Source organism: Neomonachus schauinslandi, chromosome 10 (genome assembly GCF_002201575.2).
Source record: "Neomonachus schauinslandi chromosome 10, ASM220157v2, whole genome shotgun sequence".
Classification (NCBI taxonomy): Eukaryota; Metazoa; Chordata; class Mammalia; order Carnivora; family Phocidae; genus Neomonachus; species Neomonachus schauinslandi.
The window spans coordinates 15,775,334-15,919,512 of NC_058412.1; the positions used below are offsets into that span (position 1 = coordinate 15,775,334).

Consider the following 144,179-nt stretch of genomic DNA (forward strand, 5'->3'; position numbering starts at 1 on the left):
ATTCTCAGTGATTAAACATTCAAGAGGGAGGAATACTAAGAATTTAGATACAGCTACTTTACTTAAGGGCCCCACCTGAGTCCGTTCTATCCCGTAAAATTCCCCCGAAGGAAAAAAAAATACATTTACAATGTGAATTTATGTGCTGTGGCTATCTGAGTAGCTATAAATAATGAAAAAATGCAAGTCTCTTTAGGTTAAAACACACAAACAAAATTCCCGAGGTGGCAGCTACGGTACACCTCCTCCCAATTTCAGTGACCTGTGGTCCCCTTACATTTATGGATTTTGCCAGAGAACCTTTGCTTTTCTAAACTGTTTTTAATAATTGCATGGTGATTGCTGTGTCATAGCGAAGAATAAAAAAATGACACTAAAATATTAAAGGTTGTAGTATTTGAAGTTTTAGAAAGGGAGTTAATGAAAAAACTAGCTATACTTTGAAGAAATTCTAGGTTATTTAATATCTTGGACAAAAGAAAACATTTTGGTTCTTTTTTAGTGACTAGGAAAAACAAAGTTTTGAGAAGACCTGTTTTGATTTAGCCTGAGCTTTTTGTGGCAGGAAAAAAAATGTCCATTTTCTCTGTGGTTTTTTTTTTTTTTTCCTGATGACCTCCTTCTACCAAGTTGTGTTGTAAGTGGTGTAGGAAGTAGGCATCTTCCTGCATCTGGAGGTCCCGGCTGCATCCAGGGTGGGGTTGTCCATGGGCAGTGACAGTTCCTCGGATCATCTCAGATGTCCTCAGTGTGTCCTTGTTTACTGACTAGAAGCAATGCCTCCGGGAATTGCTCTGGAGCTGCCTGTCGGCCGCAGGGACGACCTGTGCCTGCCACAGCTCTGCTTGGGCCTCTGGCATCTCAGAGTTAAAAGTAGGTGAACGGAGAAGATGTGTCACACTTTGTAAAAGTGACAGCAGAAGGGCCACTGCATGTAGAGGCAGACGTGTTTTTGCTGCTGTGATGTGGTTCGAGCCGCTTTGCCAGGATTTGGAGAAGGATCCTGCCGGTGCAGCTGGGAGTGCCCTGTACTGATTGTCTTCTAGGCAGGGGGGGTGTGGGGCCAAGTCACTCAGCTGGAAGACCCAGTCCCCACCCTCGGGAGAGCGGGCTGCTGGCAAGCAGGCTTAAAGCGTGTCAGCACTGTGAGCGAAGGCAGCGTCCCTTTCCCAGCTCAGGGCCCCCTGGGTCTGGGGCCACCACAATAGTCTTCCTCAAGTCCAGCGAATTTTCCATTTTGTTGGGGGAGACTTGTGCACTTCCGGTTGAGACCATGTGAACCACTCCTTCCTGCTAGAGAATAGGGTGGGCATCCCTGCTTGGAGAGCACAGGGCGGGCCAGCTGAGGCCCAAGGGGGTTGGTGCTGGGTTTGCTAAACATGAAGACAGGCTGGTCAGTGCTGCTGGAAGCCAGGCTTCTGTATTAAGGGAGACACGATGCCCAAACGCTTGCCTGGTTGAATTCTGGCTTTCCAAGCAGCAGGGTCGTGTCCTCCCGAGGGGGTGTCAGGCTCTGTTGTCTCGGCTTGAGCTCTGTCCATTCCTTACGCATGGACTCCCCTTCATCCTGGTGTGCTGCCATCTTACTACCGCAGTGGCATGGGGAAAAGAAGAGCGTGGATTGTGTGATGTCGAGTCAAATCTGGCAAACCCGGTGCGGTGACTGCTCCCAGGACAGTCTCCCGGAAGTGTCAGCAGGAGCGGGGACCTTGCTGTCAGTGCTGAAGGGAGTACGGACCACCCTGGGGATGTAATCAGAGTGTAACCCAAATTCCCCAAGTCATTTACCCTGTTTGTAATTTTATTGAAACTCATAGCAGAAAATAACCCAGCACTGTAGACTGATTTTCTTCTTAAAGCAGGGAAAAAATTGAATTCTTTCCAAGAGGAGCTTGTGCACAGAAAAAGGCAGACTCTTGCCTTGCTTGAATCTGGTCTCCAGAAAACGGGGTGAGAAGAAGAGCCAGCACTATAGCTGTTTCTGGGTCACAAACATCATGGGGGCCTCGCTGATCTCCCGAGAGCGCGTTGGTGGGGATGCAGAAGCCTCCCCGGGCTCAGAAAGCAGGGCCCTCTCAGTGGGCCTGGGCCAGGAGGCTTCAAGCAGGTGCCCAGTGGGCTGGGAGGATTGGGTCCTCCCAGGGGAGGAGACCCTTCCAGGGTCTGGAAGGCAGCCATCTGTCATTGGCAGGGAAGGACCTGCATTGTCCCCTCAGGGGTCTGGATTGGGAAGGGAAGAGAGGCAGCTGACAAGTTGGAAGATGTTGGGAGTGAGATGGGCGAGAACTGGGTCCCTCTGAGGTGTGTCTGAGCCGCACTGGTGTGTCTGGGGCCTTCTACGTACCCAGGAGGGAACCGCCCCACACTGTCGCCTGCTGTCTGCCTGATGCGCAGTCACTTGAGTCACTTGAGTGCTAGAGCTCCCCCACGGTGCCTCCTGAGAGGTCTGGGACAACCGTGGGCAGCCACCTCCCTACCCGGAGCTTCCATTCGGTCCCTGTAAGAGGAGAAGCTCTCCAGTCCCATGGTTCTAGGATTCTAGTTGGCCCAAAAGCCCGCTAACATAGTTTAAAGGCAGAGCAGATGTGACTGTTCCTGGAAAGGGTCCCCTCCCCATCCCAGAGCCACTTCTCACAAGTATCACAGCTCCTGCCTGTGTGTACGTGTGTGTGTGTGTGTGTGTGTGTGTGTGTGTGTGTTACATCCCTGGCCTCTGTTGGTGCCTCATGTATGTGGCTTTGATTTCCACCTGGGTCATGGCAGGTGCAGGGGAGGCCAGGATCTCATGGGCAGGGCTCAGTTCACCAAAGCCACGGCCTTTCCTGTGTTCCAGGTGAGGGGCCCTACCAATCCAGCTGGAGCTCCCCTGTGCTCACACAGTTGGGGGGTAGAGCCAGGCCTGCTGAGATTGTTCTGTGACCCAATCCTGGGAAGGTTGCTGCCTCCTGCTGGTGCTTCTGTGGGAGCAGCGGAAGCAAGCAAGCCCAGGCCCTGTCGGCAGCCTGGCGGGGACCCGGGGCTGTCCCAGAGTCCTCGGACCAGGAAAGCAGGCCTGTGTAAGGGTGGCCGGGCCCCCACCCCCTCCTCACTGCCATGCCCATGTCTCGTCCAGCTTGCTGGAGGAGTGACTCAGGACTGGGCACCTTGAGAGCTGCTGCTTCTCACCATTTTGTGAAAAATGGTGGCGGAGTTTAACATGAAGAAACAGGGAGGAGTCAAAAGAGGTTATTTATAATTTTTTCAGACAGCTCTGCCTTTTGTCCCTAGAGCCTTCTGGCCATTTAGGCTGGAGCCAGCTTCTTCCTCCTTTTGTGCCATTTCTGGACTTTAATCTGTTAAATTAGTTAAATCCCAACGGGGCTCAAGGTGAGAAAAGCCTGTTCTTGTCAGGAAGGCCACACGTCCCTTATGTGGAGTCACCTACCCAGATGTAGCTGTAGGAAGAGGGTTGGAAGTTGGCTTAGTAAATCAGTGGGGGTGACCGAGGGCCTGACGTTTGCTGTGTGGGCTCTGCTTATTGGTTCAGGGATCCTCTGCTCATGATGTGCGCACACCCAGCGTCACCAGAGCCGGGCTTCTCCCCACCCGCCCCCCGCTCCAAAACGGCCCGCGCAGGGGCCGTGCTTGAAGCTGGCCTGGGACCCGGCCATAGGCCTTCCCACTGGGCAGAGTTGGGCTGGCGCTTCACGGTGGCAGCCGCACTTCTGGCCGAGCAACCCAGGGAAAGGTGGAGTCAGAGTGTGAGGTCACCGAAAAGCTGGCCCGTCTTTCCAGTTGTGCTTAGAGTTGTTGAAAAGTGCAAGCACGTGCTCCGAGCAGCTCGGCTGGTGGGCGATGGGCCGCTTGCTCCTGCCCGTGCCGACCCCCAGGGAGCAGACCTCAGGCCCCTGCAGCATCTGTGTCTGTGAGGGTGTGCAGAGGAAGGGGCTGGCGGTTCCCCCTGGGATCCCCCTACAAGGGCAAGAGGGCTCAGTGTGCACGGAGACTTCTGCAAAGAGGTGTTTCTGTAGTCAGGGGGTCTGTTGGCAGGACCGCTTCGCACGCTGGTCTAGGGAGCACTTCCTTCCGCCAGGTTGGAAGCTCTGCATTCCAGACAGGCTCATCAGGTAAGAGCTGTGGTGCAGAAACTTTCTCCTTGCTCTAAGTCGGTGATAGAAAGCTGAAACAAGTCGTTGAGAAAAACAAGGACAAGCTTCTGATGGTCGAGCGAGTCCCAGGCACCTTGCTGCTGGGTAGTACAGACCTGCCGGGATGTGGCTGGCTGCTTGGTTTCTGCGTCCCCTTTCCACCATCTTTTGAGCTGTCAGCGAACAGGAGCGTGGCCCCGGGGCAGCTGGAGATTTGGCCAGGCAGGAGGTGGGCCGGTGGCTGTCCTTCTTTGCACAGTCGCCTCCTCACTGCTCCGTCGGGCCTGCGGTGGCAGCGACCACACCCAGCTCCTGCAGCTAGAGCCGGGGCCGGATGCCTGTGCTGAGCCTACACCCTGCTCCGCCGCTTGGTGGCCAGAATCTAGAACCTCGTCTGAACCTTCTGGTCCTGAGGTGTGCTTGTGGTTGACAGAAAGCAGATGCCCTGGGAGGCTTATTCGTGGGAGTCCTGCTGAATTGGAGGCAAACACAAACCCATCTGAGGCACAGAGGCTAACCAGCCCCTGAAGCCGGTCCCCAGGCTGCAGGATGGGAGGGGGTGTGGTGGCCCAGTGCACCTGCACACGGTGTGCGGCCGTCTTCTGTCCGCGCACGGCTTCCCGGCGAGCCTGGCCTCTTGCAGACCTCACGCGTGGGCAGCCCTAGCCTGGACTTGTCAGCCCAGGGAGTCTGAGAAGCAAGTCTGACGACGTGCAGGGGAAGCCTTTCCCGGTCTGCGTGCTTGTCTCCGAGTGACCGAAGGCTGCCGAGGGCCGAAGATGACACACGCGTCCCAGGTTTCCCCGGGAACTCGGGACAGCAGCAGCGCGGCTTGAGATGAGCAGGCTGGTTCGAGGATGGGGTGCACCTGCAAGACAGGGCTTATTTTTCTTTGCAGTTTACATTTCCGGGTCAGGGCCTGTCAGAGTCCGAGGAAAGCCAGCCATTCAGCATTCTGTTTAGAAAATGATGATACATGTTCAGGGAGAAAGCAAGAATGTATTTTCTGGCTGGGAAATCCTCGAGTGTTCCAAGCCAGGAACAGAGACTCTGGAAGGCGGAGTTCCTCTGGCTTTCTCCACCTCGGATAAGTCACAGATCCAACATAAGCTTCCTTACAGTAACGGCTGTTTTGTTGTTGTGGTTGTTGTTTGGGGTGGTTTGTTTTGTAGTCCACTTTTGACAGTAGTGCAAAGAGCTTCTGTGTTTTCTGTGACAAAGAATCATAACTGAGTCACTTTAGGTCTTTCAGCTGAAGTATTTCGCCCCAAATGAAAAGTTAATACATGTTTTTTTTTTAGAAGGATTAGCATACTGACTGCAACTTGCCGTTCATCAGAGAATAGGGGATTCAGAAAAGTTTGGGAAGCTTTTTTTTAAAAAAATACCTATCAAGGGCGCCTGGGTGGCTCAGTTGGTTAAGCGACTGCCTTCGGCTCAGGTCATGATCCTGGAGTCCCGGGATCAAGTCCCTCATCGGGCTCCCTGCTCAGCAAGGAGTCTGCTTCTCCCTCTAACCCTCCCCCCTCTCATGTACTCTCTCTCATTCTCGCTCTCTCAAATAAATAAATAAATCTTAAAAAAAAAAAAAACCTATCAAGAGGTTGCTGCAGAACACGGGCACCAGCTTACGGCATGCCCCTCTTTGTGCAGGCTTTGCGTGGGCAGCGTCGTCCGGCAAGACGGGCGCCTGCCTCTTAGCCAGTCCCTTGACTCTGCCGCCAATGCTGTGGTTCTAAGGAAATGGGCAAAACTCAAAGTGACAGCTATACCATCACAGCTCAATACGCACATTCCAGCAGCTGAAGACAGAATGTATTATTCTGGGGGCCTGAAGTCCCTTTCCTTTTGCAGTGATACCCACTATTTCTCAGCTCAGCTCGGGAGTAAGATGGGGCAGGTGGTGAGAATTGTAAACTCACTGAATGCAAGCTGAAATCCCCTTGTTGGCAGTCTTCCAGCTCTGGTCTGGCCGGAGCAGAGCTCCGAGGCTTGGAGGCTGGAGACCGGGCCATCTCCCCTCTGCTCCGCAGGGTGGCTGGGGCAGCAGCAGCTGATGTTGTGAGTGCTGCCCACGCCCAGGCCGGCTGGCAGGGAGCTCAAGGCCAGGTACAAACCCACTGTGTATATGTATTCTCAAGTTTAAATAGATTGTACATATTGGAATGTAAATGAACTGTAAAACAGCAATCTCTATTTTTCTTGACAGTTATATAGCAGTATATATTTGTTAAACGTGCTCTTGTATGCTCTTCACATTAACCATTTTAATATTTTGTACAGATAAGTTGATTAAATATTTTATTGATAAACCTGCTCCTGGCTGGCCTTTAGAGAACTGTGTTTTGCCTTGTTATTCAGCCTTTCTCTGGTCGTCTGCTCCCACTGCTGCGCACTGAGAACAGAAGCCGACCACTTAGGCGGTAGGACACCTGCATGGAAACGGGGCTCCGTGGTAGCTCTGGGCCTGTCGGTCTTTATGTCCACCGTTCCCCCTTGAAACAGCTTCGGCTGTCACGTGCTTCGGGTCTTCGTGACTGGTGTGGCTCCGTAGGACACGGCACAGCCCGTATTGCAGGAAGCTACTGCACGGGAAGGTATCCAAGCTGGGGTGTGGGGGTGAAGGGGCCAACATGCAGCAGAAAGCATTTTCGCTGTAGAAAACTAGCACCACCATGTGTCGCGAGTGAGCGTTGTCCTGCAAACACAGTCCGAGTGGAAAGGTTTTGCTCCATACACAGCAGGCCGCAAAGCCTGAGCACCCCCATTCTGAGGCTGCACAGGGAGGCCTCTGCGACCCACAGCCACAGCAATGCTTAACTGCGGCAGCTTCCTCTGCAGGGCCCGTGACATATTCTAGGGAAACCAACAGCAACTGCAGCTGCCTCAGCAACTGCGGCCGCTCTTGCTCAGGACTCTTCAGATGAGTCCAGCGACCTGCGCTCTGTGGCACTACCTCGCATCCTTCAGGACCTCTTCCAGACCGGGCGGGAGAGGACCAGCCACTCACAACTTTTTCCTGAAACACAGGAAGGAGAAAGCTATTTCATCTGTTCCTCACGTACTTCTGGGAGAGGATTAGCGACAGAGCAGCTGTATGGGGAAGGTGACGGGAATGGCTTGGTACCAGAATTACCTCCTCTGGGACATGGGCGTGGCCAGGGGGAGCCCCCTTCCTGCAGAGCAACGTCGGCTGTTCCTGCCGCGGGTCAACGCCAGTCCCCGTGGTCACGTTTGTCTCTCTCTGACGAAAGGTAGATCAAGAACGTCTGCTCCCCTTCTGCTTCTTAATTTCATTACTACTAAATAAGGGAGTCTTTTTTCTTTGGAAGAAAATCATGTTCACCTTTCAAGTAACTCACTTGGTAGGTACATTCAAGTGTAAGATTTCAGACTGCCGTCAGAGTGTGAAGTCTTGTCATGATTGTTTATAAGGATCCTGGGTCGGTTCTTCATTTTCCTCTTTCTCAGTCTCCACGTGGCCCACCCCGGCATTCCGTGGTGAGGGGGATGCAGAGTCAGCAGACAGGGGGCAGTTTTGGGGAGAAAGGAAAGTCAGGGGTAGCATTTAGACGTTGATCCGGGTCCCCGAACGCTGATGCGAGCAAGCGTCCACGGTCCACAGTGACAGACGCTAATGGGAGGTGCTGTCTGCCCGCTGCACCCTCTCTGGTGGGTGCTGGTGCGCCCGACCCGCCCTGCGTGCCCTCTGCCTGTCCCTGCCCAGCAGCCGAGGCGGATGCGTGCCACCTGCTGTCCTGCCGGGCGTGGTGCCCCCCTGACCTGGTTGTGCGTGCATCGTGCTCCTGCGCCCTGGCGGATCCCACACTCTTCTGTACGGGAGGAGGGGGGATCTGGGGAGGAACTCCTCCACTGCAACATGTCACCAGCGTGCAGCCTTGGACTGCGAGGCTGTGGGCGTCTGCCAGTCCTAATCGCATGCAGGTGCGCAGCCCTTCGGCAGTGCCAGCAGGAGGAGGCCCAGCTGTGGTGTGGAGCCGGCGCAGGCTGGACTTGCAGAGATGGGATTCTGGTCCCTCTGTGAGGAGGGAGGCCCTGCAGGTGCACGGGCACCCCTGGCTGTAATGGACGCCCAGTCACCAGGTCACATTCCCATCCCGGGGAAGAGGAATTTTCCCATAGACTTACCCAGCAAGGAAGTCTGTCCCAACATAGGGAGGTCAGCACAGGCCCCTTTGCCAGAATGTCTGAGGAATGCAAACCAAGATGAAAACGCTCTGTTCTTAAAGCCCCGTCTCCTGTATTGTGGCTGTAATTCCCACTTGGGGTGCTGCACCGGGTTAGCGCTCAACAAATACTAACCGCATATTTGGTAGTTGCTAAGACTCAAACTCCAGAGGCTTTCTGACCATGGAAGAATGGAAGTAACCACTGCAGTTGGAGGGGACAAGAATGGCCACGAAGTGCGGGGGCCTTGCTTTCTGTGGTTCCGCAGTGCCAGAAAGCCACCATTCCATGTCCCCAAGTCTAACTGCCCCGGCTGTGCCCGGCTCAGCTGGGGAAAGGCTTCAGGGATAAAAGAGCTAGTCCACCTCCCATTTCCATTTACACATTCAGTCGTGAGGGACGCAGAGTCCCTGAGATGTGATTCCCTGAGAGTCTGACCAACTGAGAGAATTGTGTTTTTTGAGAGGTTGACTATCAGGTATGGTAGAAACTTGTATTGAGTTAGGTAAAGCTTGTTGAATATTCCGTGCGGCGGGCCCTATTCTGTAAGCCCTGAGAACACGGAGATGACAAGACGCAAGTTCCATGTCCTAGGACTCTCCTTTTAAGGGCAGAAAGGAGTTTGGCGGTGGGGGTGGGAGGGGCAGATTGGAAAAATAGAATTCCAGCAGTATCTGGTAAGTACTCCAGTAGAGACTGGCCAGGGCACCCTGAGGGCTCAGAGGGAGGGAGCTACGCTAGGAGGCAGGAGCTGTTGGCCTTTGGGGCCGTGTCTGGGGGCGGGGGAGGGTAGGGGCACGGGCACGCTCTGATCTGGAGCTGTGGACGCCTAAGGTTTCAGAGCACGTGTGTGGTCGGAGAGGTCAGCACCTGGAGGCCGAGGCAGCTGCGGTGGAGCGCAGAGGGTCACAATGAGGCTCGGTGGCCTCTGCTTTGACTCCTGCAGGCAGGCCTTCCTCCTTGCGATCCACTGCCTGACGCACCGCGCCCCCCCCATGCTCCCCTCCCTGTTCTCTCCCTCATTCTTCTAAAACTATTCCCGTGTTACCAACTACCTACTCTACCCTGGGCCTGCTAACCGGGCCCTCATTTGCCCTTCCCTCGACTCCCTCATCCAGACTTCCACTCTTGCTGGGCGGCCCACGGTTGCCTCCAGGAGGCAGCACGGTGCCGTGGAAAGGGGAGGAAGCCTTGACTCGAGTAGAGGCTGCCTTTGAATTCCCGCGGCCTCTCAGTAGCTGTGAGATCTTGAGCCAGTCACTTACCTGTCCCCTCTGTGACGGTCTGTACTGAGTACGGCCCTAGCCTATGGCCTACGGGACCACAAGGCTTAACTGAGACACTGAAAGTGCGGGGAGGGGGGAGGTGGGCAGCAGCTTCTTTCTGTGGGCTCTCTTCTCTGTCCCACATCACCCAAGCTCTCCCTGTCTTTCTGGCACTAGGAGCAGCCGCCTCCCCTCTCCCTCTAGGGCTTTCCTCTTCACAGGACTGCAGCAAACCAGAGCCTTCAGTCTGGTGGAAGAGGCCAGACCCGTGTCCCACAGTGGCTCCCCCCATGGACCGGAGCCTTCACTCGCCTACATCTTTACAGGGCATAGGCGGGAATCGCAGCCCCTTTGGAAAGGGACTCCTGCAGGACAGCTTCCGCTTTAAGGCCTTGGAGAGAGATCTGTTCACAGGACACACTTAGTTCCAGCCACTGACGCCTCTTTAAACCCCACCTCCCATGGGACGGAGCAGCCCAAGGATGTCCTCTTCTGTCCTGCAAGAGAAGGCCAGGACAAAGATGATGTCTCAGGTTAAGAAATGTTTTGCTTCCTGCACCTTTTCTAAATCCACCATAAGGTCCTCAAGGTGATGTTCCAACATCCTGCGCTGCATGTGGGAGGCCTGCATGGCCTGGGGCCAGAAAGCTGAGCCAGGTGAGCAACTGTTTCCCCCCCCCCCCCCCCCCCCCCCCTAGGAACCAGAAATGCTAAGACTGCAAGAATCAAGTTGCAGGCTGGGTGAAACCATGTCGAAGCTGAAACATCACCGGGTTGTCCGCTGCACCAAAGAGAAGAGACAGCAAAAGTCTGCTAGACTTTCCTTCAGGTACCATTTTACAGAACATCTACCATAAGACAGACAGGGTGCTAGATGCTGTTATGCATGACCTCAGTTAGCCCCATTAAAAACAAACAAAAACCCTCCCCAAATCTAACATTCTAACTTCCCCAAATGAAAGCAAGTATTTTCATGGACAACAAGATGGGGGGAGGGGAGCCTCAGGGAGGCTAAGCCAATGTAGCATCGCAAACCCAGTAAATGACAGATCCAGGATGTGAACTCAGATCTCCACTTACTGCTTAGAAGAAGAAATTTACTTTCTGGAAAAGAAGCAATGAGAGACAGATGCAGGAGAGAACATGGTGACTTTTTAAAAATTGCTTTTACAAGTTTCAAACTCATCTCAAACTTATAAAAAAATTGCCAAGTACAAAGAACATTTTCTTTCCTCTCTGAACCATTTGGAGTAAAATGACATGATGCCTCATCACCACCAGAAACTTCAGTGTGTCTTTAGTACACTGAAGACATTCTCTTCACAAACCACTGAAGCTGGAAAATTAACATTCATCTCTTACTCCTAGCTCATCTGTAGACCCCGATCAAGTTGTGCAAACTGTCCCAACAATGTTTTCTTTTATAAGAAAGCATCTGATCCAGAATCAAGTGTTACATTAAGTTGTCATGTCTTTTTAGTCTCCTTTAATGGAATTAATTTTGGTCGCCTGGGTGGTTCAGTCGGTTAAGTGTCTGACTCTTGGTTTCAGCTCAGGTCATGATCTCAGGGTTGTGGGATTGAGCGCCTTGTTGGATTCTGCCCTCAGTGGGGAGTCTATTTGAAGATTCTCTCCCTCTGCCCTTCCCCCCACTTGCGCCAGCTGTCTCTCAAATAAATGAATAAATCTTTAAAAAAAATATGGAATTAACTTTAATATAATGTAGGGTGAAGAGAAATCAATCCTTTGGAGGTCCCTGGCTCTCCAAGGGTTGGGTGGAGAAGTGGATGGTGAGAGGTCCCTAGCCACCTCGGACATGAGTCCAGAGGGCCATGGGAGCTGCCTCTGGAAATCCTCTCTGTCCCCTGGCCCGGGGCAGCCTGAGAACAACCTGTGGGCACTGGGTATGACTCCAGCTTAGACTTTTCACTCAGCACTAGATAAACCCTTATGAAGCTAAATCTTTGACAAGGACAATCCGTGTGGTTGACTGGTACATACAGGCAGAAATGCTTCTGGAAAATGAATTTCATCCACTGCTTATCAATTTTAGTCTTTTCTTTTTTATGATGATGATGTTTAATAATGATAATAATTATTATAGCCAATCTTTATTGAGAAGATACTCTCGGCCAAGAATTGCGCTTTAATTTTATCATCCCACTTAATTCTTCCAACAATATGAGGTATGCTTTATTATTAATCCTATCTTATAAGTGAGGACACCGAGGCATGGAAAATTAGAGAAAGTTGCCTAAAAGTCAGATGATGAGGCCTCCAGAATTCTTATACCGTATCATCACCTCATACATATGCATGAGAACATTTAGTGTTTTGTTTAATTCCTAATGAAATAAAATGAACTTCAATCTCCTAAAATCGGAATCTTCCTTCTCTAAAAGACGTACTGAGAAAATGGCTTTTCAGTTTAACAGAGAGACTTTGGCCTGAGTCTAACTCAGGAGGACTGCTGAGATTATACCCTCCTCCCCCAACACAGAAATCAGGCCAGGCAGTCATTAAGTGCTGGTAAAACATTTATTTTGCAAATTCATTTGGTGATCAGATGCTAAACAGAAAAAGCCCGTATCTTTTACTTTATATCATTTCTTTAAGCTCTGAAAAACCAAAATAAGACACAATGTCACTTGTGAAATACGGAGTAAAATAAAATAATGCAGAAAGAAAAGCTGGGGTGGTGTTATCCTTTTGAGTAGGTGTGATTCACTTGCTCAAATGCTTCAAGTCAGTACTACTGAGCATCTCCTATACACAAGGCACTCCAGAGCCATGAATCCTAAGCTTCTAAAATGAGACTTCCAGAAGGCCTCCCCACACAGAGGCTGATCAGGATTTTGTGTACAGCCCTGTGCCAATGTGTGTCTCCTGGCTTCTCTCCAGGGTCAAGAGCACTCCTGGCCTGGGGCTTGGCTCTTCCCCTCTGAGAAGTCATTTGCTTGGATGCAGAAGCCATGCCAAGGGACAGTAACTCGTTCAACACTCACCACTGGGTTGGCAGCATATCAGAGCGGGATCTTTCATCAGGGCTTTAGGCTTTGAAAGGAAGGACAACATTCTATTGTTCTTAAGGAATGGTAACACCATGAGGGGTCTCCTCTAGGAGAAAACTGAATGTTTCTGATCAACTGTCAACTAGCACTGCTGTCAGTGGGAATTACTGGCCCCTAGGGTCCCAGGATTGAGTCATTTTAGGGAAGGCAGAAATATTGTGAGCCTACTCTAGGCTGGAGAACAAGCTTCTTCTCTACTGGACCTCAAGGCATCCAGAGAAGGTGAAGTCACATAATTCATTATGGCTTGTTTTGGTTCAGTAGTCAAACAATTTCTTTCCAACTAACAGAGCCAAGGCAGAAATGTAGAACTCATTTATGGTAATTCTCTATTCAGCGACTGAAAGATGCCCTCTCAAAAATTACTGGAAGATTTTCAGAAGAAAAAATCATGACATAGCTAAGAACTCGGTCCTCGATGCCTAGCATAGTATTTGGCTCATAGCTGGTCCTCAATGTAGTTTTCTTGGAAAAATCACAGCAGAGGCAACTCCAGGAGACAGGTACAGGCTGGCTTTGGGACACCCGGGGCCTCCACATCGTGGCCCTGCAGAAGAGGAGCCTGCAGGGAGCACACAACCTGGCAGGCTAGGGTTCAGCACAGAGCTTGCTGGTTGTCTTGTGGCAGGAGGCAGTCAGGATTCTTCAACAACTCTTACCGGGTTCCTTCGCCAAAGCAATGTCTGGTGAACTTTATTCTCTAACGCAGGAAGATCAGGAAGTCTCACTCCTCGGGGGAACTTCTTGGAGATGCAGACACGTGGTGCCTCCCCTGCTGATGTCGGCTCTGTTTGTGGTTCATGACATGCTGCAAGGTGGGAATGGGGAGGGAGGGGGAGTGGGGAGGTGACGGAGGCCATGCTGGTATCCAGCCTGATTCCGATGACCTCAGCCAAGACCTGTACAAAGTTAGTCCGGGCTGATCTTCAGCTTGTCTTTAAGGGAGACCCAGGTCCACTTCCAAGATCCACTACTCATCACTTCCTGCTACTGGACTGTGTGTCCTCATGATCTCTCATACACTTACATATCTGACTCTACACTTCACATGCACTGATCTCTTTCACATTTTCTAGTAGGTGTTTCATAATTTCTTCTAGGAGAGCCTATTGTACATGGTAAGTGGATTAAAATCAACTAAATTTAGACTTCCTTTTGTCTGCAAGGATCCTGCTAATATCAACTGCATGGTGCCACTGGCGTATCTCACGCAAACATAAGGAAGGGGTCTTGTTTAGGTCACTGATCACTGCGTTCCCTGAGTCTTGGAAAATGTGCTGTTAAACCTATGGTGTATTTCATCAATTGTGTTTACTTCGGCCGGTAGTATGGGGAGCTAGCTGGGAGCTGATAGTAAGCCAAGAGGTTCTTTTTTGTTTTTCTCTTCTAATATCAAACATAACAATGAACACTTGCCGACTAAGGATACTACTAGCTACTAAGAGAAGGCACAGCACTGCTGCTATGTATTATCTGTCAGTGATGTTTCCGGGTCAGTACTTATATTTTAGACAGATCATCCTTTAGCCAGTCAGCTACCATGTCAGCCATTTCCTGGGGAAAATGGAGGATAAAAGCATGAGGTATTTTTTTCTCACAGAGTCGAAAATCTCCTTCTGGAAAATCTTTCTTTATGTCTTCATAGTATTCCGTTGGACACCAAGCATCTGTAGTTCCATAGTAAAATGTAAGCTAAAAGGCAAGACAAAAACATTCCATTAGCAAACATTTTCCTCTTCCAACACAAACATGACACCAGCAACCTGCAGTGCTTTGAAAACAGCTCGCATCCCTGGCCCTGTAGGCTAGTCCCCAGGCTCCCTCCAGAGCATGGCTCTCTCAAGGCCGTGACCTTCATGGTGTACGGGAGCCAATTAAGAGGCATCTGATGGAAAGAAACCCATCCCCATCTAGGGAGAGTCTTATGTGAGAGATCACCCATGAGTCACTAAAAGGGCGTGCCAGCCAAGTTGTGTACATCGAGGTTGGGATGGGCACTGGAGAGATGACTGGTGAAGACAAGGACGAGTTACTGAGACATAATCACTGAGTGACTAGTGACCATTCATTCACTACACACTTCACCGTTTCCATGCACCCACATGGTAGGCAGATGCAATAGGTTTGTTGAATGCATCCAAAGATGAATCAGATAGACTCAGGCTTCTCAATGTAGCAGATGAAAAGTGACCAGAACCCTGGTAACACTTCTACGAATAGGCTCCGTGTAGCAGGAGAGCATGTTGATTCAGTGGGCAGGTGACATACTCATACTTCAGGTGAGAGCAAGCAGCTGCATGGAGACAGAGTCTCCGTGAAGACATTATTAAGACCCTTAATGGATACTGATCTAGACCTGCCCATGATACACACACACATACACACACACACACATACAGGTAACCCCTTGCTTTTCCAAAGTCTGTGTTCTGCTGCTTCGCTTTTATGAAATACCTATGTTAGTACCTGTTTTCGCCAACTGAAAGAAATCCAAAGAGATTTTCGCTTTTATGAATAAAGGCTAAAAGTGAAAGTAGTGTTCAGTGTTTGTTTGGCAGTGGGCAGGTAGAGAGGCTGCGTGTTGCACCCGGAGCACCTCCCCCCCCGGAACGCCATTCCACATCCAGCCACCAGAGCTTTGAACTGTGTCTGCAAGCATCTGTGCTTTACCTGAATTTACTGTGTGCACCCACTAGCAAGATGTGTCCTAAGATATCAGAAAAGCCTACGAGAGCTTATTTTTGGGGTCTGGGAACACTCGAAAAATTTTCACCATATAGGTTAGAGGTGATGGCTTTTTTGCTTTATGCCGTTTCAACTTATAAAAGGTTTCACGGGAACGCTCGACTTTCAGATAGTGGGGGAAAGAGGAAGTCCCCAGGACTTCACACAATGAAGTGTCATGATAAGGTCTGCACGGTAGGCCGTGTACTCTGGCTACAATGGCGACGAGAGGCTGGAGGAGTCAAGGGGAGGTGGGAGGACAAGACAGGCACGTGTGTTACTGTCCACTGATTCTGCTCGAACAGCCATTAAATCCATTAGCTGAATATGGACAAGAGAGACTGCGCTTATAAAAACGTTGGTCTTTATTACAATACCCTTATGACTTAACCAATGTTTAAAAGGATAATTAATACTGTAAAGAGGAAAATATGTGACTTAGTAGTCCAGAGAGTCAATTACTAACAGCTAAACCTGGAAGTGCAGACTTCCTATGAATTACTTCACAGAGATTTTTCTGGGTGTCACCTGGGGTCTTAGTTTTGAATGCTGCAAAGGATCTGTGGCTCATAGGCTGCTCACTTATTCCTCCCATTCTCCTGGTTTTTGCTCACTGCAACCATTTCTGGGCACTGCAAAGGCCTTAAAACGGAAATTCATTTTTCCATGGCTCGTAGCAGAGTGTGAGGTCCTTCCTGTTGCTGGAGACCAGAGGACCTGGCAGTGGCCTGGTTCCTTCCTTCGGGGGTCAGTGTCTCTATAGCTCAGGTGTGGTGTGTCCTCACGGCCAGTGGGTGACTATTCCTGCCAGGGCCACCCAGCCACAGCTTCCCTTTGAGGTATCCTGGGAGGACCAGCTGCCTGCAGGCATTAATTACCTACCAACAGGGCTAATTAATAACTTTAGGTTCTCTCTACACCACGTCCTACCCTTACCCACAAGAACCTTTGAAATTCTATCTGGGAAATAGTGTATGGAACAGTCATCGTGCCCAGTGGTTCTGCACTTCCTCAGAGTAGGAAACAGTGCTGCAAAATCTGGAAATGCTGACTTGGGCTCGTGGCCGTCAGGGGTGTTCCTCTGCTCCAGCGCACTCTCCTGCCGGAAGATTCCTGGACACCGAGAGAGGCACTCTGGGAGCCCTCAGAGCAGCACAAGCTGGTGGTGAAGTCCTGGGAGAAGGCCTACTATGAAAGGGTCAACCGGAAGGAGGGCCAGGCAGAAAGAGCCTCTCCGACGAAGAGGACTATCACCATCCTGCACCCGCTGCTGCTTCTGCCTCACATCTCAGAGACTCTTTCTATGGCGAACTCAGCATTTACTTTTCAGTGAGGCAATCACCACTTGAAATGTCTCTCCTGAGAAGTCCAGCTTGATGAGCCTCAGCACTGGGGAAACACCATTCCTTCCCTCATGCATGAAAGTGTCAGACAGCTGAGCAGGAATAATACACATGGATTCCAGGGACCCTACACCTAGCTTCGGGTATCAAGAGACAAGTCATGTCCAAGTAGTTATGGGCATGCGCTACCCAAGGCATGTACTAGGAACCTTAACACAAAGTGTTCAAGACGGCCTAATAGTGAGGATTCCAGATTGCCCATATGTTCATCTAATTTTATTTCTCAATCCTCCATGACCAGTAACCATTTAGAGTGGGCTAGATATTGTTAAATCTCTAAGTGATGGTGCGGTAAGGTCTTTTTTTTTTTTTTTTTTTTGTAATTCTTCTTCAGACTATATTCACTGAAGGGCCCTCTATGAAAATCTTGGCTTACAAGTAAAACACATGGTTATTCGAATGCCTTTACATACACTGGCTCAAGATACTTCCCGTCCCTATAGATTACAAGTCATAGGCAATAGATCTGAACAGAAGACTCTGCATCTGTAACCCTAAACAGGAAACTGAAAAAGGATGGGGTGTGTAGAGGTACTAGTGGGGGTTGGGGGCAGATAGGTGAAGTAGAAAGAAAGGAAGAACTGGACACCAAAGCATGGTGGTTAAGAGTGTATACTACTGTTATGTCCATATGTCAAAGCAAATTGCCATCACAACACATAATAATGAACTGATAAAAACTGAGAATAATGTGCTAAGGTCTGTACTCATGGAGTCCTCACAACAACACTCTGAGGAAGGCATTTTATCCCTATTTTATAGAAAAGGAAACTGAGTCTTAGTGGGAGTATGTTGCTTAAGTTCAAACAATTAGCGAGTTGTAAAGCTGGGTTATAAACCCAGGGACAACATTCCTAATCAGTTCTTTTTACTACTCTTTACAATTAACAATGAACTGACCCAACCAAAGAGGCAAAGAATCTGTACTCAGAAAACCATAAAATACTCATGAGAGAAATTGAGGAAGACACAAAGAAATGGAAAAACGTTCCATGCTCATGGATTGGAAGAACAAATATTGTGAAGATGTCAATGCTACCTAGAGCAATCTACGCATTTAATGCAATCCCTATCAAAATACCATCCACTTTTTTCAAAGAAATGGAACAAATAATCCTAAAATTTGTATGGAACCAGAAAAGACCCCGCATAGCCAGAGGAATGTTGAAAAAGAAAAGCAAAGCTGGCGGCATCACAATTCCGGACTTCAAGCTCTATTACAAAGCTGTCATCATCAAGACAGTATGGTACTGGCACAAAAACAGACACATCGATCAATGGAACAGAATAGAGAGCCCAGAAATGGATCCTCAACTCTACGGTCAACTCATCTTCGATGAGGCAGGAAAGAATGTCCAATGGGAAAAAGACAGTCTCTTCAACAAATGGTGCTGGGAAAATTGGACAGCCACATGCAGAAGAATGAAACTGGACCATTTCCTTACACCACACACAAAAATAGACTCAAAATGGTTGAAACACCTAAATGTGAGACAGGAGTCCATCAAAACCCTAAAGGAGAACACAAGCAGCAACGCCTTCAGCCTCAGCCGAAGCAACTTCTTCCTAGAAACACCGCCAAAGGCAAGGAAAGCAAGGGCAAAAATGAACTATTGGGACTTCATCAAGATAAAAAGCTTTTGCACAGCAAAAGAAACAGTCAATAAAACCAAAGACAACCGACAGAATGGGAGAAGATATTTGCAAATGACATATCAGATAAAGGGCTAGTATCCAAAATCTATAAAGAACTTCTTAAACTCAACACCCAAAGAACAAATGATCCAATCAAGAAATGGGCAGAAGACGTGAACAGACATTTTTCCAAAGAAGACATCCAAATGGCTGACAGACACATGAAAAAGTGCTCAATATTGCTTGGCATCAGGGAAATCCAAATCAAAACCTCAATGAGATACCACAGCACACCAGTCAGAATGGCTAAAATTAACAAGTCAGGAAACGACAGATGTTGGCAGGGATGCGGAGAAAGGGGAACCCTCCTACACTGTTGGTGGGAATGCAAGCTGGTACAGCCACTCTGGAAAACAGTATGGAGGTTCCTCAAATAGTTGAAAATAGAGCTACCATACGATCCAGCAATTGCACTACTGGGTATTTACCCCAAATATACAAATGTAGGGATCCGAAGGGGTACGTGCACCCTGATGTTTATAGCAGCAATGTCCACAATAGCCAAACTGTGGAAAGAGCCAAGATGTCCATCGACAGATGAATGGATAAAGAAGATGTGGTATATATATATACAATGGAATATTATGCAGCCATCAAAAGGAATGAAACCTTGCCATTTGCAACGACATGGATGGAACTGGAGGGTATTATGCTGAGTGAAATAAGTCAATCAGAGAAAGACATGTATCATATGACCTCACTGGTATGAGGGATTCTTAATCTCAGGAAACAAACCGAGGGTTGCTGGAGTGGAGGGGGGTAGGAAGGATGGGGGCGGATGGGTGATGGACATTGGGGAAGGTATGTGCTATGGTGAGCGCTGTGAATTGTGTAAGACTGTTGAATCACAGACCTGTACCTCTGAAACAAATAATACATTATATGTTAAAAAAAAAAAGAAGAAGAAGAAGATAGCAGGAAGGGAAGAATGAAGGGGGGAAAATTGGGAGGGGGGACGAACCATGAGAGACTATGGAACCTGAGAAACAAACTGAGAGTTCTAGAGGGGAGGGGGTGGGGGGATGGGTTAGCCTGGTGATGGGTATTGAGGAGGGCACGTACTGCATGGAGCACTGCGTGTTATACGCAAACAATGAATCATGGAACACTACATCAAAAACTAATGATGTAATGTATGGTGATTAACATAACATAATAAAAAAAATGAACTGACCCATGTTATGAAAACACAAAAGCTAAAGACTGGAGGGAGAGGGTCTTAAACTGGCTATGAGAATTGAGTGTGGTCAGCAAGGGCAGGAGCACACCCAACATCTGTACTTACATCCTTCTTCACAGTCTATGTAGTTCCAGGGCGCTGCATGTCATGGGCAGGATAACTGCTGGGAAATTACTGGAATTGTTACCTGAGAATCTCAGGCTATCAGCGGCACATTTAAATCCAAAGGTTTGTAAGAAGATAAATTATTTCCTGTAGTTTCTTTCTCCTTGGCACTTGCTTTGATATGCATGGGACTTGATAAGAAGTACACATTATTGAATGGGAATTATTCTGTGTTTCCAAATTGCTGTCATGTTAAGTAATCCATTTCTCTATTAAACACAAAATTTAATTTTCCCAGTTTTTGTACATTTTGACTTCTCAGGACTGCTTTTTGCTTTTCTTCATGTGTTTTCTGCGGTAAGGTGGAATTATGGTTACTATGGTCTCTGTGCTCACAGACATATTATCGTTTAACCTTTCAGTGTGCCCCTAAGGAGATATGTCCCTGCAGAAATGTCCCTGCAAATGGTTGCAGTTTGCCACCATACAGAAACCACATTTGTCTTTTCTCATGTGGGTGTTTTTTTCTCTCACTTTTTGCTGCTAAAACTCACAGATTCAAAGCAGTCCCACTAAAAATGACTCTAACCGTATCTCCCATCTGGTATTAGCTAAGTGGTTGAAATTCACCAGTGAGTAAAACAGCTCTGCCCTGGAGAAGCTGCCAGACGGGAAAAACACAGGCATGTACAAACTGGCCCTTCAACACAATAGGCAGAGAGAGAGGTACTGTTACAGGAGCCCAACGTAGGAAAACCCGAATTCTGCCCTGAAGGAGTCAACAAAGCTTTGTTTTAGTACACGTTTTGTATTGCTGGCTTTTATGCATTACTAACAGAGGATTTATTTTAAGAACAAAAGAAATGCTAGAAACCATCTTATGACCTAAGTTTATATATTTGATTTAGCTAATAACTAATAAAAATCACTTTCAATGACATATCTTAAAATAATAAACATGAAAAAAAGCACAAAAATCTCTATCTGGTGGTGTACACACACACACACACACACACACACACGGGAATACTATTCAACCATAAAAAGGAAGGAAATACTGCTGTTTGTGACAATATGGATGGCCCCTAAAGGCATTATGCTAAGTGAAGTAAGTCAGAGAAAGACAAATACTGTATGATTTCACTTATAGGTGGGATCTACCAAAAAAAAAAAAAGAACTCCTAGAAACAGAGAACACATTGGTAGTTTCCAGAGATGGGGGCTACGGGGGTGGGAGGGATTGGGTAAAGGTGGTCAAAAGGTACAAACTTTCAGTTATGAGATGAATAAGTCCTGGTGATCTAATGCACAGCATGGTGACTACAGTTAACAGTATTGTACTGTATACTTAAAAGCTGCTAATATAGTAGACCTTAAAAGTTTTCATCACCAGACATTTAAATTTATAACTACGTGAGGTGATTATGTTAACTAAACTTAACTGTGGTAATCATTTTGCAATATATACATATACCAAATTCATCATGTTGTATACCTTAAACTAACACAATGTTTTGTGTCAATTATATCTCAATAAAACTGGAAAAAAAAAATCTCTGATTGTATTACTTCTCTTTGTTCAACAATCCAGTAGGACTATAGGCATTACAGGAATCACAGGTCTAATAAAAGGAAGTTTTTCATAGTCTTTGAATGTTATTTATTTATTTAATTTTACTTATTTATTTTATTTATGTATTCATTCATTTATTCATTTATTCATTTTGTTAACCCTACGGATAAGCTGAATTTGAGAAGCTCCTTAGAACATAATTCACCACATAGCCAAGTTTGGTATAAACTAGTTCCTGGCGGTTAAACAAATTGAACTTCCTCTCTTCAAGTGGTCTTCAGGCAATCTGTTTCATGATAGAGCGTAGACCTGAGCAGAGGGGTAAACGGTATTTCAGGGCTAATATACTCAGAGTGAAAGGGCTTCTCATAAAGCCTTCATGTTCTATTATGGTAAAATAATCTGTGAAACTGCTCAAGTTCATTATGCAGTTACAGGGGGAGAACGGTGCAGTGGGTGCAATGTTGAGAGCTTGGGCCCTGAGCCATACCTGCCTCGACTGGAATCTTGGTTCTTCCATTTATTAGCATTGTTATTTTGGGCCAATTTCTTAGCCTCTCTGTGCCTGTTTCCTTCTCTGTAAAGTGTGGGATGGTAAGATCAGAAAACAAGCGTATCAAGTACCTGACATATAGTAAACACTCTAAAGGGCAGTTGCTATTCTACTGCTGATGACAATGAAGACAAAGGGATCTCTTGTGGGGGGTAACATCTGTCTAGGTTCTTCCCTACAGTGGGAGCTGTGCTCAGGTCAGAAGAGAAAGCAGCCACATGACTTTAATTTTTAAGAAAATATATTTTCTTCTGATAAGCTGCTTTTGATATGTCAGGCTCAGGAAATATATAAGTATTATATGCTTTCTTTCCTTTTTTTAAAAAAGATGTATTTATTTTTGGGGGGAGAGGAGGGACAGAGGGAGAGAGAGAGAATCTCAAACAGATTCCCTGCCAAGCATGGAACCTGACATGGGGCTTGATCCCACAACCTCGAGATCATGACCTGAGCTGAAATCAAGAGTCAGTTGCTTTAACCGACCCAGGCGCCCCTTATACACTCTTTAAGCCTAAAGCAAAGCGCTTTACTATATACATTATTATCATATAGTACACACACACACAGACATGCTGTATTCCCGAGAAGATCATGGGGAAAGACACTGGTTGGAAGATCCAAGATCAGCTGTCAACCAGATACACAGTGAAACACAGCCCCTGTCTTCAAGCCGCCACTCACGCTTGGCTCGCTGAGGTGACTCTCACCACTTTTACTTATTAACGAGACCTGGAGCCTACACTGCAGTGCTATCTGGGCATTCCTGGTTGAGTGTTTTCTAAAATGAAGGACGGCACCAGCATTCGAAGACTGTCACTTCGCCTCCTGGTAGGGTTCACAGGGGGAACTCCCGGGCTCTCGCAGCAGCAGAGATAAGGCCCCCTGCTTTCCTGGGCTGCTTCTGCAGATTCCTCTGTTAGCATTCCATGAAGAGCTGTAGCTCCCTGGGTGCCCAGTACGTGTACAAGCTGACTTCTTTAGAAAGAGTGCTGAGCTGTCACGCTGTGCCGCAGGGGAAGCCCGCTGCATTGCGAGAGTAACCACAGAGCAATGGTGTAGATGCTCAGGGAAGAGACACATTTTCTCCTTCGTGCTCTGAGAAGTCAGAAAAATTGTCATTCCTGCTTTCTCCACTTTTCCTCTCCTTCTCAGAAATAACTGCCACCTGACAGGTTTGGGTCTGTTTTTTTGTTTTGTTCTTGTTTTGTTTATGCTCCAAGAAGCCAAAGATCAGATACAAAGCAGCTAGCTGCCTACCAAGGGGTCAAATCAGTACCTGCACATCTAGGTACCCTCCAGCTAGATCTCCCTGTCCTGCCTTTATTTTCCTGTTTGCATCCCCCCCATCCCTCCAGCTTTCCCAGGCTCAGGGTACTAACCCTCCTCCATGCATTCCACCCCTGCAGAGAACCCAGGGCAGGCTGCTGTTTTCCCTGGATAGTCAGACCTGCACCCGCAGAAGAGGTCTACTCTGTAACATAAGCCTCTTTTCTGTTATTTAAAAACCACATTCCTCTTGGGAACAGACGGATAGCAGTCACTAAACTTTACAATTTCACTGCAGTCTTTCTGAGCAACCCTTTTTAGGAACTTGAAGAATTGCTAAAGAAAGGGAGATAGTTTAGGAAATTCATTTTCCAATTTACCTTGTTTCCTTTCTTCCTTTCATCCAGAATTGGCTCAATTATCATTCTTGAGAACATGAGAATTAAAATCCCCAAAGATGAAGAAACGTGGCTGAGGATGGAGGTGACAACACAATCCTTTATGACCAGAGCTGTCTTCCCTGCGCAGGCACCTCAGGGAGCGGTGTGACTCAAGGCACCAAAGGAAGTGGAGGAGGAGGAGGAGAAAGGCCGGTGGGTTACTGACTGGACCCCTCTCCAGTGGCTACAACTGAGCATCAACAGGCTTGCACAGTGAGGCTCTCTCCTTTCTGTGTGACTCAAGTGTAAAGGGCCAGAACACGCTCCCAAATGGAAAGCACTGGACAAGCTAGTGACTGGCTTTGTCTCTTTCTTACCCGGGCCTGGAGTAAGAAGCTGACCTGAGGCATCAACTCTCTTCTGGTGAGGCTACAGAGTATGAGGCATCGGGAACAAATTTATCCTGTTTCTGTTTCTCCCTAGTCATATGCCTCAGGAAACTGGCAGATGTGCTCAAGGGTCTTGTTTAACTAACTTAGAGAAATGGCCAAGTGCAGCTCATCTGAATTCTCTGCACAAGGGTACTGGCCCAAGTCCTGGTAAAGATTAAGTACTCCTGCGCTTTCCTTCACCACTGTTTGTTCCTGTACAACATTTCCCTTAGGCATCTCAAGGGGAGCAGTGGCTGTGACCTAGAATGGGGCTGGGGCATTCCAGGGTCTCTCGGCTATATATTTAATATCACCAAAATCTTTCACTGCAGAATGAAAATATCTGGGAAGGAGTGTGTGTGGGGGGGGGAGAAGTTAAGCAAATAGTCTTTTTAAAGCACTCAGAGGCATATCTAGTATATAACTAACTTTATGATAATAACAATAGTAATAATAATAATAAACTTTTTAGTGCTTAGCCCATGACAGATACTCTTGAAAGGTCTTTACATCAATTATAGCATTATATTTTTGGAACAAATGTATGATATTAGATACTATTATTAAACCGTTTTATTGATGAAAAAAGGAGGCACAGTGAGGTCACATAACTTAATCAAGGTTCCATAAGTAAGCCAGTGGTAGAGCTCCGCGCCCCCCATAATCCCTCTCATTTGTTAATCCAGCCACATTCCTAGGGATGACTGATATGAACTGATCGCCCCCAAGGATCAATCTTTAGATGTCTTCTCTCCATATACTACTCCTTTTTGTTACTGTTACCCAGGCTCATGGCTTCGAGTCTATCCTCATTATATCCAAATCCAAATTCCGCCCCGACCACCATTCTAAGCTTCATACCATATGTCCAGCTGCCCAGGCTGTGGCTCAGAAGACTGCTCCCCAGTACACACCAGCTCCTTGCAATCTCAAATGATTGAGATAAAAACAAACCTATGTATTTCCAGGATGATTATGACATTCTGAACAGGTTTCAGATGACACAGGCAGAACTAACACCATCAGTTTCAGACAGAGGCGTGGCGGAAGGCAGTCCTGGCTAGCTGGTGCAGGCAGACTTCCTATGCCCCGCTAAGCAGGACGTGTGCGTGTCCGAAGGATTTACATGCCCGAGTCTGCAAACAACTGCACAAGGTTCCCAAAGGCAACATGCACCTCTGGGCTCAGGGGGGCCAAGAAAGAGCCATAGCAGAGGGGTTCCTGTTCCTGAGGACATTCTGCCCCTTTCCCAAACCTCCCTGTCGCCCTGGGTCCCTGGCCCCCTGGGGGCAGGGACAGCACCACTTTGCAGGTGGCCCCTTGACGGCTGCCCGCCTTTGTCACAAAGCTGCACCTCGTGTGTCCTTGCCGGGAATGATCTGAGACCCTTGCCGACTGACAGTGGTGTTCAGATTCGGTCTGGCAGGAGCACAGACCAGCTGTTTCCATATGCCTAGGCCAGAGATGGTCACGGCAGTTTAGAATTTCCCTCCTAAGTGAGTTTTAAATGAAAACTTCAAGTTTCTAAACCAAACACTAATTCACTTTTCTGTGAGTGAGACATACATTCCCTTACAGTTTAGAACAATGACAGAACAAGGGACTGCTGACCTATTTGCCTCAGACACACCAGGTGGCTCATAAAGCAGAACATACCCCAGGGGCTCCCCAAAGAACTGGGACTGGGGTGGCGAAAAGGTACAGCTGATTCTCTTACTTGGGTTTATTCTCTCCTGGTTCTCATTCCCATCCCTCCCCCTCCACTCCTGTCTTGTTCATTAGCTCCTCTACTTCCTCCCAACCTTTTAAGCTGTGCTCCCAAGGATCAATCTTTAGATGTCTTCTCTCCATATACTACTCCCTTTTGTTACTGTTACCCAGGCTCATGGCTTCAAGTCTGTCCTCATTATATCCAAATCCAAATTCCGCCCCGACCACCATTCTAAGCTTCATACCATATGTCCAGCTGCCTGCCAGACATGTGTCTGCTTGGGGGTCCCACAGGTGTCTCAAACCAAGTACCCACATGAACTACTTTCTCAACCACCTCCCATGACTTGCTGGTACTTCTCCCACGTTCCCTATCTTGTTACCAATCTACATAGGAAACATAATCTGAGACTCTTCCTTCTCATTCTCTCATGTTCTATTAGTACAAGTGCTTCTGATTCTACTTCCTCAATCTTCCCTATCCTACCTCCTCTCCGCCCCCATCCCACTGCCTCAGTCCTTGTAAAAGCCTTCTGAATGATCTCCCTATCTCAAATTTCCCTCTGCTCCAATATTTTCCAGACATCCCCCCCAATAATCCCTCTCATTTGTTAATCCAGCTACATTCCTAGGGATGACTGATATGAACTGGTCGCTCTCAGCTGGCTAGCTGTTCACGGATGGCACAGGCTTGGATAGGTAAGTCGCTATGTCAGATGGTGGTCAAACATTTTGTATATCACCCTGATCATTACCCCTTTGCTGAAACCATGCACTAGCTCCCCAACAGCTCAAAATAACCTCATCTTTTTAGTGTAGCATTTGCCAGCACCCAAGCCACACCATCATGCTGCCTAACCTTGTCTGGTGTCACAAGAGTAGGACCTCCTCACTGGGGCGTCTATGGGTCCACGTGAGTTCATGTGGACGCGGTGACAGCGGGGGAGGGTAATGTAAACTTGCTTGGGAAACAAATGACATCTTTATTTTTGCTAACCTCTAACTATAATTTCGTACTTCCTTCAATTAGGAATATAGGCAACAAACAATAGTTGTATGAGTAACACCTATATTTTGTTACCTATAAAACTATGGAAATTTTCAAATCACAGGAAACTTGAAGATAACTAAAAAGTTATTTATGCTCATTGCTACAAATTTACAATTTTAATTCTGACTATTATATCTCATTATTTAATGTGTTAATAAAGGTGCACATACTATATACCACAAATTTGTTTTTTTAAGTTATTGTGATAACTGTACTTCAATACAATTGCTTTTTTTGGTAGTAATTTCATGTATTTATTTTACATACTTAAAAATGTTATTCTGAGTAGGGGTCCATACATGAGAGGGACAAAGAGACCCCTGGCACAAAAAAGGCTTAGAATCTATACCCTGATGGCTTCCCCATCCATCCATCTAGTATACATTAACTTATTTATTAACTCTGCAGGTATCATACATTGTTCTGAGTCTTTAGAGATACCAAGATGAGAAAAACATAGTTTCTGACCTGTAAGTAGACAAGCGGGGCAAACTGACTACTTAAATACTGTGTAAAAAATGCAATATCATAACTACACAGGGAGCCAGGGAAGTTGCAGGAGGGACATCTAACCAAAACCAGGGGCTGGGGCTGGGGAAGGCCTCTTGGAGATGACAATGGAGCCAAGTTTTATTTATTTATTTATTTAAAGATTTTATTTATTTATTTGAGAGAGAGAGAATGAGAGAGAGCACGAGGAAAGAGGGTCAGAGGGAGAAGCAGACCCCCCGCTGAGCAAGGAGCCCGATGCGGGACTGGATCCTGGGACTCCAGGATCATGACCCGAGCCGAAGGCAGTCGCTTAACCAACTGAGCCACCCAGGCGCCCCTATTTTTTTTTTTTTTTAAGATTTTATTTATTTATTTGACACAGAGAGACACAGCGAGAGAGGGAACACAAGCAGGGGGAGTGGGAGAGGGAGAAGCAGGCTTTCTGCCGAGCAGGGAGCCCGACATGGGGCTCGATCCCAGGACCCTGGGACCATGACCTGAGCCAAAGGCAGACGCTTAACAACTGAGCCACCCAGGCGCCTCTGGAGCCAAGTTTTAAAGGACAGGTAGGATTCAGTCCGGTGAAGACAGAACACGATCTATGATGCCACAGGTCATGGTACACTCTTTTAGAAACAACTATGAGTCTGGTATATTTGCTCCAAGAAAGGGAAACAACTTTATGTAGTACTGAAGCACTGCTAATAAATGCAACTGTCTGATACTGTGTATAATGTCTCTAGACCTGGGAGGGAGGCAGGCAATCAGCCCAGTAGATTTTTCAGAGTTAAAAAGGCCCATTTACCTCAAGAAGATAAAAGTTCTCTTCACATGGACAATGGAAATCCAGTGGTAGAAAATTTGAATGTAGAGCCAAAGCCTGCTGATTATGGTATGATAGTTTTCTAGGGGATCAGAAAGAATCCCAAAGCCGTCCACATGATGTAGTAGAGAGACTATTTTTAGACTTTCTTGTGGCTTCCTGACTAGATGGCACAAAGACACATTTTTCAGAACTGTTTTAAAATTTGTTGAATAATTGAGATACCTTAAAATATTTTTGCAACAAAATATGTGGTTCATGGAGTCTCCACACGGGACAGTCCTGGATAGGTAGGAAGTTTTTGAACCCCTATATTTGCGGCTGAAATGGGACAGAGTATCCTTGACCAGAGTATCTAAGAAGGGATATGTCTAGTCTTGGAAATCGGTTTTCAAGTTGAAACACTTATCAGGATTGTTTGGAAGGCAAGAGGCAATGCCCACCACCTTCCTAAGACTATGTGCCCTTTCAAGTTTCCTTATTTTCTCAAGCAGACTGGGACGTCTGTTGAATCAACCTTCACCAATATTAAATTACAGCATGTTTCCTCTTTCTTCATTACAGAAACAAAAAGTTGTAATAAACTTTCTGTCTCTCTGTACCTCGTTTTGCTTATTCTAGTGGAGAGATCAAACCGAGCCGGTACAAAGGATAATCAATTAATGGCAAGGTAGTTTTGCATCATTAAACTAAACAATGCCTTGCTTTCCCAAATTCCACAAGTCCTTTTAGTGCTGTCTTAAAAAACAAAACAAAACTATTCTCTGTAGTTGGAAAAGTTTATTCCTGTGACTGTGTTAATAATAACCTTGAAATGGCCTGCCATCTACCATTATACCCCCATTTCTCTTTTAAAAGTTTCCGTGAACTTACAGTCCTGACACAGTTACCATAAGCAGACTTCGATCTGGGAATGATTACACTTGCATATGGATTTAACTTAGGACAGGAATAAGTTAGCACCTTCTTTTGACCTCTTTCTGAGCACAACATACAAACAGAATCCAGAAATGATGAGTACTTTATAGCAGCTGGCTTCCACAGGTGGTAAGACAGGCTTTGACACATGATGGGTCTAGTCATTCTGCAAGTGTGAATTTTGGAAGTGGGCATCTTATTAACTGGGAATTGAGTTGTTTTTATGAACTTCTGGCCTTGAGAACTTAAATGCATTTTTGAAACAAATTCACTTATAATTTAGCTGAAAAATAAAATACTGTTTTTCTTGTATTTTTACATCCTTCAGTGACTGGAAACAGCTGAAAGCCCTGGAGAAAAGTGTTTTTCTGAGGCCCCAACCTCCCCCATTCAGCTAGTGAGGGTTTCCTTCTGGCTTCAAAATTTCAATCTCTAGCCAAATGCTGTTTTAGAAAAAGATGACCACTATGGCCATAAGTCAAACACAGATTTTCAAAAGTCCTCTCCGGGTGAAGTTCCTATAGATCAATATTCTGAAAATATTTTTTTAAGAGAACATATACATTTTTGCTTTAAGATAATTGTATTGGGTTCTAGAAATATGAATTAACACTGTAGCAAGTTGAAGTCAAATGTCTCAAAGTTTATGAAGACATTCTAAACCTAAGGGGAGGGTATCTGAGATATGACTTGCAGACTGTAGGTTCTTGGGCCCTGGAAGAGCTGACTACTCAGCAGGGCTCACTGCACTGGGCCCTGCAGATGTCACAGCTCAGCACTGACTGTAAAGCTCTAGATTCTAGATTAGCACAGCCCCCCAGAAATAGATAAGCACATATGTACTTTAAAACTTTCTAGTAACTACATTAAAAAGTATAAAAGAATGGATGAAATTACTTTTAACAGTCTATTTTATTTATCCCAATAGTCTAAAATATTATCATTTCAACATGTAATTGATGTAAAAATATTATTGAAATATTTTATCTCTTAGTACTTAAGTACTAAGTTTCTGAAATCCAATATGTCTGTTATACTTACAGCACATCTCCTTTCAGACTAGCCACAAAGAACCACACGTGGCTGGTGGCTATCATATTTAGACAGTTCAGTTCTATCCTCTTCAGAATGGACAGCAGACAAATGATGCCATGGGAGTACCAGAGCCACCAATTCTAGGGTTCTTAGACATATTCTCAAACACAGTACCCTCACAGTTTCAGAGACTGGTGCTTCCAAATGTGTTTTGTGTAAGACTCTAACATTTGGGGGTGCCTGGGTGGCTCAGTCAGTTGGGCGTCTGCCTTCGGCTCAGGTCATGATCCCGGGGTCCTGGGATCAAGCCCCCCACCAGGCTCCCTGCTCAGCGGGGAGTCTGCTTCTCCCTCTCCCTCTGCCCCCCTCCCTGCCCATGCTCTCTCTTTCTCTAGAATAAATAAATAAAATAAAATAAAATAAAAAAGATGCTAACATTTGGAGCAGTAACTCCCAAATGCTAAATATTTCAATCTTTGCCTTTCTGCACCTCCTTGTATAGAAATCTGGTCTTGGTGTCAGAGCTGAACATTCCTATTCTAATGCACTGGAGAATAAAGAAAGACAGGCTGAGTCAACAGGTCATAGTGATGTTAGTTCTTGTCCAGTGTTTTACTCACATTTTGATATAACTCATTTATTTGATAAATATTATTGAGATCTCCTCAGTATAAGACCCTAGACAGAAGCACTGATTCTAGAAACAAACCTAACAAAAACAGGTGGTAAACTTTATTTAAGAATATACTGAAGTGTATAGTCAGCTTTACTTACTTCCTATGCAACTTTCAAGATCTGCCTTATTTGAACTAGAAGTAGAACTCTATGTGAAATCTACAAACCCTTGAGGTCTTACAGACTCTTAACCAATTCTAGCACTTCATGCTCAGTAAATATTTCTGCCCATCTACTTACTTCCTTGTAGCACCAAAGTGATTACCTTAGGTAAGTATGTCTTTATGGTTTCGTTGTCTCTCTTCACCACCTTCATCATTTCCTGGCCCCCAAGGTAGGCAACATTAGCTACATTTAAAAAAAAGAGTCAAACATTTAGAATACAGAGAACGAACACAAATGTCAAGTTAATTGGATTTAATTCCTGTTCCCCCTTTCCTTTCAGCAAGCACTGTCTTGCTGATGTGAGGTGTCACTGAGGCCAAGAGAGGTATGTTCCCCTTACCTGCCTTTCTCGACAGTGGCACACAGCAGCAACAGGACTGCCGAATGTCAGCCACCACAGCTGATGGGGTATGCTGTACCCGATCGATGTGTTTTTGTGATTTAAGGAGTAAAAGCACACACTTCTACAGCTAACTCATGTATACCAGGGAAACTGCATGCAGTTACTAATGTGAAACTTTCCTGACCTTTTATTTATTTATTTTTTAAAGTTACAACTAAAATGAATGTTTATTTTAAAATAGGTTTAAAGGCTCCCTAAGAGTTTTTACTGAGGGTTAGTCCCATTGTACTGACTGCATAATGAGCAAAGTTGACCCTCTCCGTTTCAAGACGTCACATATCGGAGAAAGAGGAAGAGAATCAGAGACAATGTGAATTTATGTGGCTTTCTCATACTGGTCTGCAAATTTTCATTAAATGCTGTGTGCTTGGGTTCCATTTTGATTGGTGTATTACTGTCACTTTGCTTGCTTTTCTGTCATCATCTGCCTGATATATGTGTCCTTTTCTTTATTTTTCAATCTTTCCTCATTTTGTTTTAAGTATGTCTCTTGAAATCATAAGCAGACCTCTTTAAAAATGTAATTTGAAAGTATCTCTTAAATAAAGGGACTTAACACAGTCACATATATTAATATAAGAGAGATCTGGTCTGACTCCAGTCATCCTGTTTTGTATATGCTTTGCTTTCTTTTGATTTCCAACTCTCCTTTCTACTCCCTTTAGTGAATGATGTTTTCTTCTCCTATTTATTTTAAAGTTCATTTATTTTTTTTAAGTAATCTCTACACCCAACATGGGGCTCGAACTCACAACCCTAAGATCAAGAGTCGCATGCTCTTCTGACTGAGCCAGCCACATGCCCCTTTACTATCTCTTAAAAATTTCTTTTCACTAAATAGTCTGAAAGCACAAATTCTGTTTTTATTCACCAAGTGGTTAGCTGTACCTAAAATTTTGGAAAACTTGTATTTTTTTCTATTGCTGTCTGGAATTAATCAGTGTCAATAATCTCTCCATCCAAACAAGGTGGCCCCTGGCACCCTGCACTTTCCTCATGCCTTCCTTCTACCCTGTCTCCTCCTGGAAACTATAGGTAATAAACTCTTACTCCAAAGGCAGTTCTCCATGCATGTCACTTTACCACCGCTGATTCAAACAAATTCTGGACACACTGTAAAACAAGGAGACCGAGCTGGTATTCTGGGGAGGTCAGTGCCCTGGTTTTGTAGGGCAGAGTAGTGGAGGGGAGAGAGCTGCCGAAAGAGGGGGTGGGGAGGAAGCTCCAGAGATCAGCAGAGGGTTTCTCTTCAGCTCCAGCTAAGTACTAATTGGCACTATCATGTCGGACACCACCAGAAGCTGGGGAAAGAACCACCTGAAAGGACTTGGAGGGAACAATGCCCAAACTGGGAGTAGTTATTGTTTCCACTGGCCTAGTAGGAAAATCTTGTAATTCATGGTGTATCAACTGTAGAACTTGGAAAAGTTTTGCCTTGGTAATGGGGTGAAATTAGCCCTAAACTAAATGTGTCTTGCAACCAACTAACAAAGCTTAAAAGCAAGAACAGAAAGTATTAAACTATTTCCAAATAACATAACTGTCCTGTAACAAAGCTCAAGAATATCTACATAAATACAAAAATATCCAGCACCCAAAAAGGTAAAATTAACAATGTAAAGCATGCCATAAACAGTTATCAAACATGCAAGGCAAGAAAATACAACCCAAAATAAGGAAAAAAAAATAGTTAAAACTGACTCCAAAATGACAAAGATAATAAAATTGGCAAACATTCAAGTAATGGTGCTGGGAAAACTGGATATACACACACACAAGAATGAGTTGGACCACTACCTTATACCGTATACAAAAATTAATTAACAATGGATCACAGTCCTTAATTTAATAATTAAATCTATCTATAAAAGTCTCAGAAGGAAATATAAGAATAAATCTTTGTGATCTCAGATGAGGCAATGGGTTCTAAGACATGACACTAAAAGCACAAGTGAGAAAAGGAAAAATAAACTGGTTTTCATAAAAATTACCACCGTTCGCACTGTAAAGAACCCCATCGAGAAAGTGAAAAGACAACCCAAAGAATGAAAAAAAAAAATCGTATATCCAATAAGGATCTAGTATCCAGAATATATAAAGAACTCTTTATATAAAACTTGATTAAAAATGGGCAAAAGGGAGTACCTAGTGGCACAGTTAGTTAAGTGTCCAACTCTTGGTTTTGGCTCAGGTTGTAATCTCAGAGTCATGAGCTTGAGCCCTCCATTGGGCTCCACACACTCAGCTTGGAGTGTGCTTGAGTTTCTCTCTCCCTCTTCCTCTGCTCCTCACCCCCACGCTCGCATGCGCTTTCTTTCTCTCTCTAAAATAAATAAATAAATCTTAAAATAAATAAATAAATAAAAATGGGCAAAGGATTTGAATAGACCTTACTCTAAAGAAGTACAGATGGCCAGTAAGTGTGTGAAAAGCTGCTCAACATCATTAGTCATCAAAAAAATGCAATCAAAACCACAGTGTCATACCACAGCACATCTAACAGGATGGCTACAAGAAAAAAGACAAACAAAAGCCAGTGTTGACAGGGATGCAGAGAAACTGAAGCCCTCATACACTGTGGGTGGCACTGTAAATTGGTACAGGCACTTTGGAAAATAGTTTGACAGTTGCTCAAAATGTTAAATATAGAGTTACCGCATATATCCAGCAATTCCATTTGTATGCACAAACCCAAGAGAACTGAAAACAGAGGTCCACAGAAAATTTGATGTGAACATGTACAGCAACACTGTCCATGATAACCAAAAAGTAGAAACAATCTGTATGGTCATCAACTGATGAATGGAAAACCAAAATATGCATAAAATGAATATTATTGAGCAATAATGAAGTACTGATACATGCTACAACATAAATGAACCCTGGACACACCATGCTAAATGAAAGAAGCAAGTCACAAAGGGCCACGTACTGTATAATTCCTTTTATGTTAAATGTCCATTATAGGCAAATACATTGAGAGGGAAAGTAGATTAGTGGTTGTCAGGGACTGGGGGAAGGTGGAAATGGGGAGTGATGGGCATGGGGTTTCTTTTTGAGGTGATGAAAATATTCTAAAGTCAGACATTTGTCAAGGTTGCATTACTCTGAGAATATACTAAAAAACAACCACTGAAAAGTGAGTTTTATTGCATTTTAATTATATCAAAATTAGGCTATTTTTTAAAAATTGGTATTCACAGATATTGAAAGTTTTATAACCTATTCCATATATTTGAGAAGTGAGAAATATTGAGCATGTTAAAGAGAATTAGGGAAGATATAAGAAAGACTCATATCAAACTTCTAGAGATGAAAAATACACCGGATGGGATAACAGCAGAATAGATATCATAAAAGAAAAATTAGTGAACTGAAGACATAGCAATAGGTACTATCCAAAAGGAAACACAGAAAGAAAGAAACTGGGGTGGGGGGGGGGCAAGGGGAAGACCAGAACCTCGGTGAACCACAAGTGAACTTCAAAGTGGTGTCATACATCATATACCATGTAACTGGAGTCCCTGAAGGAGGGAGGTACAGAAAAAATACCTGAAAAAATATTAAAATATTACAACCATAAACCCACAAATTCAAGAAGCTTAAAGAATCCCAAAGCACAAGAACCATGAAGAAAACTATACCAAAGTATATAATGAATGGCTTCAAACTAGTGATAAAGAGAAAATCTTAAAAGTAGACAGAGAAAAACGATTTACAGTTGACCCTTTTACAGCATGGGTTTGAAGTGTGTGGGTCCACTTATACACGGATTCTTTCTGATAAATACAGGACAGTACTGTAAATGTATTTTCTCTTACTTCTGATTTTCTCAATAATGTTTTCTTTTCTCTAGCTTACTTTATTGTAAGAATACAGTATCTAAAAATGCAACATACACAGCATGTGTTAATTGACTGTTTATGTTATTGGTAAGGCTCTGATCAACAGTAGGCTATTAATAGTTAAATTTTGGGGGAGTCAAAAGTTATACACAGATTTTTGATTGCACAGGGGGTTGGTGCCCCATCCCTCATATTGTTCAAGGGTCAACTGTATTACATACAGAGAAACCAAGAGTTAACATGACAGCAGATTTCTTCTTGAAATGATGTAACTAGGAGACAATGGAGGAACATTTCTAAAGTAATGAAAGGGGAAAAAAACTTGCCAATCTATAATTCTATAGTCAGTGAAAATAGCTTTCAAAAATGGAGAGAAAATACATTTCCAGACATACAAAAGCTGAAAGAATTAACTATCAGTGGAATTACAAGAAATGTTATGAGAAATACTGAAAGCAAGATGATATCTGATGGAAACTGTGTCTACACAAAGAGATAAAGGACATCAGACATAGTAATTATGTGAGTAAATTTAAAATACATTTCTGTTATTTATATCGCTTTATAAGACAATTGACTGTTTAATTGAAAACAGTAATAACATATCAAAGAAGTAAATATATAACAACAGTATCACAAATGCTAGGAGGGAGAAAGGGCTCACTGTTGTTAAGTTTCTTATGGCATACTTCAAGTGGTATAATATCATTTGAAGACTGTAAGAGTTAAAGGTGTTCATTGTAAATCCTAAAGTGACCACTGACACAGCAAAACAAAGAATGACTAATAAGCCAATGAAGGAGATGAAACCATAAAAAATACCCAACTGGTTCATAGGAAGGTAGGAAAAAAGCAACAATGGAACAAAGAACAAAGGAGACAAATAGAAAATATATGTCAGGATTACAGATTTAAGCCAGCCCAATTCATAACTACATTAAATATAAATTGTTTCAACATTCGAATCAAAAGGCAGAGTGGGTAAGAAAGCAAGATTCAACTATTTGCTGCCTACAAGAAGTGGATCTTACATATAAAGACATAAATAGGCTAAAAGTTAAAAAATGGAAAAAGATACATCATGCTAACATTAGCCCAAAGGAAGGTGGAATGACTACATTAATATCAGAAAAACTGGATTTCAGAGACAAGAATATTACCAGAGATAAAGGGTCAATTCATCAGGAAGGTATAAAAGTCCTAAATGTTTTTGCACCTAATATGTTTGAACTTCAAAATATGTGAAGTAAAAACTAATAGAAATATAAAAAGAAACAGACAAATCCACAAATACAGTTGGAGATTTCAATATTCATCTTCTAATAATTGATTAGAACAGTTAGAAAGAAAGTCAGTAAGGATACAGAAAATGACACCATCAATCAACTTGACCTAAGTCACATCTATAGAACAGTCTCCCGATCAAGAACAGAATATACATTCTTTTCAAGTATCCACAAAGCATTTCCCAAGTAAAGTCACATCCTGGTCCATAAAACATGTATCAATTAAAATCATATAAAACATGTTCTCTGGCCATAATGGAACTAAATTAGAAATCAATAACAGAAAGATACCTGGAAAATCGCCAAATATATAGAAATGAAATAACCCATTTCGAAATAACCCCTGGGTCAAAGAAGAAATCTAAAGGGAAATAAGAGAGTATTGTGAAGTGAATAAAAATAAAAACACATCATATCCAAATTTGTGGGACATGACCACAGTAGTATTTAGAGAGCAATTTATAAAGCACTAAAAACCTATTTTAGAAATGGAAAAAGATCTCAAATGAATGACCCTCAGTTCCACTGTAGGAAACTAGAAAATTAACTCCAAAGTAGGGAGAATAAAGTAAATAATAATATTCATAGCAGAAATTAGTGAAACAGAAGGCAGTAAAACAACTGAGAAAATAAATGAAACCAAGAACAAGTTCAGTAAAATTGATAAGCCTTTAACCAGACTGATCAGGAAAAAAAAATACATGAGAAGACATAAGATATAAGACATTATCAATATCAGGAAAGAGAAGTGACACCCTATAGATCTTACAGACGCCAAAAGGATAATCAGGTAATCTTGTAAACAACTTTATGCCAAGAAATTCAACAACTGAGATAAAATGAACAAAGTCACAAATTTTAAGCTTACTTGAAAACAAACAGATAACCTGAAAAGTCTTATATCTATTAAAGAAATTAAATTTGTAATTTCAAGCCTTTTCACAAAGAAAACTCCAGGGTAAGAGGACTTCATTGGTCCACTCTACCAAACATTTAAGGAAGAAATAATACTGATTTTATATAAACTCTTCCAGAAATGACTACACATATATGGATATTGGATTTTTGACAGACAGAGGTAGCATTTAAGAGCAGCAGAAAATAGTGGTCTATGGTAGGCAGAATTCTAAGCTGACACAGATAATCCTTGCCCTTCTACAGTCTCCCTCCCTTTTGAGTGTGGGTGTCACCTGTGAATCTGATGACATCTTACCCCATGACTAGGTTATGTTATACAGCAGAGATGACTTTAAGGATGATTATCCTGGTGGGCCTAACCTAATCACACAAGTCCTTCAAAATTTGAGTTTTCCTCTGGCTGGTGGGAGAAGAGGAAGTCAGAGATTCAAAGTGCTAAAAGGATTAGAAGTACCACTGCTGGTTTGAAGCTAGAGTTCATGTGGAAGGGAACATAGAGTGACCTCTAGAAGCTGAGAGGGACCCCTGGCTCACAGTGAGCAAGACAGTGGGTACCTCAGTCATAAAGTCACATAAACTGGACTTTGTCAACAACCCAAATGAGCTCAGAAGTGGATTTTTGGATGTGCAGGGCCAATAAGGGAGGTTTCTGAGATCGAGGCAACAGTGACTCTTGAGCTGGGTGGGAGTTACATGGGAGTTTACTTTGGGATAATTCATGGAGGTAAAAACATTCATGTTTTAATCACTTTTCTGTAGTGTTATTCCTGAATCAGAAACAACTCAAAAATTCAAATAACTTATAAGGAATTTTATATTTCTAAAAGTAAATTTTTTTTCTTTTTAATCAGGGAATGTTCCTCACCCTATCTTAATTTCTATTCTTTTTTTTCCCCTGATATTTTCTGATCTAAGTATACTTTTTTTTTTTTTTTTTTTGGACTTAGCCACCCAGGTGCCCCTGGGTATATACTTTTTTTTTTTTTTTAAAGAAAGTAACATACCAGTTTCCTTTCCAGTAATTGCTCCAAGGAAGCCATCTTTTTCATTCCTCAGAAATGCTCATAACACAACACAGTGGTCAGAAATAATAATACCAAATGGACATGTAATTTCCTAAGGGGAAAACACATTTCTCTTGGCAATGACTGTCAACAGCATTCCTGGAAACCCAGCAGAATTCAGTTTCAAGCACCACTGTGAAGGAAATATCCAGGAGCAGGAGTAATGGAAACAAAAACATGAACATGAAGGAAAGAGAACGATTTAGAAGAATGTGAATGAATTGTTTACTTTTTTCCCATTACAAATCTAAATAGAGGTATAAGAAAACTCACCAAGGAGTCTAATATTCTATTCTATTTGCTACTGTATCTTCTGAAACCTGCTTAGTGTTCAAGTATCACTACAGGACTTCCCCTCGCAGGAGAGTGGCTAATGGAATGAAAGGAGTGGGGGCTGACGTTGGAAGACCAGTAAGACTTTCAGCTCACAGGTCAGATGGCATTACTAAGTTCTCCAAGTACACATAATCTACGACGGAAAACTGCTTTCTGCTGAACTCCATCACCTGTCTTGATGCTATTCTGTCTTTCTGGAAAAATCCCAACTCATCTTCAAGTCCAAATTCATTTGTCTTCTCCCTTCCTTACCTAGGTAGAAGTGATTTCTCCTTTATTGGCACCACTCATGCTGGGCATCTGTTCTCATGATAGCCCTGTGACAGATGACAATTCTTCACATTTGTCTCCCTTGCCATGCTGGAAGTGAGCTTAAAGGCAGGAGCTTTATTTCATTTACTATTCTTTTCAGGGCTTAGCTGAGTACTTGGTTCATGGCAGGTGTCAGTAAGCGTTGTTAAATGAAATGGGAAGGGACTGAGCTGGTGTTGGTTTTTTGGGGAGGTGTGGGGGGTGGTGGCCAGGAGGAAAAACCTGCTGCTTTCCTTGAAGTGGTGCATGAGCTGATGTTACAGTGGAGACCAGAACTGAAGGCAGACACACACGGACACTGGTGAGCTGAGCTGGGAGGTACTGGTATAAGACTAGCACAAATCACTGCAGGGAAGAGGGAGAGTCTAAGAGATTCTGTTGAGACTGACCAAAAATTAGGCCTCATAAAGCACTGGTCTCAGCAGTGAGGGAAAATGCAGAGAGAGGTACACCCACAGTGAGTGATACGGGGCAGATGCACACACAGTTTTCCGAGGTAGAACTTGGGGACTGGAAGCCAAGTTGTCTTGCTGGTTTGGTGACAGGTAATCTAGAGCCTCCTGTAAGGTTTCACAGTAGAATGCCCCCGTTTGTTTGATTTTGCCATTATACTGGTTATTATAACCATCCATTTAGTCTGCAAACAGATCATCTTACCTCTGTGATGCTGAGTTCACCAAAGGGAAAAACACAACTCAAGGTGTACGATTTTTTTTCTTTTGGGGAAAAATAATACAACTTTTTAGAGTAGCAGATAATATATACATATAAATTTCTTTAGAAAAATATAGTAAAACTTTCATTGAATCATTGAATTCTAAATCTGAGGGGATATCCTAGTGTTATATCCAATCACCTTTTGTCCTAAATCCTAATACCGACCACATACACACACACAAAACTTTTCTGTCATGTTGCATTTTAGGCTAAATTTCCATGAATTATTAAAGCTGCAGTTGCCTTTTAACAATAGATTTTTCTAAGCTACACACATAAATGAGAGAATAGGTAACATGGGAGTCTGGTTTTGTCTTACTCAAAAAATTATTCTGAGATTGAGTTAAAAATATTTTGAGAAGAAGTGTGTTCTTTTCATATCACTGTACATGTTTAAAACAGTTATTTCCATATAGATCAAGGAAAGGAAAGATAATGAAAGTTTTTTTTTATAAGAATGTATGCAACAAAGTAACAGAACCTACCAGGAATGCCCTTTGTCTCTGCACTATGTTTTTCTAGATAGGTAACTGATATGAATTAAAACATGAATTTGGCCTAACTAATGAAAAGACCCTAGAATATTTTTTAATTATCTTGACCTGTGATATTGCTAAGCTAAAATATATTTGCTTTTAGCTTTGATCAAGAGATCCAATTTAGCTGTCTCAGTGAAAAGCCTATTTCTTATGAAACAGAAGAACATCTATTGTAAAGAAAATATGCAGTAGCAAACATTCCAGAATTAAAATTAAGCTAAAAAAAAACCCCATATATTTTCTTTAAAAACAACATTTAAAACAATCTGATTACGCAAATTGATCTGATGAACATGGTGGTACAGTTTATAAAGTATGCTAACTAGAATTAGGGTACTCTTTGAATGCTGGGTAGGAAGTGATGTTTCACTCCCTCAATCTGCTGAAGAAGGCTAATGCGTAGACTCCCAGCCTGTAGGAAGTGCCTTCTTTGCCAAAAGGGCAATAGCATTTGAAATACTTGCATATTTTGGTTCCTTGAATTTTTCAGACCTTACTACAACAAAAAAATATGTGTATAAACTAAAGGATACAGAAAATCAGTGTCTATCTAGATAGGGCAGGATTTATTATCCACTATTTGGACTAGCAAACTTCCTCCGTTTGTTTCTGTGAGATTTCTACTGGAGCACAGACATTACATAATGTGCAAACACTGCAAGGCTTCCTAAAAGTCAAGCGGGCGTGTTAAAGGTCACTGTCTAGATGACAGGAAAGCCAGAGAAACAGGTCTGCAGGGGATGTCACGGATGGCACAGACCACCGAGAATGATCTTGGAGCCAGTCTTCCTTTCCCTTGGTGAGCCCTCTCTTTGTGTAACCTAAAAATCGTATCTTCTGACTCAAGTGGGTTGGTTTGAATACTGATTACCTTCACCATTCATGGGATATAAGCTCGGAAGGAGCCCATTAATCATTTGCAAAAGCCCAGGTCTTATGAGTATTGGTCTCGCTCAGCTGAGACCGTCTTCCTTTTATAGTAAGCAAGGTAATGGGTGGGAATCACCTAAGGGATAGCCAGGGCAAGCCCGGGCAAAGGCAGTTTCTGGGGTACTTTTTGCAAGAGGAGACCAGGGTGATGAGGGATCCCAAGGGGACAGGTAGGAAGAGGCTGGCTAGGATGACTGAAATGCTTGGTTAAGGATCAGCCTAGGGTCACTCCCAGGAGACTTAATTAAGACCCATGTAAACCATGAACCAAGAACCCAAAGAAAAAAGACAAGTAATTTTTGCCTGCTTTGCCTTTACCCAAGGTACACAGACTGAGTGGGTAACAGGGAAAAAGACCCCTGAAGTACCGCTCACTTGAATATCAGAAGGCCAGATCTAGAACAAAGAGAATAGAAAATCAGAGAAGGAAGGATGGCAGAAATAGCAGAGCTGTGCTCCAAAAGTTTGTTTGCACGTTAGTTGTTTGGCACAGAGATGAAGCAAGGCAGCTGGGAGCTCAGTCTAGAGTCTAATTTGCACACAGTATCACTCTACAGTGGTTGTGTGGAAAAGGAATCCCAGGGCTCCCCAAGCAGCAATGTGGCTGGAAGACTCTGGTTGCCTTGAGCCAAGGAGGGTAGTGTGTCATGTCCGAACTATCTGTTTCTTTCCTTTTTTTTTTTTTAATTTTTTTTTTAAGATTTTATTTATTTGAGAGAGAGAATGAGATAGAGAGAGAGACAGCATGAGAGGGGGGAGGGTCAGAGGGAGAAGCAGACTTCCCGCTGAGCAGGGAACCCGATGCGGGACTTGAGCCCGGGACTCCAGGATCATGACCTGAGCCGAAGGCAGTCGATTAACCAACTGAGCCACCCAGGCGCCCCCGAACTATCTGTTTCTTGATGCCTGCACTTGGGGTCTCTGGAAGACATAGCAGGTCAACTGCTACAGCTGGATGGATGATTCCTTTCTCTTATGTGCAGCTTAATCAGCCCACTTCTCAAAGAGGGTGCTTAGAACTCCGGTGTAGAAAAATTGGAAAATACCTTTATATAATTACCTCTTTTAGTTAAAAACATTAAACACTTGACTATATGTCATATGTGTTACATAGTCACTAAATGTATACAGAAAAACAAATAAAACTTTCATATACCCCATGTCCTGGTTTGGGTTTAGAAACTATTTCTAAGGCTCCTGGGTGGCTCAGTTGGTTGGGCGGCTGCCTTTGGCTCAGGTCATGATCCTGGAGTCCCGGGATCGAGTCCCGCATCGGGCTCCCTGCTCGGCGGGGAGCCTGCTTCTCCCTCTCACCCTCCCCCCTCTCATGTACTCTCTCTCATTCTCACTCTCTCAAATAAATAAATAAATCTTTAAAAAAAAAAAAAAGAAACTATTTCTAAGGAGGTATAAGCAAAGCACAGGTGGCTGCCTATCTAATGCCTATCTGAAACTCAGATGTTTTGGGTGAAGTGTTCTATAAAAGTCTATTAAATCCTGTTGGTTGATACTGTGGTTGAATTCTTCTATATCCTTGCTAATTTTCTGTCTTGTTCTATCAACTGTTGAGAGAGGTGTGCTTAAGTACCCAACTGTAATTGGGGATTTGTCCATTACTTCTTTCAGTTCTATCGGCTTTGCTTCTTATATTTTGCAGCTCTCTTGTTTGGTGCACACACGTTTAGGATTGCTATGTCTTCTGTCTTCTTGGTAGACTGAACCTTTTATTATTATTATGCAATGTCCCTCTCTGTCCCTCGTAATTTTCTTTGCTCTGAAGTCTATTTTATCTAATATTAATACAGTCATTCCTGGTTCCTTTTGATTAATGTTTACATGATGTATCTTTTTCCATTCTTTTACTTTCAATCTACCTATATAATTATATTTGAACTGGGATGTGTGAAGATAGCACATACTTAGGTAATGTTTTTTAATCCACTCTGCCAATCTTTGTTTTTTAATCGGTGTATTTTGACCATTTACATGTAATGTAATTATTGATATGTTAGAGCTTCAATGCCATTTTATTATTTGTTTTCTGTTTGTTCTATTTTTTTGTTTCTCTGTGTTCTTTCTCTTGCCTTCCTACATGTTACTGAATATGCAGGGGTTTTGGTACTTAGTAGGAAAAGCAGGGAAAAGTACATCCATTCCATTTTCCTGGAAGCAGAATTCCTTGGAGGAAAATGGAGTCCCTAACTGGAAAATGCTTTTTATAATCTCCTCTATAGGGTAAAAATAAAAATACCAAAACACTGCCTGTTCACTCTACAGGAATATTGGGCCTGGTTTCCTTGGCTGGTTTCTCCTAAGTTCTCACACTGGACTAACAGGGTGCCCCGTGGATTCCTATAAAGATTCCATATGTACTATATACAGAATTTTTCCCACCATCTGACAGCTAGGGTGGAGAATCAGAAGGATAAGTTTTAAAATTAAAGCTTGATGAAAATTAAAATTAAACCTTCTATTCCTATTTTTATTTTATGTCTATTTTTTTTTTTAAGCTTTTGGGAGAAAGAAACCAACAAATAATTCCTTGCTCAATATTCACCGACTGTCTGAGGTTATTCTCTTACCACTTTCTGATACTAGAATAAACATATACATTTTATTTTTCCTTTCTTTTATTTTTAAATTTTATTTTTTAAATTTTATTTAAATACAAGTTAGTTAACATAGAGTATTATTCGTTTCATTGGTAGAATTTAGTGTTTTGTCAGTTACATATAATACCCAGTGCTCATTACATCAAGTGCCTCCTTAATGCTCATCACCCAATTAGCCCATAGTTAAGAGTCTCTTATGGTTTCTCTCCCTCTCTTTATCTTATTTTTCCTTCCCTTCTCCTATGTTCATCAGTTGTTTCTTCAATTCCACACGAGTGAAATCATATGGTATTTGTCTTTCTCTGACTTGTTTCGCTTAACATAATACACTCTAGTTCCATCCATGTAGTTGCAAATGGCAAGTCAGTTAAGACTTCATTCTTTTAATCACTGCACAGAAGTCTGTTTGCATTTCTATACACCAATAATGAAGCAGCAGAAAGACAAATCAAGGAATCGATCCCATTTATAATTGCACCAAAAAACCACAAGATACCTAGGAATAAACCTAGCCAAACAGGTAAAAGATCTGTACTCTGAAAACTATAGAACACTTAAGAAAAAAAGTGAGGAAGACACAAAGAGATGGAAAAACATACACATTTTAAAATGTGCTTACCAAGGCAGAATGGTTCTAATACATTCAGAACCGAAAATTCGCTCTGTAGGTTCATCATTCGAAGGCCAATTCTGATCACAAAGGACTTGATTTTCTCAGGCCATGGTTTAAGTAGAAGGTAGGCAAAAACATAGAGAGCATATCGAAGCTGGCACAGAAGTGGAGTGGCGATCCTGCCATTCGGTGACTCGGCCATTCGCTCAATTGTTGGAAAGAGCAGAAAGGAGCGAATTATCTATAATAAAAAACATACTTTGATGAGAAGTTTTCTTAAGGGATAACCCACTGTTTTATTGTTTCTTCCATACAGTATGGACAAATGGGGTTTCAGAATATGACTAAAGATCTGTTGTGAAAGAGAACCACCATCTGCTTGTCTTCTTACTGCACAAGCCATCTGGGGGAGAATATAAGGATGTCCCCTTGAGTTACTGGGGTTAATTTTCAGGGTGAGGAGCACGTCAGATTCCTAGATACTTTCCTGACTGGGACAGCAATTCACAATCCTTTTGAAAGGCTGCTGGAATTAGGAATTCATGTCCCATCTCAGTAGTTACACCATCTCGACTGACTAGTGATACCAGAAGAAAGTAGAGCTACATAAAGAACCCTGGTTCTAGTCAGCATTTCTTTTACTGATTATATTTGGGGATAGTTCACTTTGGAAAATGTCTTTTCCTTACTTTTACCAATAAAAGATAATCTTTAAGAGGACCAAATACACCAAATACATTTCTAACACCTAATTTAACCTTACTAAAGTGCAGGCCAGAAACAAGAAAAGCTGGAAATCTCTACCTACATGGGAAAATGTTCAAGGACAAAAATATAATTTCAACTGAACTCATCAGGATATCAGGAAATATATACTCCACAAGAAAGAAGAGCATTGCTAAAACATTTTAAATTTACCATTATCTACCATATTAATATTTTAAAAATATATAAAAATAATTTCTATGAGGGGCCAGAAAAGGCAAATAGTTAAGCACAATCCCTATTAATAACAGAGTAACATAAGTGAAATAGATCACCAATGTTAACAGATTGTAGAACAGAAAATGAGAATGGACACAATGGTTTTATTTTTTTTTAAAATGTTTAAATTAAGTATAAGCGGGCGCCTGGGTGGCTCAGTTGGTTGGGCGACTGCCTTCGGCTCAGGTCATGATCCTGGAGTCCCGGGATCGAGTCCCGCATCGGGCTCCCTGCTCGGCAGGGAGTCTGCTTCTCCCTCTGACCCTCCCCCCTCTCATGTGCTTGCTCTCTCTCATTCTCTCTCTCTCAAATAAATAAAATCTTTAAAAAAAAATAATAAATTAAGTATAAGCTACAAACAGAAAAGCATATAAAACTTTAATGGCCAGTTTAACACATAATGGATAAAATGAACAGCTATGTGGATCCAACAACAAAACACTCCCAGCATGGCGTTTTCCAATCCCAACTCCTACCTCTGCTCACATCATAGGTAACCTCTATCCTGACTTCCTTACTTTGCTTTATACCAATACTTAACATTCCTTAATACTATAATCACTTCCTTCTTTTGCTTTACATTAATAGTTACCATCCTGCAATTGACTGAATTGTGACTCCCCTGAAATGTGATAAAACATGATTATATGTAGAGATAAATGAGGTCACAGGGTGGGGCTCTGATAGGCAGGATTAGTGTCCTTACAAGGAGATTCACCAGAGAGCTCGCTCTCTCTTCCCAAAGCACATACAAAGAGGTCTGGTGAACACACGTCTCACCAGGAACTGACCATGCTGTCATGCTGATCTTGGACTTCAAGCCTCCAGAATGGCGAGAAAATAAATGTCACTTGTTTGAGCCCCCTAGTCTATGGTATTTTGCTACGGCAGTTCGAGCAGACTAACACATATTCCTTAGTACCAAAGTTAAATCTTGTCTGTTGATGAATTTTATTTAAATGCAATCAGCAGTATGTTTTTGTGTTTTACTTCCTTCACTCAACACTGTAGGATTCATCCATGTTGATATACGTAGCAACAGCTTATTATCTTGGCTCTATAGTTTTCCACTGTATGAATATACTGTTATTTATTTTACTGATAGATATTTGGGTTGTTTTCAGTCCAGAGATATTACAAACATGCTGCTATGAACATTTTTTATATGTGTCTCTTGGTGCATGTATGCATGTAGTTCTGTTGATAATATCACTCAAGGTAGAAATACTATGTCATATGGTATCTGCAAGTTCAGCTTTAGTAGGTAATTCCAAATAGTTTCCCAAAGTAGTTGTACTAATGTACCCCCACACCAACAGACACAAGACTCCTATTGTTACATATCTGCACTACATTTGGTACTGACAAACTCTTTAATTTTGACTAACCTGATGAATAGTGGTATTTTACTGTGGCTTTGTGTTTCTCTGATGACCAGTAAGGTTGAACAACTTTTATGTGTTTACATTTTCTATATCCCCTGAAATGTTTATTTAAGTCTCTTGCACACTTTTCTATTAGGCTGCCTATCATTTTCTCTCCTTGATTTGTAGTCTTGTTTTTGTTTTTTTATTCTAGATACTAGTCCTTTGTCATTTTGTAGTCTTGGCTTGCCTGTTCCTCTCTTATTTTTTTCTTAACGGACATAAATTCCTTAAGTTCGATGCAGTTGAATTTAAATCTTTTCTTTTGTACTTACTATTCTTTGTGCCTAGCTCAAAAAGTTCTTGTCCAACCTCAAATCATGAAGATATTACTTTTTTTCATTCAAAATGCTCCTTTAGAAATTAGGTAAAGCTACCTCTTAGTGGAGTCTTTTCCTTTGATTCCAGCTATCAGTGATTTGTCATTTCCCTTATGTGTTTACATTCCTCCTTTTGGATGAACTGAATGCACTTTTCCTGGAAGGACCCGACAGTACACCTACACTGACAGTCCTTTTCCATAATAACCTGTAGGGTGGCACTGCCCAAACGTTCAAGTTGATCTGTAATTCTCACTAATATACAGTCTCTCTGTTAGTGTCTCTAATAAAGAACAGGGATTTGAGGGTGAAACTGGGGAGGACTCTTTTCTTTCTAATCATCTTTCTTGTTTTTCCTTGGTCATATCTGTCAGTTGAGTGCTCAGCCATTTCCTTTTCGCTCAATAGTAGCTGAGATATTTTAGTTGTTTCCTTTTTGGTCATAATAATTTGACCTCTACTAGGTCTCCTCCTCTGTCACATCAGTAAGAATGTACTGTTCCTTGTGGTCTTGGTGGTGAATAAGACATTCTTTGGGAGCAGGAAGCCACAGCTTTTTCTGATGACTTTTTTAAATGCTGCCTTGGCAACTTTACATGTAAAATGCTCATAATGTGCTTTTGGAGTGAATGTAGGGTTTCAGCTAGAATATGTGAGTTTCTGCCACCTTAACATCTTCTTCAGTACAAAGCAGAGGAGATGGTAGATGGACTGTGTGTGCTTAATTAAGGCATTCATGGGGACTTGTGATGCAGATGACTGTGGACTCCAGAGCATCAGGTATGATCCAGAATCCTCCATTCAGAGCCAGCTGCCTACTCTGCAATGGGTTTATACAAAGATTACATATAAAGATTCACATAAAGGTTATGGAATCTCTGTGAAGTCTGACTAACCAAGAAAAGTCAGTTAAAGGAATCATCCTCCCTGGATGCCACTTTCAGTGTGAATTCCAACCCAGTGTATTCAAACACAGACAGAGAAGGAATGAGATCAGCTCTGGAATCCCAGGACTTCTCTGATATTCGGTCTTCTTCTTCCCCTCTGGTGTAGCACTGGGATATGGCATTCCTGATTCTGCCATAACCACCACAGAGTGAGAACACAGGGTAAGCAGGGCACGCTGCACCAGCATCATAACTGCAGGCCTCTGCCCTCGCAGGAGGCACCTGTAAAGAATCCAACAGCCCTGAACAGTGGTATGCTGCTACTTCACTTCTGCCTTTCTGTCCAAAGACATTCTTCAGGACCACGACCAATGGCTCAAAGTCAAATGTGACTGCTGTCACTCTTAAGAGATGTGGAATATCCCCGTCAGACTGGCAAAAATTACGAAGTCTCACAATACTGAGTGTTAAAGATATGGACCAATACGAACTCTTACACAACATGACATTAATGACTATTACACTTTCTGCCTCTGTTTTTGAGACCCCACTTTAAGGGGTGTCTGGAACTCACACAGAAAGTAAATTTTATCATTTTGTCAAATGTTACCAGTTTAATTTGGGGATCTGGCACTTACTTGTTTACCAAGCAGCATGCTTTAGGAGTCCGAGACGTAGAAATGATGAATTCTCTCAGCACTGCAGTGGTGTTACAATTAACCACTGATTTTTACACCTTCAAATTCAGAAGTCTTTCCTTATGTTTTGGGTAGTTCTAACATCATGAGTCCTTTTATACCTGTAAGTGCTACCAATGTTCTATTGGACTTAACAAGTCGTGAGAGATTCAAACAGGGATGGATTTACACAGAGCAATCTTTGGTGCTGGGAGAGGCAGGGTTTCTAGCTGCCCTGCAGAGGCCTCCCAGCAGAAGGGCCAAGAAGGAGCTACTTTTCCCAACCACAGGAAGTCTTCTCCCTTGAGGCTGGAAGCAGGTGTTAGCAGCTGCAGTGGCCGCAAAGGAAAAGATGAAGGAACTGACTTCTTGGCTTCAGCTGGGCTCTCATTCGCCAGTCTCACCAGGAGCCTTAGGAACACACCATGCTGACAAATCCAGGTGAGCCACAGTTCGCGGGCCCGGCAGCTAGCATTCTTTAATAGTATCCCCAAAAGCTCTGTGGTCTAGTCTTCCACACTTACGTTCATAATCTACCTGAAGCTGATTGTTATGTGTGCCATGAAATATGGGTCTAATTTAATTTCTTAACATATGGAAACGTGATTGTCCCAGCACTATGAACTGTAAAGGCTGCCCTTTCCCTGCTTTTCTGCACAGACACTCCTGTTGTGAATCCCATGTAGATGTGAATGGGTTCTTTTCAGTGCTCTCTGACCCGTTCTGCTGGCCTACCTCTCTCAGTCTGTGCCAAGAGCACAGTGTCATACTTAGAAAAGCTTCATTATATTTTGATATTTGGTACAGTAAGTTAAACCCCAGCTTGTTCTTCAAAAATGCCTTGGGTATTTTTGGCTCTCTGCATTTCCATAAACATTTTGGAATTGGCTATTCAAGTTCCACAAACATCTCACTGAGATTCTGATTGTGCTAAATTTAAAAATTAACTCGAGGAAAAGTAGTATCTTTACAATACTGAGTTTTCCAACGCATGAACATGGGATAGTTCTCTTTTTTTGTGTCTCTAAAAATGTTTATACATTTTACATGTAGTCATCTTGCACAACTTTTGTCAGATTATTAGGTACTTATTTTTTTATGCTATTGTAAATGGGGTATTTTAAAAATTTCATTTTCTAGGCGTGCTTGGGTGGCTTAGTTGGCTAAGCATCCGATTCTTGGTTTTGTCCAGCTCAGGTCATGATCTCATGGTCGTGGGATCGAGCCCCGCGTTGGGCTCTGTGCTCAGTGCAGTCTGCCTCAGATTCTCTTTCCCTCTCCCTCCCGCTTGTACTCTCTGTCTCAAATAAAGTCTTTAAAAAAAATTCATTTTCTAAATGGTTGCTGCTTATATATGATATAAATAATATTTACATGTTGATTTTGTGTCCAGCAAACTTATTAAAGTCCCTTAGTTCTAATAAGTTGTCTGTAGATATTTTGGATTTTCTAAGTACATAGTCTTATCATCCACATTAATGATAGTGTTATTTCTTCCTTTCAGATCCTTGTATCTTTTTTTTCTTACATTACCTAAGCTAACCAAAACCTTAATACAATGCTAACAGAAGTAATTCTTGTTCCCAAGCTAAAAAAAATTTTTTCCCAATATAATCACAAAACATGATATGCACTGAAGGTTTTCTAGAGATATATTTTGTCAGATTAAAAACATTTTCTATTCCTAGTTCGTTAATTGCTTTTAAAAATCATAAATGGATGTTGAGTTTTATCAATTACCTTTTTTGTATCTATTGGGATGATTTTATGATTTTTTTCCTTTCATTTATTAATGTGGTAAACTATCAATTGATTTTCTAATGCGAAATTAACTTTTCATTCTTGGGATAAACCCACGTGGTCATGATTCATCCTTTTTACATGGTTTCCTAGTATTTTGTGTAGGACTTTTGCATGTTGATAAGTGAGTCTGGTCTATGACTTTCTTTTCTTGTATTACTTTTTTCCAGGTTTAGATGTAAAGGGTTTGCTAGTTTGAGGAAATTGAGTTGGAGAGTATGGTCTCCTCTTCTGTTGCCTAGAGGATTTTGTAAAATAATAATGATTTATTCTCCAAATATTTGATAGAATTCATCAGTGAAGCCTGGAGTATAGTTTTAGGAAGTTTTGCCTATTGATGGATTCAATTTATTTAATGGCTTAGGACGATTCAGGCTTTTAAAAGTTTTTCTTGGAAAAATAATAAAAGTTCTTCTTCAATATGTTTAATGTTTTCTTTTCCTAGGGGTTTGTCTATTTCATTTAAACTTCAAAATTTACTGGCATGAAGTTATTTATAATATCCTGTGATTATACTTCAATCTCTGGACCACAGTAGTGATATTACCTCTTTCATTCCTGATATTGACTATTACTACCTGACAGAGTAAACCTTTATAATTATGAAAGAACTCTCTTCAGGGGTGCCTGGGTGGCTCAGTCAGTTAAGTGTCTGCCTTGGGCTCATGTTGTGATCCCAGGACTCTGGGATGGAGCCCCACATTGGGCTCCCTGCTCCGTGGGAAGTCTGCTTCTCTCTCTCCCTCTGCCCCTCCCCCTGCTTATGCTCACTCACTCTCTGTCAAATGAATAAATAAAATCTTAAAAAAAAAAAAACAACTCTCTTCATTTCTAGCATGCTTTTCCCTTAAGGCTAATTTTAATATGAACATAGCTACTACAGCTTTCTTTTGATTAGAATTTATAAGATACAACTTTTCCCACTCTTTCACTTTCTACCTTTCTATGGCCTTATATTCAGAGGTTATATTTGGATGTTTTTCTCTAACTAATTTGACAGTCTTTGTCTTTTAACTAATATGATTAATATGCTTACTACTTTTTTATTTAAATAATTCCTAATATTTTGGAGCTAAGTCTAAAATCTAAACCTAAAATCCTACTTTGTTGCTTTTTTATTTTTTGTGTACCTTCACCTTATTTTTTCTTCTTTCTTACTATCTTTTGCAATGAGAAAGATATAAATAATAAATAAAATTGATAATAAATATTAAATAATTGAGTAAATGATCCAAAAGTGATTAAAGCATGTATGTAAGTCACAAAAATGATTAATAATTCTAAAGTAATTAAAGGACAATTTAAGGAATAAATAACAATAAATAATAAAATAATAAATAGAAAAATGTGCATGTTAGTAAACTCAAGTCCATGGGATATAGGGAAGAAATACAATGAAAGGAGATTAGGAATTACTGGAAGTGGTGGTGTAGTTTTTTTTTTTTTTTTAAAGATTTTTATTTATTTATTTGAGAGAGAGAATGAGAGACAGAGAGCATGAGAGGGAAGAGGGTCAGAGGCAGAAGCAGACCCCCCGCTGAGCAGGGAGCCCGATGCGGGACTCGATCCCGGGACTCCAGGATCATGACCTGAGCCGAAGGCAGTCGCTTAACCAACTGAGCCACCCAGGCGCCCGTGGTGGTGTAGTTTTAAATAGGGTGTCGAGGGAAGGCTACAAAGAAAGCTGACATTTGTGCAAAGGCAGTCATGGAGTGAGCTGGAAGATATTCGGAAAAAAAGTTTTTCTGGGAGACGGAGGAGCAAGTCAAGTGCAAAGGGTGTAAGACAGAACCTAATTTGGTGTGTTGAGCAAAAGCACAGAGAACAGTATCGCTGGGGTGGGGTGTGTGAAAGGACAGCAGGTTATGCTGTGATCACAGGGACAGCAGGAGGGAGAGAGGATGTAGGGTCTGATAGGACTTTGGGTTTTACTGTGAGTAGCTAAGAAGCCTTTGAAGGGTTCTGGAAACAAGATTGATGTGTTTGACTTCCATTTTAATAGAATTACTCTGTTGTTGGACTGTTAATACTGTCTCAAAAGTGCTAAATCAATGAAATTAGACAAGATAAAAAATGAGTTATAAATATTGGAAAGGCAAAATTACCATTATTTATGACTTTTGTTTAAAACATTAAAAAATCCCATGTACAAAAATAATAGCTAAATACAAATGTAAGAAGAAATGTAGTGCACTTATCTAAAGAAAACTTTAAAACACAATGGGACATTTCTTTGTTCTTCTATTGCAAAAGAGATCTAAATTCTCCCACTAAATTAATGCATCAATTCAATTCATTTCAATCCCAATTAAAATACTAAAAGATGATTCTTATTTTGAAATTTAATGAATTATATTAATGTTCATTTGGAAAATAAAATGCACTAACTAGGAATTCTGAAAAAGAAGAGAAAGAGATCGGCTCTCCGAAATACTGGACAGATTATGAAGCTACAATAGTTGAAACTATTTATCAGAAAACAATCACATAGCTCAGTGGAACATAAAAGAGTCTCAAAACAAACCTGAATACGTGCGGGAATAAAATTTATATGAAAGCATCAGTGGAGAAGAAAAGTTGTTCAATAAATGCTGTTGGGAAAACTGGAAAAAAGAATTACTGGGAGTAGCCAAGGATTGGAGATGAGAGTTCATAAGGAGGAGTGGACCCACATATGGTGGTGTGCCCATACAATGGAAAACTATATTACAATGAGACATCAGGTAGATTTGCATGTGCTGACAACAAGGATGTCCAAATTCTCCTTCTTCTTTGAGACCAGCTGGTCGGGACTGTGAATAAAAGGGAGTTAGCAAACTTTAAAGGAATCATTCTATGTATTTGGGCTCATATGCTCTTTGGGCTTTCAATTCTGAAAACACAAAGGCAATTTTGCTTATTTTCCGGTTTTTCAACTACATCCTATGAATGATACCCGGAGAATTAACGTCACTGAATAATGCAGTCTCCACCAACTGGAATTTAACTGTTCAGCTCTCAATCTTATTTTCTCCTCCAGGCAACTTTTAAGCCGTATTAGTAAAAAATGAAACCAACTACTATCATCAGGGATTTGGCTAAAAGGATAATTCCAGGGAATAATGTGAGATCAGTACATTTAATCCTAATCCCCTAAACCTTCTGCCACTTATAAAATAGCACCGTGGATGATAAATGAAAATACTCAGAACTAGGACCCTCAGGTGCTACAAATTCTTCATTAGGAAAGTAAAACGAATATATGTTCTCTTGAACTCTGTTTGTAAAAGCAGAAAAATACATTAAATGGGAAAGCTAGAAAGAAATGTTTTCATTTTTTTTTCCTGGCCAATCCATTGATTGATCTCCAATCAACAATCACCTAATGAAAATGACCTGCTTTCCCAGAAGTCTGGTGGTTTAGTCCTTTATGATAACTCATTGCTCATTTTAGTTTCAAGTTTACTCACTTCAAAACAAGGGCTTCTTTGTGTTTATTAAAATGTCCTTAAAAGATTTAGAGAATATAAATGGTTAATACAGTTACTGTCATACTAAAAAATACACCATACAGATTCCATACTAGTTATGTAACCCACAGTACAAAGAACTTCAGACTGATCAAATCAGCTGGCAGAAAGAGGAAGCAATCCATTACTTTGTATAAATGATCCATTACTGTGACCCATGTTAAACAAAACTGCATGCAAGGGAAACTCTAAAAATACACGAGCAACTACAGGGTTACATGTGGTTGATCTGTATCAATAATAAAATGAGAATTCAAGTGCACTCTGAAATCATGGAAATGTGCTGAAACAATAAGGAAGTTCGAATACATACTCTGAATGCATCATTACCTCTCAAAACTGTAAGAAGACCAAAGATTGCTTATCACAACTAATACTTAGTTGATGAGACTGGTTTTCCTCTCTTGCCTTTGGAGAACAACAGTTATTACCTGTTGGGTGAAACTTATATTTTTCATAGATACCATAATGGTAACTTCAATGAAATTTATAGTCCAAATTTGATAGGATAAGCCACAGTAATAAACATTTTTTATTCATACAGAAACCTATTGGCAAAAAAATCACCAAGGTCAAGGAAGTATACCCAATTTTATAACACAGCTGTGCAGAGAAGGTTTCCAAATCTGTGTACGTGACAAAACATTTTCTTATGTTATGGTCTCATTAAAGAAAGAACTTCTAGGCTGGCCAGTTCATTCTACTCTAAGGAAACATTCTCATATACTTCACATGCTCATTTGAAATCTACCAGAGTCAACTTTGATGATGAAGCACCACCATGTTTTCTTGAATAGTGCAGGAAAGTAAATATACACATTGGGACTTTTTTTTTCCCCCCCACACTGGGACTTTTTACAGAAGGTACATTTTGGGGGATTAGAGATAGTATTTTGATGTTTATTTTTTCTGAATTTATTATTATTGTTAATTATTTGATGGAAAGGAAGTTAGGAACAATTTGAAGGTAAGGTAAGTAAGATGTCTGATGTTCAGACATGGGTTATATGCAATCTGTTTCATTAAATAGGCATGTTTTTTAAACAAAGAGTACAATCTAAAGAATCATCAATAAACGTTATTGTTCAGATAGTATACTACAGATACATCCGTCTTTCTGGGATGCAGCCACAATGCCTCTACATTTGGACTGAATGAAGCCAAGATAAATGGTACTTCAACAATGTCAAAAGAGCAGTATCACTGCCACTTTCCCTATTTGTTTATTAGCTGAGCCCACCTGCTGCAGTAAGGGCAGGGTGCTTCTCTACTGCAATGGTGAAAACAAGAGCACACAGCACACGGTTTTTCCTTTTACATGATTGCCAACACTGTTAAGACGTGTTAGAGAACCACATAGCCTTTAAAGATAAAGTTGCTAGGGATCAAGGCACAGACCTAGAAATAATCCTAGTTTAAACTGTTTATCTCTTCTCCCCATGAGGCATGTTTTCCTCTCCTTAGACTATTCAGCTTATTTAATCACATGTACGCAGTTTATAAACCGCAGACGCCACTCAGTTCTAATGATCAAGTGCTTGCTTTCTGAGATCTTGTATTGTCTTAACAGTTTCATAGAGGAGTACGATAGGAATATGCCCCACAGTAGGGAAGGGCTTATAATAACAGTAGTACTGTCCGTTTACTAACTTTCTAGGAACTATGTTAAGGCACCTTATGTACATTATCTCATTTAATACCTGTGACAACCTTATCAAGTAAGTTTCTTCACTCCTGAGAAAACTGAGGTTTGGCAACAAAGACGAGGTGCACACTCAAGCAGGGTAACTCCAGAGCCCACGCCATTAACTATTATATACACTAAATGCTTTCATACAAAATAATTTCTTAGCAATCATTGTTTGTGACCTAATTTCCTACGGGTGAGCCAATCACCATCATTATTGTTAGAGGCAGGCCAATATTTACGAGTGTTTCAAACCATTCAGCTTCAGAAATCACTAACTCCATATCCTAAGAAGTAAAGCATGAGATCCTTCAACAATTGATTGCTGAAAAAAATTATGCCACTTCAACATGTTTTTCTTAAGATGGATGGCATTCAAGAAAATGACCACTTTTATCATTTTCCATTCATGTGAATTATACTCATGACCCTCTGGGACAGAGATTTTTCTATACTTTAATTACCTGAATGTTAAAAAAAAAAAAAAGCCATTCCATGCATTTAACCTACATGTCGGTGCTGCTAATTACAAGGAATGCTTGCATATTTGCAGACAGATTTATATAGCTTATGACCGATTACACTTAAACATTTGAAACACAGGTTCAAAATCTTCCTAGACCCCATTCTTCTCAAGCTTTTGTCATTTCATACACTTCACATTTATTTTCTTTTGAATGCAAAGTGCTCTTCTTCTCAGCTTGGTATCTCTTGGAATTCACTTCCTTTTGAGTCTTTCAGATTCAGAATCACAAAGAACTCAAATAGAAAATAGTGATGCTCACAGACCCACTGCAGATTATTCTTCACAGGCTGCTGGGCAGCACAGCCTTCTATTACAGAGCATGTTACCCCAAACTGAACAGTGTCCTCCAGGCAGCCTCAGTGAATGGGGACTATAGCCAATCTATCCTCACATCTACACTGTGTACTACAACATTCTCACAGGACTACTATGGGCCTTTGGCAATTTCAGCTTTCTCTTGGTTTTCAATGGCAAAGCTACATAGAATCGGAAAGGATGGTTTTGCTAGTTGGCAATTCCCTAAACTTGGAGCTAGAGTAGTCTATGTGGGTCAGGAAGCAAAAAAAAAAAAAAAAAAAATCCCAATTGTTCACAATGGGTTTGGGGCTTTCCAAAGTTAGAAATGGCAGTCTTTAAAAGCTTAAGCCAAGAATGACTGAGAAGGAAGGGTCATTCATTAGGTCTATTGCTTGTTTTTTGGTTGGATGGTTGATTCATTCATTCATGATATACTAGTACCTACAATACGCCAATGCTGTGGGGAGTGCAGGAGACTCACTGGGCGACAAGACAAAGTAGTCTCTGCTTTTAGAGAACCTGACTCTGAGCAGAGAGACATTTATAATAATGCATGATAGGAAGTACGCTACAGGGAAGAAAGAGTACAACAGAACCCTAAAATGGGCACTAGACACCTCTGATTCATCATGGCCTAGGAACCTTTGAGAAGGGCCTTGGAAAGAGAAATTGACAAATATTCACTGGGTACCTCCATGAGCAAAGTGCTAATGACAGAGATCAGGGTTATTTGGGGGAAATTTGTATAAAAGACTCCTCCCCATTTAACTTTGCTAAAGACACTGTGAAACATGTACACCTCTGTTTCATATACTAAAGTACCATTTTAATACCTGAGCTAAGATGAGGCAAAGGTATCCATCACAGGTTTTCAGACTGAGAGAGAGTGGAACAATGGAAAGGCCCATGGCCAGAGGCACACGCTGGGTGCGTGCCAAGCAGCACACAGCGAGTGACTTCTTCCACAGAAGCTGTCCCAGACAACACGCCTACCTTCTCAGAAGTCAAAAGGAAGGCTCAAAGTACGGCTTTCTTGCTACATATTATCCAGCAAAAATGTAGGGCAGCTAAGACCCCAGGGCAGTCAGGGCAGCTAAGACCCCAGGAGACAGAGATTAAAACTTGGGAAAAGAAGTAATTGATTCACAGCAAAGGGTTAGGCCTAAATAACTGAAGTTCATGCAGAAACCCCATTACCAGCTTTGATAATGGAGGAGCTAAGGATGTGTCCTCCTTTCAGATCAGGAAAAAACAGAGATATATCGAAGTATCCTAACATTATCTTCTCCCTTCTAGGCCTCTGAACAGGGTGCTCCTCCTCCCATTGACTCCCAAGTTCTTGAAGGTAGTATCCCTCTGGGTGGTCTCCTGGGCTTGGCCAACACCTGAGTTAGTTTCTGAGTCCTAACGCTGCAACTCACTGAACTTCTGAGACCTCGGCTTCTACGGAGCTCAGAGAGAGGACAAGTGCCCCTGGGAAGGCCCTTCCTTACCTTCTCTAACAGGGTTGGATGGCATTCCTGAGAGCCTACAAACATCTCTGCTCTTAAGAGTGTTTGGCATACAAATATGATAGGTCACTAATTTATCAGTTAAAAATGTTCCATGGTATCTGAAAATGCTGTATGATTGAAATGGGCCTCATTTACTCTGTTACCAGCTCAAATTTTAGCCAGCAACTAATATTTTATATATATATATAAATACACACACACATACACATATATATAGATATGTGTATGTGTATATACACATATAAATATACATACACACACACACACACACATATATATATAGTGTATACATACCCCTATCCTATATATATGAGAGAAGACAGAGACAGATGGAGTATGAGGGTGGGGAGAGGGAGAAGAAATAATAAAGCAAATGAGGTAAAATATTAACAATCGTAAATGTGGGTAAAGTGTATATGGTGTTCTACGTACTATTCTTATTCTTCTAACTCTTCTGTACGTTTGAAACTGTTTCCAAATAAAATGATAAATAATAAAGTGCAGTCCACCACTGCCCTCTATCCCCCAGCCATGGCACTTCCAATCCCCTTGATCTTGCTCCACTCTTTATCAAAGTGGTATCACCTTTGAACATATTAATTTCTACATTTTTCATGTTTATTATCATTTCCCCTTAGCAGACTGTGAACTCTGAGAGGGCAGAGCTTCTTTTCTGCTTTGCTCATGGGCACCTTCCTGTCTATTACAGGTGCTCAGTGACGGTGCACGGCGCCTAGCAGACTGAATGAATGCAGGTCTGGCTGAGGGGCAGTGAGGCTTCCAAGATGACTGCCTCATCCAATATCCCCAAGCAACAACTCCTCTCCAAGCCCAGCTCAGGACTGTGGGTTTATTTAGAAACTGAAGGAAAGAGCTTTCTGAGCTAGTTACGCAGGCACAGAGAAAGGCAGGGCAAAGGGCCCACAGCAAAGAGGGATTAAATGAAAGCCCAAACACTAAATGCTGAAACTCTCACATGCAAACACCAGCCTCTCATGCTGTTTTGCTCTGATGCTGCTGCCCTTAGGCAGGAGATTTGGAGAATTTTTTTGGAGAAACTGAATGGCTCTAGAGAAAAACCATATAGATAGTGATGCTGAGGAATACCACACACACACACACACACACACACACACGCACACACACACAAAATGTCAGGATACCTGTCCAATCACCCTGCAGTGAGACCGACTAGCTGATAAGGCCCACTCTCACACAAAACCTCCTAGGATTTTCAGTGCTTCATTCTTACATATGAATAGATAACAAAGGAATGTCAGACATTTAAGCAAAGCTTCAACTGTACTAGACAGACCAACATAAACGAAACATGAAAAAAGGAATTCAGAATGAATCGTGATAGTGCTGAAATACAACAAAACTCCAGAAATTTTTCTCCTCAGAAAGAGAAAGCAAGTAAGCCGTGAATTAAAAAGGACACTACAAAAAGGGAACAAAGAACAAGAAATTATCTTAGAAATTACTTTCATGAAGGCTGAAATAAGTTTAATTATATAAATTACAAGAAAAAGTTGGGAAAATATCTGGTATTTCTCACTGTATAAAACTAAAAAGAGGGGGAAAGAAGAAAGAGATTGACAATGTAAAAGAAATCAAGAGAATCATTTCTGGATGTTTAACATGTAAATAATGAGAAAACAAGGAGAAAAAAATACAGGAGAAGCTTTTGGTACATAAGGATGCCAGTTTCCATATTAAAAAGGATAAACAGTCCAAGGATTATCATCATAAAATGTAGTAATGGGGATAAAGTGAAGGTTCTAAAACTGTCCCGAGAAGAAACGAGTCACATAAAGAATCAAAAACTTGAAATGGCATACTTTTCAACAGCAGAGCTTGAAGAACCTGAAGCCAGGCAACAGCTGGTAATGGTGGAGATGGGGAGTGGGGGTGGCAGACTAGCTTACTGCAAAGCAATCCTCCTGCCAAGAACAATTAGAAAAGCTGGAAAAAGTATTTTTTAAAAGTGCCTTTGAAAGCATCAAGAGCAGCAGAAGAGACTGAAAGGGCCAAAATCCTAGAGAAAAAGAAAACTCAAGAGAGGTGTGTTATTCAAATAGCTCTTCTTTTTTTTTACCAATTCATGAGCAGTAGATAAGAGGACAAGAAGCTGGGTTTCTAGAAGTATACCATGGCTCAAGGGTCAAAATTTGGGCATTTGGTGCCCATTCAAGAGAAGGCACCCCAGGCTTTCAGTGGGAACTACTGAAGGGTTACCCCCTAGAAGTAGAGACCAACTGGACATAGACCAACTCTCACAGAGGTAGCATTGACTCAGCCTGAGTCCAGATGGCATTAACGTGTGATCAGTCCTTACTGTAATTGCTAGTCAAAAGCAAAAGGAAATTCTCCATGGAGGAATATAGGAGCCTCATATTGTCTTAACAATTTTTCATATATAACGTCAGGAATTCAATTAAAAAAAGAACACCTTACTAAGCAGTGATGGTTCATTTTCTTTTTTTTTTTTTTTTGAGATTTATTTATTTATTCATTTGAGAGAGCGAGCAAGCAAGCGAGCTGGGGGAGGGGCAGAGGGAGAGAATCTCAAGCAGACTCCCCGATGAGCACAGAGCCTGACGTGGGGCTTGATCTCATGACCCATGAGACCATGACCTGAGCTGAAACCAAGAGTTGGATGCTCAACCAACTGAGCCACCCAGGCGCCCCAATGGTTCATTTTCTGTGTCAACTTGATTGGGCCATGGGGTGATCAGATATGGTCAAACACTATCCTGGATGCATCTGTGAGGGTGCTTTGGATGAGATAAATATTTGAATCAGTGGATCAAGTGAAGCAGAGACTGCCCTCCTTGATATAAGTGGGCCTCATCCAATCAGAAAGGCTGAGTAGGAGGGAATTCCTTCTGCTGTTTTTGAGCAGGGACATGGTTTTTCTTCTGCCGTTGGGCTCTAACTGAAACATCAGCTCTTCCTAGGTCTCAAGCTTGCCTGCCTTGTGACTAGAACTTATACACCATCCGTCCTCCTGGGTCTCCAGTTTACGGACTACAGTTCTTAGGACTCATCAGCCTCCAGAATTGTGTCAGCCAATTCCTTATAGTTAATCTCCTTCTATATGTACACATATCCTACTGGTTCTGTTTCTCTAGAGAACTCTGATTTGTATACAAACATACTGAGGGACAAGATGGAAACAAACAAGGAAAAAGAAAAGAAATGCAACCACACAAGACTTGGATATTGAAAGTATCCAACACAACAGAATTTCAGGAATTGGTAACAACAAAAATAATAAAATGGAAATTTTACAAGCAAAAATTACAATAACTGAATTGAGACTACAAAAGATGGGTGTAAATGGAGTTTATACATAGCTGAAGGGAAGATTGGTGTACTGAAAAATAGGTTGCAGAAAGTATCTAGATTGAGGCAGGGAGAGAAAAAAAGAGTTGTTGTATGTAAATTATACCTCAGCTTAAAAAAAAAAAGAAAAGCTTAAAAATCTAATAGGGAGAATCAAATAAATATGCAATACCTATAATACAAGGTGGAATATATAAGAATTATGAGAAAACGGTTTCAAAGGAAGGATAATAAAAATGACTAAGAAGAATGAGGAAAGAGTTCACGCAGGAGTTGGCATCTGAGATGATTTCAGAAGATGGATGGAAGGCATCTGTTGGGTGGTGGTAGGAGGAAGCAGAAAGGAAGTAGGTAGGAAGAAATTACTAATAGGTAGGAGAGAGCACTAGGTACGCACTAGGTGCAGGGACTATGGCCAAGGGAGACAGAGGAGGTCATCTCCCTCAGAGAACCTGGAGGAGAACTCCCCAGCACCCAGATAATCACAATGGGCCCCTAAGATTTTATGAAATCACTTCTGAATCGGCATCAGTCAACATTCATATGATATGACGGAAGCCCTCAGAGCCTTTCTCCTCTGCAATGGGGCTCAAGAAGCTCCTCAGCATTTCCCTAAGGGTCCTGGGCTATGAAAAAGGAAAAGGCTGAACCTCTAACACTCAATTTGGTTTACTACAGAAGCTCCCAGAACTCTACTGGTGAGGAGATAAAATTATTTGTTGAAATGGAGTTTCTGGCTTGTCTACAGGCTTCATTTATGCACGCTCCCTCTGGTCTCTGTAGGACTGATACTGGGAAATGATTTACTGTCTGCTTTCCTAGGGACAGGCTGCCAGAAATGATGCTGGCTTCAATCTTTACCCATTCATCAATATACCTTTCTGACACCTGATAATCTGGCTTCTTCCCAACCAAATGCAATTAGTCTGAACTGGCTTGGAATGCAAGATCTCAAAGCAACCACATTTTATTCTGCGAGGCATCTTTCATTTAGTACCTGCTAGGCCTTTTCCACTTCAGGGAATTTTTTGTGGCCTGCACTGCATACTGTTCACAGATTTTCCATAAGAGCAAGAGGGGAGGGTAAAATAGCCTCATGCACGCAGGATAACCATATTAGAGAGCCTTTTCCTTTCTAGATCACATTCACCATTCTCATCTCCACAAACTGATAGACCTAAAAAGAATCTTCTGGATAGAATAAATAAGAGCCACAGAAGAACAACTTCACAGAAATGTGTTCATCTGTTTTCATACTCTTGCATGCTATCTCTTCTGTCCTCCATCCACTAAGGCTCTATGAATCTGCTCTTCTGTGAACGCCCAGTTCACTGGCAAAACAAAGTCTAAATGTAGCAAGGTATGAGCTCTATTTTTCAGACCTGTATCCATCTAACTGTAACAGTATTCACAAAGATAACACTTCTGCTTTAGCATGGCCACTCACTCATACCCCAGAGCCTCTTAGAGTCATAGCCACTATGAACCTCATGGTCCGATGATGGCTCTCCTATTCTAAAAAAGAACCTGCTTCATTCTAACAGTATGATGAATGACGATGCTAATCCCAACCTGTGGTTTTTTTTTTTTTAATCACATTCAAATAACAGTCACGAAGAGACCATTGAAGACATACCTATCAATAATCCCAATTATTCTAGGAGTGGGGAGAAGCAGGTTAATAAAAAATTGCAAGGAAGGACAAAAGCCTAGCTACCTGAGTAGAGGAGGAAGAGTAGGTAAGATAAGAGGCGAGGATCACAGCTATTGCTAAAGATGCTGCTATCCACCTGGTGCCGCTACTGGTCCGGAGGGAGAGTTCTCCTGCACAAGAATCATGATGCAGACTTGACCTTTTTACTTTTCCCCTCTTATTTGTTATCTATCGCTGTGCAACAAATAACCAACAATTTTCTCTCCTGAGCCAACTTTCTGTTATGAACTCTTACAATCACATTGCTGTTTTTAAAAAACAGAGAGAATGTATAACCTCCAAATGATTAGGACAGTGAAAAAACATATGCCATTAAAGGAAATTTTTAAAACAAAAAGTAAATAGAAAAAAAAAATCACCCCCAAACTCACCACTCAAACACAATCACTATATTCATTTTGGTAATTTTATTTCAAGCTTTTAAATGTATGTTTTCTTTTAATATAGCTGTACTCATATATTCTGTATATATTTTAAAACCCTTAACATTTTATAATTTATGTTCTACAGTGTCTTCTGAGAATGTATTTTTGATACTTGCACATTCCATACTCTACTTAACCTTTTCATTATAGTAGGACAGTAGGGTGTTTCCAATTTTTTGTTACAACAAATAATATTTTTTGTATATGAGTGTTTTCTCTATCTTTGAGATTATTTTCTTAACATAGATTCCAAAGAAAAGAATGGACGTTTTTAGGAGAATTTTTTTTTTTCTCCTGATAACACACAGTCATAGTAAAATAGCAGAAACGATGCAGAGTCTCTACCACCAACATACCCTTACCTCTAACCCCAGAGGTCACTACTATAAGCCACTTGGTGTTTACCTGTTCAGACTTTCTAAAAGTGTATACAGAAGTATATACACACGTAACACTACATTTTTCTTTTAAATACTGCAATAGTAGCAGCTCATTTTGATTACTGTTGAGGTCCACTTAGCAAGCATTATTAAATGCTACTACATACTCAATAAGCAGACATTACCCAGTGCTACCATATACTAATTTGTTAAGCACTGGGTCACGCATTGTTCTGGGTACATTTTCTTGATAGATTTTATTAGCTAGCTCTTCAGCAGGAGTATGGACTTTGGAGTCAAACACACATGGGTTCAAATTCTAGCATAGGCACTTACCAGCTATCTAACCCTGAGCAACTTACTTCTGTACTAGGTCTTGGGTTCCTCATGTAGAAAATGGGAACAGGAGCCCATCGAAGACTTGCTGAGCGGATTAAGACCCACAAATGATAGCTACAGTGATATAATAATTGTCATAGTAAAAACAGTGCATAGTTTAATCTTCAATCACTCTATCTACAAGAGAACTAAGTATCTTATATAAATTTTTAAATCCTAATAAATAACAATGCAAAAACAGTTCAAAGTCTGTTTTCTTATTAAACAAAAACAAAATTGAGAGGGCGTGCTGTATTATCCTCTGGTCCAAACATGGAAACTCAAGGGACAGTTAGTTAGGTTTAAAATGACCTATATAAAGTCATGATCTATCCACACTTTTCTTTAAGCAATTTTACGTTCAGTTTTAAAAAGCTACTTGTTGAGTTATGAGAACAATTCATGGTACATTACTTTTTTTTTTAACTTTTTCTCCTACCTTCCTGAAACTTAAAAACATATGAACTTTGGTAATAGGAAGGAATACTTTTAAACTAAAGAAAGATCTTGCAAACCAACTGTAAAAGAACATTCTGGGGACAAAGAAAATATGAGTATGGACTATATTAGATGTTATCAAAGAATTACCATTAATTTTGTTAGGTGTGATGACATGGTAGTTATATAAGAAAAGGTCCTTTTATAATGATGCACAGTGAAGTAATTATGGGTGAAATACCATGAGGGCTACAATTCAACTGAAAGTATTAAAAAAAATGAGATAAAGATAACAAAATATTAGTAGCTATATTAATCTGGATAATGGGTTCTGGAGATTCATTATATAATTCTTTTTCTTTTTGAAGTTTTTCATAATAAAAATTTTGAATGATCAATTTAAAAATGAGTCTCTTTTTCCTTTCCATCTGTATCAGCTTAGATAGCTGTATTCATGCTTCACTGAGATGGGTTGTAACTGAATATACCTTTAAACTGCTTAAACACCTCTCCCAGGCTATGTCTGAATTTTTCATCCTAACAACAAGCATTGGGTGATTAGCTAAAGGTCCACATATAGCAGACTGATGACTTCCATCACCAGGAGAATATTCTCAGAATTTGATACAATGCCACAAACACAGCTACCTCAGTGCCTAGAGACACACTAACACAGACACTGGGGTTTGCTGGAATGCAGAGGGCCAATGCAAAACATGACTAAGAACTTGCACACAGAAGAGAGGGGCTTAAGGGGCGCCTGGGTGGCTCAGTCGTTAAGCGTCTGCCTTCGGCTCAGGTCATGATCTCAGGGTCCTGGGATCAAGCCCGGCATCAGGCTCTCTGCTCCACGGGGAGCCTGCTTCTCCCTCTCCCACTCCCCCTGCTTGTGTTCCCTCTCTCACTGTGTCTCTCTCTGTCAAATAAATAAAATCTTAAAAAAAAAAAAAAAAGAAGAGAGGGGCTTAAGTCAGCTTCCACTGACAGACTTCTGCTACCTTGCCACTTAAATCTTGGGATGTAAGACGGCAAAGAAATGAGAGTGACATACATGGGTCCACCCCAGGTGTGACCCTGATAACTCAAGGAAATGAGAAAATACTTCTTGGTAGCGCCATTTCCCTGATCAATCTGGGTATCAGCACCTTTACTCAAGAGGGTTGCAATGCTTACGGATCAGATCATAGGCAGAAAGAGCAAGGATACATGAAATAGAGACAAAAAGAACTTTCCTTTAGAGAACCTGATTAGTGTTCCTCCTGCTTCCAGGGTGTGATGTGTAGTATCCAGAGAGACTGACACATTCCCGAAAGACCAAGGACAGATTTAATTGTCCACAAAATCTCCATTCATTCTGTGCTCCCAGCTTTTGGAAAGCTTAGGTTGGTGGCCCCCCACCTGGAGCACCTGTGAGAACACTGATAGCTGGGTCCGAGCCCGAGAAAGTTTCAGATTCAGGAGTTCTGAGTGGGGCCCGATAATTTACATTTCTAACAACACCCCAAGTAATGCTGATGCTGCTTTGAGAAATGCTGGCTTAGCTATCTGAATGAGTGCCTACTGTCCTCTCCCACATTCAGCTCACAGCTACTCCCAGGCCAGGAAGACGAGGTGCTAACATGTGTGCGAGCAGTATGTAAGGTTTTCTCTGCCTGGTGGCCACTTCACTTCACTTGCCCTACTTGTCCCTTTAAACACATCTCACTAACTCTCAATACACTGGACCTGCGAGAAGATGGGGGACATTTTCCATATCTGACTGGATCGTGGATACACCAATATTAAAATGGTTCAATATTTAAATCTGAAAAGTGCTCAGAAATACTCAGATGAAATGCATTAGATAAAGTACTAAGGATTAACATGCATGAAGAATGTTTTATTATAAACCCCTGTTTTCACTTTCTTGCAGCTTTCCAAAAAATTAGCCCTTTGTGGTGAAATTTTCCATGCTTGGTTTCAGCCCAAAGGTGATTTTTTTTTTTTTGCAAAGTTTGAGAAAAATATATTAAATAGTTTTTGAGTTATGAAAAGATGAAAAAAGCCCACACAATTTTTCCACTTTGAAAGCAATTTTAGGATTTTAAAAAAATATGCAGATGACTAAAACATGACTGAAGTCACAAAGTTGAAACTTTCCATGTGTTCGGCTTTTAGCAAGGTAGTCTCCTGGGTAATTAGAAAAGATAATGTGTGTGCACACACACAAACAGATAAATATATGCACTTAAATAAATGCACAAGTGATTGGCAAAGATGCATTTCATCATATTCAATACAAGCCTTCCTCAGGAGGGGATTTATTGTTTTCTGTAAGGGAGTCTTTCACCAAGCAGAGTCGCTAGCTGTTGACTGCCTGACACCTGTGGTTTTCATGTAGCAGGGGTCACTGATGGCTCCCGAGGACATAAGTGTGGTACTCCTGTGCACTGTGTCTCCAGAACCACCCACTTTCATACTCCCATCCCCCTGCTACCCCCCAGCTCAATTCCAGGATTCCAATGCATTGCCTTCCAAGTGCAATTTCTGCCCTTGGCCCATGCCTCAACACCAAGTCCCTTTATCTTCCTTGCACCAGAAAACACACACGTTCTCACTTCTCCAAATTCTCTCCAAACTGCCCCCAAAAGCATCGACCTGCTTCCCACTAAAGCCTTCCCTGTGTTATTTGAAGAACTCAAGGATTAAAGAAACAGTAGTAGAAATCTTATGTTTAGGTCAAATAGGTTTGGGTGGTTTGTTAAAGTAACTTACTCTAACCCATCTATAATCATCACCTCCCTAGCCACTTCACCTGGAAAACAGATAATGGGAAAGTCAGAAAACAAAAGACAGAGTCCTACTTGCGCCCCTTCATGGCTAACTGACATATTAGTAACTCCCAGTTACTTCAGTCTCCACATCTGCAAAATGGAAAAATTAGGCTGTCACATGACCTTGTTACATGTAAACACGTTCTGTAAATTTCAAATGACTGTTGGGGGTAATAGTTAGTAATGACAATACATCAATTTTAAAAACTGTTTCAGGTTTCCAGACTCAAATGAAGAACCAAGCTAAATGACAAAAACGCTTTCGCAAGGATGTAGTCAACGAGTAAGAAAAAGTCAACTTTCCTAGTTTTTATGTGTGCAGATTTAAAAGACAAATAGATGCTGACGTTCCTCCAACATATGTTCCTGTTCCTCTTTCATTTTCAACATATCTCTCTGCACGGGCTATTCCCCCCAGGATATGTTAAAGTCTCTCCCACTTACAGGAAAAAATGTTGTCTTGATCAGCCTTCCTTAAGTTATCATCTTGTCTCCTCCTCTTCACTGGCCAGTTCCTGGAACATGATTCATTTATCACCAACTGCCTGAGACCCCCTTCTCCCACTATTTTACTACAAATGTTCTCTTCTGGGTCATTAATGACCTTCTGATTACCAATACCAGCAGCTTTACGTTCTCTTTGAACTAAACTCTTATCCTGTTTCAGTTATCTATATAATGTACCATCCCCTCACCTTATGGTTTAAAACCACAGTGATTACTCTTATTCTGTGGGGTCAGGAATTCAAACAGGACTCAGCTGGACTTCTGCTCCATATGTCATTGGCAGGGGTAACTCCCTGGGCTGCATTCAGTAGCAGATGGGATGGGCTGAAAGGTTCAAGAAGGTTTCACCCACATCTGGTGCTGCATGATCCTCTTATGTGGCCACCTTTGGCTTTTTCACAGCGTGGTGGTCTCAGGTAGTTGAACTTTGTATATGGCAGCTGGCTTCCAAGAGGGAAGAAATAGAAGCTCCCAGTCGCCTTAGGCTTGGAATTAACATCACTTCCACTGTATCCCGTTGGTGAAAGTCACATGCCCACCCCAAATTCAAAACAGAAGGGAAGGAGACTTCACCCCTTGAGAGAAGAATGGCAAAGAATCTGTGGCCATCTTTAATCCACCACATATCTACATCTTTCTTGATGTTCTCCTTTCTCTTCTTTTAGCATGCGGTACACTCTGGTCTAGGGTAATGGCTTTCTTTCTTTTTTTTTTTTTTTTTACCTTGATCCACAGTAAGATATATACTCTACATTGTAATCTAGGATAATCAACACACAAAAAGTGAAACAGAAGTTTCACAATACAGTCCACTCTAATATTTTCTATTCTATTTTACTCTATTATATATATATTTAAAAATGCTATTTTATTGTTCACAAACATATGCTTCTCTGCTCTGAGGAGGATGACACTTTGCAGCCTCCTTAATGGTAGACTTGGTCATATAACTTGCTCTGTGCAATGCTGTGTGAAGGGTGACAAATGTCACCTCCAGGCAGAGGTTTTAAAAGGCAGTGGGTGGTTTATTATTTCCTTTTTATCTTCTGCCATGAGACTGGAGTATGCCAGATAGAAGCTACTCCATCAATCTGGATTCTGGAGGAGTGCACAGTGACAACTACATGGGACAGCCAACCCTCAAAAGACTTGTAGCATGAGCAGTAAATAAATCTTTGTTGTTAAAAGATACTGACACTGTGTTACTGTACTACAGTCTGCCCTATCTTGACTGAGCCACTGGCTGCAACCCACTGCAGAATCCAGAATCCACTAATGGACTAATGTAGTCATTAATTTGGAAAATTACTATACCTGTGCCTCTTCCTCTTCTTCCTCCTCCTTTCTGTCAAATAAAGTCATTCTCCTAATATACATCTATGACCTGTTTCTTTTCTCTCTTAACAATTTCCCTTGGCAAATGCCAAATACCATCTTCATTATTTCTCATCTAAACTAGTATAACTTGCTTATCACTTAGTTGTTAGCTTCTTATTCTACACTCTCTCTCCAATCCACTCTCCCTTTTGCTGAGAAATTAATATATCTGATTCAGGACTATTATCATCACAGTTCCCTCAGTGGCTCCTTACTGTCCAAGAAATAGAGTCCACACCCCCTAGTGCACTTTCTTGTTTGCACTTCTATCAGCCTAGGTTCTTACATCCCACTGCTCTGTGCATGCACACAATAGGTTGCATCCAGATCAGACCACTCACTGCTCTTTTCATGTGTCCAATGATAAAAACCATTTTTTCATACTGTTCCCACTGCTTAGAATATACAACAACCCCCTACCACCAACACATCAAACTCTCTACTTCTAAACATTTCGAAGTATTGACTCAGTCTTCCCCTGCTCAAATACCAGCTCTTCACAAGGCTTTTTCTGATCTTCCCAGTTAGGAGCCATCTCTTTCTTCAAAATATTCAGAGCCTTATGGTACTTCCTCATTTTGCCTTCTGTTTCTTATCAGTTAATCTAGGGACAGGACTCTGACAACCTTTACTTTGACATATGAATGACCTCCTATTCTTTTCCCTCTCTCCAGTTTATCTTGCCTGTTGAACACAATGCAGTGATGTTATATGAATGCTTATCACAAGCGTATCTAACTTTAACTGCAGACATGAAGGTTCATCAGAATAGTGTAAGTGCATCATGGTCTAAATAATCTCACTTTCCACAGAATAGTTGATTTTACTTTTTTCCCTACTGTAGACAAGATGCACTCCTTTTTTAGTTGAAATTTTTAAAAAAATTTTATTTTATTATGTTACGTTAGTCACCATACATCATTAGTTTTTGATGTAGTGCTCCACGATTCATTGTTTTCATATAACACCCAGTGCTCCATGCAGTACGTGCCCTTCTTAATACCCATCACCCAGCTAACCCATCCCCCCAACCCCCCTCCCCTCTAAAACCTGCAGTTTGTTTCTCAGAGTCCATAGTCTCTCATGGTTCATCTCTCCCTCTGATTTCCCCCTTTTCATTTTTTGCTTCCTTCTCCTAATGTCATCCATGCTATTCCTTATGTTCCACAAATAAGTGAAACCATATGATAATTGACTTTCTCTGCTTGACTTATTTCACTTAGCATAATCTCCTCCAGTCCCATCCATGTTGATGTAAAAGTTGGGTATTCATCCTGACAGCTGAGTAATATTCCATTGTATATATGGACCACATCTTCTTTATCCATTCATCTGTTGAAGGGCATCTCGGCTCTTTCCACAGTTTGGCTTTTGCGGACATTGCTGCTATGAACATTGGGGTGTATATGGCCCTTTTCACTACATCTGTGTCTTTGGGGTAAATACCCAGTAGTGCAATTGCTGGGTCATAGGGTAGCTCTATTTTTAATTTTCTGAGGCACCTCCACACTGTTTTCCAAAGTGGCTGTACCAACTTGCATTCCCAATAGTATAAGAGGGTTCCCCTTTCTCCACAACCTCTCCAACATTTGTTGTTTCTTGCCTTGTCAATTTTTGCCATTCTAACTGCTGTAAGGTGGTATCTCAGTGTGGTTTTGATTTGAATTTCCCTGAGGGCTAATGATGATGAACATTCTTTCATGTGTCTGTTAGTCATTTGTAGTCTTCTTTGAAGAAGTGTCTGTTCATGTCTTCTGCCCATTTTTTTGACTTGATTATTTGTTTTTTGGGTGTTGAGTTTGAGAAGCTCTTTATAGATCTTGGATATCAGCCTTTTGTCTGTAGTGTCATTTGCAAATATCTTCTCCCATTCTGTGGGTTGCCTCTTTGTTTTGTTGACTGTTTCCTTTGCTGTGCAGAAATTTTTATCCTGATGAAGTCCCAAAAGTTCATTTTTGCTTTTGTTTCACTTGCCTTTGGAGATGTATCTTGAAAGAAGTTGCTGTGGCCGATGTCAAAGAGGTTACTGCCTATGTTCTCCTCTAGGATTTTGATGGATTCCTGTCTCAAATTGAGGTCTTTCATCCACTTTGAGTTTATCTTTGTGAATGGTGTTAGAGAATGGTCGAGTTTCATTCTTCTGCATGTGGCTGTCCAATTTCCCCAGCACCATTTTTTGAAGAGACTGTCTCTTTTCCCTTGAATATTTTTTCCAGCTTTGCTGAAGCTTATTTGACCACAGAGTTGAGGGTCCATATCTGGGATCTCTATTCTGTTCCATTGGTCTATATGTCTGTTTTTGTGCCAGTACCATGTTGTCTTTGTGATCACTGCTTTGTAATATAGCTTGAAATCGGGCAACGTGATGCCCCCAGCTTTTTCTTTTTCAACATTTCTTTGGAGATTTGGGGTCTTTTCTGATTCCATACAAATTTTAGGATTGTTTGTTCCAGCACTTTGAAAAATGTCATTGGAATTTTGATCGGGATGGCATTGAAGGTATAGATTGCTCTGGGTAGCACAGACATTTTAACAATGTTTATTCTTCCAATCCATGAGCATGGAATATTTTTCCATCTTTTTGTGTCTTCTTCAATTTCTTTCATGAGTGTTCTGTAGTTCCTAGAGTATAGATCCTTTACCTTTTTGGTTAGGTTTATTCCAATATCTTATGGTTTTTGGTCCTATTGTAAATGGAATCGTTTCTCTAATTTCTCTTTCTACAGATGCATTATTAGTGTATAAGAAAGCAACTGATTTCTGCCCATTGATTTTGATTCTGCCACATTACTGAATTGCTGTATGAGTTTTAGTAATTTGGGGTGGAGTCTTTTGGGTTTTCCACATAAGTATGTCATCTGTGAAAAGAGAGAGTTTGACTTCTTCTTTGCCAATTTGAATACCTTTTATTTCTTTTTGTTGTCTGATTGCTGTTGCTAGGACTTCTAGTACTATGTTGAACAACAGTGGCGAGAGTGGGCATCCTTGACGTGTTCCTGATCTTAAGGGAAAGGCTCTCAGCTTTTCCCCATTGAGGATGATACTTGCTGTGGGTTTTTCATAGATGGATTTTATGAGCTTGAGGAATATTCCCTCTATCCCTATACTCTGAAGAGTTTTAATCAGCAAAGGATGCTGTATTTTGTCAAATGCTTTTTCTGCATCAATTGAGAGGACCTTATGGTTCTTCTCTCTCCTCTTATTGTGTTCTATCACATTGATTGATTTGCGAATGTTGAACCACCCTTGTATCTCAGGGATAAATCCCACTTGGTCGTGGTGGATGATCCTTTTAGTGTACTGTTGGATCCTATTAGCTAGGATTTTGTTGAGGACTTTGGAATCCATATTCATCAGGGTATCGGTCTGAAATTCTCCTTTTTGATAGGGTCTTTGCCTGGTTTGGGGATCAAGGTAATGCTGGCCTCAAAGAATGAGTCTGGAAGCTTTCCTTCTGTTTCTACTTTTTGAAACAGCTTCAGGAGAACAGGTATTATTTCTTCTTTAAATGTTTGGTAGAATTCCCCAGGGAATCCATCAGGCCCTGGACTCTTGTTTTTTGGGAGGTTTTTGATCATTGCTTCAATCTCATTACAGGTTATTGGCCTATTCAGGTTGTCAGTTTCTTCCTGTTTCAGTCTGGGAGTTTATAGGTTTCCAGGAAGGCATACATTTCATCCAGGTTGCTCAGCTTATTGGCATATAGTTGTTGATAATAATTTCTAATAATTGTTTCTATTTCCTTGGTGTTAGTTGTGATCTCTCCCCTTTCATTAATAATTTTATTAATTTGGGTCCTTTCTCTTTTCTTTTGGATAAGTCTGGCCAGTGGTTTATCAATCTTATTAATTCTTTTAAAGAACCAGCTTCTAGTTTCATTGATCTGATCTACTGTGTTTCTGGTTTCTAATTCACTGATCTCTGCTCTAATCTTAATTATTTCTCTTCTAATTTGTGGCTTAGGCTTCATTTGTTGCTTTTTCTCTAGTTCTTTAAGGTGTAGAGTTAGTTGGTGAATTTGGGATTTTTCTATTTTTTTGAGTGAGGCTTGGATGGCTATGTATTTCCCCCTTAGGACCGCCTTTGCAGTATCCCATAGGTTTTGGACCGATGGGTTTTCGTTCCCATTGGTTTCCATAAATTGTTTAAGTTCTTCTTTGATTTCCTGGTTGACCCAAACATTCTTGAGCAGGGTGGCCTTTGGCGTCCGAGTGTTTGAATTTCTTCCAAATTTTTTCTTGTGATTTGAGTTCCAGTTTTAAAGCACTGTGGTCTGAGAATATGCAGGGAATAATCTCAATCTTTTGGTATTGGTTGAGACCTGATTTGTGATCCAGTATGTGGTCTATTCTGGAGAAAGTTCCATGTGCATTAGAGAAGAATGAGTATTCTGTTGTTTTAGGGTGGAATGTTCTGTATATATCTATGAGGTCCATCTGGTCCAGTGTGTCATTCAAAGCTCTTGTTTCTCTGTTGATTTTCTGCTTAGATGATCTGTCTATTGCTGAGAGTGGAATATTGAGGTCTCCTACAATTAACGTATTGTTGTCAGCATAACTCTTTATTTTGGTTAACAGTTGGCTTATGTAGATGGCTGCTCCCATGTTGGGGGTGTAGATATTTACAACTGTTAGATCTTCTTGTTGGATAGACCCTTTAAGAATGATATAGTGTCCTTCTGTGTCTCTATAGTCTTTAGTTTAAAATCTAATTTACCTGATATAAGAATTGCTACCCCAGCTTTCTTTTGAGGTCTGTTGGCATGGAAGATGGATCTCCATCCCTTCACTTTCAGTCTGGATGTATCTTTAGGTTCAAAATGAGTCTCTTGTAGACAGCATATGGATGGGTCCTGTCTTTTTATCCAATCTGCAACCCTGTTCCGTTTTATGGGAGCATTTAGGCCATTCACGTTGAGAGTGATTATTGAAAGATATGAATTTATTGTCATCATGTTGCCTGTGAAGACCTTGTTTTTATAGACTGTCCCTGTAAATTTCTGTTCTATATCACTCTTAGGGTCTTTCTCCTTTTATAGAACCCCCCTTAGTATTTCTTGCAGGGCCGGCTTAGTGGTCACATATCCTCTCAGTTTCTGCCGGTCTTGGAAGCTCTGTATCTCTCCATCCATTCTAAATGACAGCCTTGCCGGATAAAGTATTCTTGGCTGCATGTTCTTCTCATTTAGTACCCTGAATATGTCTTGCCAGGCCTTTCTGGCTTGCCAGGTCTCTGTGGATAGATCTGACGGTATTCTGATGTTCCTCCCTCTGTACGTAAGGAATCTCTTCCCCCTAACTGCCCTTAAGATGGTTTCCTTGGTTCTAAGATTTGTGAGTTTTACTATTACATGCCCGGGTGTTGGCCTGTTTTCCTTGATCTTGGGAGGGGTCCTCTCTGCCTCTAGGACACGAATGTTTGTTTCATTCCCCAGATTAGGGAAGTTCTTAGCTACGATTTACTCAAATATTATCTTCTAGTCCTCTCTCTCTCTCCACCCCCTCAGGGATTCCAATAATTCTGACATCCGAACGTTTCATGGTGTCACTTATTTCTCTGATTCTATTTTCATGTATTCTGAGTTGTTTTTCCCTGGCCTCCTCTTTTCCCTTTTTCTCTATTATTTGGTCTTCTAGGTCACTAATTCATTCTTCTGCTTTGCTTACCCTAGCTGTTAGATTATCTAGATTAGATTGGATCTCATCAATGGCATTTTTAAGTTCTGCCAATTCAGCTTTCATTTCTGTCCTTAGAGACTCTATGTTGCCATTAATCAATTTCTCCATTCTAGCTATTGTCTTCACAACTGTTAGCCTGAATTCCATCTCCGACATCTTGGTTATACCTGAATCCATTTGTAAATCTGTGGCATAAGTCATAATCTCTGAGTCTTTCCTATTTTTGGGGTTCCTCCTCCTAGTCATTCTGTTGAGGGGTGGTTGAGGGAATGTATAGAGTCCAAATTATTGACCACAACCCAAGCAAGAATCACCTGTTTTCTAGAGACCTTAGGGTTGCCTGCCTCTTGTTTTCCTAGCCTGTCTTCTGGGGGAGGGGCCTGCCACGCTGTTACTCAGGCAACCCTGTTTGGGCAGAGTTGTCCTGCTCCCTGTGGTGGGGGATGGGCTCAGTGAAAAACGGTTTTTTGAGGCTTTTGTTCTCTGGTGGCTTTCCCTGGCGGCTGTCGAGAGTCAGAGCAGAAGAGACAGTTTCCAACCCTCGCCTCAGAGCAGAGAGAACGCAGTCTGTTCTTCCGTGAGCTCTCTAGGCCACACTATCTCCATTTCTGTTTGTGCTGCTAAAACTGCAGCGTCCTGGGTTGTGCTCCCCTCAGCAGTGCTCCCAGTCCTCGCCTCCAGGTCAGGGCACGTGTCTGCCCTTTGTGCTTCTAAAACCGCCAGCCATCCCCAGTTCGCACGCCTTGCCCTGTGCTCCGGGTTTCTGTCTGGAGGGCTGCCCTAAAGTCCTTTCCCCACCGCTAGTGGTCTGTGAATCTGTGCCCCGTCCCCAGCATGGGAGGCTATCGCTCACTGGTGGTGTAGGATCCCCATGGCTCGGCTCCCTCCCCCTCCCGTTTATCCTCCGATATCTGCTCGCGAAATCACGGCTCCCGGCTTTGTACCTCGAAACCAACCGCCTGCGATATTCTGTTTGTAGAGATCCAGATCTACCTTCTTACATCTCAGGCTGATTTCGTGGGTGTTCAGAGTGGTCTGGTAGATATCCAGCTCAATTCCGGGGACCGGTTAGAATAGGGTCCCCTACTCCTCTGCCATCTTTTCCCCCTCTCCGACAAGATGTACTCCTAAATCAACACACACATGATCTAACATGCTATTTTAATTCTTTCAGTAAAAATTTTCAAGCTTCTCAGCTGTACCTGTGGTGTATTTTGAGTCTCTCAGATTTTGAGTATCTAAAACAACGCTGGGCACCCAAAAGAAACAATCAAACAAAAAAGCTCTGAGCCATACAAAATCCATGTACTTAACTTCATCAACTTTACTCTTGTGTATGCATTTAAGACCTGTTCATCCCTACTTGAGACAAAATTCTAACATGATTATCTGTTTTCTCTACTAGAAGCAAATTATAGGAACATATTATAAGTAGCAAAGAGAAGTGGAACCTAACACTGAGGGAGAAGACAGAGAAACTATAAAATAAACAGACGAGTTTTTTTTTTTTTTTTTTAAGGCACTGTCATCTAAGAAATTTCAGGACATAGGCAAAATCTCTTTGATTGTATTTTACTCTAGTATAATAACATTATGAAAATGATGCCCTCGAATTACTAATTCCTCCACAATCAATATGCATTGTTGAAGAAGATAGATAAATAAATAATATATTTTAGACAATTTTTTATCCAACTGGATAAAAGAGTCTGGTGCTTAAAAAAGTTGAGTTTAAGTAATCTGGAAATTTCATTTAGAGAGAAGATACTTTTGCCAACAGGACAGACAAAGGAAGCTCTATATTATTGTGCATTTTCCCCAACAAAGGCCAAATGATATAAAAAATTAAGTTTTTGAAGGATCTGCTATCCCTGGAAGGGAACGAAGTGTTTTCATAAAATGCTATACAAATGCTTAGAGGAGAATAAAAGTAAAATTACTTGAGGTTCACCTCACAACTCAGTTCAGAGTCCACTTAAGAATCAAGGTCTCTCAACTCCCAACCTTGAACTTTATGCGAACAATTTACCGGCAAAAGCAGATGGCACATTTTTAACATACAGAGGACCAATGTTGAAAGAAGATTCTAAATAGTGGGGATAAGACTATCACTTTTTTGTTCCAGTTACTCCCCCTCCAGGCCCCAATTGCTAAAGCAGCATTTTATGGGGTCTCCTGCTCCTTGAGCTGCAATATAATGGACCACATGAAGCTCGTTGTGTGCAGTCCAGGAGTATACCGTGCTATCTGCAGGCTCTGCTATCATCCAAAGTTTGAAAGAGCCATCAAATATCTTCTTAGACGCTCTTTATACCCACAGCTAATATAACTGTACCCCACCCCTGGATTGAGACAGAGCTGAGGCTGCATCCTGGCAAGGGACCTTGCTCTCAGTTCCTAACCATGAAATGAAAGACGGAACTAGACTGTTTCTAAAGCCTATTTCAGTTCTAAGATTCTGTGAGTCTAAAACTATGTTTGTTATTACAAGTCATGACAGCTACTACTGAATAGTCTTCCAATTACCTATTTTCTCAGGCTTCTTTTTAAATTCTTTATTACTGGACATTACACTCAGGAAGAATTTCTATAATTCTATGTACCAAATTTGCTTAAAGAAACAAAAAAATTTTAATACCAGATTTTTAAAAGAGCCAATTTTCTTAGTATATTAAAATATGTCAGATAATGTCTAAAGTATGCAATAAGTCTCTTAAAATGATTTTAAGACCAAAGTTTCCTATAATTAGTTATAAAAATATTGTAAACAACTGAACCAAAATGAAACCAAATAAACCAGCTACTAAACTACACATATGTCTTCAAAATCTTATGGGAGTCAAATATTCCAGTAAAAATAACAGAAGAGATGGAAACACAAGTTTCTTATTATCACACTTCATATGTTATAAAACATAACAGCTAACTTATTTTTGGCAAAATGATTAGGGATTGCAACACTCTGGCTTACACAAACTTATTTGATTGTCAAATGCATCTTAAATGGAGCGTGGCATGCTAACTTCAGGCATGCAGGCACTGTGCTGTCTTAGAGTAGCCCAGAGACACTGAAATTTCAACACTTCAGCAGGGATCACACCGATGATATTAACCGGGCCAGGTGTTTAAAGAGGGGTGGGGGGACTTCAACAATGCAGTTAATTGAAACCAGACAAAGCTTTTGAATAATAATAATAAAAAATCATACAGATGTTCACCCTCCTCCCTGGGTAACCTTTATGGACAATTTATTGCACGCATTATTTTCTAGAAAACACCCTTTTTAAGAAAACACAGTTTCATATGTCTCTCTGAAAACTCTCTAATCGCAGTATGAGTTATGCCTCCACAAACAGACTACATTACGCTCATGTCTCATTTCCCTTTCCCCTTTTCACCATGGTTCCTGCAAGGGCGAGAACACCTGGAAGGAGAGCAATAATTAGAAAGCTCTAAAGCAAAAGGAGCTACAAGAAGCTGGATTAACCTTAAGATGCACTGTACTTCTTTCCCAAAAGACATGTGAGTGCATGCCAAAAAGGAGAGATGGGTTCAAAACAAATGTGTTAACAACTGTTCGCAAATATGCACAAGAGAAACTATACAATACATGCAGAATCAATGGGAAGCAAACAAAAACCAAAAAGATCAGTGATTAAGTTAATAGACTGTGAAGGACTCAGCAATGAATATTTTCTTCCCTATGTTTATAGAACAGTGTATTTGTCAGGGTTCCCCAGAGAAAAAGAACCAATAGGATACATAAATATGCATATATATGAAAGGAGATTTATTATAGGAATTGGCTCACATGATTATGGAGGCCAAAAAGTCCCACAATATGCATCTGCAAGCTGGGAACCAGGAAAGCCAGGGGCATGATTCAGTCTGAGTTTGAAGGCCTCAGAACAGGAGGAGCTGATGGTGTAAGTCCTAGAGTCGAAGGCCAGCAAACCTGGAGCTCCAATGTCACAGGGAAGGAAAGATGGATGTCTCAGCTCAAGAAGACAAAGAGAGAGAGAGAGAGAGAACCCCCCTTCCCTGAGTTTTGTTTTATTTGGGACCTCAGTGGATTGGAGGATGCCTGCTCACAATGGTGAGAACAAATCTTTTCTCAGTCTACTGATTCAAATGCTAGTCTCTTCTGGAAACATCCTCAAAGACACACTGAGAAACGTTTTACCAGCTATCTATCTGTCCCTTAGTCCGGTCCAGTTGACACATAAAATTAACCATCACAAATAGTAATGCTATCATTATTTCACACATGCAAGTACGGTTTTTTGTTTTTTTTTTTTAAGTTTTCAAAACACCTGGGATAACTAATAACCCCAAATTGTATTTCATATCAGTTTGCTATATTTTATTAGACAGGACCAACTCACCTCCTACACTGGGAAGTAAACTGGGTATTTTAATTTATATGTTATCTATGTACCTATATGCTTGATTGTATACCACACAAGTGAAATACTAACTGTAGTAGTTGTGGAGTAGGCAGCTTCTGACAAGATCCTCACTTTCTAGTGTTCATGCTCCAGTGTAATCTGCTCCTCTTGAGTGGGGGCTGGACCTAGGGACTTGCTTCTAACAAATGGAATACTGTACAAGTAATGGGATGTGATTTCCATAATTAGGGGATAGTCTGTGACTTCCATCTTGCCAGCAGACTTTCTCTGGCTCTTCTACCACACTTGCTCTAATGAGGCAAGTTAGAAAGACCCACATATTAAGGAACTGAGGGTGGCCTCCACCCACGGGCCACTGATGGACCAAAGCCCGCAGTCCAACAACCCTCATGGAACGGAGTCCTGCCAACAATCATGTAAATGAGCTTAGAAGCACATCCTTCTCAATTCAAATCTTCAAATGAGACTACAGTCCTGGAAGATATCTTGAGTGCAGTCTTATGAGAGACCCTGAAGCAGAGGACCCAGCTAAGTTGTGGCCAGATCCCAGACCCACAGAAACTGTTGAGAAAATAAATATGTACGGTTTTAGGGCACTACATTTTGGGGCAATTTGTTACACAGCTGTAGATAACTGATATGGTACTTAACCTAGTGACTGAGCCGATGATTCCACTGTTATTTCCATCACCATAATAATAGCTAATACCTATTAGGAAACTTCTAAGGCCGAGGCACCATTCTTAAGTCTCCCTTGGAGAACATATTATTATCCCCATTTCACAGATGAGGAAAGGGAGGTAGAGAGATACTCAATAACTTGTCCCAGGTCACACAGACAAAATACACAGCAAGTACATGAACCTAGGTGTCCTGGCTCTAGAGCCAGGGCTTTTGGCAACTGTGGAGACAGAACCACAGAATAGCAGGGCTGGGCACCATAAAGAAGGTTACCTCATCACACAGTACTAGAGGAGATTTAGAAGACACAAAAAAGATCAGAAGCCATGCAAAATGCTAAAAAGAAAAAGTCTCCTTTCCAATTAAGGTGCCTTTTCTATGGAAAAAAAGAGTAGAAACAATAATACAGTGAACGGAAAGCAATCCTGAATTTACTGAAATCACACTTAGAAATGAAAAATACATTTTCTTATACCCAATAAAGCGAAAATTACCAACCCCCATTTGGTATTAAAAACCACACCCAGGGAGGCTATAGTTGTACATTTCCTAAGGGCAATTATGAGTGAGACCTACGTTTGTCAAGCTGGTAGAAGTAGAAGAAAATTTCCAAGGACCTCTGAAACTCCTCTTGAAATTTTTATCATATGGAATGAGAAAAGTCAAAATCCTAGGACACAGAGATTCCAGGAAGGAATCACTTCCTCTCTTGCATTCAGATTACAAGGTTAAATAGCATTCCCTCACACTCCTACACAGTAGTTACCAGACCTATGGATTACTGTGTCTCCTCCATTAGACTTTGGACTCTCTTACCTCAAAGACTGTCTTATTCACTGGGATGTCCTCAAAACACAGCTCAGGGCCTGACATATGGCCAGTGTTTAATATGTGTTTGTTGAATCAAGAAATAATTTATGTTGTGAATTGCATCCATTCAATAGATCCTTTCAGTGGTACATGTTATTGAGAGTATGAATTTCTGTTTTGTTTTGAAGTCTCTTCTAGCTCACTAGCTTTCTTGGGCACTTTAAATAGGTCTTTGTGTCTCCAGCATCTCACTTAATATCTGACACCCAGTGGTACCCAATCATTTGTGAACGAATGAACCCAAAAAGGCTGCCAACCTATAGAATGGACAAGGATCCAGGCTTATGACTAAATAAAGATTTAGTGTTCCATAAGGACAGCTGTTTGCTTACTGATGATGATGATGATAAATTTTCTTTCTTTTGAAAGGAGGCATGAACATTTGCAAAATATTCTCTGAATAAAGACAGATTCTTGTCTAGGTCTTGGCTGGGGACTACTCTTAAATATTCCTTTATAAATGGCAAGTTATATGCAACTTCAGATTTCCAGATAACCCTAGATTAAATGGCATTCATCTGGAAAATTTCTACCTCCTTCAGTATTATTTTTTGAAACACATGGAAATTGCGTGAACATACACTCACATAGGCCCACAGTAATATGGATAAAGATAAAGGCAGCTACCAAATATCCCCCTCTCTGTTATATTTATCAATTAGACAAGAGACAAAAGAGGGAAGGAAAGCTGAGAAGGATCTGCGCAAGTGCATAATCTAGCACCTACAGTCACCTCCTGAGGCATACTTACTGGGAGTTCAGGAGCAAGCTTCAAAATCTCAAGGCTAATATAGCAGCCTACTGAATGGCCAATGACCACAAGTTTTATTTCCTTTGGCACATGAGTTCTCAGGAAAGCTAGCTTGTGTTCAACTTGACCTTGTAGTCCATAGATGTCGTTAATATCCAGAGCATTTGAATCTAAAAGCAAAAATATGAATATATTTTCACTCAATAAGGTAAAGTAATAAATTCACTGGGAAAACTATCTTAAAAAAAAAAACTAACAACAGTAGTAGTTCCCATTTATTTAAAGCCTACAATGTGCTAGCTACAGTGTTACTTAAATTATATCAAGTCTTCAAAACAGCCCCAGAAAGGAAGCATTATTTTCATTTTACAGATGAAAATCTCAAAGTTCACAGACATTAGGTGACAGACTGACAGTCACACATCTACGAAGTGAGAACAGTGAGATTCAAACCCAGGTCTCTGTCCTCAAAGTCCATGAACTTTCAACTAGTCTATGAACTACAGTTAACTTAGGCCACTAGCTCTCAAACTTGATCATGTATCAGAATCCTCTGCAGGACTTAGGAAAGTGATAACTGCTGGGCCCCACCACCAAACTCCCTGATTCAGTAGGTCGGGGTTGGGGCTCAAGAATTTCTAAGTTTAAAAAAAAAAAAAAAGAATTTCTAAGTTTCCAGGAGATGTTGATATTGCTGGTCCCAGGACCACACACTGAGAACCACTGGTTAGGCTATTTTATATTATTAATAGACAACTAAGAAAACCCATGACATTGCTTCATTATTTTAGATAATCTTTGTTTGCTGAAGAACTTAGACTGAAGGGCTTAAGGAGAAATGTTGTAAATTGTTCCTTTTAACCAGCAGTCTTAACCTGAAATACCCTTTCTTCCTTTCATAAATGAACTGTCTTCTGAAATCTTCAAGAGCTAATTAAAACTTTATCTAGCTAATCTCCAAGAAAAATGAATGAGCCTCCCTTTGTGCTTAACCAGTCCCCTTCCACTCTTATTAGAGCACTTTATCATACTTGTATAATTGTCTGTTTATTTCCTCTCGTAGCCTGTGAGCTCCTTGGAGGCAAGGTCCACTTTTTCCTCTGTGTTCTCTGTGACTAGCACACAGTAAATACTAATGTGGACTGAAAAAACTGAACTCACTGGACAGTCTCTGAGGATGCTGCCAGCTCTGGTAGTCTATAAATATGGTAGTCTATAAATATGAATATAAATTTCAATAGGTTTTCCCTACGCACCTATAATATTTCAAAATATCACAAGGTAGTAAATTGCTTATTAAAGTTTGAATTACTGGAATACTAAATTTCTTGCCTTCGACTCCTACAAGTTACTGATGGGAACTGTAATGAGCCACAATGCAGCTCATTTGAAAGGCACCCAGAACTCACTGCAAAGGACTGCTCTTCAGTTTTATCTGTGCGTGCTGTTTCCATTTCCTTCAGTGCTCAGCTCCCCTTGTTAATCTGGCTAACTCCTCTTCATCCTTCAAACTCCCAACAAGTGTTATCTCCTCTGAGAAGCCACTTTATGATTCAGTGGGCGAGGAGTAAAGTAGCCTTCTTTTCAGGTCCCCCGATATCCCATGTTTATCTTACCACACTACTCCTAGCTTATTCCTATTTTACAATTTATGTCTTGCTTATCTCTGTCCCTCAGTGCCTGGCATACAGTTATTGAAGACCTTTTTACTGAGTCAATGAGGCTTAGTTCCCTTTTTCCATGGTATTATTGATCTCTCAGGTTAAGATGTGCTCTGCCCGAATCCTTCTTCTTAGGTCAGCCTAGGATCCATTCTCTGTTTAACAAGGAAGTTCAGCATAAAACAGAATGGGGAAGAGAATCTGGAAGTCTGACTTTGGTAGGGCTCCTGATAGCTCCAAAGGCAAATGTTCACTGAGTATTACACTTGAGTACGTTATGCTCCCCTTTCAGTTTATCTGCTCTGATCACTCCATCCAGAAGGGATCATATTATTCTCAGATAACCCCAAACAAACATCTATAATACTTGCAAACCAAATTCTTTATTTTTCAAAATACATAATGGTTTGAAAATGTAAAAATCTTCATTTCATTGGGACAACATGGTGTAGTAACATCATGGGTGCTGGAGACAAGATAAATCTGGGTCTAAATCCCAGCTGAGCACCTTATTAACTTGGTGGCTAGGGCAAATCTTCAGTGTCCTCTTATCTGTAACAGAGATAATAATTCTAGGCTCCTAAGAGTGTAAGCATAATACTTTTAAAGCACATAGCACAAGCGTCTGGCCTAAATTGTGAGAGAAATGAGTTACGCCTGCTATCATTTCAATTCCTGTCATTTAAGTCCTCCCTCGAATATATACCAAGAACATTTACTTAGATAGTGCAAAGAGAAAGAAAATGAGCTAAATGCAGTAAACATTTTAAAACTTCACTGACACCAGAAATAAGGTTCTAAAAGATTGTATTTCAGATGAACTTTAATGAACATTATAATTCAAAAGATTAATCAAATGAATATTTCAGAAGTAAATCTGGTTTTACCTCTGGGAACTGCTCAGTAGCTTTCCAAGATAAAGACATTACTTACTAGCATCTGCCGTAGTAATGAGGTTAGAGGAGAAGAAAACACTTTCTAGAAATAATAATGACAGCAAATATTAAATGTGCTATCTGGACATTATTTTACTAGCAAAAACTAAAGGTTAAAGGACTATATACTTGTTTATATATTTTCACGCCTATTATTATTTTAATATACTCTGAAAAAAATACTAGAAATCATTAACTTTCCATAAAATACAGTAAAAAAAATTACATGCAATTGTACCAAGATCAGAAGAATGATATGGAAATTACTTAAGCCATTCTTCCTGTAGAAAAATATATTCCAAGTTACAACAACTAAGTATGTTTGGAACATAAACTTTATCAAGATATGGTCTTAAATATGATACTGACAATTCCCTTTTAGAACCTGACCCTATTTGGGGCACCTGGGTGGCTCAGTCAGTTAAGTGTCTGCCTGCAGCTCAGGTCATGTCCTGGGGTTCTGGGATCGAGCCCTGCATCGGGTTCCCTGCTCAGTGGGGGGTCTGTTTCTCCCTCTCCCTCTGTAGCTCCCTGCTTGTACTCTCTCTCTCAAAAAAAAAAAAGAAAGAAAAAAAGAACCTGACCTATTTCTTAGACCCATTTCTATGGAATTTACTTTGTAGCTCATTTATTGATTCTGGAGTTTATTTCAAAAGGTACATATAATCTGTTCCTACATAGTTCATAGAAGAATTAAGTAATATTAGTACTTCACATTTATTTTTCATCTGTTGTACAAATTGATTGATCCAGTTATTAAAATTTTGTCAATTTTGGATCAAAATATTATGCATCCCTTACAGCTTCAGGACACAGGTATCTGATAACTATTATTTTGTTCTATTTTACGTCAACTAAATTGACTACTCTGACAGAAAACAGTGACTAAATGGCCGAAGGTGACTTTGAAAATACAGATATAAATACAATGTGCTCCCCTTATCTTCAAGGAGTTCACAATCTAATAAGAGCAAACAAATAGATAAAAACACAATTATAAAACACTGAAATAAGTATATCTCAAGCATTTCCTTGAGAAAAGAACAAATTTTTACCGCATCACAATTGAAAAGTAATGCCCCTTTGGTTTCATGAAAACTACTGGGACCTTCTCCAAATAAATCAAGATAAATATCTAGAAAATATTCCTTACTAATGCACACTACTATAAATATGTAACTTTACATACTTGAATGCAATCATATGGCCTAAATTTAATAATACATACACATATATGTATGTCTAGGTACATACTGAATATAAACGCATAACACATAAGCAGATTTATTTACAAGTCACCTGTGACCACAGAACTAACAAAATTGGGAGATTAGTGCTACATGAGCCTTCTGCTAGGACTGAGTCTGCACACAGTAACTCTCCAAATCTCATACCAGAATTTCTCAACTAGTGAACTCTTCCATCCTGCCCCCATCATTACTCCAAAGCTGTATCTTAATAATTTAATTAAACAACCTACATGTGGAGATTAAAAGGCTAAAAATAGCACTTCCTATTTTAAAGAATGCTTTGAGAAAAATATCTATCTATCTATCTAGCTATCTATATATGGTTTACTCTTTAGGTAAAGCTTTAAAAACACAAAACAGTATCATCTGTTGTTCATCATTACATAAATGTCACCAAAAATATAAAAAGAGACATGAAATTTACTTTAAATTTGTGACAGTAAAACTGGAGATGGGATCTAAGAAATGGAATTTTATCAGGGCACCTGGGTGGCTCAGTAGGTTAAGCGCCCAACTCTTGATTTCAGCTCAGTTCATGATCTCAGGGTTGTGGGATCAAGCCCCATGTCGGGCTCCTTGCTGGGCGTGGAGCCTGCTTAAGATTCTCTCTCTCCCTCTGCTCCTTCCCCCATCTCTAAAAAAAAATAATAAAAATAAATTTAAAAATGGAACTTTTTCTGTACTGTTTTATTTATTAACAGAAAATATTAAAGCAATTATGGCAAATATGGCAATTATGGCCAAGTGTTAACTATGAAGAGAAAATCGAGTAGCAGAATCTTGGACTGTTACACTATTGTTTGTACTTTTCTATATTTAAAATTTTTTTTCTCAAAGTAAAAGAAAAAATTTTACTTTAGAATGCTTTGACATGATGATCCTACCTACCTTATATCAGTTTTATAGGGGAACTTACCATTTGCTTCTCCACTACTCTCAGTGGAATACAAAAGCCCCAAAGGACTTTATCTAGGTTTATGCAAAACATCAGTGAAAGGGTAGATGAGAACTGTCCCTAATTCTTTATGCTTATTTAATTCACTGATCCAAAGGCCTTCCTTTCATGACTGTACCCTGACTTTACTAAGCTGATGTGAAAGCATACTCTCATAATTTAGGCCTCCACTGTCCCTGGCCCCCTAAGTATTTCTGCAAACTCCTTGCATCTAAACATTGGTGCAAGTGTGTTAGCTTTTAAGGCATGCAACACAGGTTGTGGTTAGCTTATGGTAGGTAGGCATCCTATTTAAAACTGCTATCAAGCAAACAAAACTTTGTAAACCCCAAACATACCTTACAAAAATAATTTTTTATTATTATTCTCCAAATAGATGGTTAAAAACCAGGGTCATTAAATGATGCTTTCCACCTGACAAAACCCAGTGCTCTGCTACAGATTTTAGTGGGGAAAATACGGGAAATGAGAGAGAAAAAGAGAGAGACTGAGATTAATTTAGCGAGAAGAACATAATGTTTATTGACTTAGCAAATAACAAAAGCCAAAGACATAAAAGTGTGAGGTGTAATTCTGGACAGTGATGAATTCTGTGGCTGTTTGTGGTTGATAGGGAGGTGGAGCAAACGAGGCTGGAAAGAAGGCTGCTTCTAGATGGAGGACACCGGCCACCACCACGGAGTCTGGGCTCCACTGTCGGGAGCACTGAGAAGATGCTAAGGCCCCCGAAGACGGGGCAGTGGGCCGGCCGGGCAGCGGGCCACTAACTAACTGCAGAACTGCTCTCCTCGATCCTGCTGCGCTTCCCACTTCGGCTTCCCTGAGCCTCTACCAATGTGCTGGGTTCCTAACTTCTTCTCTGGCTCCGCCCTTTGTTTTTTTTTCTGTTTCTTCCCACCTACTCACAGACTCGTTTACTTTCAGTGACTGTGAGCCCCCGAGACTGACTGACAGACTGTCCCTGCCTTGGGCTCTTCTAGCCATTCCATTCTGCCTCCATGTTCCTCTGCCAATCATGGTCCTGGCAAGAGACAACACCCGACTGTTTTTCTCTCTTTCCTTCTGTTTGAATACTGGAATGGGAGTGGTTTATTGTTTCCCTGGATAAGCATGACCCAAATTCATCATTAGTTGAAAGATTGTGTAACTTTTTTAGGTAGTGTTTTATCAGCTGAAACGAAACCACTGTGATTTCTAGCTTTTATGTTACACTTTTTGAACAAATGACTTAAAATAGTTGATAATGAATCTGCCGTCAAGTAAGCTGACTCTATAGTAAATCAAAGCCAGAAAGAGTTTATACTTCTAATTCCTCACATTTTCTTTTCACACTTTTGTCTTGAATCACCCCCTCCTGACATTGGTGAACATCTGTTCTCCCAATTATACTCAATTTATGATTGTGATAATGTGGTGTAACTAGAATATTATTTCCAACTGTTCATAATTTTAACATGTGCTAATATGAAGCAAAACATACTTTCAACATTTGATGGGTGGTTATAGCTTATGTCCTCTCTCTCAATGATTACATATTTTTCACACCATATTTTGCATGTCAGAAAACCTGTACTTTAGAGCAATAATCTTGGATGATGAATAATCTATCTGTTCTGCTGATCCACAGCAATCTACCATAGCATGCATTTGCAAACATAACCTTCAATATGTAAAACAGATGAAAGCAGAACTGTCTGGCTGAATGGGGGTGATGGTGGGGCCCAGAGCCCCGCCTGCCCTTCATAGACTTTTGGGCTCCTCAGAACACAGATGGAAAGTCATTAACCTAAAAGGCAGAGACTGGAATGTCTATTTCTTTGTAGACCCTGTGGTACCAACGTAATAACCTAGTAGGTTGTCAATAAATCCTTGATGATGATGAGCTGCCCATTCACCCTGTCTAGAAAACCGCAGCTTCCTTTGGCCCTCTGGTGGCCCTTTGGGCTAATGCCTCTAGATGGCACTGTTTTCATTAGGTAGCAAAGGAACCAGGCTCCAATTACTAAGTTATTAACTCAACAGTACACAAGCAGTCTAAGCAATAAGCATACTCAAAGTTATAAATAATAAGATGTCAATTTAAAATGAAAACTAAAGACATTTTCCAGAAATTCAGAGACAAAACAGATAATTTCAACTGGTTTTCCTCAAGATCTACGGTAGTGGTTCTGAAAATAGGGTCCTAGGACTAACAGCATCAACACTACTCCGAGAACTTGTTAAAGATGCAAATTCTCAGGTCCCACCCCACATCTACTGAATCAACAACTTGAGGTGACACCCACTCATCCGTGTTTTAATGAATCCTCCAGGTGATTCTGATGCCTGCCAAAATTTGAGAATCCCTGATCTATGGTTACCCTTTGAATCTATTTGCAACTTTCAAAGTTGCTCTTCGTGTTCAAATGCTTGATTTTGTCTTCACGTAAGGGCTTACTGTGATAATGGAGTTGAACGTTGCTCTCATTAAGTAATTCAGTACATAGCTTCTCACCCAGGTTAAGAATGTAGGAATTAGACATATGACCTACATGACACGAAAGATTTATTATTCTTCACCGAGTATCCTGAGGTTATTTTCACTACTTCCTAGCTCCTTCTGTCTTGGGCTTATCTCTTGCCAGAGGTAAGATGACAGGCGAGCAATAACAGACCAGCGGGGGGAGGCTTTTGGAGGTTTAGCATGTTAATTAAGTCTGTTTTCCATTTTTCTCTTTTTTCCAATAAGATTCTATCTATCTATCTATCTATTGAGAGAGAAGAAAGAAAGAGAGAGAGACCATTCGTACATGCACAGGGGAGGGGCAAAGGGAAAGGGAAAGAGAGAATCCCAAGCCAATTCCACACCCAGCACGGAGCCCGACTGGGCCCGATCTCACAACCGTGTGATCATGACCAGAGCTGAAATCAAGAGTCAGACACCCAACAGACTAAGCCACCTCAAGTCTGTTTTCCTTTTTTTTTTTTTTTTTTAAAGATTTTATTTGTCAGAGAGAGAGAGCATGCACAAGCAGGGGGAGCTGCAGGCAGAGGGAGAAACAGGCTCCGAGCTGAGCAGGAAGCCCGATGCGGGACTCGATCCCAGGACCCTGGGATCATGACCTGAGCCAAATGAGCCGAAGGCAGACGCTTAACCTACTGAGCCACCCAGGTGTCCCTCAAGTCTGTTTTCTAAGAAGAATTCTAACACCTCTGTTTTCCAAACACACCCTAAGATAGTAAAAACACACTCCCAGGCAAACATATACATTTCCCGACAAAGGAAAAACTATGGTATTGAACCTAAAATTTTCTTTGGGCATAGAACAATAAAGTTGTTTAAGATATTTCATAGCAGAGCAAGTATCTGCTACACATTCTGTTCACCTTCAGTCACGTTTTAATATGATGGCTGTTGAAATACACGTTTTTAATCAAGGAAGCAAAATCTGTATATTCAGTTTCACCTCACTAGTGCTCTTAAAATCTTTCACTGCTAGGTAATCAATATTTACTTGTCTTTCAAAGTATACCCTAGTCTTTAAGCGAAGTGTTAAAGACTCTCAAGTGAACTTCATTCATAAACACACACACACACACACACACACACAGAGTGTGCATTAACACAGAAAAAGATACTATGAAAAAAGGCATTTTGAAGTATTTATACAAGTATTTGCCATGAGTTGCACTGTTTCTTCTACACCCCATTACCCTGTTCCCCTATGAACCACAGCAGGAAAAGGGTCACAGGCCAGGTATAACTGGTGATCATGGAAGGGCCAATCTGAGAATTAGCTCATAGAGTAACTAAACCTAAAAACGGAGTCTCGGGCGCCTGGGTGGCTCAGTTGGTTAAGCGACTGCCTTCGGCTCAGGTCATGATCCTGGAGTCCCAGGATCGAGTTCCGCATCGGGCTCCCTGCTCGGCAGGGAGTCTGCTTCTCCCTCTGACCCTCCTCCCTCTTATGCTCTCTATCTCTCATTCTCTCTCTCTCAAATAAATAAATAAAATCTTTAAAAAAAAAAAAACGGAGTCTCCTTAGCACTTTGCATTAGTCACCTAAGGCGACCCACCAAGAGGACTAGAACACTGAACTAAACATTCAAAGTGCTGGCTTCTTGTCAAGGTTCTGCCACTCACTAGCAGGTGATTTAGCCCTGTTGGGCCTTACTTTCCTTCAAATGTTCAAATGCTTGATTTTGTTACTTTTCCTAACAAAAGCAGACATAAATATTGGGACTGTGTTAAACTAAAAGCTTCTGCAAAGCAAAAGAAACAATCAACAAAACGAAAAGGCAACCTATGGAATAAGAGAAAATATTTGTAAACCATCTATCTGACCCAAAATGTATAAGGAACTCATACGCCTCGATAGCAAAAAAAACTAATAGTCTGATTTAAAAATGGGCAGGGGCACCTGGGTGGCTCAGTCGTTAAGCGTCTGCCTTCGGCTCAGGGTATGATCCCAAGGTCCTGGGATCGAGCCCTGCATCGAGCCCCTGGGATCCTGCTCCGCGGGAAGCCTGCTTCTCCCTCTCCCGCTCCCCCTGTTTGTGTTCCCTCTCTCGCTTTGTCTCTGTCAAATAAATAAATAAAAAAATCTAAAAAAAAAAAAATTCCTTTTTTTTTTAAGATTTTATTTATTTATTTGACACAGAGAGAGAGAGACAGAGACAGAGACAGAGGGAGAGCGCATACAGCAGCAGAGGGAGAGGGAGAAGCAGACTCCCCACTGAACAGGGAGCCTGACATGGGACTTGATCCCAGGAGCCTGGGATCATGACCTGAGCTGAAGGCAGACTTAACCGATTGAGCCACCCAGGCACCCATGTCCCCTAAAATTCTTATATTGAAGCCCTAACCACCATGAGAGATAGGGCCTTTGGGAGTTAATTAGGATTAAAGGTGGCCATAAGGTTGGGGCCCTCATGATGGGATTAGTGGCCTTGTAAGGAGAGATATCAGAGAGCCTCCTGGAGCACATGAAATCATTTTCTCTCCTTCTCTGTCATATGAGGACACAAAGAGAAAGAGGGCACTTGCAAGCCAGGAAGGCTCTCCCCAAAACCTAACCATGCTGAAACCCTAATATTGGGCCTGTAGCCTCCAGACTATGAGAAAATAAATTCCTGTTAATCAAGCTACCTAATCTACAGTTTCTGTTATGGCAATGATAAAAAGCAAAATGTAAATACCAAATTATTTTTAAATTCCAGTATTTTTTTTACAGGTTTTGTTTTAAAGAATGGTTTTAGATTTACAGAAAATTTGAACAGATTAGTACAGAGAGTTCCCGTATCACCTGCTCCTTTCTCCCTCCCTCCCCACACACGATTTCCCCTATCATTAGATGCTCAGTAAGATGCTCATACCATAGGAGAGGCATACCAGAAACAAGAGCAAACCAAAGCCACAGCCACTTCTCTCCCACCTCAGATTAGCTAAGGGTCATGCTTGGGACAAATGGCCCTTAAATGGAATGCCTACAGAGAAGTGAAGTTATATTTTTCTTTCTTAGAAGAGTGAGAATGCTGAATTTTCATATGTTAGGCGCAGGTAATTTGCAGCTACCTGGTGCTACTTTCTCCATTTAAAGGCCTCCAGGAGTCTACCAATGGAGTCATGGCTCTCTCCCCAGCTCCGAGGTTCCTCTAGGTCTGGCCCTGCCCAGCACTAGCAGACCTATTGAATCTCTCTCCCTGTTGTGCTACGTCTTCTGCCTGTTACACCTCTGCACTCCCCACAGCCCCCGGATCCAAATTCTACTCAACTGTTGGAACCTGTCTACTCCACAAAGTCTTTTCAAACCCATACCGTGTTCTTTCCTTTGTTTATTTCCCAAATATCCACATGATCAGCAGGCCAGAGTTTATCACTCAATCATTCTCCAAAATTTAGGGTAGGAGCCTCTTTAGAGTAAGGACCATGGCTTACGATATTTTTTCCTCCACCATTCCTCTTAGTACAGCCCTGGAAATATAGTGCTTGATCAATAAATATAGAGTTGATTACTAGTTGGTCCACAGAGAAGGCAATTTTAGACAATTGTTTGATCTACTCAAATTTTTAGAGAAAACTACCTGCAGAAAATGAAAAGGAGTTTAAAAATCCTAAAATTACCAAAACGTGGCAGCATGGGCCCAATGCCACAGCAGAGGTTTCCAATGGTGTAACTCTTAACCTTAGCAGACTTCCGAGACACATGAACACCCACTCCCTGTAAAGGAAAGGAGATGTTAATAAGGACATACCGTCTGAGGTTATAAGAATCTTCTTGCCTTTAGGGACCAAAACATGTCCAGCATGACTGATAACCCAAACTGGAAAGCGTCGGTTTATTGAGGAGTACAAAGCCTTTGCAAATGGTACATAAAAGGCAGAGAAACCTGGATTACCTAAGAAAAGAAACACAGACCTTAGTTAACTAAAGCAATAAGCTCACATAAGATATGCAGAGTGGAAAAGAACGATTTATTTGTCCTCACACTTTCTTCTACAAATCTACTAACATTTATACATACACTTCAATTTTAATATCCTTTATATCTTAAGTCTGGGAATGATCACTCAGAAAATTTCTGCTCCTGCTTCGTTCCCCAATGGTTTCAAGATAAATTCTTCCTCCCTATTCCTCAACTTAATAAATGGAACCACCAATCCTAAACCTAATACTCAAGTCCTAACACCAGGAGTCACTCTTGGTTTCTCCCTGTTTTTCACATCCAATTCACTAGTAAGTCCTGTCAACTTTGTTTCCAAAATAGATCTCACATCTTATGCATCTCATGTCTCTCCATTAGTATTACCACTTTGAGTTTCCTGCAGCAGCCTCCTCATGGGCCTTCTATCTACTCTTGTCCCCTGGGAGCCCATTCTGCAGGGTGCCCAGAAAGATACCTTCAAACTTCAACTCATAGCAGTATCCTAATTTAAACACCTCTCAGTGGCTTCCCATTATCATCCTAGTAGTTCAAAGTCATTATAATCCTGTCTCTAAAGCCCTTCAAGATTTTATTGTGCTCAGTTAGCAAGCCACATGAAAACAAATCAGTGTAAGAATCATTCACAAACAGTACTTTGAGTTTACGGAGGTTTCCTCATCATTTATCACAAGTACTTATAAGCAGATGTATAGTTTCACCTTTTGGGAAAGAGACCACCAACTAATACATACAGACTTTTCTTGTGTATATACAGAAGGTATTTTTGACATGGGTTTGCTATAGAGAAATGGAATGAATAATGACCTTTTAGAAAAAGAGTCAATCTGATACATCTTTAGGGGAAAAGACAGTGAAATGGAGCTTTCATCCTGCAATCAGCATCTGTATAATGCTTTCAGATACTGGTCCACTTCCATCAATATCAATTTGCCAATCAATTTATTATTTCTTCATGCTATTAGGTTTTCTCCTCTTTGCAATCCCATGACATAGTTTTGCTGCACTGATTGAACCTCTGCCACCCTTGTCAAATGACACTGATTTCTTCATTACCTGCATCTTTCAGTGTCCTAGACAGGCAAAGAAGCAAAGTGGTTAAGGGCATAAGCTCTGGAGCCAGACTGTGTGAGGTCGAATCCTGGCTTTGCTACTTACCAAGTGTGTGACCTTCGGCAAGTTACCTAACCTCTCTGGGTCTTAGCTTCTTCGTCCACAAGATGAGGATAATAATCAACTACGTCACTTAAGAACTAAGTGAATTAACATATGTAAAGTACTTAAACACTGCCTGATACACAAGTGCTGCATAAATGTTGGCTCTTCAGACTTGTCATGTCTAGCCGTGATGGTAATAAATGGCCTTATCACTCATATTGCTATTTTGCTTCTGTTGCATTCTGACCTACTAACCCATGCTCCAAATTTTTTTGTTATTGTGCTAGTGTCATCTTTGTTAAATAGCACAGAAACTTCCTCAAACACAGTAATATGCTCTCTGGTTGGCTGACTGACATGGGGCAGCTTGAGGAGGAGGAGGAGGAGAGGAGGGGTGTATAGCACTGGGGCTGTAACATCTGTGGTGGATGTGGATAGCATTGTTTCATGTTTTATATCTAAATCTTCAGTAGGTCTGGAATATTTTTGAGTATAACGTACAAAGTAGCAATCCAACTTCGTTCCAAGTGATTAGCCAAGTGTCCCAAGACCATTTATTATATAATCTATTCTTTCTGCATTGATTTGAAATGTCTTCTGAATTTAACACTGAATTTTTACATTAGCTCGCTAATTCTTTTTTTTTTTTTTTAAGATATTATTTATTTGACAGAGAGATAGAGAGAGAGCACAAGTAGGCAGAGTGGCAGGCAGAGGGAGAGGGAAAAGCAGGCTCTCCACTGAGCAGGGAGCCGGGTGTGGGGCTCGATCCCAGGACCCCAGGATCTTGAACTGAGCCGAAGGCAGCCGCTTAACTGACTGAGCCACCCAGGCGCCCCTAGCTTGCTAATTCTGATTCCAAATAATTCCACTTATTTTTTTCCTTTTCTCCTCTGCCAGTGCCATACTGTCTTGATTACTATCTCGGGTATTTATTTATGTATTAATTAATGTTTCAGTAACTGACAGGGCAAGTCCCTTCTCTTAATTTTTCCCCCTAGATTTTCTAGGCTGGTCTCATAACCTTTAGAATTACTTTCACCAGCTTCAATTTTTAAAAATCTTTTTGGAATTCTGACTGAAATTTCATCTCATTTATACATTAACTTAGAAAGATTTGATTTTTTTACATTACTGAGTATAATCTTTTAGGAATGGGTCATGTCTCATTCAAATGTTTTATGTCTCTCACAAAGTTTTACAGTGGTTTTCATATGGCTAGAAAATAATAACAGTCCACATTTTATTTTTTTAAATTTTATTTATTTATTTATTTGAGAGAGAGAGAGAAAGAGAGAGCAAGCAGCGGAGGGGCAGAGGGAGAGGGAGAGAGAGTCTGAAGAAGACTCTCCGCTGAGTGTGGATCCCGATGCAGGGCTTGATCTCCTGACCCTGAGATCATGACCTGAGCTGAAATCACAAGTTGGACGCTCAACCAATTGAGCCACCCAGGCACTCCTAGTCCACATTTTAAAGTGCTATATGTTATTACATGCCAGGCAGCATTTAAGTGTTTTGCACGTATTAACTCATTTAGTCCTCCCATGAGGTAGTACTATTCTTATTGCCATTGTATGGATGAGGAAACTGAGGCACAAGGAGGTTAAATAGCTTGCCCAAGATCACACAGATGAAAAGTGCTCAATAAATATTTGATGGCTGGAAGAATATACAAAAGAAAATAGTAATAATGAATTTAAAAAAGAGCATAAATTACCTGGTTTAGGATCTTCAGCATACCTTTAGTTAATCTTACAAAAGGCCCACAAAGTAGCTGGCATTATCATTAGGGGTAATGCACGGGCAATCACTTGCACAATACTTGGCACATAGTAAGTGCTGAATAAATGGAAGTTATTATTGCTAACATTATTATTACATATTTATTTTTTATTGAATAAATTTGACATGTGACATTCTGTGGTTTAAGGTGTACAGCATGTTAAAACTGGTTTCAGAAGAATCCATAGGTAACAGCTACATGATTTAGATGCAATCATTATGATGAGTTACAATATGAAACTGAAGAGTACTAGCTAATGAACTGCTATAAAACAATGTTTTCTCCCTAGCTCTGGGTTCTGAGTTCTTTCCCTTAATGACTATAAGATCTTAAGCTTTCTTGTTCACCATTTTATCATCATTAAGTAAATGATAATGTCAACTACTCCATTCTGATTTCATTCTAGTCAGTGCTATAGCTTCTTTTGTATATTCTTTTAGCTATCAGTTATTTATTGACCACTTACTACATGGAAGTCACTGTGTCAGGCACAGGACAGATACAGGTCTTTTTGTAATTCATATTCTAGTAGGAAAATATATACACATAACTTAATAAGTAAATAAGATAACTCAAGAGTGTGATAACTTCTATGAGGGAAATAAACAGCGTGTGATAGAGAAGGGAAGAAATTACGGTGGCCTGAGAAAAATGTCTGAGGAGGTGGCATTTAGCTACGACTGAAAAGATGAAAACAAATCAACCTTGTAAAAATGTGAGGTAGGAGACCAGAATAGGGGAAGAACAGGTGCAAAGGCCCTCAAGCAATGAAGAGCTTGGCTCCAGAAGAAACAGAAGAGTCCACAATGGCCAGTAAGTAACATGAAGATCCAACTTACAACTGAGATAGAAGTGGAAGACGTAACACACTATTTAAAGGTCATTGCATACTTCGCCATGTAAATATTACAGTTTATGTTACACTTTATGAGCCATGAACTTAATTTCTTGGTTAGGAAACCACAAAAGATTGAAAAGGGTCTTGTTTATGCAACTAAAATCAGATACACACACATGCATGCATGTATATTTGTATCTTCAGGTGTAGGGATGTTTGAAAACATTCCAATATAAAAATGCTAGTAAAACACTTCATCAAAGCATATCAAAATGTGTTATAAACACATACTTGACTGAACATATAGTCAAATGCCTGAGCAACATGTAACAGAGGCTGCAGTGACCATCTCTAGACCCCAATTGTCAATAAACTCTTAACTATTCAACGTTGAAACTGCAGACTTATACCTTCCAGTTAATCTTGTAGGGGACAAAAACTGCCACATATAAAGTTAATGTGGCACAGCATCTATACAGAAGGCTGTCAGGTGGACAGAACTTTGGGCTTACCTAAGGAGCCTTATCCGTTCCATTTCCAATCACTATACTCCATACAAGACACAATTCATGACTCTATTATACCCAGATGACCCCTTGAGAGTTATAATGACTCAGTATGTTCTAGAGTGAGTTCTCAAATTGGTTTCCTTTGCTCATGTCCCTATTTAAAGAAAGTCCAAGGATACTGTTACTTAACAAAAACTCTAAAACATAGGTTCACTGGAAAAGATGAAATTAAAAGTTCCTCAATCTGTGGATTCTAATAAATCACTCCTCATTATCATTACCAACTTAAAAGTAATTGATTAATTTTGCTAAGTACTGTCATCCTAATTTTCCCCACAGTATAAATAGACTCAGCCCAAATACAAAATACAGTTCTGAATTCCAAAAACTAATGAACAGCACCAGCCTACAGCTCCCATGAACTCCAAGAAAAAGGGCCAAAGGCAGCAATGAGAATAGAAGGACAAACATGAAAGAACACTAAGAAACTAAGTATCATCTGAAAATGTCAAAGCATTATAAAACAGCGACACCATAAAACAACAAATGTTTTAAGTTTCCCTTTCTCCACCAGGTCTTCACTGAATGCTCCCTCTATCTACCTCTTCGTCACATGTTAAACCTGGCCCTCCCCTACCACGGACTCTTCCTTTCACGCCTGTATAGTAGAGCAGGCACTCTTCTCTAACACCTCTTTCGCCTCAAGGAGAGCAAAGACTTCTGCAACACAGGGTTCCCCTTACCGAGGGCACGTGAGTGAGTGAATGAGCACCTCTGAGTGGGGAAGCACAGTGAGCAATCAGCTCCACTTACTAATCCATTTTACTGTAACAACCTCTCTGCCTCCATTTCCATTTATCAACTGTTTAGTCATTCTCACACATTCCCCGAAAACCTTGATCCTTAAATGACAGTTTCACTTGCCATTCCACGTCAGGAGATTTTAAATTCCAGGTGGATTCACTGAGCCAACATCTTTGTCTCGTAACTCATTACCTTGATCAAATTCAAAGAACTTCAGGTACATTAAGCTTATACAATGAGCTACGCCCTAGATCAGTGGTGTGCATATCACAATCCTCTGGAGGTTTTGTTAAAACAGAGGCTGCTCCATCCCCAGAGTTTCTGGTTCAAAAGGTCTACAATGGGGCCCCAGAACCTGCATATCTAGGGAGTTCTCGGATGATACTGCTGGTCCCGACCCCAACTTTAAGAATCACAGGCTTAGATTTTCTCATTACTCAGAAATGGTTAACATTCAAACCATTCTCACTCTGATAGACCTTCTACTCTTTCAGATCTCACTCCCAATACACCTGCTATTCCATCACAGTGCTGCTCAAAATTTGTCTACTTGGTTTTGGTTGATAATTCTTTTCTTCCTACATATCTGCTATTCTCAATGCTGATCATTTTCCTCAGGGCCCTTATCTACCCTCTGCCATACTTATTCTCAACAGATCATCTCAACTCTTAATTAGCAGAGAACACAGAGTTCAGGAGGCACGAACTACTTTACTCCCTCTGACATGTCTTCACGCTTCTCCACTTGAGTAATGAACTTCACCTCCTTCATGCTCGCCTCAGAAGAATATTCCATCTCCGGTCTAAGACAACGTTTCTACTTACTTTCTCAATTCTATACTCTGCCCTGGCCTCAAATCTCTGCTCCATCAAATAGAAGTGTCATGCCTATAATTTCAAACTCTCCCTCGCTGCTAGCAAAGCATATGTATTTTTAATTTTAATAGATGTCAAAGACTGCTTTCCAAAAAGACTTTTACATCATGGCATGAGACTGGAAGTTTTATTTCCAGAAGAGGTTAAACGGAAGAGACGTTTTGGATCAGGAATCTTAGGCCAGCTGCAAACAGAAGCACTATACTGAAAAGGGGTTAGATTAATTGTTTACTAAACACTGAAACTCCCAACCTTCTTTCCCTTGTTCAGCCCTGAACATCAGCAAACAGGCTTCCCATCCTCAAACTGGATACTGGAAGATTCCTTCCTGGAAAAACTGAACGGCCCAAGAAACAGCTACAGATACTGAAAGCTGGAAATTCTCCAGTGAAATGCTGGGTCCCTACCCAATAACCCTAGCATGAGGATTCCTAGGGTGACCAGCCATCCTGTTTTGCCTAGGGCTGTTGTGGTTTTAGTACCAGAAATCCTGTGTCCTGGAAAATCTCTCAGACTACGATGGTTGGTCACTCTAGGCGCAACTGTAGACAAGTCTCATCACTGAACACAAAGATTTCAATTAGCTGTTTATGTCTTCCTCTGAAAAATGAAAGGGTTACCAAACATTTGAGGAAAAACAAACACTAATGTAAACAAACAGTAAAAACTCTAACAATGCAAGAAGCCAAAGGAAATGATGATGTATGTACCCATGAAACAAGAGACTATAAAAAAAGAAAAAACAGAGCTTTTAGAATTGAAGTATACGAGTTTCTGGCGTAAAAGGGTCCACTAAAGCTTACAGTGGATGAAAAAACATCCACAGCAAGGTACTTTTACTATAAAATTTCAAAATCTTACAACAAAGAAAAGATCTAAAATGTTTTTCCTTGCAGGGGAGCTTCAAATCCAAAAAAATAAAAAATCAGAATAATATTGAGACTTCTCAAAACAGCTCTGAACCCTAGAAAACAGCTAAAACGCCCTCCAAATTGTCAGGAAAAATCATCTGCAATCTAGAAGTCTAAAACATTTTCTGACATGATAGATCTTTAAAAGATTACTTCCCATGCACCTATTCTCAGGAAGTTACTAGGAGATGTGCTTAAGCAATAAACCAAGAAATAAGAAAATATGGGATCCAGGAGATGGAATCTAACCCAGGAGGAAAGTGAAAAGAATCCCCAGGATGGCCTGTGCAGCAGACCCACAGGTTAGTCAGTCCAGACTGGAGCCAAAGAACAGAGTTTTGTGAAGGATATCTCCAAAGAAAGAAAAACACAAAACCTGACTGATTACTCAAACGCAGTAAGAGGATTTTTTTCCCACTTCCTAGACAATAATTTTAGGATAAATAGTGATTCAAAAACAGAAAACTAAGCAAATAAGACAATCATTAACTCAGGGAGAACAAATAAGAAAAAATGTACAAGAAAAGAAATGCTGTGGACCTGCGTGGCTCAGTCGGTTAAGCGTCTGCCTTGGGCTCAGGTCATGATCCCAGGGTCTTGGGATGGAGCCCTGTGTCAGACTCCCTGCTCCAGGGGGAGCCTGCTTCTCCCTCTCCTCCCTGCTCATGCTCTCTATCGCTATCTGTGCCTCTCTCTCAAATAAATAAAACTGTTAAAAAAAAAAAAAGAAAAGAAATGCAATCATAATACCCCATTGACTTAGCTATATATGATATGATACACATTTACAGTTTCGCTTTTAATCTTTCAGGCTGATATAAATATGTTCTAACTCACAATTTTAAAAGCACTTTGAATACCTACAATCAAGCATCTACCCCTACCTAACATTCTATTGATAGTGATCCAGCAAAAGTCACAAATGATTCAGTTGCCAAATCTCAGGATAAATAAATGTCTACTAAACTTATAATCATCTTGGAGTGAGACAGAAAAAACTATTAAGAAAACTGTCAAAAATGTGATAGTTCTAATTATTCTAAATATTAAGGAATTTTAAATAGTGGATTGCAAAACTATATGTATGGTATACTTCCAATTATGATTTAAAATATAGATAACAGACAACATAACATACATAATATAAATGCACAGAAAAAAAACCAAAAAGCCCAACCGCTAAAGGACCAAGGGTAGTTGTTATCAATGGTTTGAGTAATTTTATTTCCTTCCACAGTTTTTTTATATTTATTAATTTTTCTTTAAAATCTGAAAAAGTTATTTTAAGTATCTGTAGAAAGACCCCTCATCCAGATTTTTAAACTTACCTGTAATAATAAAAATAAGCAGCTTAGGCCTATTGGCTCTTGGCTCATTGAAGAGGTTAGTCCAGGGCCCACATTTCAGAACCTGGGTTTCAACTCCACAACATAAAATAAATTCCTCATGTACAGGAACTTCTTCCTTGATTTCCGAGTCCATTTCTAAATAAGAGGAGAAAAACAATATAGTGAGTCACTAAAATGTAAAGCTTTGAGCCAAAGGCAATATTCAAGAATTTTAAAAAAGGCAAATTTCAACATACACAAGCAAATGCAAGAGGTATAGGACTAGTCAACTATTCTGATTATAGGATCACACACACACACACAAAATTAAAATGAACCGTAAGAGTAAGGAGAAACAGACATGTCTTCAGTGAAGTGAAAGACTAGACAGGAGTGTGACTCGGGATCCGATTAGCCAGGGATGCTGCCTAACATCCTACAGTGCTGAGGGCAGCACTCATAACAAAGAATTAACCAGCCCAAAAAGTCAAGAGCACCAAGACTGAAAAAACACCCTGCTCTAGTGCTAATGTGCCTGAAGAGTACAGCTTTCTCCAGCATCTGACTGGCTGCTATGTGTTTCCTCTTTCTCCTGTTCCCTCTCCTGGCAGCAACAGCAACAATACGGCAAGAGTCCCAGATAGCACAAGTGTGTACCTCAGACCAGGTGGCTGCTCCCTGCACCCTCTCCTCAGCCCACAGGCACACTAAAGAACCAGCCACCTGACCACACAGTAGCCTGGAACTGCCCTGCCCAATAGAGCTCTGAGTTGCTTAAGAGGGAACCTTCTCCAACTGCCCATTCATAGCAGTACCCAAAGCAGTGCCCCAACCTCCTCTGACCATGCTTAGCAGCCTCAACTCACCTGCATGGATCCCAGAGTGGTTTACTGTGGCCCTTCCAACAGATGCGCCACCACTCCAGACCTCACACCTGCACCAGCTCCCTGATTCACTCTGCACAACCTCTCACCAGTCTTGGTTCACCTGCTGACACAGTGACTGTGGACCAGCTTTGGTGCAGGCAACCACCAAATTTCTCTACCACACACCTGCAACCACACCTTCTTCAATGAGATCTAAATCCACATTCTATGTTTGTCCTTTCTTGGGTACTCTCCCTCAGTCCTAGGCTATCTTTATATATAGAGTTTTCTTTATATAGTAATTTTAGAGTTTCTCTTTTTCCACAGATTAGTAATTTCTTAACTATTTAAGTTACTGTGTGGTTTCTGTCTCCTGAATGGATCTAGACTGACATATCTTTCATTGTCTATCCAAATTTTTCTCTTCAAATCTTTGCCATCTTAGATGTAGCTCAATTTCTACTTCCTACTTGAAGTCTCCCCTGAAAATCTCAAATAAAGGAAATCTCCTCTTCCTCTAAACTCATAGCACCTGTCGTTATCATAAGTCAACAATGGTAAAGGTAGCCAGGTAAACTTTACCTAGTAATCTGTACACTTGTTATTCATGTCTCTCCCAGCACAACAGTCAATAAATCTACTGCAAGACCACCCACTCCTCCCCTGACACCCACCTTAAGGTAAACGTAATGGTAGTTAGGATGTAGTGACACCAGAGATTCCACATTCATGGTAATGGTGAGACTGGCCTTTGGGAAGCAATCTGGCAGAAGGGGGCAATATCCATAGGACATAAACTTTGACTCAGCAATTTTGGGGAAACAATTTTAAAAAGGAAATCTAAAATATTTTTCAAAGAATAAATGCATGGAATGCTATTTACAACACTGAAGAGCTGAAGAACTTCAATGTTCATTAATGGGAGAATGGTTACATAAAATATGATAATTCATTATACAGACACTAAAAATGATATATATGACTCAACGTTCAGGGGGATGCTACAGTTCAATCTTCTGACCACTATTATGTTCAATCAAAACTGCTCAGCTCTGCTAAATGGTGATAATTTATCCATCTGCTTTCTAACATTTCTAAAACCTCACTTCTCTAGTCAGATATTATGTTGCCTCTTTCATTTTCTTCATTATGCCCTTATTAATTTTACCATCATTCTACTGGATTTAGGAATGAGGAAGAAATAAACATATTCTAATCTCCATGTGTGACCAAAAGTCTCTTAAATAAAACTACTTAGAAAATAAAAAAATTCTCACTCAAAAAGTGGGAACTCTTCTTCATTCAAAATAAATTGACTAAATAAATAAAAGTATTATCTCACATTTTCTTAAGGACTGATTTTTAGTTTATTAATAAATGTCACTGTAGTCCAATCTCTTAAACTGTCACAAAATACATTATATTTATAAAGGTCTCATGACATTTATAAAACATTGGAAACAATATTAGATTCACCTGTTCTATACTGCCTTATAGTAGAATACCATCAGAGAAGACACTGGTAAACTGAATACTTGCACCAGAAGAGAATCTAAAGTTATTAACTATATTCAACTCACAAATAGTTAACTTTAAGCAAATGACATCTTGGGAGTTTGATTAGCCACAAAATTAATGAGAATTCAAATAGATATGAAACTCAAACACAGTCTATAGAATTTGGAAAACAAACAAAAAAGTAACTACACCTCTAAAACATCTTAAATAAAATACAACTGAGAAACATGGAGTAAACCTGTATATTATAAAACATCTTTTTATTTTACTTCACTCTTATGTTTCTGAATCCTACACTGCCCCCAAAAAAACAAAACAAAAAAGGGCAAAGGAAACCTTAGAGTATGAGAATTCAAACTCTTCCCTACCTAAGAATCCATGGTAATTCAGTCTGCAAACAAGTGTCTGATTAAGGGACAATGTGTTCTAATTATATAATAGTGGAGGCTGATGACCCCACCTAACAGCCACAGCCTACAAGTAATCTCCATTGAAATCAGTTTTGATAAACATCAAGACTTAGGCTGGATAAAAACCAAGTGTGGATACAATGTGTACAACTAAGGCGCGCCTTATTTAAATATAGGTATTCATCTGCTTATACTGAGGACTTTAATTTTATTTAGTAAAAAATTTTTTTCCAATTAAATCTTAAACAAACCAAGACAATATATAGAACAGAAAAGCATTTGATCAGTATAAATTTTAGAGGTCCAAATTTATAATATTTATTTATTATATAGTCAGCCAGTGAGAACAATGAGGCTATACTAATGAACACAAATATTTGAAAGTGGAGTTATAAATGAGTCTCATTTAGCTTTAGCATCCAAATCCAAATAATGTGTGCACTTTATTTTGGCTACCCAATAAGAATTCTGCTTTATTCATCCACGTAAGAAAGGTTTTAAAAAAAAAACTTGTATAATACAAATCAAAACCACAATGCGATACCATCTCACACCTGTCAGAATGGCTAAAATTAACAAGTCAGGCAACAACAGATGTTGGCGAGGATGTGGAGAAAGGGGAGCCCTCTTGCACTGTTGGGGGGAACGCAAACTTGTGCAGCCACCCTGGAAATAGTATGGAGGTTCCTCAGAAAGTTAAATACAGAACCACTCTACAACCTAGCAATACCTATTAGGTATTTATTTATTTATTTTATTATTTTTTTTTAAAGATTTTATTTATTTATTTGAGAGAGAGAGAATGAGAGAGAGCACATGAGAGGGGGGAGGGTCAGAGGGAGAAGCAGACCCCCCGCCGAGCAGGGAGCCCGATGCGGGACTCGATCCCGGGACTCCAGGATCATGACCTGAGCCGAAGGCAGTCGCTTAACCAACTGAGCCACCCAGGTGCCCCCTATTAGGTATTTACCCAAAGAATACAAAAATACTGATTCGAAGGGGCACATGCACCTGGATGTTTATAGCAGCATTACCAGCAATAGCCAAATTCTGGAGAAAGCCCAAATGTCCAATGACTGATGGACGGATTAAAGAATAGATGGTGTATATAAACAATGGAATATTACTCAGCCATCAAAAAGAATGAAATCTTGCCATTTGCAACAACATGGATGGAGCTAGAGTATATTATGCTAAGCAAAGTCAGAGAAAAATAAATACCATATGATTTCACTCATACGTGGAATTTAAGAAACAAAACAGATGAACATTTAAGGGAAGGGGATTAAAAAAAAAAAGAAAGGGAGACACTTAATAACAGAGAACAAACTGAGGGTTGATGAAAGGAGGTGGGTGGGGGGTGGGCTAGATGGGTGATGGGTATTAAGGAGGGCACTTGTTGTGATGAGTGCTGGGTGTTGTATGTAAGTGATGAATCACTCAATTCTACTCCTGAAACTAATATTGCACTATATGTTAACTAAATGGAATTTAATTAAAAACTTGAAACAAACAAAAAAAACAAACAAACTTGTGCTGCTACGTCCAGTCTTCAGTTAAACTATATTACCTTTGAAATAGAGGTAGTGGGATGATTTTCTTTCAAAGTTAAAACACTAAAAATATGTAACAATAACTTGTGCTATTTATCATATATATAAACAAGGCAGCTAAAAAGCCTAAGCTTTTTCAGATGACAAAAACTTTATACATAATGTTATTAAATACAAGTCGTAGGCTGTGTTATTGTCCCACAACTACACAGAACAAAGCATATACTATGCATGTGTCTGAGCTCTGCCTGGCACTTAATTAATGTTATTTCTGGGCACTAATACTAAAACTACTTGTAAAATATTTAGTGACTGAGCAAGTGAAAATTAAATTTTTCAAGTCCTGGGGACAAGACACAAAATTTGTAATTGTTTTCAAAACACAATATAAGAAGTACACATATGTACGAAAATAGCAGCAGAAGCTGTATTTAAATTCTGTAAATTTTTAGTTACTCTAGTAGCTAACATTAACATGCTGGCGATCTCTATGAATCTGGTCAATCTGGGAGTTGTTTTAAATTAGAGGGTTTTTTTGTTTTGTTTTGTTTTAGTTTAAAATGTACATTAAAATTAAGTTCAGGGGCGCCTGGATGGCTCAGTTGGTTGGGCGGCTGCCTTCGGCTCAGGTCATGATCCTGGAGTCCCGGGATCGAGTCCCGCGTCGGGCTCCCTGCTCGGCGGGGAGTCTGCTTCTCCCTCTGACCCTCCCCCCTCTCATGTGTTCTCTCTCTCTCATTCTCTCTCTCTCAAATAAATAAATAAATAAATCTTTAAAAAAAAAAAAAATTAAGTTCAATCCCACGTTAGCAAGGAAAGACTAGCTTGTGTTGAAACAACCTTCCATTGAGAACAATTTGAAAAGCCAGAAAAAAATGTTGGAAAAAAAAATCTGTTACAAAAATCAGTAACTAATAAAAGAACCATTCAAGAATGTGTAATAAAAGAGGAAGTAAAGAATATATTTAATATGAAAATGAGAAGAAAGCAGAGAATACAGAACAGTTGTAACAAATAAATTTTATTTTTTTAAATTTAAAACGGTAGTAAAATTTTATATTTAAACCCAAATATATCAGTAATAAATTAAATGTAAATAGACCAATTATGCTAATTGAAGGCAAAGATGATCAGATTGGATAAAAATAAACAAGTAACTGTATGCTACTTATAAATGATACACATTAAGAATAAAGAATAAAAGTGAAAGGGTGGAAACAATATATCACGGAAATACTAATCAATGAAGAGGTGGTATAGTTATACTGAAATCAGATTTAAAAAGTAAACTTTAAAGTAAGAAGTACATGAGAGATAAACAGGAGCATTTCAAAAAGTCAATCCACCACGAGACCATAACAATCTTCAATTAGCATGTACATAATATTTTAGCCTCCAGAGATAAATTAAAAACTGACAAATGTAAAAGGAGAAATAAAGACCACAATCATAATGGAAGATTCTGACATACCTTAGTATCTGATAGAATAAACAAAGAAAAAAGTCAATGAAAATATAGAAAATTTGAATAATTGTTTATATTAACATAATGAACATAATTGGCATGTGTAGAATTCTATACCAAATAATGGCAAAATGTACATCCTTTTCAAGTGCACATGGAACATAAACTTACCATATACTGGGCCACACAGCAAGTCCCAACAAATTTCCAAAAGTGAAATAATATATTCTCTAATCACAGTGGAATTAATCTAAAAATAGCAAAAATAGTAAGAAAATCCCCCAAATTTTGGAAATTAAGCAATAAACCTCCAAATAACTGATGAGTGGGGGAAGAATTCACAATGTAATTGAGAACTAAATAACAATGAAATAAATAATGAAAATAAGACATATCAAAATGTATGGGATGCAGATAAAGGCATGACTGAAGAAAATTCAAAGTCTTAAAATGCTTTCTAAAATATTAGAAAAAAGGGCTGGAAGTTAAAGATCTAAACACCTATCTTAAGGAGTTAGAAAAACTAAATGAATCCAAATAAAGAAAAATAGAAAAAAGTAATAAAGAATAGAAATTAACAGAATAGGAAAAAAGTTTACATTTGAGAGTATTAACAAAGCCTGAAGTCTAGCCTTTGAAAAGACCTATAAATAAATAACCCCCTGAGAAGAATCATCAAGAAAAAGGGCACAAATAACCAGTGAGACGTGAATAGACGATTATCACTCTAGGTTCTATGGACATTAAAAAGATAATGAAAGAGTATCATGAAGAGCTTTATGCCAATAAATTTGATATGGTAAAATTCTAAAACACAAAAAGTCTAGAAGACTCTTAACAGTCCAACAGCTACTAAAGACATGGAATCCATAATTTCTGGTCCGGATGAGTCAACACTTAAAGAAGAAATAACACCAATCTTACAGAGTTGTCCAGAAAACAGAAAAAGAGGGACAACTTCCCAATTCATTTTATGAGCCGTGCAAACCTTGATATCAATACCTGACAAAGTCTTCATATGAAAGGACAGTTACAAGCCAACCTCTCCCATGAAAAGAGATGCGAAAACTCTATTCAAAATATTAGTAGACCAAATCCAGTGATACATACAACCAAAATGTGTATATATCAGAAATGTAAGACTGTTTAACCATTCAAAATTTAGTCAATTTATCACATTAATAAAGGAGAAAAATCATTGAATCATCTCAACCAATGAATGAAATGAAAATACATTTGATAAAATCCAATAAAGAATCATGAAGAATCTCTTTAAGAAAAGGTGAAATAGGGGCGCCTGGGTGGCTCAGTCGTCAAGCGTCTGCCTTCGGCTCAGGTCATGATCCCAGGGTCCTGGGATCGAGCCCCACATCCGGCTCCCTGCTCTGCGGGAAGCCTGCTTGTATTCCCTCTCTCGCTGTGTCTCTCTCTGTCAAATAAATAAATAAAATCTTTAAAAAAAAAAAAAGAAAAGGAGAAATAGAGGGATCTTCCTTGATGAAATATAAGTATCTTAAAAAACACCTACAGTGGGGTGCCTAGGTGGCGCAGTCCACTGAGCACCCAACTCTTGGTCCTGGCACCGGTGCTGATCTTAGGGTTATGAGATCAGGCTTGTTTGGAATTCTCTCTCCCTCTCCCTCTTCCCGCCCTCCCCCCACCCCAATGCTCTCTCTCTCTCAAATAAATAAATAAACCTTTAAAAAAAAAAAACACCTACGGTAAACATTTTACTAAGGGTGAAATGCTGAAAGCCCCTCTGAAAGTTTGAGATCAAGACAAAGAAATCTGCCATTAACACTTCTATATTGTACTTGAGGTCCTAGCCAATGTAAGACAACACAAAAAGAAATAAATGTATGTGGATTGGCTAAGAAGAAAGAAAACTGTCATTCACAAATAACAAGATAATACATATACATCATATATATATGTAAATATATATATATTTATGAGTGTTCCAGTTACTCTTGCTACATAACATACTACCCCAAAACTTAGTTGCTTAAAGCAACTGTTTTATTATACTCAGAGATTCTTTGGGTCAGGAATTGACAAACAGCACAGCAAGAATAGTCCATCTCTAATCCATAATGTCTGGGGCCTTTGCTGAGAAGGTTCAACGGCTGGGTGTGATATGTTCAGTGAGGGCAGGAGTTGTTGTCATCTGGAAGTACCTCTAGTCACATGTCTGATGACAGATGCTGTTGTCAGGTTTGGGCCAGGAACACATACATGGGCTGACTATATACAGTCTCTCCACATGGACTACTTGGACTTGTTCAGAACATGATGGTTGAGTTTCAACAGCAATTTCTCAAGAGGGCCAGATTAAAACCATGTGACCTTTTGAGACCTAGCCTCAGAAGTCACACGGCATCACTTCCACGTTAGCCATAGCCCACCCATATTCAAAGGGAGGAAAAAAGGACCTCTCTCAATAGAGGGCATGTCAAAGTTTGATTGTTGGAAGAATACGCAGTATGGGAGTTATTGTGGCCAACTTTGGAAAACACAATCTGCCAAAATAGGTTAAACAAAGATATATAAATTTCAGTTCTGCAGAACTTTTCAAATTACACTAATAAGAATTTTTGAACCTTTAAGAGAGGGACAAAGTATACATACAACCTTCTAAAAGCAATTTGACCAATTTTGTCAATGGTGATCCTGCTAACCTTTCTTACTAATATCTCACTTTTTCTGAATGGTTTGGGAAAATGTGAAGGCACAGGAAGTCTGACGGTTTTTAAAATGGGGAAGGACTTCTAGTGCCATGTTGAACAACAGTGGTGAGAGTAGAAAATTGCTCAATAGTACTTGGCATCAGAAAAATACAAATCAAAAACACAATGAGATACCACCTCACACCAGTAAGAATGGCTAAAATTAACAAGTCAGGAAACAAATGTTGGCGGGGATGCGGAGAAAGGGGAACCTCTTACACTGTTGGTGGGAATGCAAGCTGGTGCAGCCACTCTGGAAAACAGTATGGAGGTTCCTCAAGAAGTTAAAAATAGAGCAACTGCACTACCAGGTATTTACCCCAAAGATACAAATGTAGTGATCCGAAGGGGCACCTGCACCCCAATGTTTACAGCAGCAATGTCCACAATAGTCAAACTATGGAAAGAGCCCAGATGTCCATCAACAGAGGAATGGTTAAAGTAGATGTGGTATGGAATACTATTCAGCCATCAGAAAGGATGAAACCTTATCATTTACATCAATGTGGATGGAACTGGAGGGTATTATGCTGAGCGAAATAAGTCAATTAGAGAAAGACAATTATCATATGGTTTCACTCATAGGTGGAATATAAGAAACAGTGCAGAGGACCATAGGGGAAGGGAGGGAAAACTGAATGGGAAGAAATCAGAGAGGGAGACCAACCATGAGAGACTCCTAACTACAGAAAACAAACTGAGGGCTTCTGGAGGGGAGGTGGGTGGAGGGATGGGGTAACTGGGTGATGGGCATTAAGGAGGGCACGTGATGTGATGAGCACTGGGTGTTGTACGCTACTGATGAATTACTGAACTCTACATCTGAAACTAATGATGTACTATAAACTGGCTAATTGAATTTAAATAAAAAAAATAAAATGGGGAAGGATTTGATTAATGTAGTTCTTTTAAAAAGACTGTGAAAGACAGAAAAAAACAGAAGACTACATTAAAGTTTGAAAACTATCAAAATAACCTAAGCAAGAAATGAGGGTGGGAATAAAGGAGTGAGTGTGAGACTCAAGTCTTAGTAATGATTCTAGATGAGAAGCCAGGGAAGGGTAAATGACAAAGATGACTTGGATTTTCATGCTAAAGATGAGGAGAATGGAAGCACTATGCACATAAAGGGGAACTACCAGGGAAGGGAAGTTAGCTGGAGGAAAGGAAATTGATTCAGTTACAAACATAGTAAGTTTCAAGAAAATAAGGGACAAGACCAGAAGGCAGTGGGAGCCACAGAACTAAAGCTCCAGAAGATCACAGTAGAGATATGATTTGCCCAGCTCCTTCTTAAGGAGCTCCCTTATCTTGGCTTCACTGATACCTCCCCATCTACAATGAGAACATTTTCCTCCCCCATTCCCTGTACCCAAAGGTTCTGCCCTGGGCCCTCTTCTTCCTCTGAGTGCTAACTACTGAGCACTTATCTGGGTGCCTCATTGATGCATCAAACTTTAATAAGCGCCAAAAATAAAAATCATTTTGTTTCAAAAATCAACTCTACAGACCCTATATCCTGACTTCTCTGTCACCATTCAGAGTACCATTATTCACCCAGTCACCTAACTCAAAAGATTCTTTGACAGACAGCTCCTGCTGGAATTTGAGGGGGTGGGGGGTGGGGAGGGATATCCCTAAGCAAGAAAAAAAGAAGCCAGCAAAAGAATGAAAAGGAACAATTAGAAATAGGCATGAACTAAGAAGATATGTAAAATCATGTAAGCCGTGGGGGAATGCTTCAAGTAAGTTAGGGGCTGGTAATGAATTTTTAAAAATATATAAATGTCAAAGAGCAAGAGAAATGAGGCAATAGTAAGAGCTCACATTTTAAGAATACTTTCTATAAACCAGGCACTGTGCTAAGCACTTTATATTGCACCACTTAACCCTGAAAACAATCTTATGAGATGTATACTATTGTTTCCTCCCTCTACCCCAACAAAACAAGTGAAGAGAAAACTAAAAGATATTATGGAAATTATGTAACAACTAGTAAGCTGGATGGTGGCAGAGCCAGAATTTGAACCCAGATGTCTGAATGACTCCAGAGGTCATGTTCTTTGAGAAATTTTACATATATATATATATAATTTCATTTGAATGGATGAGATATAATATATGCTGGGATTTTTTTTAAACAGCTGATTATTTTTTAATCTTTTACATGCCTCATCTCTACTTCTTTTCACTTCCATGCATATCACTCAGAAACTCATGTTATTAACTCAGTATAAAGTCTTCCATGTTTTTCTATAATCAACTATAAATATACATAAGCATTTATACACATTTTGATAAATATGAGTTGTCAGTGTTTGATAAATAGAAGCATATTATACACACTTCAATGCATTTTGCTCTCATACTTAATAACACACGAAAATCCTGCCAAGTCAAATAGCATAACTCCAATTCATTATTTTTAATGGTTGTATAATATGGGTACACGATAATTCATGTGACCATTTCCCTGTTGACAGGCCTCAATTAGTTCCCAGTGTTTTGGGACAATGTCACAGTACGTACTCTTAAATCTCCCATGTTCTTACATATATCCATATATACCAGGTCTTTTGTTTCTAATGGCCAGATTCCCGAGTGTGGAATTACTTGGTAGAATTTTAATAGGTATTGCCAGATTGTTTTCTGAAAAAGAGTGTAAGAATCACATTTCCTCTAGCAATCTATTTTCCCTCTATAATCCTATCATTAAGAAGTGGTACCACTATTTTTAAGTCTTCAGGTACAAAATATCTCACTCTTTAGTTTGCATTTCTTTGGCTGCTAGTGCATTTGAACATCTCTTCATGTTTGCTGGGCTTTTGAACTTTTTCTTCTGTGAACTATTTATATTCCATGCCCATGTTTCAAATGGGTTATTTATCTTCTTCTTACTGGCTTGTAAGAGAATTTTGTATACCACTGACCCTCAACACTTTTCTGGGCTCCTGTATTTTACATACAACTTCCTAGATGTTTATTTTCATTTTTTATTATTCTAGTGTTCACATTTAAACTTTTAATCCACCTATATAAGTATCCACTTTGTTTTCTTTCAGATAGAGAGCTACATGTGCTAAAACCATCTTTTCTCCATTGAATTAAAATGCAATCTTTTTCATATAATAAATTTTCATACTTACTGGGACCTTCTTTTTTTTTTTTAAGATTTTATTTATTTGACAGAGAAAGACCGCGAGAGAGGGAACACAAGCAGGGGGAGTGGGAGAACCTGATGTGGGGCTTGATCCCAGGACCCTGGGATCATGACCTGAGCCGAAGGCTGACGCTTAACCGACTGAGTCACCCAGGTGCCCCTTACTGGGAGCTTCTTAACTACAGAAATACAAAGCACCTTATAGTCAAACTTTAGAAAACCAAAACAAGGGAAAAAATCTTAAAAGCAGAGAGAGAAATGACATAGTATCTATAGGGGAACAATAATTTGAATGTCAGATTTCTCATCAGAAATCAGGGAGGCCAGGAAAATGTGACACAACATTTTTCAAGTACTGAAGGAAAATAACTGTCAACCCCAAATTCCGTATCAGGAAAAATGACCCCTCAAAAATGAAGGGGAAATAAAGATATTCTCAAATGGAGAAAAACTAAAGGAATCTGTCACTAACAGACCTATTCTTAGGAAGTTCTCCAAACAGAAAGAAATAAGTGAATAAAGTTTAACTTCAGAAGAGGACGAACAATGGAATGGTTAAAAGCAGTGGTTAATACGGGACTATCCTTATGAATTTCTTAAATCATATTTGATGATTGAACTAAAAGTTATAGCATCATTTGATGTGGTGCTCAATGTATATAGAGGAAACATGACAATTATATATAAAAAGTGGAGAGGGTAAAAGGTCCTAAATGTTAAGTAAGGTTTCTACATTTCACTTGAGGTGGTAAAATATCAATACTAGTAGGCAGTGTGACGTTATGTACACATACTGTTATATCTAGGGCAATCACTAAAAAAATAGTATACTAAGCAATAAACTCAAAAACTCTATAAATAGGTCAAATGGAATTTTTTTTTTTAAGAGAGAGAGAAAAAGAGAGAGCGCGAGCACAAGTGGGGCAGGGAGGGGCAGAGGGAGAGGGGGAGAGAGGATCCCAAGCAGGCTCCAGGATCAGCACTGAGCCCAATGGGGGGGGGGGGGTTAATCTCATGACTGAGCGATCATGACCTGAGTTGAAATCAAGAGTTGGATGCTTAACTGAATGAGTCACCCAGGTGCCCCCAAATGGAATTCTAAAAAATATTCAAGTAGCCTACAAGAAGGCAAGAAAAGAGAAACAGAAAAATAATAAGAGGAAAAAAACAGAAAACAAATAATAAAATGGCTGAATTAAGTCCTAACATAGCTATAATTACTATAAATACAAATGGTCTAATTATACAAGTTGAAAGGCAGAGATTGGTATTAAGGATTTAAAAAGAAACATGACCAAATTATATGTTGTCTATAGGAAACTCATTTCAAACATAATGACAGGGGTAGCCTGAAGATAAAAGAATGAAAAAAGATACATTGTGCTAATATTATTTCTTAAAAGCAACATTGGCTATATTACTGTCAGAAAAAGTGGACTTCACAGCAACGAAAATAATTGGATAGAGGGACATGTCATAATGATAAAAGGATTAATCCACAAAAAGATATCTGGTATATGCAATGAACAATAGACATTCAAAATACACAAAGCAGACTAATAGAACTGAAAAGGAGAACGAGAAAAATGCACAATTATAGTTGGGAATCTCTCAGCAATGAAAAGAACTACTAGATAGACAATCAACAATATGTGGAAGAATGGAACAACACCATCAACCAACAGGATGTAACTGACATGTAACTGATATCCAACAACAGCAGAACAGGCATTCTTTCCAAGTGCCCATGGAACACTCACCAAGATACACCATATTTTGGGTTATACACATATGTAAATGTAAAAGAATTAAAATCATATAGCTTATGTCTTCATTATGGAATAAGGCTAGAAATCAATAATAGAAAGACAATAACAAACAAAACAGAAAGACAATAGACAATAGAAAGACAAGACAAATCTCCAAATACTCAGAAACTAAAGAACACATGTCTACATAACCCACAGGTCAAAGAGGAAGTTTCAAAGGAAATTTTAAGAATACAGAAAACTCAGTGAAAATGAAAATACAATATATAAAAATATGTGAGATGCAACAAAAGCAATGTTGAGAGGGAAATCTATAGCACTATATGCTAACATTAGAAATGAGAAAGGTCTTGGGCGCCTGGGTGGCTCAGTTGGTTAAGCGACTGCCTTCGGCTCAGGTCATGATCCTGGAGTCCCAGGATCGAGTCCCGCATCGGGCTCCTTGCTCAGCAGGGAGTCTGCTTCTCCCTCTGACCCTCCCCCCTCTCATGCTCTCTCTCTCTCTCTCATTCTCTCTCAAATAAATAAATAAAATCTTAAAAAAAAAAAAAGAAATGAGAAAGGTCTCAAATCAATAATGAAGAAACTAGAAAAAAAGGAGTAAAATAAACCTAAAGCAAGCAGAGGAAGAAAATGATAACTATCAGACCAAAAATCAATAAAAATGGAAGTAGAGAAATATGAATTAAATAAAGAACTAGTTCTTTGAAAAAGACCAATAAAATCAATAAAATTCCACTGAGAAAGATAAAAAGAGAGAAGGCACAAATTACTAATACCAGGAATGAAACAGGTTTACCACTAAAGACTCTACAGAATAATAGTACACTGATAAAGTAAAAACCAGGCAGCACACAAAAAAGAAAACTATATACCAATACCTCTTATATCTATATATTAAAATATTAGCAAAAAGAATCCAGCAATGTATAAAAAGTATTACATACAACAATCAAGTGCGACCTCTTCCAGGTATGGTTAACATTCAAAAATTAATCAGTGTAATCCACCATATCAAAATGCTGAAGAAGAAAAAGCATATAATCATATAAATTAACAAATACAAACAATATGACCCAGCAATTGCATTCTTGGGCATTTATCCAAGAGAAATAAAAACATATTCACACAAAAACTTCAAAGGTTCATAGCAGTTGTAATTATAATAGCCCATAACTGGACACAACCCAAATGTCCTTCAAGTGAATGGTTAAACAAACTGTGGTACAATCATACCACAGAATACTACTCAGCAATAAAAAGAAACAAACTATTGACATACTCACCAACTTGAATGGATCCCAAAGGAATTATGCAAAGTAAAGAAATCTCAAAATACTGTATGACTGTGTTTATACTACACTCTTGAAATAGGCAAAACTGTAGAGTTAGAGAACAGACTAGTGGTTGCCAGCGGTTAGGGACTGGGGTGGGATGAGATGGTTGGTTATATGAAGCTATATACATGTATACACACACAAATGAGCGCTTGTGAAATGGGGGAATCTCAGTAAATTCTGTGGATATAGTAATGCCAATTTTCTGATTTAAAAATTGTACTACAGTTATACAAATGCTACCATTGGGGAAGCTTAGTTGAATAGCACATGGAGACCTCCTTGTACAGGTTTTTGCAACTTCCTGTTAATCTATAATTATTTCAAAATAAGAAAATTAAAACTACACATATATTTATTTAATTGCAATTGTTGTAAGTGGAATTAAAGAGAAAAACTGGGAATCTTACCACGCAGCCCCATGTAAGCTTCAAAACATACAGCTGAAAGTCAACACATAATACAAATGCATGAACAGAACCTTTTTTACAATCTGCTCTAACCATTAAATTTATCTCTATCCCATCTTTCTCCAAATAACATATTGGAGGAAGTAATCATTTTCTATGTTGACTTGATGATCATCTCACCAACTGCACCAAAACCACCTTCTTTTTTGTAGTTCTTTTCATTTGTGAAGTACATTCTCATCCTTCTCATCTGACCTTAACAATGCCTGCAAAATAGGCAGTACAACCGTTGTAATATTATTTGTCCAAGGTTATAAGGCTTTTAAATGGCAAAATCAATTCTATAGTCTTCTGACTCCTACTCCAGTATTTTCCAGTCACATATCACTCTGAAATTTTATGCAGTATTACAGAATCCAAAAACATAGCATAATATTGTAGGAGAAGGTCAGAGAAGGAAGGGCATGATGCACATTATACCAAAATGCTGTGCAACAGTCTCTTGATAAGTGGTCATGAGGCCGGCAATTTTACAACTTTTTTTTTCCCAACTTTTATATTTAATCTGATTTTGCTATTTTAATGACTGCATACTAATCTCCATTGAGATTCTTCTCAACCTGTATAACTGGATGAGCTTATATGATGAATATAAAGTCTATCACCCCCACTGCGGAAATATCAAAACTGAAGCACATACTACTCATGATGAACTTGCAGAATTATCTTTTCTCTTTTCTTGAAAAAGGCAAAAAAAAAAAAAAATTTTTTTTTCATAACTCCTCTGGGGATTTTAAGCTACCAACTATTACTTCAAATTGTATTGTAATCACACACAAAATAAATTTTTTAATGTCCCAGAAAGGAGCGTTCAGCTTCTGGACATCAGTGAAAACCAAGAATTTTACAAATTTGTATGACCTGCTCTATTTATATATTAAATACGCTCATTAAAAGTGATATACTAATTTTTCTTTAAAGTGTACTTAAAGTAGATTTCAGAATTAAATACATTATAATACTACTACAAATGAGAAAATGCCTTTAGGAAGAAAAAAAGAAAATCACCTATTACAAAGGTCTAAGTTATCAAAATAAATACCAATTTTAGAGGAGCACCTACTGTGTTGCTTTGATTGCCCCCCCTATATACCTATGCTGGGAAGAGGGGCCTTGGGTCTATAAGCCTTCTTTATCTTTAGGTGGAAAAATGGAAAAAAAAAAAAATCCAAAAGAGACATTCCTATTTATCGTTTCAGAAAGAAGTTTAAAAAACAAAACAAAACAAAACAAAAACCTTCATGAATAAAGATTCCAAAGATTTTCCTAACTTTTCTGGGTTTCTTTTTGCTTTTTGTTATACCTGTCACTTTCACCAGAGGGATTTGCTCTTTGAATGAAAGTGGCTAAGAACTATGGGTCCCGACGTTAGACTATGAACTCTCCAGTGTTGGCATACCAGACACAAAGCAGGTGTCAGGTTACTACTCCTGTGGGAAGAAATGAATTTGTGAATCAAAGAATACATGTCTCATCCTGCCTTGTGTGGAAAAATAAAAAACTCAAGGGTGAGAGTTTACAGTTAAGGCCTCAGGGTGAAGGGTGATTGTAAAGCAGTGTGAGTACCCCAGATGCCCGCAGCAAAGATCTTCTAGAGAGCTGGGGGTATGGGTTTGTCATTCCAAAACAGTTGGCGTTTAATGAGTGCTTACTGTGTGTAAAACACTGTTCGAAGTGCTATATGAATTACCTCAATGAATAAAACAATCTTAACAAATGGATACTAATGTATCCCATTTTACAGATGAGAAAAATTAAGGCACAGACGCCTTCCGTAAAATACCACCATGCAGGGTAAGTGGTATAGGCAACTGAAAGCCTCAATGGTTTCCTGAACATGCTGCACTCTAAACTCAAGGGACCAAGCTCCGTTCTGACCTTGGTGCCACAGAAAAATAAACATTTTTTAGTTTAGAGAGGGAAGAGAACCCGTGAGCAGGGGGAGGGGCAGAGGGAGAGAGAGACTCTCAAGCAGATTCCGCGCTGAGCTCAGAGCCCCACTCCGGGCTGGATCCCACGACCCTGAGATCATGACCAGCGCTGAAATCAAGAGTGGGCACTCAACCGACTGAGCCACCAAGGCACCCCTATGCCGCAAAAAAATACTTGCGCAACTAAAGCTGAACATCAAGCATGTGGTTAGGGGCGTGTCAAGTTCAAAGACTGGCCCAGGAGTCCATTCTCAAGGGTACCTGGTGTAACAAATTTGGGGGAGGAGGCTGATCCTACGGAAAAACCTGAGATCAAACCAAAAGAGCCTTTAATGACCCCGCCGATGGACAAGTGAGGAAACTGAGATGCACGGAGCGAAGACAGTGACTTGTCCGGGCTAGTTAGAAGGCTTAGTTGGTATAAAAACTCTGATTTTTGGAGTCCCCGGCCCAGACTTTGGCCCCTTGTAGTCACTCCTCCTGGTTAGTTGCCCAATACCCTGGCCCCAACCCCCAAAAGGGTCGTTGTAAGACGCCCGGCCGGCAGGCTAGAGTTAGCAGTACAAATGGCTCGTTACTGCGCCCAGAGGAGCGACTGCTGGAACAGCACCAAAGTGGTTCTGAACCCCGAGCGGTCGCAGCAGGGTTATTCATGCCCCTGCGGGCCGTCTGGCCCAGGGCAGCACGGGCTCTGCGAGGAGCCACACAAAGGAAGGGCTCTAGCTCCCATGTGCCTGCTCGCCCGTCAGCCCTCGCGCAAAGTCATCCGCACCGAAATGCGAGCAATGCCTCACCTCTCCGCCTACAAAGCAACCGGCTCCACCGCACCGCTCCTGCTTTGACGTCACCGGGAGCGGAAGTCCCGCCTACCCTGACGACACAGCGCAGCGCCGTGCCGCGCTACGGGGAGGCGGTCCGTTTAGACGCGGGACCTGCTCTGGGTTGGAAGGTTTTGAACCTGGCTTGGGGCGTGTGTTCCAGGTCCCGCGAGACCGTTGGGAGGGTGTAGCTGTGCTGGAACTTTCTCTTCCCTTTCATTCGAATGTCTTCCTGCTCTTTTTCAGTCATTCTGATATACTTCTGCTTCCCTTACGCCGTTCTCCGTGCTCATTTTTTCCTACGCCCGTTAATGGTTGCATCTCTTCCTTTCCCTTACCCACATAACGCAGGACAGTTGGTTATCAGTTGACCTTGTTTATTAGCAGTAATACGGCCAACCTCTGCTACTCCGCATTTTAGCAAAATGTGGAAAATGTCGATTCATCTCGAACTTAATGCACCTAACCTCTGTGAAGCAAAGGTCACCCTGGTCTTGTGAACTGTTCCATTCTCAGCACCTGCCACATAGTAGGTGATCAGTGTTTAGATGTCCAAAAGTGCAGTAGTGAATGTGACATCGTTTTGGAGTTGGGGAAAAGCAGATGAGTAGACTGGCAAACCAGTGAAACTTACAGGTAGGAAAGAAACCTTGATCATTTTGTATTCAACATCTCAGTGATAGGCACCACTCTCCAACCAGTTGTTGGCATAGACTGGTACCTCTTGTTCATTACCTTTCCACTTTTCAGTTTTACTTCCTTAATACAATAGTTAACACGATGAGTTTAGAAAAAGCCTCTCACTGCCTAGGAGCTTTTTTTTTTTTTTAAATGAATTAACTCATTTTTAATCCTCATAGCAGCCTAATGAGGTCAGTATTAACATGTGACCACAGAGTCTGGAAACACAAATACACAAAATAAATGAGTGATTACATTACAATGGCATTACGCGATATGTTCAAGGTATTCTCTCTCATTACTAATGCACAACTCAATGTGTGCATTTCAATGAACATGATTCATTAATGCAGCCCTTCTTTCAATCCTTGCAAGTGCAAGTGCGTTTGTGGTGCACTGCTCAAGTGATTTATGACTCTGATTTCCTTAAAGAAGCCTATGCCAGAAAACCTAACCAAGGGCGTTCAATCATTAAAAAAAAAAAAAAAAATCTATCTTTCCAGACTGATGGCCACTCTATTATTATCCCCATTTTTATCTGCAAGATAAAATAAGGCACAGAGAAATTAACTTGCCCAAGGTCACTTGGCAGAGCTGGATTCTACAACTCTCTCTATATAGTACACCATGCTTGGATGAGTTCCCACCACCTCTGCTATTGTTGAAGCACTTACTCTTCTACACGTGGGTTACTTGAAGAAGCCTCATTGTTTTCTACGTCTTCTCTCCTTGCTGTTTCTGGAATTCCCATGCTCTCTTCAGTAAAGCTTTCATATTTTTGTGCACACTGTTCTCTCTGCTGGGGTTCCCTTCCTTTTCCCTGCATTCCCCCCTGACTAACTCTAACATATATGCAAGATTCACTTTGGCATGGCATTCCCTGGTGCCCCCAGGTGTGGTGAGGTCCCTCCTTTGTAGTCCTGTATCACATTTGCCTTCTTCTGTGAGGGTGCGTGTTTGTCTCCAGCATCAGACTGTGAGATTCCAGAGGACAAGTACCCCTTCCTTCTTTTATCTTTGTGTTCCTTAGGTCTAGAAAAGGGTCTGAGACATGGTGAGCATTCCATAAGTCTATGTTTAAATGATTCCACTCAAGTGGAGTACAGTGCCCTGTGAGGATCCGTTTGGCATGTGTTCCAGGTAAACTGGTATTTCAGAGTTTTTGTGTGAGTATCTTTTTTCCCCATACTTTTTTCAGGTCTAATTAAGGCAGAGATTGCCCTGAAAATTATGCTCCATACAGTCCTTGAATAAAGACAGTGCTAATGTTCTTGTACATGTATTAATTTATTTGAAGGGCTGGATATTTTGAAATCAAATAATCTTTTTTAGTATTATCCTCCATCAATGCTTCTGAAATTTTAGTGTGCATAAGATTCATCCAGAGAATTTATTAAAACTGAGATTCTGATTTAGTAGGTCTTGGGTGGTCTAGAATTTGCATTTCAAACTCAGATAAAGCTGCTACTATTGCTATTCCTCAGGTCATACTTTTCCTGGCTCTGCATTATATGATGGGCATAGAGACAATGCTTTGTGGGAGGGCGATGGTCTTGACTTATAGTCATTTTTACCTAAGACTATGTATAAGTGTCTTCACTTCTAGCATTCACAACAGAAGTTCCACAAAATATTTTTGTGAAATAGATTTGCACCACAGCATTAATTTATCCATTCTTTCAAAAATATATATATTGAGTGCCTACTATGTGCTGGGTATTGTTTCAGGTGCTAGGGACAAAACAGAAAGGTCTTTGCTTTCTTGAAGGACAGCAAACAATATGTGAGAAAGTAAGAAATAAGAAAGTAATAAAAGAAAATTAAATGGTGGGGCACCTGGATGGGTCAGTCAGGTAAGTGTCCAACTCTTGATTTCAGCTCAGATCATGATCTTGGGGTTGTGAATTCAAGCCCTGTGTTGGGCTCTGCACTTCGTGGGAAGTCTGCTTGAGGTTCTCTCTCTCCCCCTCTCCCTCTGTCCTCCCCCCACCCACGCTTATGCACACACACACTCTCTCTAAAATAAATAAATAAATTTTAAAAAATAAAAAAGAAAATTAAATGGTAATGTGAAAGAGAGTGGCTCAGTTAGGTTGGGCAGTCAGGGAAACAACTGAGCTGTCCTAAATGGTAAGAAATCAGCCAGAAGATGTAGTGGAAGGTAATTCCTGCATTCCTTCTCATTTCCTGTGCCATTTATTTGTTTATTTATTTAAATTTTATTTATTTATTTGAGAGAGAGAGAGCGCATGAGCAGTGGGGAAGGGCAGAGGGAGAGAGAGAAGCAGACTCCCTTCTGAGCAGGGAGCCCGATGCAGGGCTCAATCCTAGGGTTCGGGGATCATGACCTGAGCTGAAGACAGATGCTTAACCAGCTGAGCCACCTAGGTACCCCTCTTTATTTATTTATTTAAAAAAATTTTAATTCTAGTGTAGTTAACATGCAGTGGTATATTAGTTTCAGGTGTATGATATAGTGATTCAGTAATTCCACATATTACTCAGCGCTCATCACGGTATGTGTCCTCTTAATCCCTGTCACCTATTTCACCTATTCCCCCTCCCCGCCTCCCGTAACCATTTTGGTCTCTATAGTTAAGAGTCTGTTTCTTGGTTTGTTTCTTTTTTTGGTCCCTTTGTTCATTTGTTTCTTAAATTGCACACGTGAGCAAAATCATATGGTATTTGTCTTTCTCCGACTGGCTTATTTTGCTTAGCGTCATACTCTCTAGCTCCATCCATGTTGTTGCAAATGGCAAGATTTCATTCTTTTTTATGGCTGAGTAATATTCCATTGTATATATATACCACATCTTCTCTATCCATTCATCTATCGATGGGCACGTGGGCTGCTTCCATTATTTGGCTAGTGTAGATAATGCTGCTATAAATATAGGAGTGCCTGAATCCCTTTGAATTAATGTTTTTGTATTCATTGGGTAAATACTTAGTAGTGTGATTCTTGGATCATACAGTTCTATTTTTAATTTTTGGAGGAACCTCCATACTGTCCTTTAATACTAGCTGACTTGTATCCTAGAGCACTGTCCTTGATCCACTTCTCTATCTAAACTCTCTCCCCACCCCCACAGCTTTAGATACCATTTAGAGATAACTCTCAAAGTCACATCTCCAGCCTAAACTGTTTCCATGGGTTCCAGGCTTATAGATCAGACAGTCTCCCTAACATTTCCACTTGAAAGCCAAATAGGCATCTCAAAGCACACAGAACTATTGATTTCCCACTCCAAGGGCAGGAATGCATCCAGATCTAAGTACAAAGTTGAAACAGGATCTGGAAAAAAAAAAACAGTTGGGAACCAAGGCAGAATTCTCTCTCCTGCTTTTACTTCTCTCTGGGTATCTGTTTTGTCATCATTCTTTGATCCCTAGGTTCATGACAGAATATGGCTCTTTACGGCTCATGCAATCTATGTTGTAGATTGAGGAGTCATTAGTGCTGTCCAAATAGTTTCTACTTTCTACCGTCTAGGCACTTGCTAGGAATATACTTCCTTTATAGTTCAGGGGAGGGCAGGAGGAGGGGAGTGACTAAGAGGATGTGAGTAGTTCTGTCCAATGAGTTGTGAAGAAAAATGTTATGTCACTTCCAGGTTGAGCAGTTGATTCCTTATGTGAGTTCCTCCAAAGCTTCACTTGTTTCTTTGACAAGGTGATGTCAACATTCAAGATCGTGTCTGTCTTAACAGTCTGTATCCTTGAGTAGCTTCTCTTGTATAAAGCCTACTGATCATCCTGTGATGGACACATGAGAGAAAGAAATACATCTCTATTGTTATTTTTGGTGTTGTTATGGCAGTAAAATGTCGCCTGTGCAGACTGACACATGGGGACAGCCACACAGAGAGGCTCTTTCTTCTCTTCTCTTGATTTTAATTCCAAATACTCAGGGGAGATTTTCTGATTGGCTCAGTTTGTGTCTGGTTTCCAGCAGTTATCCAATGATCAATGACCAGGGCCAGGGGTCATACTGTACCTTATACAGAGGGGCCCTCTGCTACAGTAAAGGGGATCATAGTAAGTAGGCAAATATTCCACAAGGGTCTACTGTAAACACAAGGCTATAAAATTAGACCATTGTATACTGATTTAAAAACAGTATATGAAATTGAAACACTTTAACCTTTACATAAAAATTTTAGACTCTTATTACTCATTCAATGTTTATTTACCATCTGTTACATTCCAAACTCTTCTAGGCACCAAGGACGCAAAAGCAATCCAGAGAGAAAAACCCTTGCTCTCACAGAAACACAACAAATAAATGAAGATACATTAATATAAAATGATGGGGGAACTGAAAGGGTAAGAATCAAGATAGAGGAGTGCATTGGCTACCTATTGTTGCTTAACAAATTACCCCAAAACATAGCATCTTAAAACAGTAGACATTTATTATCCCACAGAGTTTTTGAGGGTCAGGACTCCAGGAGAAGCCTAGATGGAAAGATCTAGCTCCAAGTCTTTTGTAAGGTCTCAGCCAAGCTGGTTGGGCAGAGCTGCAGACATCTCAAAGCTCCACTGGGGCTGGAGAACCCACGGCTGAGCTCAATCATGTGATTATTGGCCAGTCACTGTTCCTCACTGGCTGCTGGCCAGTGGCTGACCTACTCCAGGGGCATCTTGGGGCTCATTATAAAAGCATTCAGGAGCTGACTCCACATTTCATTGATGAAGGAATGTCCACAAAAAGATGCAATACAAGGTTTTCTGATTATTTAACTTCAGGACTGGGTGGCAAGGTATAATTTATGGAAAGAAAGCTTCAAATTATAAATTGAGGCTTATGTAGAAGAGGCTAATTATAGAACTCTAAGGATTGTAAATGACCAGAAGGAGAGAGAGACTTTTGTCAATTAATATTTATTGAACATTTACTATGTGCTGAGTTTTGTGCCAAATGCTTTATAGAGTTTTAGAAGGGGAAGAGAAATTTCAAGACAGAGTTCAGGATGATGATCTCAGATAAATGGTCTCCTCTTTTATCCATTCTAATTCATGTTTGAGTCTTAGAGAGAGAAGGATTATAGCAGGAAGCAGAAAGAAGTAATTCTCCCACATAATCTATGAGAGATTTGGGGATCCCAAGGCAGTACTCCTCAGGAACTACCAAGACAGAGTATGGTACCAAGGAAATATGTCTCTTGTTGAGCTCAGAGAGGCCTCTGCACAGTGTCCCATGGAGATGAAGTGATTTCAGGGGACTGTCGACTACATGCAGCCCTTACGAGGAGGGAGCTTCAGTGGAGGTAGTATCAGAAATGGGCAATGTCAATGAAGAGAAAGAGAGGAAAAATGGTAGCATCTCTGATATGGCCCCGATCAATTATGTAGGGACCCTTGAAGACAACTAGAAAATGCCATGGTTGTTGAGGACCCTTTAGTGAAGGTAAGAAAGTTGCTGGGGACACTTTGCAGAAGGGATGGAGGACCCACAATAGCAATGAGAATGAAACGGAGAAAAGTGTGGCACTTAGATATTTATGACAGGAAAGAATACTTCTGGTGGAGGTTAGAAAGATGTTAGAAGGAGCTGTTCTTACTAGTAAAATATGTTCTCCTCTTCCTCATTATTCCATTGCACAGAAAGTTGAAACTCTTGGTTAAACCCCCTTTGAACTAAGATATGGAGATTGAAGTTATGTAAAAAGGAACAAGAGGAAGAAAAAGAGCAAAGAAATAGAAGAAAATAAAGATTTTTTTCTAAATATAGAAGACAACTAAAATTTATTCTCAATATATGTTCTAGAGATAGAATCACTAGTCATAAATATCAGTTGGCTTTTGAATTGTGGTTTTCCACTGGCTCTAATAGTGAATTTTCTCCTTTGTAAATTTTTTAGTATAGGTAATTCTAAAAGCTTGTAAATATATGATTGCTTCATGCAGCCTCCATAAGATGGCTCTGGTGCACCCTGAAATCCATATTAGTATCTTTTTCAAACACCTTAGATCAAGAAAACTGATCTACATAATGATTTATCTTAAGCATAAGTTGAAAATCAGTAGCTAAACCATTGACAAAGCCATATTTAACTCCTACATTATGTCCTAATCTCTGGAGCCAGTGGATCTGCTACCTTACATGACAGAAAGGACTTTGCAGATGTGATTAAGCTGTGTTAAGGATCTCAAGATGGGGAGATTATTCTGGATTCCCAGGTGGATCTAATGTAATCCCAAGGGGCCATAGTAGAGGGGATTGGAGGGGGAAGAATCAGAGAAGGATAATATGAAGGTGGAAGCAACACTCTTAGACAGGTCAGAAAGTGATATGCTGCTGGCTTGAAGATGCAGGAAGGGGCCAAAAACCAAGGAATGCAGGCAGCCAATTGCCGGACAAACCAAGAAAGTGTGTTCTCTTCTACATCTTCCAGAGGAACACAAGCCTGCCGCCATCTTGATTTTGGCCAGTGAGGTTGACTTTGAAGTTCTGACTTCCAGGACTGTAAGATGGTAAATTTGTGTTGTTTTAAGCCACAGATTTGTGGTAACTTGTGGCAGCAGCAATAGGAAAGGAGTATACCAACTAAATAATGGCTTAGATCATTTCTGTTTTGTAGACAAGTGAATAATATTAGCCAGGTAGATTTCAAGCTTCAGAGTGTTAGCTCTTGCCAAAATACTATGCTTTCTCTTACTTCCTACCAAACATTTACCCTTCATTGTACCTTTATCCTACTGTTGGCTGAATATTCCTGTTTGATGTGACTTTTGACATGTATTCAGTCTCGACAGAGAGAAAGCCAACTGACTCAGCTAATATATGTTTTTCTCTAATGCTTAGTTTTCTTTGGGCTTAGCCATATGTGTTAGTTTTCTACGTTTCTAGCTTAGAATTACAGTATGTTGTGACCTTAAAAATTGCAAAACCATTTTATACTCAGCTCAAACCAACCAAACTCACATATTTAATAGCTTTAATGAGGCCCAGGCCTACAATTCAGTTCTCTGAATTATCCATCAGAGATACTGCCCTCTATGATCCTGGGTACCACATAGCAGAGGAACTAAATGTGTACTATTCTCTTACCCTATATTGTGGTTTCTTTGTTAAACTCCTGCCTTCTTGGACTTAGATACCTTTAAAAGAGTCTCATGCTTGCCTTTCTTTTCATAGTCTAGTTCCTAAAAACCAAAATGTAGTTGCATTGTTAACATAGAGTTCAAATCCATTCTTAGATTCCATTTTAATTCATGATTTTCTTTAGAAATCTTAAGTGAAATTGACGAAGTTAAACAAAAATTTAAAAGAAATGTTGAAATTCCAATATTATTAGAGCATCTCAGCTTTTAGTTCTGATATTATCCATTTTTTTAACATTTCAGAAACATCAGGGAATCACATTCATTTTCCCTTTCTGGGGGATTTTTCCCCCCAGATGGTAAAACTGAAATATCAACCCCAAAGAGCATCTGTGGGTATTGAGTGGATGCATGAACTTTTGACTGCCCATATCTGGCCCTCTCCCTCCCTGTGTTTGGGGAAATGCCCCATAGATGAGTCCTATAAGAACTTAAGGATTGTCCTATGCTTGGTTAGAGGTAACATCTTCCAAGGCGATGAGATTATCGACATAAAATTGTCCTGGTTTTGTAGATGAGCTCATCATCCAGTACCACAATGAAAAGTCTGCTGTCAAGTCAGAAGAGGGGGAATTCAGTGAACTATAAGTTGGGTAAGGAGAACTTTTGACTAAAGGGAGTTCTTGAGTCCTGTCTTGAAAGATAGCTGGTATTTTCATAAAGGAAAAAAGAAAATGGCATTCTAGATGAGGAGAAAATTTAACAAAATTAACTGGTCTGAAATGGTGTGATCCAGTGGAGAAAAGTCGACTCAGTCTCAACTCTGCACAATTAGAACAAATAGAACTTTTTACCTTAAATATGCACATTTTCTACTGAAAAATTGCCCTGAGCTCCTCCATGTCTATTTCACCATCCGCTTGCAAACCTGTGTGCCCTTACATATCACATGCCCTCTGTTTAGAATGCTGTTGCCTTCCCTGGTAACCTTACCCCAAATAGACCAGAAAAGTCTTACACATCTTTCAACACACAAATAACACTGCCCTTGTATTCCCAGGCAGAATCAGTCTCCTGGGCTTTTGAGATACCTTGAACATATCTAGAGTCTAGCACTTACTACATCTACAGTATGTTCACATTACTGTAGTTTTGTTTGTTTGCTTTTTTTGCTGGAACATTTAAATGTGAATTCCTGAAATCATATTATTTTAACCTCGAATATTTTAGTATGAGTCTCTAACAAATAAGGACGTTTTTTTGAGATAAGAACTTTTAAGAACAGAACAACACTATTATCACACCTCATAAAATTAACAGTAACTCTGTAATATCTTTCTTTTTTTTTTTTTTTTTTAAAGATTTTATTTATTTATTTGAGAGAGAATGAGAGAGAGCACATGAGAGGGGGGAGGGTCAGAGGGAGAAGCAGACTCCCTGCCGAGCAGGGAGCCCGATGCGGGACTCGATCCCGGGACTCCAGGATCATGACCTGAGCCGAAGGCAGTCGCTTAACCAACTGAGCCACCCAGGCGCCCTGTAATATCTTTCTATTACCCAGTCTTTATTAAATTTCTTCAATTTCTCTAAAACGGATTTAGCTGACTACATCCTCAAGATTCCAATCTGGGGCTTCTAGGACAACAATAAAGATTTGTGTTTTACCATTGGAGTACCATAATATTGCCATTTAAACTGATTGCAGAAACTTTGTTTTAAACAGCACAGCAAGGACAAAAATTAAGATAGGAAATAGAATGGAGCATAAAATTTCAGCCTTGAGGACTCATGGCTTTGGATTTATTACACAGTGTACTTTTCTCAGGGAAATACAAATCAAAACCACAATGAGATACCACTTTACACCAGTCAGAATGGCTAAAATTAACAAGTCAGGAAACAACATATGTCGGCGAGGATGCAGAGAAAGACCCTTAACTATAGGAAACAAACTGAGGGTTGTTGGAGGCGAGGTGGGTGGGGGGATGGGGTAACTGCGTGATGGACATTAAGGAGGGCTCATGATGGAATGAACACTGGGTGTTATATAAGACTGATGAATCACTGAACTCTACCTCTGAAACTAGTAATACACTATATGTTAATTAATTGAATTTAAATAAAATAAAATTTAAAAAAAGAGAAGATCTTAGTTGGAAAAAAATAATATACTCTTCTGAGCCAGTTCATAGCCTTTCGGGGGAGAAATCCACCTTGTCCATCAGTAGTCCCAGGACACCCCAAGAACATTTAGAGGCAGAATAGCCTCCTGAGGGTAAGAACAGGACTCTTCTTATGGGTCTCTTTCTTGAGGGATATAGACCATAGACTCATGGTCAAACCAAATGAATAATAATAAAAAAAGCTGGAATATTTTTTCCACTCTCAATGTTTCTTTTCAAGGTGAAGGATCTAAATAAGTGTAACATTCCTGGCCTCTCTCAATCCCTCCCTCACTCTGCCCAGGAAAGTGGTGTGATTTGCCTGATATGTAAGTTTTGGAAGAATAAACTGTACATGCTTAACTCATCTCTGTTTTCTTCTTGGAGCTAGCTTTGCACTGGGTATAGGAGGTCTTTGCTTCTCCATGATATAACCTGGGCAAGTCTCCACTCTAGTAGAACACTGTTTGGGAAAATCTAATTCTGGGGTTCACTGTGCAGTCCTTTTGGACTCACATGCCAGCTATGGACCCTAATATAGCCTTTATTGGAAATCCAGATGATATTTTGGTCTCCATACATTCTATTCCTAGTCTTCTCGGTGTTTTTAGAACACTGATGGCAATGAAGGGTACCATTTTGTGAGTATTCTCAAAGATATAAACAATCCTAAGGTATGATGTCAATCTGCTGCTATATTCTATGGGCTAATATTTTATGTAGGATTTTATTTTGATGTCCATAAGTGGGATGGCTTAGTCGGTTAAGCATCTGCCTTCGGCTCAGGTGATGATCCTGGGGTCCTGGGATTGAGACCTGCATTGGGCTCCCTGCTCAGTGGGGAGTCTGCTTCTCCCTCTTCCGCTGCCCCCATCCCCATCCCACCTCCGCTCGTGCTCTCTCTCAAATAAATGCAATATTTTTAAAAAATTCCTTTAAACTGCTAGAACTCATACAGCAATTCAGTAAAGTGGCAGGATATAAAATCAATGCACAGAAGTCAGTGGCATTCCTATACACCAACAGCAAGACAGAAGAAAGAGAAATTAAGGAGTCGATCCCATTTACAATTGCACCCAAAACCATCAGATACCTAGGAATAAATCTAACCAAAGAGACAAAGGATCTGTACTCAGAAAACTATAAAATACTCATGGAAGAAATTGAGGAAGACACAAAGAAATGGAAAAACGTTCCATGCTCATGGATTGGAAGAACAAATATTGTGAAGATGTCAATGCTACCTAGAGCAATCTACACATTCAATGCAATCCCCATCAAAATACCATCCACTTTTTTCAAAGAAATGGAACAAATAATCCTAAAATTTGTATGGAACCAGAAAAGACCCCGCATAGCCAGAGGAATGTTGAAAAAGAAAAGCAAAGCCGGCGGCATCACAATTCCGGACTTCCAGCTCTATTACAAAGCTGTCATCATCAAGACAGCATGGTACTGGCACAAAAACAGACACATAGATCAATGGAACAGAATAGAGAGCCCAGAAACGGACCCTCAACTCTATGGTCAACTCATCTTTGACAAAGCAGGAAAGAATGTCCAATGGAATAAAGACAGTCTCTTCAACAAATGGTGTTGGGAAAATTGGAGAGCCACATGCAGAAGAATGAAACTGGACCATTTCCTTACACCACACACAAAAATAGACTCCAAATGGTTGAAAGACCTCAATGTGAGACAGGAGTCCATCAAAATCCTAAAGGAGAACACGGGCAGCAACCTCTTCGACCTCAGCCGAAGCAACTTCTTCCTAGAAACATCGCCAAAGGCAAGGGAAGCAAGGGCAAAAATGAACTATTGGGACTTCATCAAGATAAAAAGCTTTTGCAAAGCAAAGGAAACAGTCAACAAAACCAAAAGACAACCGACAGAATGGGAGAAGATATTTGCAAATGACATATCAGATAAAGGGCTAGTATCCAAAATCTATAAAGAACTCATCAAACTCAACACCCAAAGAACAAAGAATCCAATCAAGAAATGGGCAGAAGACATGAACAGACATTTTTCCAAAGAAGACATCCAAATGGCCAACAGACACATGAAAAAGTGCTCAATATCGCTCGGCATCAGGGAAATCCAAATCAAAACCTCAATGAGATACCACCTCACACCAGTCAGAATGGCTAAAATTAACAAGTCAGGAAACGACAGATGTTGGCGGGGATGCGGAGAAAGGGGAACCCCCCTACACTGTTGGTGGGAATGCAAGCTGGTGCAGCCACTCTGGAAAACTGTATGGAGGTTCCTCAAAAAGTTGAAAATAGAGCTACCATATGATCCAGCAATTGCACTACTGGGGATTTACCCCAAAGATACAAATGTAGGGATCCAAAGGGGTACGTGCACCCTGATGTTTATAGCAGCAATGTCCACAATAGCCAAACTGTGGAAAGAGCCAAGATGTCCATCGACAGATGAATGGATAAAGAAGATGTGGTATATATATACAATGGGATATTATGCAGCCATCAAAAAGAATGAGATCTTGCCATTTGCAACGACATGGATGGAACTGGAGGGTATTATGTTGAGTGAAATAAGTCAAACAGAGAAAGACATGTATCATATGATCTCACTGATATGAGGAATTCTTAATTGCAGGAAACAAACTGAGGGTTGCTGGAGTGGGGGGGTGGGGTGGGAGGGATGGGGTGACTGGGTGATAGACACTGGGGAGGGTATGTGCTCTGGTAAGCGCTGTGAATTGTGCACGACTGTTGAATCTCAGATCTGTACCTCTGAAACAAATAATGCAATATATGTTAAGGAAAAAAAAAAAAGAAGAAGAAGAAGGTAGTGGGAGGGGGAGAATGAAGCGGGGGAAATCGGAGGGGTAGACGAACCATGAGAGACGATGGACTCTGAAAAACAAACAGGGTTCTAGAGGGGAGGGGGGTGGGAGGATGGGTTAGCCTGGTGGGGGGTATTGAGGAGGGCACAGTCTGCATGGAGCACTGGGTGTTATGCACAAACAATGAATCATGGAACACTTCATCTAAAACTAATGATGTAATGTATGGGGATTAACATAAGAATTAAAAAAATTAAAAAAAAATTCCTTTAAATAGGAAAAAGAAAACATTTAAATTTTTTCTTGAAACCATCATAAGAAGTCAGCTAATGTTTAAAGATTCCAAAATATGCATCTCATTTTGAAACCACAGATTAAGAGTTGTACTTTTATTTGGTGCGTACTTATGTAATTTTACAATTATTTTAATATTATGTCTTACGGAACACATTTTGTCTTATGCAAAAGCGTAAGATGCCAAAAGTATTTGAAAATATTAATTTTGGTTCGATACATCCCTTTCTGTGTTGTCATTATTGTACATGGCAAAGCTGGCATAAACAAAAATTTGGTTAAATGTCTAATTTTGTTCTTATAAACCCCAATTCTTGATATGTTAGTACAAATCTGAGTTCTAGTATGCTAATCTCTGAGTAATCAAATGTGCCTAGGAAAAAATAATCTTCGGGGAGCTGCATCTACAGACCATATGATTTGCATTATTAGTACTTTCCATGTAATAATTCTACACATTGTTATCATTAGCAACACTGTTTCAATCATGGATATCACCAAGTTCAGAAGAAATCATTTCTGAATTGTCTCTATTAAGCCGTGATCAAGAGGAAAAAATACAAGACTGAGTTTTCCTTTAGTGTGTATCTGACATTTTTAAATAGACTCATTTTCTGTGGTTTCATGTAACCTATTACATTCGTCACTGGATGGCAAGGAGGCCTGTCTCTCATTAGCACTTCCGCTAGTACTTGAGAAAAATATCCTGAAAGAAAAAAGATTCAATTTGCCTCCCCTGGATTTGGAGGCATTTGATTTTTTTTTGAGAATTTCAGTAAATATCATCTCTAATTTTAGTTGAATACCCCTCACCATATGATATTACAAGATAGAGCTAACATACTATCCGCCTAGAAATATGTTTCTCTTTGATCCTAAAAATGGCTTTTGATTAAAAAATTGGCTCTCCATTATGTTAAAAGTGAGATAGAATTTAAGTGGTGGTGGGGGAGACTGATCTGTAAAAGGCAGAACAAAGGAATAGATCAGAATTAAATCTGTGACTTTTTATCCATCTCTTAATTTTTTTCCCTCCTTTATGTTTATCTGAATCCCAAAATTTCCCTGTAAACTTCCACAGATTTGGAATGTGTTTATAATGGGTTTGTCTGTAGTGTGTGTGTGTGTGTGTGTGTGTGTGTGTGTGTGTGTGTGATCTTTGCAAGGAAGTTTTGGAAAGTGTTTTTAGCCCAGTTATTTGCCTTGCTCCTCCTTTTTTCCCCCCCCCATCACCAAAGATGTCCTTTTAGCATCTGTTAGTGACTCCCTGTTGATGTGAGCCATTTGGGATAAGACAGAATTCCCCTTGTCCCACTCACCAATGAACATATCCTGGTGTAAGTGCTGAGTAATCTTACAGTCATGCAAATCAGACTGTGTCACTCTCATGCTTAAAATTGCTCATTGGCTCCCTCTTACTTATAGGATGAAACCCACATTCCTCTATCCAGCAAACAAGTCTTTATGATCTGGCCCTAATCTTCCATTCTGTTCTCATCTTCCCTTCTCTAGGAGTTGAACAATCTAGAGTTTTCCTACAAGCTAAATTTGATCCCTTTGTCTTTACACATCTATTTTGTATAATCTTGGGTGGCCTTCACCAACTGGGGAGGCTAATTAATTGTCTTCAGTTCAAATACTAAATCTTTTCAAGGAAGCCTTTCCTACCTGCCTCAGGCATATTCCAGAATTCCCACTGTACTTTGTACACACCTACTAAAGCAGAGATGGCTACTTTACTGCCAATCCAATATCCATTCTTCTCTCTTTCCCTCATAAAGGCTTTTTAATTTTATTTGGAGTGGCAGTGTGCCCAGTTCCCAAATGTCTTGTGTCCAAGTGACCAATCTCTGGCCAATAAGCTACAAATAGATGCTGGGTGGAACTTCCAAGAAATCTTGGACTGCAGACTGATAGCTGGCACTGACCCTTTTTGTATTTACATACTGCCTGGAATGTGGATGTATTGGCTGGACCTGTAGCACCCATCTTGGACCATAAGGCTCTGTTAAGAATGAATACCATGTGTTAGAGATGGTGGGGCAGAAAGATGGAAAAATCTGCAATTGACACTGTGAGGCTGTCTTAAAAGCTAATAGCCTTGGGCTATGTACTTCTGAACTTCTTTTACCTAAGAGATAAAAATTTGTTTATCCACTTTGTGCTTTTGAAATATGCTTATGGTATGCAGTCATTAGTTAGGTTTTCTCTTATATTCACCAACTCTAATTGTGACTAATGCATCCGCATTATAGCAATTACCAAAGTTATAATATTGATCTGTTTTCATATATATGCCCCCCACTCTGTTATTTTGCAGGAGGAGAGCCAGGGTTACTGTGCTGTGTTCTAATATAACAAGACTATCATGCTGAATTCTGCCAGGACATGACTCTTGAATTGGTGGTGAGGGGTGAGAATGGGGCCTTCCCAAAAGGCCATTCTTGGTGTCTATCATCTAGAGAACAGGCAAAGTCTTCAGATAAAACCAGAACAATTGTAAGGGGGAACTCAGTTGATAAATAACTGGGCCTTTCTCATCTTCTCTGAGCCTGAACTGTGAGGAGTCTGAATTTCCATAAGGACACTTTCAGGTGAGGAGGCATATGGGGATGCAGACTAAGTTGGGACCGTTGTGCATCACAGAGTAAAACTGAGTAAGCCAGAGCTTATAAGTTGATTCACTCTAGATGCAGGCTGCTCTCTGTGTGTATTTACATTTTAAATGTTTCAGCCCTATCTAAGCATTATTCAGGAGTGCCAAGGCAGCACCTGTTTCCATCCTGAGCCTGAGGGTATGTAGAGTCCTTCTGAAGTCAGCATGAGGGTAGCTGCACGAATTGACCAGGGTCCACAGAGTAAAGGAGAACTCAGGAAGAAAGAGTGAGAAAAGTAAATCAACCAGCCACCCCTTCCACGAAGAGCACTTGCTTCTAATGCAAGACTGTCCATTAAGGAATACTGAACTTCCCTTCAATTATGAACACATCATAGAAGGGCACATGGAGGTCATTTAGTCCAAACTTCTTATTTTACAGATGAGAAGCTGAGATCCACAGAGGTTACATGAACTTGCCCATGCTCGTGGCAGAGCTAGTTCAGTGTTCTTTCCACTACGCAATATTGATATCAGGTCACTGAACAAATCAATTTTCAATGAAATAAAAGAAATTTTAAGAATTGCATGTTTATGTAATTTTAGGGAGAAGAAATCCACAGATTTGTTTTTTTTTTTTCAAATCAAATTTGCAAGGACATCCAAGAGCCATAGCATAAACAGTAAAGGTTGGGAGAATGGCAATTTTAGTAACTTCTTCATCTGTTTTTCCAAGATCCTGTGAATGAGATTCCAACAGGTAAGTCCCTCCCACTCCCTAACTCTATCTACCAAGCTGTTTCTCCTGAAGGAAAGTAGCTTGTATTTTCACTGTAATCTTTTTTTCTTTGATGTTTTACTGTAATTGTAACTAAGGCTTTGTTGGGAAAATACCTTTATTACCGTAGGTGCTCCATTCGGAGGCGTGTGTTTCCATATCCTACCCCACCTGCTGACAGATGAATGTTTGTTTCTATCAACGTTGGCTGCATTGGAAGGCCTGGTGCTCTACAGTCAGTGCTGATATTTTCCTTCATTCTTCACAAGTGTTTGCTCCGTTCAACATGATAATTTGAACTTGGTTGCTCACTCATTCAATATAATTTCTGACCTCTGTGGACTTGGAAAATTATGTCCTTTTCCCAAGTGATTTTTTTCTTTACTCATTTTATTAGATAGTTTATGCCTCACACTTCAATCAGACTAAGTAGTTAGCAAAATAAAATTTAAAATGTTAACATCACTGAGTGAGTGAGTGAATGAATTAATTAATAAACAGCGCTTTGAAGGAGAAACATTGGGTCCAGGTGTAGCTGCGGATGGAGTCTGCGAAGTTGCCGCTCACCTTGATTGGGTCATTGGTGTCTCCTACCTACTCCATGCTTTCAAAATGAGCATGCCTGTGGTATGATGCTGTTGAAATAATAACTAATCCAGCTTCGTCCCCGGTGTGTCCTTCTGGCCCTTCTCCCACCTGGTGGAGTGGGCATTTCACATTCCCAAAAGCAGGGTAGGAAAGAGCAGAAAACAGAAAGAAGGCAATCCTTGCTTTTGTGTTTCAAAACTCTAAGTCTCAGAGAAAGGGGAGGAACTTCCTTACAGTACCTGGACTGTAGACTGGAAGATTATGTGATAAGAGAAAGCTTGGAGACATTCTTTAGGCTAGGGGCATTGAGAGAGAAAGGGAGAAGATACGATTAGTTAGGGAAGAAGGTGGGGAAGGAGGATGGGCCATGGGAGAGGAAGAGAGATGGCATCTGCAGACCATTCGTGTTCACCTGAGCAAGCAGCCAAGGTAGTCACTATGCATGAGCCATAAAGGAGTTAAGCCAGTGCTCACAGGTTGTCTAGACTCCTTGTGAGTATCCCCTGGGTTGAGGAGCTATGCCACTTGCTCTTGGGGCTAGCTTCTCAAAGAGAAACCTCCTTGCAGCAGTCAACATGCTACCAGTGGCCCCTGGAGTAGTTATAACATTCTTTCCAGGGCTTTTGATCGTGCTCTACCCAATCACACTGTGTGGAACTATCTCTTTTCTGATGTCCTAGGACAATCCATGGTCCCTCTGAAGGAAGGCAGAGTCCTGGTCGGTAAGTCTTGTGGTGAGAGCAAAAGTCTTGTGACCTTGGGTTTAGGTTTTTAAATATTTTCTGGTATATAGCATAAAGAGTTCCCCCTTTTTTTCCTTTCAAAGAGGAATATTTGTTTCACCTAAGCAAGTTGAGGGATGGGGCCAGAATAAAGCATAAAGGTGGAGAGGTAAGAGAATGATAGAAAGGCCTTCTTGAAACAATACACTCCACCGTTGTGATTCTTACAGGACGGGAAGAGATGCTCCTGTCATGTCCATCCCTTGCTGGGTACATTCCAGAACTATGGATGGAGCAGCACTGCGTGTTCTCACCATCCCATTTCCACAGGTCAGGGGTAAGTGGAAGTAGGAAGTAACCCTCCCATCCATTTTCATCTCTGGACACTGGTCGTTTGTGTCAAAGCCTTGAAACACGTATGCCTTTTATCAAAGCTATCTTGACCTCCTCTCATAGTTTCTGGGGTTCTGAGAGAGATACCTGCCACTTGGGTCATTCTCTGTATGGTGTTAAAGGGATTGTTCAAACCTGTTCTGTCATCTAATGAATGTTACCCCCCAGAGTTGTAATTTCAATGCCAATCATGGTAAATCTTGGCAGCAAAGAGCATGTACTTCTGTCATTTCCTATAAAGTCATATATACAAAAATATCAAGACCTCTCTAGGGCCCAGAAGAAAAGTGCTGTTTTAGACAAATCATGAGCTACAAGCCTTTGATGTGTGTGATGGTTAATTTTATATGTCAACTTGGCTGGTCCATGGTGCCAAGATATTTGGTCAAACTTTATTCTGGATATTTCTGTGAAGTTATTTTTCAGAAGAGATTAATATTTAAATTGGTAGACTTTGGTCACTCTTTATCATGCAGGTGGGCCTCATCTAATCAGATAAAGGCCTTCATAGAACAAAGATTGACTGCCCCCTACCCCCAAGAAAGAGAGAATTCTGCCACAAGATTGCCTTTGGATTGCAGCTGCAACTCTTGCTTGGGTCTCCAGCCTCTGGCCCACCCTGCAGATTTAGGACTTGCCAAGCTTCCACAATCATTTAAGACAATTCCTTGAATTCTCAATCTCTCTTGGTCTCCCCCTTTCTCTCTGTTTTGTCTCTTTGTCTCTGTCTCTCTCTCTCTATATATATATGCTGTGTGTATATATTTACACCGTTGGTTTCATTTTTTTGGAGAACCCTGATTAATATAACATGCGACCTGCTTTTCTAGTTATCTTATTGTTACATAACAAACAACCCTAAAACTTAGTGGCCGAGCTGGGCTAGCTCAGGGATGCACTGGAGTAAAGATCACTTTTTTTTTTTTTAAACCGTCTCTACACCCAACGTGGGACTCGCACTCACAACCCGGAGATCAAGAGTCACAAGCTCCACAGACTGAGCCAGCCAGGTGCCCCCAGATCCACTTTGAAGATCACTCTCACACATGGCTAGCAAGTTGCTGCCAGCCCCTGTCTGGGGCTTAGCCTGAGCTGTTGGGCCAGCAGCCCTGTTGCCCTCCATGTGGACCACAGACTACGTGGGCTGGCTCACAGCACGGTGATTAGATTCCAACAGGAAACCACCTAAGGGAGAGGACCAGGCCGCTGTACTATCCTTCCTGACCTCGCCCAGGAACTCACATAGCATCTCTGCCATAATCACAAGCCCACCGACTTCAGTAGGAGGAATTCTAGGATTGTCAGATAAAATACAGGATGCTCAGTTATATTTGGGTTTTAGATAAATAACAATATTTTTTAGCATTAAAAGTGTCACATACAATTTTGGGGTCATATGTATACTAAAAAATTATTTGGGTTTCTTGCATTTTCACCTGTTACGGCTGGCAACCCTCTTACAGACCTGTGCTGATGGGAGAAGAGTCAAAGTCACATAGTAGGGAGAGCAAATGGAATGACAGTATTGTCGTGCCCATAGTTGGAAAAGACACCCCCTCTGCCTGTCCCAGTCTGCCCTCTGGCCACAAGAGTTTCCATCCCTCACATATGCAAAATACACCCATCTCTCACCCCTAAACCACCAGTTCTCATCCCTTTAACAGTCAGCTCGAAGTCAGGATCTCACCATCTAGATCAGGTCCAGGTGCAGATAAAGCTCCTCTGTGGGGTATACTGTCCCTCAGGTACAATTCCTCGAGTATCATTCTGTTTAACCTGAAGACCTGTGGAGAGAAGAGACAAGTTTTCTGTCCTTTATGCATTCAGCCTGAAAGACTGAGACACACATAAATCAGCTGCTATAGATACTCCCACCCCAAAACAGGAGACGCGAGAGTACACAGCAGTTACTTGGTCAGAGTAATTCTGAAATTCAGCCAGGTATATATCACCTGTTCCTTGCTTAGGGCTCAGTCGGATTGCCTTGGAATTGTTCTCCAGGACCGTTTGCTCTCTGGGCTCTTGGTTCTGCCCTCTGAGTCCCCTGTCCTTTTCCATAAGAAACGGTCTGTGTTTGGAGCTGGGGAGTTTTTTAAGGCAGTTTCCTGCCCATAGCAGTCTGGGAGTACAAAGTCCTCTTTTCACTTTGTGTTCTCTTTGTTGCTTTCAGTCTAAGTTGATAAAATTCCTGAAAAGATGTTGTGAGCTTTTCGTGTATCAATTTATGTCTCTCTGTTAGACCAAAGTCACACTCACAAATCTCTAGGCTCCCTGAGGGACTGCAATCAATGGGACCAGGCCCTTAAGATTCTTAGAAGCCCTATTTTTTTTTTTGTTTGCCTTTATTTAGAAATACTTTCGGGGCGCGTGGGTGGCTCAGTCGGTTAAGCGACTGCCTTCGGCTCAGGTCATGATCCTGGAGTCTCTGGATCAAGTCCTGCATTGGGCTCCCTGCTCGGTGGGGAGTCTGCTTCTCCCTCTGACCCTCCCCCTCTCATGTGCTCTCTCTCTCTCATTCTGTCTCAAATAAATAAATAAAATCTTTAAAAAAAAAAAAGAAATACTTTCAAATTTAGAAAGAGCTGCAGAAGACAAAACAAAACAGTACAAGGTATATCCTCTCTTCCCTTTACCCAGATGTGCTTATTGTATTAGTTTGTTGTGGTTGCTGTAACACATTACCACAGACTGGGTATCTTAAAGCAGCAGAAATTTATCCTCCAACAGTTCTGGAGGCTGGAGTCCAAAATCAAGGTGTTGACAGGGCCCTCCTCTTTCTGAAAGCTCTTGTGGAGAATTGGCTATGTGCCCTCCTGGCTGGGGCTGCTGCTGGCAATCCTGACATCCCTTGGCTCATGGACAGACCACTCCAATCTCCACCTCCTTTATCACATGTCCTTCTCCCTGGTGTATCTTCTCATCTTTTTCTCAGTGATGTCTTTCCGTGTGTCCCTTCTCCTCTTATAAGAACATCGGTCATACTGGATTAAGAGTGCATCCAGTGTAACCTCAGTTTACCTTAATTACACTTACAACAACCCTATTTCCAAATAAGGTCCTATTTTGAGGTTCTGGGAAGGACATGAATTCTTGGGGGGATGCTCTTCAACCCAACACACCTGTTGGTAATGTTTTACCCCACTGGGTTTCTCATTTGCACTTTCTTTCCTCTCTCTTCTCATTTTCTTGCTCTGTGTTTTAGGTGACTCCCAGCTTCCACCATCCCGTTCCTGTTCTGATTGATTTAATTTCCTTTTTGAACATCAAAGACAATGAAATGCTTTCAAAAGTCAAAGATATTTCACTCCCTCTCATGTCCTTTACATTCCATTCTCCCTTCTTGCTCGTAACCGACCTCATTGTTTTCTGGTGAATGCATCCTGTATTTCTGTTTTATAATGGCAAATAGAGGCATATATGTTTATTTTTTTTCCAGCCTTTCACAAAAGGTAGCATACTCTTCAGCATTTTGCTTTTTTCACTTAATAATATTTCCCAGAAATAACTCCACAGCAGTTCATAGTGATCACCCTCATTTTTTTAACGGCTGCATAGTATTCCATAGAGTGTATACACCAGAGTTGATTCAACTGATCTCCTGTGCTTGGATATTCAGGTAGTTTCCAACATTTTGTAATTATAAAAGATGCTATCATGAATAGCTTTGTGCACATGAATGTTCATGTTGTTGGAGGGGTATCCTCTAGGTAGATTTCTAGCAGGGGGATTTATGGGTTGAGAAGCATACATGGTTCTGTTGGATATTGCCAAACTGCTCTCTATACGGGGTCCTTCCCCTTTCGAAACTCCACCAGCAATGTACAAAACCATCAATTTCCCACAGCCTTGCCAACAGAGTGCACTGCCACATTTTTAAATTGTACTAATCTATTGGGTAAAAAATGGTATTTCAGTATGGTTTTACTTCTATTTTTCTTATCATGAGTAAGGACAACACCTTTTCTGTTTGGAGCCATTTTTATATCTCTTTTTGTGAATTATCTGTGGTTTTGTCCTTTTTTCCTCCCAAATTTTAAAACTAGAGCTATGAGCCCTTTATCTGTGATACCTGTCATGAATATTTTCTCCCAGTTTTATTGCCTCTGGATTTTGAGTTACAGCAAGAAAGTCTCTTTCTACATTGAGGTTAAAGTGGTGCTCATGCATGTTTTCTTCTGGCACTTATGTGCTTTCATTTAGCTGACTTTGGTATTTGTTTAGTTCCCCCCCCTTTTTTTTTTCTTCTGAAGATTCCTGACGTTTCTGTCAAGTTAAAAAAGTGAATAAAATTATTTTATTTCAGAAATTTTGGTGGTGTTTATCAGGAGTCATTCAGAGGATTGAATCCACCATGCTCCTGGAAATATAAGTAAGCTAATCTCTTCTCTGAAGCCTTTGAAGAAGACAGTGTGTTTTAGCTACCCAGTTCCTAAACCTGTCATCTTACAACCTGTCAATCCTTTTGGTCATTTGCTTTTGGCTGATCATACTATTTTCCTTTACAGCTATTGAAAAAAGAAAACAGTGCATGCTAACTTTTTCCTCAAAGCTTCCTTCTGTCTTTGTTTAAAATACAATAAAATGTAGATTAGTTAGCTAAGTCTATATGTTTTTAAAGGAAAGATCTCAAACAAAAGCAAGCTTAATTTGAAAACATGGTGCTTGAAATCTGTACGTGATTAGCAAATATTAAGACAATTCAAATTTCCTCAAGATAAACCCAAACAGAAGCATATTATTCAATATTACAGATATTTGTTTAACAGAGAAATGAAACTCCGGTAATCAGTTAGAAATATTTAAATTGTCCCTATCAATGCAGAAATGCACTTCATTAGGAGATCATTAACCATGTGAAGAAAACTATACGTCTTTCTCTGTGATCTAGAATTGACAAGGTGTAATAGCTCATAGTAATTGTACACATGGCTCTTTTGTAGTAACAAGGTGCCAGGATTTCACATAATAGAATTTCTATTTATTCGCAAGATGATTACAGATGAAAGCAAAACTCAGAGTTTTGGAAGGTCCCTCTTTCTAGTCCCAATGTGTGTTCCTGGACCTGATCTAGTTTTTTTTTTTTTTTTAAGATTTATTTATTCACTTGAGAGAGCGAGAATGAGAGAGAGTACATGAGAGGGGAGAGGGTCAGAGGGAGAAGCAGGCTCCTCTCCGAGCAGGGAGCCCGATGCGGGACTCGATCCTGGGACTCCAGGATCACGACCTGAGCCAAAGGCAGTCGCTTAACCGACTGAGCCACCCAGGCGCCCGACCTGATCTAGTTTAATCATTGCTCCTTGTGCCTGAAGCTTTTGCGTTCAGCACCACGGACGTTGCTCTGTGTGGTTGGACACAGAAATGCATACGATTGTGCACAGGCTGCATCCAAGCATAACTGAGTTTCCCATCAGCCGATTTTGTGTTTCCTACCCTCCAGACTTAATTGTAATTTTTCTTACATTCTGAATTTGGTAAAAGGTTTTAGATGAGCCGTTGGTTAAAAGAGGAAGCTGCTGGGCGCCTGGGTGGCTCAGTTGGTTAAGCAACTGCCTTCGGCTCAGGTCATGATCCTGGAGTCCCTGGATCGAGTCCCACATCGGGCTCCCTGCTCAGCGGGGAGTCTGCTTCTCCCTCTGACCCTCTTCCCTCTCATGCTCTCTCTCATTCTCTCTCTCAAAAAAAAAAAGAGGAAGCTGCTAAGATTTTTATCAGACCAAAATATAGTCTTCACTGCCAAAGACACATTTTGAAAATCATTGTCATTTTTCATGGTAAAGCGTGGAAATCTAAAAAGAAGCTTTGCATAAAAAAAGATTTCCCCTCAAAATGCTCCCCAAATTCACAATCCATAAGGTGTGCTCCTCATTAACGTTTTCTCTCAATTCTTAGCTCCCAGCAGCTCCGTGATCTCTGTGGCTAGGTCTCTGCAGAGTGTTTGCTTCATCAGTGTTGGTGGGCTCAAAGCATAATCCAACAGTAGTAGGCGGTGCATGAGGCCATGTTGGCAAATCTCTTAGATCTGGAATGGTTTCAATGATGGTCCAATACTACATAATTTAAACAGGCTACGAAATTCAAGTGGGATTTGCAAAGAACTTTTATGACCTAATACAGTCCCTAAATGGGATCTCAGAATACGCTTTAACCACCTCATCTAGACTCAAGCATTTTAACAAACCAAAACCATTTTTTAAAGTGCTGATTTAATTGCTGTTGTGTTTAACTGTGTTCTCACACATGTGCTTTAAGCATTTTGCACCTATGTAACCAAATGAACCGGAGACTCAATTTCTAATTTCTTAAGAGCCGAGAAATGAGAATGGGGGATTTTGTTCCACAGTTCAAGAGGCACAAGCCCTAGCATGTCTGGCAATGGAGAGAAGCATAGCCACAAAAAAAGGACTGTCCTTTCCAACACTGGGATACTTCTACCCATTAATTTTCTCTCAAAGAATAAACATGCTTCTTCCATCTGGGCCTTGGAAAATGACCTCTGTCCCGCAGTGCATGATGGTGTCGGGCCAGGCTCAGTCGTTAAACGTCTGCCTTCAGCTCCGGTCATGATCCCAGGGTCCTGGGATCGAGCCCCGCATCAGGCTCCCTGCTCTGCGGGGAGCCTGTTTCTCCCTCTCCCACTCCCCCTGCTTGTGTTCCCTCTCTCGCTGTGTTTCTCTCTGTCAAATAAATAAATAAAATCTTTAAAAATAAATAAATGAAAAAGTTATTTGGAACAGGTAAATGTCCTGTGAAAACAAAACAAAACAAAACAAAACCTTGGACTAAGAACGGTAGGATCGCCGTGGGAGTTTCGAGGGAAAGGGCAGGGAGAGGCCAGCTGGGATAAGGAAGC

At 40.6% G+C, this 144,179-nt stretch overlaps 1 protein-coding gene across 1 annotated transcript; it reads right to left on the reverse strand.

Annotated features, from left to right (window-relative positions):
- Positions 1-14,126: 14,126 nt before the first annotated feature.
- Positions 14,127-119,244, reverse strand: LDAH (lipid droplet associated hydrolase). Its single transcript, XM_021697462.1, has 7 exons — positions 119,230-119,244; positions 101,231-101,386; positions 92,835-92,978; positions 81,800-81,969; positions 44,412-44,646; positions 30,931-31,013; positions 14,127-14,343 (listed from the first exon to the last, which is right to left on the reverse strand). The coding sequence occupies exons 2-7, from the start codon at positions 101,382-101,384 to the stop codon at positions 14,152-14,154; spliced, it is 978 nt and encodes a 325-aa protein (XP_021553137.1). The 5' UTR covers positions 101,385-101,386; positions 119,230-119,244; the 3' UTR covers positions 14,127-14,151.
- Between the last annotated feature and the right edge of the window lie 24,935 nt (positions 119,245-144,179).

What these genes read in the sequence shown, in the direction of transcription:
- LDAH (XM_021697462.1), bottom strand. Translation starts at nt 101,384, where the DNA reads ATGGACTCGGAAATCAAGGAAGAAGTTCCTGTACATGAGGAATTTATT. An exon ending in GATTCTTATAACCTCAGACG is followed by an intron (nt 81,970 to 92,834) that starts GTATGTCCTTAT and finishes TTTTGCTTTTAG; the next exon opens with ATTCAAATGCTCTGGATATT. An exon ending in TAAAGACATACTTACCTAAG is followed by an intron (nt 14,344 to 30,930) that starts GTAATCACTTTG and finishes CTTGCCTTTTAG; the next exon opens with CTTACATTTTACTATGGAAC.